Source organism: Ctenopharyngodon idella, chromosome 14, assembly GCF_019924925.1.
Source record: "Ctenopharyngodon idella isolate HZGC_01 chromosome 14, HZGC01, whole genome shotgun sequence".
In the NCBI taxonomy this organism is placed as follows: Eukaryota; Metazoa; Chordata; class Actinopteri; order Cypriniformes; family Xenocyprididae; genus Ctenopharyngodon; species Ctenopharyngodon idella.
In genome coordinates, this window is record NC_067233.1 from 17048942 (window position 1) to 17193120 (window position 144179).

The following is a 144179-nucleotide window of genomic DNA, read 5'->3' on the forward strand; positions in this document are numbered from 1 at the left end:
TAAATTTTGGCCTTCTTAAAATGCCAAACAATCAGCAGTAGCCTATTTCTACAGACATTTAGACTCAGTTTACACGTGTGTGATAATTACAGAGAACTAATTAACAAAGGGGTCCATGATCGGTGCTGTTGACACTGGCACAGTGCAGCAGTGTTGTTTTTTTTTTCTATATTGAAGTCTTAGGAGATTATTAGGCTATCAGAAGTGGAGAGTTTCTCCCATCTTGTGGCATGTCTGAAAAAGAAAGCACAACTTTTCGGCAGAATATAGGATCCATTACTTTGTTTTTAGTCAGTTTGCATTGTTACTGGCAATAAAAGCCAGGGAAGTTATAGTATTAACCATCTGTTTCCTCTTATTTGGGTGCATTGGCAGGCTAAAATAAAACAGCTCTTGACAGTGCATTAAGGTAGTCATTTTGCCAAGATTGAAGATATATCCGACTGTCAAAGAGTCATGGATTGTTTACAGTGCAGAGCAGGGGCAATGACTGGATGTTTATTGCCATCCAGTCAGGTTGTATTTCACCATTGTACCTCAATCCACTGAGCTGTCATTGCATGCATGAGACCACTGCAGCCAGATATTTCCCAGAAGCCTCTGCTCTTTAACTGTCTCACTGTATTTGGCTGTTATTGTGAGTAGGAATATAAAGTTGCCTTAACAACTCTTGAAAATCATCTACTTTGCGTCATAAAACTGATTTACTGTTTCTTTGAATTGCTGAGTAGTCAGTAAGTTTCAGTCAGTGTCTTTGGCTGTTCTCTTTATGTTTGTATTATACAGTATAAAGCAGCATCTGTGGGCTAACCATTGTTGGTACTAAACAAAAACATATTTTATGTACTGTATTATGCAGAGGACAATAGATATGGCATGATCATTTGATTGTGGTGTTTGCTTAGGCAAGCTATATCTAAGGATGACAATATCATAAAAATTTGAGGTTGAACTTTTCTTAATTGGGCAGGTGAGTGACCACCTAACAACCACCTAGAATACCTTAGCAACACCCTCACAATGCCTTACCACCCCAGTGACAACTTTTGTACCTTTTTTCTCTGAGAGTGTAACATACTGATGTTCAGTGTTGGGGGAAGTTACTTTTAAAAGTAATGCATTACAATATTGCGTTACTTCCTAAAAAAGTAACTAATTGTGTTACTTAGTTACTTTTTTATGAAAAGTATTGCATTACATTACTTTTGCATTACTTTTTCTCACCTAGGTTGGGCTTGCTTGTTTATTTTTTAATAAGAAAAAAGTTTTATTTTTGGCAAATGCTTGAATAAGCCTCAGGGTGAAAGAGATGCACATTCACGAATGTACAGTAGAGGGCGCAGCTCAAACAAACCTTTCATCTGTGCTGCCATTCTGGATTAAAGAAGAACAGGATACAGGAGAAGGAAGTTCAGTGCTCTTATTTCTAAATCTAATCTAAAGTCATTTTTGCTTATTAGTATGGTTATATTAGATCATTGAAGGTCAGCAGCAAAGACATCGAATAATAAATTGAGATTAAATACATAAAGTATATTTGTGTAATTTAATATAGTTAATTATTACAGGTTTGCATACAATCCTAAGATTGCATTTCACTGTTTTTATTCATTTTGAGGAATACTGGATGTTTTCGTGCAAGTGAGATGAGTAAATGCATGTTCACATTTAGTCTAGAACTACAATAACCATCATGTTCACACAGTGCACACAACACCTCTCCACTTTATTTCTCTCAACATGGAGACAGTAAGTAATAAGTAACTTGCGTTACTTATTTGAAAAAGTAACTTAGATATTTTGTTGTAAATTGAAAAAGTAATGCATTACTTTACTTGAAAAAGTAATGATTCTGTAACTCAAGTTACTTGAAATGCGTTACCCCCAAGACTGCTGATGTTTGAACTGGCAAACACCCCTCATAATTCCTTCAGAAAATAAGAAAAATAAATTGGTGGATTTGTGAATAATGCTATCAACAAACTTATAGGACAAAAGGCTGTTAAGGTAAGACAATCTAATAGCCTACTTATGACATGTGAATGATGCTTTGCATTTGGCTGCCGCTGTACTGCACTGAGATTTTTAGCCACCAAAGTCTAGTTTAAAAAAATCTACTTTTCTTATAGTGTGAAAATCTACTTCTTAGTATCTGCCATTCGTCTATGCTCTGCTACACATTTTTATCTCTTGTGACTCACTGAACTTCACACTGCTCTGAACCAGTGTGATATATTGACATATAGACAGTTACAACAACTCTTGATATTTACAGAAGCCAAAAACAAACCACTAGCAAGAGTTGCGGTTTACTTCTCCATTATATGAAGCTTCCTCATCGGAAAGCATGTGTCAAAGTAATGAGGCAGAAATTCAACACTGCATTTTCTCACTGTGGTCCGGGAGAGGTGTGACATTGTGCTGTTCTTACTGACCTATGATTCACACCGTATCTGTGCAATGAACATGGATGACTGAACCGTGGAAACAGTGTTGGTTCTTGCTTCACGTTCTATAAGAGAACATGGAAAGTTCTGAGGCTCTATGATAGGACTGAGATAGTAAGGCAACTCAAAATGTATGAATAAACGAATAATTTCTATAACAAAATGTTTCAAGTTTCAAGTTTATTTATTATGTATACAGATGTCAGTGACAATTTGCACATTGAAATGCTTAGGTTGAGTGCAATACAATATACACAGATCAGGCATAACATTATGACCACCTACCTAATATTGTGTTGGTCCCCCTTTTGCCACCAAAACAGCCCTGACCCGTCGAGGCATGGACTCCACTAGACCCCTGAAGGTGTGCTGTGGTATCTGGCACAAATATGTTAGAAGCAGATCCTTTAAGTCATGGAAGTTACAAGGTGGGGCCTTGTTGGTTCAGCACATCCCACAGATGCTCGATTGGATTGAGATCTGGGGAATTTGGAGGCCAAGTCAACACCTCAAACTCGTTGTTGTGCTCCTCAAACCATTCCTGAACCATTTTTGCTTTGTGGCAGGGTGCATTATCCTGCTAAAGGAGGCCACAGCCACCAGGGAATACCATTTCCATGAAAGGGTGTACATGGTCTGCACCAATGCTTAGGTAGGTGGTACGTGTCAAATTAACATCCACATGGATGGCAGGACCCAAGCTTTCCCAGCAGAACATTGACCAAAGCATCACACTGCCTCCGCTGGCTTGCCTTCTTCCCATAGCGCATCCTGGTGCCACGTGTTCCCCAGGTAAGCGACACACACGCACCCGGCCATCCACGTGATGTAAAAGAAAATGTGATTCATCAGACCAGTCCACCTTCTTCCATTTCTCAGTTCTGATGCTCATGTGCCCACTGTTGGCGCTTTCGGCAATGGACAAGGGTCAGCAGGGGCACCCTGACTGGTCTGCGACTATGCAGCCCCATACGCAACAAACTGCAATGTTTTCTGACACCTTTCTATCAGAACCAGCAATTTGAGCTACAGTAGCTCGTCTGTTGGATCGGACCACACGGGCCAACCTTCGCTCCCCACATGCATCAATGAGCCGCCCATGACCCTGTCGCTGGTTCACCACTGTTCCTTCCTTGGACCACTTTTGATACTGACCACTGCAGACCGGGAACACCCTATAAGAGCTGCAATTTTGGAGATGCTCTGACCCAGTCATCTAGACATCACAATTTGGCCCTTGTCAAACTCGCTCAAATCCTTACGCTTGCCCATTATTCCTGCTTCTAACACCAACTTTGAAGGCAAAATGTTCACTTGCTGCCTAATATATCCCACCCACTAACAGGTGCCGTGATGAAGAGATAATCAGTGTTATTCACTTCACCTCACATAATGTTATGCCTGATCGGTGTAAGTGCAATATACATGTATTGTATATGTATCCGGGTTTCCACACAAATATTACACAGCTCAACTGTTTTCAACACTGAAGACTGGAGTAATGGTTGCTGAAAATTCAGCTTTGCCATCACAGGAATAAATTACATTTTAAAATTGAAAACAGTTATTTTAAATTATATTTTTACATTTCAAAATAATACAGTTTTTACTGTAGTTTTGATCACATAACTGCAGCATTGCTGTTCATAAGAAACTTATTTCAAAAACATAAAAAAAAAATGTTACCGACACCAAGCTTTTGAACAGTAGTCGTGTATATTAAAATGTGGCAGAAATCACCCATTTGCATGGCTAACTTTGGTCAGTTCAAATGAGTTCCAACTTATGCAGATGATTTGCTTTAAATTAAATATTTTGTAAATACTTCATGTTGCATAAAACTTCATGTTGCATAATTTTGGTTAGTTAAAAATTAATAAAAAAATAATATTAGGTCAGGATTGGAACCCATGACCTTCTTTCATGCTAAACAGCACCTCCTGCTGGTATATAAATATATTTTTGGTCATGTGTTCTCTCACACAGAACACTGAAAGTGAGCTAAACCATTTAATCCCAGCAAGCTATATTTCAATCTAATAGAGCTTGCACATTCACAGCATACCCGGCCCTTAGATTTGTGAAACCGTTTTATTTTACAGTGAAATGGTGTCTTTTGTCTTGAGGTGACTGCTCATAAAGGCCCTATTATTCAAATAATGAACCCATCATCATCACCAGGCTTCTAACAAGTCAGCTTTTGTATTGATACTCATTGTCATGAAAAATACACATGACATCATGCTATCGTAATTACAGCATTCTCTGATCCTGTTCAATAATTCTCTGCAGTTTGTGTCAATAATAGGTTGAATGAAGCAGAAGCCCTGTGGAGCAGGTTTGATAGATCTTGATCACACTGGGCTAGTGAGACCCTAAATGAACTCAAACTTCAATATATTCACAGCCGCTGTATTAATCCGCACTGACTCACCAGGAGCCCATCAGAAAACCTTGCATTGACCCAGCGCAACAGGAAATGAGTCTCTCTCTCTCTCTCTCTCTCAAACTTCAACAATCTCTTTTTTTTTTCTATAAGCCACTTGACTTCTAAATAGCAAAATACTTTGAATGACAGTTTCTGTGGCAGCCTAGCATGAAATGCGGAAATGTGCAGAAATCTATGACAGTCAGAGACATGCCGGCATTAAAATCAGTCCAATTCCTATACGCAAGTCAATGAGAGGCTCTAGTTCCTATTATCGGAAAATCAGTGAGGACTAGGTCTGGTATTAATTGCTCCATGCTCTATTTGCCTCATCCCCCTATTTCTACATATGCTTGTGGAAGAGAAAATAGTGTCTGTAACCAATCAAAGACACTTTCTTATCAGGAACGCTGACAATTTACCAACCAGACCTTCACAAGGCAACATGGAAAATATGAAACACTCAATGCATGTGACCCCTTCATAAATAGCTCATTAACTCCTTACTGCTAAGTCAGAAGGGACATTAAACAACCTTTAAGATCATTATCTAGCGTACAGTCTATCACTGCACACCGGTCAATGCAAAATACAATTACATATCTGCGGCACTGAGCAGGAGTCAATTCGAAATCCTATAATAAGCTAAGCAGGGAAAAATGCTATTACCCCCTAGGGACTTGTAGGAGGCGCTGCAAAAAAAAAAAAAAAACGCAATGATGGTTTATTTCAAGTTTCATCACAGTGTTTTAAAGTCTCCCACTCACCTACTTCTCAATCTAGCTCCCATGTGGATCTTATAGTAAAATGGAACAGCTCCCAAGTGACGGGCTTTACAAAATAGGGCTGTGCGACAGATGAACCTAATAGCGGAGAGTGCCTGGAGGCACGTTAGTGAAGAGCAGGCCTCAGTTGATAAGTCATTGAGTGAGAGAATCTTATCCATGCATGAGAAATGATGTCAAATATTACATTTATCTCACGAACCCTAGAACAGACCGGCCAACTTCCATTAAATGTCACAGCTTAAATTGCTCATCACAACACGGTAGAACGGTATTTAAAGAGCCTTTAGTTCTGTTCTCATGAATGGATGATTTAAGATACTCAGAAAAGAGCTGAAAAGTTGACATTTCCACGCTAAACATTTCTCGCTCCAGGTTTAAGTGCGCATAATTTCTCTTGTTGCCTTTTCTTAGGAATGACATTTATATTTGCTGATAAATCTGGACACTATATGTAGCCACAAGGTGGCGCTCACCGGACCCCTATCAAAGGCTTCAGACATCAGAGCTTGATTCAGAAATGTCAGTTAGGCTAGTTGTTAAATAATGCAAAAGCATATCAACATCATTCCCAAAGGTTTGATTGAACCCCCGAAAAAACACCCAAGCATCGCGTTAGCAGAATAGACTCTCTCCAGGGCCGTGTTTACCAGTCCACAATTGGCCTCATTATGAGAAACATCAAATCTCAGTGCGGACGGGATCTCTTTATTATAATCATTAATTCCATAGTACTCTGTGTGCTAGTACTCCCAAGTTTCATTTGTATTTGTGTGTATGTTTGGGATGAAGCCCAGATTTTCTAAGGCTCTTGTTAGTGTGAAAGGCAGTACTGATCCATGGCTTCAGGGCTGGCTGTGAGTGATGTACTCTCGAACACGGCCGCAAATGTTACTAATCACATAGCAGAGGAATGCTGTGACCATGGAAATGACTGCGCCACGCTGATAACGGCTCTCACTGATGACATCATAGTGGTCTATGTGAAACTGCAGGGATGACTCAGTAGGGTGTGGTGAAGTCGTCATTACAGACATTCTTACACAAACCCCTTCCTGGAAAAAATTCCTCTGAGCCCTCATAAGTAACTTTAAACAGTTGATTGCAATAGAGACACACATGCACAATTCTTCAGTATAACAAGGAATAATTTATCACAAGCTTTGCCTTCAAAAATACACCCGTGGATACCTATAACACATATTATGTATGCAGCCTCTTTGTGCGTAGGAATACTTATTATTTCGCATAATAAGATTTATTATTTAACACATGCAATAATTATCACTCCATCTGCAGTTTGGATGTGTTTATAAAGCTAATGTCTGTGGTTCTCTATTAGGTTTTTTTTATCGTACAACAGTAAGTAAATGTCCATAAAATCAAACACTTAAAAGTATTAATATCATTATGAACTGCATAGGCCCATGTATATGCCAAATGATTAACATGACATGCTGAAAAGGAAGCAGACAATTTTGATTTCTAAAGGTCTCATGAATTTTGATGGTTTCATGTACTCGGCAGCCAGTAATTCATTGCACAAAACACATTGTTGTTGGCACAAACCATGTTTATCCTAGCTGCAGGTGAACACGTATTTAATGTAATCTGGCTTTTTTTTTTAGTTTATGTAGTTTTGTGCATGGTTTTTGAGGATGAGGGGATCTCAAGCAACCTGTCCATTTTGGCATCCGTATAATTTGGCTAGCTTTAACCAAGTGACAGATGATCTTGTGCCAAAATACTGTTTGAATGGATGCACAGTCTGTTATATCAACAACAAAAAATATGGGAAGCACTATTTCCTAGCTTTTAAAGGCCTATAAGTTTATTTATTTTGCTATAAATTTGAATAAAATGAAAACTAAAAGACTTTCAAATCACATGAGCCAATATTTTATTCACAATAGAACATAGATAACATAACAAATGTTTAAACTGAAAAATTTTACACTTTTATGCACTAAATGAGCTCATTTCAAATTTGATGCCTGCTACAGGTCTCAAAAAAGTTGGCACGGGGGCAACAGATAGCTGAAAAAGCAAGAAATTTTGAAAAGATTCAGCTGGGAGAACATCTAGCAACTAATTAAGTTGATTGATATCAGGTCTGTAATATGATTAGCTATAAAAGGGATGTCTTAGAGAGGCAAAGTCTCTCAGAAGTAAAGATGGGCAGAGCTGTGAAAGAGTGCGTAAAAAGATTGTGGAATACTTAAAAAAAAAATGTTCCTCAACATCAAATTGCAAAGGCTTTGCAAATCTCATCATCTACAGTGCATAACATCATCAAAAGATTCAGAGAAACTGGAGAAATCTCTGTGCGTAAGGGACAAGGCCAAAGACCTTTATTGGATGAACGTGGTCTTCGGGCCCTCAGACGACACTGCATCACTCATCGGCATGATTGTGTCAATGACATTCCTAAATGGGCCTAGGAATTCTTCCAGAAACCACTGTCGGTAAACACAATCCACTGTGCCATCTGCAGATGCCAACTAAAGCTCTATCATGCAAAAAGGAAGCCATATGTGAACTTGGTCCAGGAGCGCTGTCGTGTCCTGTGGGCCAAGGCTCATTTAATATGGACTGTTTCAAAGTGGTAAAGTGTTCTATGGTCAGATGAGTCCGAATTTGACAGTCTTTTTGGAAATCGCGGACGCCGTGTCCTCTGGGCTAAAGAGGAGGGAGACCTTCCAGCGTGTTATCAGCGTTCAGATCAATAGCCAGCATCTCTGATGGTTTGGGAGTGCATAAGTGCATACGGTATGGGCAGCTTGCATGTTTTGGAAGGCACTATGAATGCTGAAAGGTTTTAGAGCAACATATGCTCCCCTCCAGACGAAGTCTATTTCAGGGAAGGCCTTGTGTATTTCAGCAGGACAATGCAAAACCACATACTGCAGCTATTACAACAGCATAGCTTCGTCGTAGAAGAGTCCGGGTGCTGAATTGGCCTGCCTGCAGTCCAGATCTTTCACCTATAGAGAAAAATACGTCAAAGATGACCACAAACTCTTTCAGCAGCTGGAAACCTATATCAGGCAAGAATGGGACCAAATTTCAACACCAAAACTCCAGAAACTCATAACCTCGATGCCCAGATGTCTTCAAACTGTTTTGAAAAGAAGAGGAATGCTACATCATGGTAAACATGCCCCCGTCCCAACTATTTTGAGACCTGTAGCAGGCATCAAATTTGAAATGAGCTCATTTTGTGCATAAAATTGTAAAATTTCTCAGTTTAAACATTTGTTATGTTATCTATGTTATATCGTGAATAAAATATTGGCTCATGTGATATGAAAGTCTTTTAGTTTTCATTTTATTCAAATTTAAAAAACGTCCCAACATTTCCGGAATTCGGGTTGTAAATTATGTCATCATTTTCTGTCACATTTATTGTATGAACAGAAACAGTTCAATACAGTACATAATTTTCATTTTAGGGTGAACTATGCCTTTTAGACACAACCTTTTAGAGCTGAAACTGGAGCTTTATGCAGCATTATACAGACAAAGAAAGTAAAAGGATAAATTATGCAATGGAAGAAGCGGAGCTCATGGCTAAAAATGGCCACTTTTGTTAACTTCAGAGGGACATTACTGTTTTAAGCTACATTTCAACACAGCCCTCTCACCCCTTAATGACCGGTATACGTTTGAATCAGTGCAAGCTGTTTAAGACTCCACGCTGAACACAGAGGTTGTGGAAGTTCTTAATTAATGTCTAGTCCAAGCAACTAATTTAGTGGGCTTTTTCTTCCTCCACTGCCTGAAGAACAAGAAGTCATTGTTGTTAATGCACTCTCCCTTCTTTTGCCACTGAGTTCAGATTATTGTCTGTGCTCTACCACTAAAACAATTCCCTCCGTGTATCTAATTGGTATTACGACCACTTGGCTTCTCCTAATTTGTCAAAGATTTATTTATTTATTTTCATTCCAGGGAACTGCAGCGGTTTCCCAACGGGCAACAACCGTGAGATGCGTAACCTGCGTAAAATATGAATTTCTAAGGGCTAAATGAACACAGCTGTCAATTACCCCAATGCTGTTTTATGTTCCCATAAAGAGCAAATTAGAAAATGCCATATGACACAGTAAAAAACAGACAGACTAGCTGCAAAAACAACATATTGAAGCGAATAAAACATCCGCTTTCATGCACCGTCATCTTTTTTGTATGGCCATTATAGGTGCGATGCACATGTTTATTTTTTAATACATCTGGCCCCATCCAATAACCTGTTTATTGCTCCTCCACTTCATTAAGCTCCAAGAAAAAAACACTTGGGTATGGCAGATTTGCTCATTATATTTCACATTGGTATTCAGGGTTGTGAAGACAAAGTACTTGTCATCCACATTGCAGTCCCCTCCTTTACCAAAATTGCTTAGCAGTGCATATATAGTCTATGTCATATTCTCACACATCGTTTCACCCACCCTCCCCCAAAAAGGCTATCAAGCACAGCCTCGTATGACACACAGTCAGCATAACTATATCATGCATAGATGTAATCATTTCCACTAGAGGTTAAGGTGTGATTTTCATGATGGTTGTATTACTCTTTCACTAGAGTGGCCTCTCTCTCCCTCTGACTGATGGAGAGGATAACTTGAGACCACCATTCAAACAGAATCTGAGATTCATTCTGCTCCAAAGATGAATATGACAGTCTTGCATAAAATATAACTTCATTACAATTCCAGCTAAAATCTAAAACTCAATGCAGAGTTCCATTATAAATTCTTAGAAAATACAAAATAAATTAAATGACTATCATCCACTTGGCTCTATTCTAGAGCACTATGCCCTCACCATATAAACTGCTGAAAATGTAAGATTATTACTATTCATGCTACAGCTCGCCTGGGACTCACATCTCAATAACTTCCTATATGAGTCAGACCCACTTGCGCTGCACTCTGCACTGTTCTGAGGGGAAAAAAAAATCTCATACCAGCTGCTCATGTATTCACTTTTTTTTTTCTTACGACCTCTTTTTCATATATAGATTTATAAGAAAGGATTAATTTTACCATGAGATTAAATCAAAATTAATAATAAGTAATTTAAACACAAAAAGAGTTGCTTAAGAAGATATTTTAAACTGTCACAGCCAGGGCTGAGCCTGGTCAGTACCTGGATGGGAGACCTCCTGGGAAAAATTGGTTGCTGCTGGAAGAGGTGTTAGTGAGGCCAGCAGGGGGTGCTCACCCTGTGGTCTGTCTAGGGCCCCAGTATAGTGATGGGGACACTATACTGTAACAAGCACCGTCCTTCAGATGAGACGTTAAACTGAGGTCCTGACTATCTGTGGTCATTAAAAATCATATGGCACTTCTCGTAAAAAGTAGGGGTGTAACCCCGGTGTCCTGGCAAATTCTCTTCATTGGCCCTTACCAGTCATGGCCTCCTAATAATCCCCATCCATTGAATTGGCTCTATCACTCTCTCTCCTCTCCACCTACAGGTAGTGTGTGGTGAGCGCTGTTGCACTGTGGCTGCGGTCGCATCATCCAAGTGGATGCTGCACACTGGTGGTGGTTGAGGAGAAACCCCCAATATGATTGTAAAGCATTTTGGGTGTACAATGGTACATAAGAAAGTGCTATATAAATACCTCATTCATTAATTCATAAACTTAACCAAACTGGTGTTGGATATCGGCAAACTGGCCACCAAGCCTGACCATCTGAAATGTGTTCAAAAAATCCTAAAACAACCAACAGACCAGCCTAGGAGACCAGTGGAGACCAGCAAACCATCTTAGGCTGGATAGATAGATAGATAGATAGATAGATAGATAGATAGATAGACAGACAGAAAGACAGACAGACAGGCACACACACACACAGAAAATAGATAGATAGATAGATAGATAGATAGATAGATAGACAGACAGAAAGACAGACAGACAGACAGACAGGCACACACACACACACACACACAGAAAATAGATAGATAGATAGATAGATAGATAGATAGACAGAGAGATAGATATAGACAGACAGACAGATAGATAGATAAATAGATAGATATAGACAGATAGACAGACAGACAGATAGAAAGATAGATAGACATACAGACAGACAGATAGATTAGATAGATAGATAGATAGATATAGACAGACAGATAGATAGATAGATAGATAGATAGATAGATAGATAGACAGACGGACAGACAGAGAGACAGACAGAGAGATAGATATAGACAGATATATACAGACAGACAGACAGACAGATAGAAAGACAGACAGACAGAAAGACAGACAGAAAATACATAGATAGATAGACAGACAGACAGAAAGAAAGATAGATATAGACAGACAGACAGACAGATAGATAAATAGATATAGACAGACAGACAGATAGATAAATAGATATAGACAGACAGACAGATATAGACAGACAGACAGAAAGAAAGACATAGATATAGACAGACAGACAGACAGACAGATAGATAGATAGATAGATAGATAGATAGATAGAGACATCTGTCTGTCTGTCTGATCAGATAGTCTTGTTTGTCTCCTTTTATCACAAACATTATTTAAATAGCTCATTCTTAATTTTTATTTTATATAATTCTTATTTATGTATTTGTCTTTTCTCTTTATACAGTATTTTATATATTGTCTCTTGATGCTTAATTTATGAAGCTATGATTCAAATGTAAAACAAATTTAGCCAACAGTTATTGCCATGCCAGTAAATAAAGCACAGGAACTGAGCTGAACTGCAATAGTAGAGAAAAAATATACACATTTAGCATTTTAAATTCAGTCAACAACCATGTAAAAAGTCCCTTCACAAATTCAAATCTCCCTTCACACCTTTTAATCTTACATCATTGTGTTTTAATGCCCCCCACTGCGCAATCAGCTGAACTTTTCTCGAGTTCTCGAGCCACTCCCAAACACACCTGATAACAGACTGACTGCTGGGAATCCGCCATCATAGACCTCCTCATTGAACTCACGGGGAAAACCGAAACTCCTCCTAAACACTTCACGAACTCTTCCATTTATCACTCGAACGGGCTCTTTTAGTCAAGTTTTAGTGGATTATATCGTTTGGCTTTTGTTTAGCCGCTGGGAGGGATTATAACACGCGGAAAAAAAACTTTACCACAGTATTTTAAAAGTCTCATCCCACCATTTTGAATCTGACAGGAATTTCAACCGTCTGGTGAGTAGGTTTTGCTTTTGTTTAGGTAGTTTAAATTGAATTATTTTAATTAATAACTCATAGAAAAGTGAATATATCTCATAATTGGTTCAGTATGTGTCTGTTTTGTGAATACAAGATAGACAGAAATGCGGAAGTGGGGTTTGTGGCTACATTGTTAGCTCGTTTCCCAACTTCATGGAATGTTTGGGATATTTCTCTCTCTGTCGTTTCATATTTCACTAAATAAACACCCTGTTTTTTCCTTGTAAACGTCTTGTTAATCACCCTTTGACGAATTTAAAAACGTCTCGAAAGGACAAAAAAGTTGATAACTTCTTGAAGTATTAAATGGAAACTATCCTGGAAACTTTGGTGGGGAATGCTAGTTAGCCGTTAGCTGCACGTCTCGTATCAGGACAAATGTGTCGGGAGTTTTGTTCTTGAAGGTTTTTTTTTTTTTTTTTTTTAGAGCAAAACAGGACATTGAAATGTTATCGTATGTGTTTTGTGGATGGTCTTTTTTTTTAAAGTCGCCTATGATGATAGGTTAAGGCGTATGAGAAATATAAAATCCATACGAGGAGTTCAGGGCTCCGCCTAAACCACAAACTAGGGATCAGGCCCTTCCTGTGAGTTATGCCCTTCGCAGTTTAATAATACAGGATGCAGACACTGTTGTCTATTGAAATAACGTGTTGTCTATAAAAATGCAATACATATCATGAAAATACATCCTGATAATATTTCTCTCTAAGCCCTTTGATATGTAAAAGATAATGTACAGTCAGCTGGTCATTATGGAAAAGTGAAAGTACATTATCCCGTTTATTTCACGGCTACTCACCAAATAAATAATAATTACTTGGACAGATTTGTTTACATTTTAGACATTTTTTATTTTATTATCTTACCTGTAAATTACCTCAACGTTGTCGCAAAAGAAAAAATTATTTAAAATGAAACAATCGATAACGCAATATAGCGCCAGTTTGAGGGAGTCGCAAGTGGTGTGACGCAAGACATGAAATTAGCACCGGTTTCAGTTACCCGGATGTCTTTTTTGGAAAAACAAATTTGAGGTACCAAAATAATTAGAGATATTGACGCATTCATTGCTCTTTCAGGCCTTAAAATGAATTTAGATAAATCTGTATTGTTTCCCCTCAAAGATTGTTCTTCGACAGAAATAGAGAATATTCAAGTTAAATACTACTTAACATCTCTGTGTAGTAATTTGTAAAAATGAAAAACAAATGAGTCAGTTTAAAATTTGAGCCAATTATTGAGAAAACAAAAAAGAAATTTAATTAGTTTAATAAGGCAATGTATCAATATTTAGAAAGGTATTGTCAAAGATGGAAGGTATATAATCTAGATCTGTATATCTTTATCATTTGATGTGCCTCCTAAGGTGATTAAGGATATAGCTAAGATAATTTATGACTTAATTTGGAGGAAAAAAGCCGCATAAAGCCGCAAAAAGGAGGTAATTTGTAAGACTAAAGTGGGGAACACTTTGACACTTTCAAAATGAAATGGTTGATAGTTTATGAAGAATAGAGAAAATCTTTGAAATCTATTTACTAATTGTTATTTCATACTCTTGGGGGTATTTGCTTTTTATGGAAGAGTAATTTTGCTGTTAACAAAATTCTTGTTAAATTGGCCATTTCTCAGAGACAAGCCCTACTTGCATGGAAATTGGTATTGCACAATTTCTCACAGCACAATTATTTCATATGGAACAACAAAGAAGCAACTGTTCTGTCATACCTAGTTCAATGAAGGGATTATTTTAGTAAGGCAGTTAGTTAATTCCAGTGGATATCTGTTGTAATATACGAAATTTCTTCAAAAATTTCATTTACCGGTTATTGTTCTTGACACAGTTTCAAAGAGTGGTGTTACTTTTAAAGAACTTTTAAAGAACATTGATAATGTTGATGTTTTAAAACATCAATGTAGCAATAAGCTTATGCTCTTTATGTCTTTCCCTGAAGCAAGATTTTTTTTGCTCTTCCTTATTTGGTGACATCTCTTGGGACAAAGCATGGAAACTGCAAAATAAGTTTTGTATCAATAAAATTAAGGAAGTGTCTTACAAAACACTTCATAGAATTTATCTTAAGCATGTTTTGGAAAGATTTAAACTCAATATTTCATACACATATGAATTTTGTGGACAAGAAAGAATCTGTTTATTCATTGCACCTATGCAATGTTGTATTGGAAATCATGTAATGCTTTGAAAGCACTGAAATTTATGTACAATTTTATTATTTTTTTCTGTCTGCTAATGTAAATAATGTGATTATGTAATACCTCTTGTTCTTGTGGCATTGATTAAAAAAAAAAAAGTTACCCGGATAACTCTTTTCTGATTAGTTGCGCTATTTACCATCACCAGTGGCAGCGCCCTTTGGGTTGAGTGTTTGACCAATCAGAATCACAACGTGAAAAACAACGTCCGCCTGGTTTTTCAGCGGCCTTGGTTTTTAGAAGTATAGACCATAGAGATTTTTCTTTCCAGAATCTTGGGTAATGCAATTTTTCTCCATGATTGCCATTTCTAAACATGATTATTTGTAATAATCTGGCTGATGGCTTCAACAAAAGCGTACATGTCTATTAAAGGGTTAGTTTACCCAAAAATGAAAAATGTCATTTATTACTCACCATCATGTCGTTCTACAACCGTAAGACCTTCGCTCCTCTTCGGAACACAAATTAAGATATTTTTGATGAAATCTGATGGCTCAGTGAGGCCTCTATTGCCAGCAATATCACCGAACCTCTCAAGATCCAGAAAGGTGCTCAAAGCGTATTTAAAACAGTTCATGTGAGTTCAGTGGTTTTACCTTAATATTATAAAGCGACGAGAATATTTTTGTGCACCAAAAAAACCCCAAAATAATGACTTTTCAACAATATATAGTGATGGGCGATTTCAAAACACTGTTTCGAAGCTTTACGAATCTTTTGTTTCGAATCAGTTGTTCGGAACGTGATTTCAGCAGTTTGGCAGCTTGATATGCGATCCGAATCACTGATTCGAAACAAAAGATTTGTAAAGCTTTGAAGCAGTGTTTTGAAATTGCCCATCACTAGATATTATTGAAAAGTCGTTATTTTAATTTTTTGGCGCACAAAAAGTATTCTCGTCGCTTTATAATATTAAGGTAGAACCACTGTACTCACATGAACTGTTTTAAATATGTTTTGAGTATCTTTCTGGATCTTGAGAGGTTCGGTGACATTGCTGGCAATAGAGGCCTCACTGAGCCATCAGATTTTCAGTCTTTAACTGTCTTTAACAGAGAAAATGAATGGTATATTCACATCTGGAACCTGACTTATGCACTCTATTGGAATGTAAAGAATGCTAATTGATGTTTTAAAATACACAAGCTTGTGTTCCGCCAAGTTTTTCTGACGGTAACAAACCAATTCTATCTAAATGACAATATTTTCCACCAAATTGAGCCTGTATATATGGAAATTATTCTTATTCATTTTTAATGTTAGATTTTTTTTATTATAAAAGTACTTATGTATTATTCAGTTTTCTTAGCCCAAAGTTGAATGTCCTAACTTCTTATAGGACACATTTGAATTCAAAAGTTTTATTTTCAATGCATTGGTCATGCAACACTGACCTCGCCCACTTTGTCTGCATTCCCTGACCTATATAGCAAACAATGTCCATTTAGTCTGGCTGTCTAGTGCAGACAGACCCCTGCAACAACAGCAGAGCCCTCAGGGTTGGCTGATTATCCCTGTCCTTCAGTGCAAGATTGCTGATCAATACAACTGTGGTCACCATTTGAATGGAAATTAGATGAGTGGGCAACAGAGCTACTCAGACGGCATGAGTATGAGTTTTGGTTAATAGTGTGGAATATTTACATTTGTTAGTGAATGCGTTCACTAAACGGGAGTCTGTCATGTGACATTTGATTTGATAAAAGACACAGCCCCAGGCTGCTTATTTGTCTCACCACCCTTCTTAATCCATTGATCATTTTTTTTCTCCTTAGAAACATGACGAGCATTAACACAGCAAACATCAACTTCAAATGGGATCCCAAGAGCCTGGAGATCCGCACACTGGCTGTGGAAAGACTGCTTGAGCCCTTGGTTACCCAGGTCAGGCTGCTTTTTCAGTTTTCACTTTCAGTTGCTGCAGTAATCACCAAAAAACAGTTTTCCTTAATTTTTTTTCATCATTTGCAGGTCACCACACTTGTGAACTCCAGCAATAAAGGCCCATCCAACAAGAAGAAGGGGCGCTCCAAGAAGGCTCATGTTCTGGCAGCCTCTGTAGAGACAGCAACCCAGAACTTTCTGGATAAAGGAGAGAAGATTGCTAAAGAAAGCCAGTTCTTAAAGGATGAGCTGACTGCAGCAGTGGAGGATGTCCGTAAGCAAGGTATGCAAAAAAGAGAAGGCTTCTAACTAGGGCTGGGGTTGACATACATTAATCAGTTTGATGAACCATTAACACTTTTTAAATTTTAAGATCAATCTTTTATTCTATGCTGTTTTCTGGTTGTGTGAACAAAAGTTCACTAAACATTATTTGTAGCGCTTCACCATCTAACAATTGCAATAAGCTTTATGCTGTTACTTTTGATATAAAAATAAAGTTTTAGCTTTCAAATTCTATTTTATAATGAATTTACAGTGCATGTGAACTGATCATCTTCACCTCATTGCTACTAGTTATACTAGTGTATATATGCTAATATATACTAGTTATAGTACTAGTTATGTAACATCAGAAGGTATATTGAAACAAACAGTACAACTTACTGAAATGCATTCTGTCTCGTGTAGTCGCTCAATCAGTTTCAACCATGTAAAGATGTCAATACAACAGCTTGTAAATAACATGTCACACATTACATTTATCTCAGGAAAGCCATTCAGTGTCCATAGCTTGATAGTCAGCTATATAAAACAAAAAGGTTAAATATTTGCAGTTTATTACTTATTAGTTATATTTTTATTTAACCTGTTAGTGATGTCTTGTATACATTCAAACAAATCAGTATCAGATAGAAATTGATATCACATTACGAGCTTGTGAATCAGTATCGATTCGTGAAATCTGTGTTAACAGTCTTAGTGTTGACGCTATTATAAGAGTTCAAAAGTGGCTGCAGCCATTGGAACAATTACAAGAAACGGTTGAATATCCTAATTCAAATAATGGCTTTAATCAGTGGTTTAATTTTCGTGTTTTCATTATCTGTCTGTGCTTATCTGCATGTGTGGATGGATTTTTGAATTAAGAGGGCTTGGCTTGTGCTATCAGAGTTGCTGCTATCATGCAGTGGAGTGTGTACTTTCCCCAAGACTGTTGTCCTGTATATTCCCTCATGTTGTTCGTTCTCATTACAGAACATCACTGGTATCTCTGCCGTGTCTTCTTGCGGAAAGAGGATAGAGAAGGCAGGTTAATAGAAGGGTTTAACCCTGTCAAATTGCACGACTTCTCATTTCTTCGTGCCTTGTTTGCCATGCATTTTTTGATTAAAAATTCTGCTGATATTGATACGTGGGCATTGCTGCACTCTAGTTTGACTCATTTCAATATGATGCGATAGCCTTCAGTTTACCGTGCAAAGTAAATTTGCCTGGCATTTTTGACACCTATTGCTAACTAATCCTAGGTATATGGCTATGCTCCCTGTGCTAAGGAAGGATTGTCACATTCATTAGTGAACAGCTTGCCTTGACTTGCTGCGCTGATCCATCAAGATATTTTTATTTATGCTCAGTTGCCAAAAATGAGAAAACAAGCTCAAAACAACTTGCATATGTACACAGAGTCTGCCAGTTGTCAAGGGTGATGTCAGATGTGGAGAAGGCAACGCTTTACTTGTGCGAGACTTCAGGCCAAGTCTGTTGCCTTCTGTTGGCATGTGACAGAAATAACCTGTAACCATAAAGTCATCACCATACGTTCTCATTCGAAGTGAATGGCTGACGTGAGCTTCCTGACTTGGAATGCCCCCTTCTTCTGGAATTAGTGTGGCATTTTGTACTTCTGAGATGCAGAGTGCAGGCTCAACCCACTTGTCACTTGTTGGAATAACATCTTTGTCAGTTTCAGACTTCAGCACTCAGTGTTTATTGGCTTAGTTAGGGCTGTAAAATCTGTCAAGCGTTGGCCAGCACACTGCTGTGATGCTGAGGAATGTCACATTGGTTTTAGTATGCTGTCATTGGCTGTGGAATCCAGACACTGTTGCTCGCTGGTGCCGGAGACTGTCAGCTATGCAGTTTTGCTCAACCATGCATGGCTCGACTGATAATGCCACCATTGAGTGGGGTTAAAGCTTCCCTAGATTGAAAAGAGATCCCAGTACCCAGCTGTGGCTTACCAGCTGTTCTGCAAGCCGGGCAAATGTAATCATTGCATAATGCACGTTAGAAACCACTGAATCCTTCAACAATTTTCTCCCTAACAGCTCCAGAGTTGTTTGCTGCATGTACATTAGCATGTCTCCTGGGTGGAATGTCTTATTTACCGTAGAAACCGATTTTGATTGCTTCACACCTTTCAACGGGACGAAGGATGCTGGGAATGAGAATGCTGTCTACCTTCCCTGCAAGGTATCTGGATGCTCATTGTGCTGTCCGCTTTCAAAATTTCATCTCAAGCCACTGTGGTCCTCTTGTGAGCGCTACTTTAGAAGTGATAGATGTGAGTTTATTATGGGTGCACTGATCACTATCAGGCCTGTGAAAATGGTCTTATTGATTGCACCCTCTGGAAGGAATGACAGTCCCTGCAGTCCTTAGTTCTCCTGGCTTTTTGTGTGGTCTATGGTCGGACGAATCTATTTTTAAATGATGGAAAAAATAGACAGGGTCTTAGAGCTACCATTCAGCATTTGTGGAAACCACTTGCGCAATAACCCAGAAAATCTTGTTTTTCAGTTTGTTGTCATTCTGTGAGACTCGCTTCCTGTTACCAGGGAACACTGCACATTTTTCCAAACATCAACAAAGGAATGAATGAGACCGCCTCCTGAGCACACAGCTCTTACTGCCCACTCAAATTGATTTTTATCTCTTTTCATTGAGTCACTTTTAGTTCAGGCAAGTTATGAACTTGGCTATTACTTATGCTCTTGACCGCTTTCATTGCAAGATTTTTTATTTTTATGCTTGGCTTGAGTAGGATGCAGAGATCTGCATGATTGTGTTCAGTTTCATTTGCTGACACATTTGACAAAACAACCCGATAATGTCGAATGTGAGGCTTGTGGTTGAATGACTGTGCTCATTCGTTTCGATATTTTAAGCTGCTGTTAAAATGCTCTGCTTTGTCGCATTGAAAAGGTTTCAACATGAGCCAACTGGGTTGTGAAGGCAAGTGATGACACCCTTTCACAGGCACATCAGATAAGACGTCAGTGTTATCCCGGGGACTCGACCTTCACTGAAAGAACTCGTTTGGTGTGCTAGTATGTGTCAGAGAGCTCTGGCTATGAGCAGACTTGAATCGAGCCCTTGCTTTCATCAGTGTTTCACTGCTTCTGACTTTGCTCTCCATCTAGCATTTCACAAAATGACATCCTAATGCAATTAACCCCTCACCCCATAACCACTGGCATTTATTTTTGAACATGAACACCCACTGCCCTGGTGATTAGCTTTATATTTCATCTTGTTAGTTGTTCTTGTGTGTAGTGGTTTGCTCTGCTCTTATGACATACCATGGGGTGCCTGAATCAGATCTACCACTTGAATTGCAGGTTTAAGTTTCACAGCTCACCATGTAGTTCTTTGTTACAGGGAATTATTGATGTTTTACCTCTGTCACGCACATTGTTTACTGTGTTTATGTGGCAGGGTTGCCACTAAAGAACCTCCGTAGCTACATCTGTACGTCATGCTGTTGTGTGTCCGTGGTCTTCTCGCTAATGACCTTGGACAGTATTATCATTGCCAATTAATGGAGGCAGAATTTAATCAAATAACAGACAATAATTAGGTCCCAGTCTTTAGCATTTCAAAGGGCCGCTTTGGAAGTAATTGCATCTTCAGATGTTGAGTTATCTTTTATGTCGTCTTCCACATTGGGAAAAGATCATTTCTTTGCCCTTGCTGCTCTTGCATCATGAGGGCTATGAAAGAACAAATTAAAACTAATAATGAGACTTTGTGTATGAATCTTTTTCTGTAGGAGATTCCATGAAGATGGCCTCAGGAGAGTTTGCAGAGGATCCCTGTTCTTCAGTTAAGAGAGGCAATATGGTCCGTGCTGCACGTGCCCTTCTTTCTGCTGTCACTCATCTGCTTGTACTGGCGGACATGGCTGATGTGTACCAGCTTCTGCTTCAGCTCAAACTGGTGAGTGAGACACATGCACATGTATTTACTCCTTGAAAAGTTGGTTGACTAAAAATTGAAAACCATAATTTCTCATATACACTACTGTATCTCATATACACTACTGTTCAAAAGTTTAGGGTCAGTAAGTATTTAAAAAAAAGAAAAAAAAAGAAAAGAAAAAAGAAATACTTTTATTCTGCAAGGATGTAATAAATACAAAATATAACAACAAAAAAAATTGTTTCAAATAAATGCTCTCCTTTGCATTTACTGAATTTTGGATGAATAAATCAAAATTAGGGCTGTACAATGAATTCATTTGCTATATGGACTAGTGTCTGTGAATATGAAAGCTCAAAAAATCTACATGTTCAGCATGTTTGTGAATGAGCGCAGCAGTTTTGTCTACTACGCACATACTGAAGCATGGCACTCGTGGTGTTTTCAGCATCTGCCGTCTCACTATATGAGGACATTAACACATGAACTTAATCTCCAGAGCTGCTCTGAGAGTTCACCTCAAACTTTTTACCTTTTCATTCAAGAAAAACTTATCGCCATATCATATACAATCAGAAACTCGGGTGTTCAAGACTGATTTATAACAGAAATAGATTACCATTGCGTAATAGTAGTAGAGTTTGTAGTAATAATACAATTTATTAAAACTCACAGAATCTGTTTTTTATTACAACCTGCCTAAATAAATAAATAAATAAATAAATAAATATATATATATATATATATATATATATATATATACATACATACATATCTTTTAGAGAGGCGGTCTTTTCGCCACACTATGATAAGTCCACACGTTTCAGATCCTGTCGTTTTTTCTTTGGTTTCAATAAAAGCTGTTGTGGAATAACAAGGAAGTTTTGAGTTTTGAAACTTATAGGTTATTTTTATAGTGTAATGACCTCCTTAAGATCAAGGAAAACTTGAATTCTCAGTTCATGACCCCTTTTTTGGTCATAACCAACACTGGTCACCTCAAAAACATTAAACAGCACAACTGTTTTCAAAATTTATAATAAGAACTTGAGCACCAAATGACCATATTAGAATGATTTCTGAATGATCATGTGACACTAAAGACTGGAGTAATGATGCTGAAAATTCCGCTTCACCATCTCTCTTACGGATTGCGAATATCAAAAAATGCATCATAGACAAATGTCTTAATATTATCGCATATAGAAATGGCTGGTGAGATAGAATTTACAAGATAACGTCTATATAGCAGTAATAAATAGTACGTGTATTTTCTTAATTTCTCCAGTACCGACAGCAGAACCGATAACGTTGGAGCTTATCGATACTGTGGTCTTTCATAATTTAGCCCTGGGGCTCATTTAATATCAGGTTTCAGTATCCATCCCTAGATTTTACATACCTGAAAGTTATCAAAACAGTTGCGAAGGGTAGTCAGTGGAAGGACAGTGATGTGTCAGAACTCATAAGGATTACAGTGACAGGTCTACAAGCAAAACATGAGGACTTACATATATATGTAAGTCCTCATGTTTTGCTTGTAGACCTGTCACTGTAATCCTATATATATTTATTTATTCATGCATGCATGCATGCATGCTTTTTTCGCATCCTCGTCTTTGTTTTTTATATTACCTGCACATAAATTCGCTGGCTTCCGCGACAGATCACACAATAAATGCGTAATGGCTTACTTTAAAGTCCTTTGTGTTTACGTCTGTATGACAGCGTGCTGTGACGTCTTTTTATCGTTCTTTTGCGCATGCAGGTCAGTCCAGGACTATGATCTGTTCACACTGGAATCTGATATTGGCCACATTTAAAACAAAGTAAACAGCTATACAAAAAAAAAACAAAAAAAAAATCTGACCAGTAAATTGGAATTCATCACTTAGACTCGCAGTGTGAACGTAGCCTTACTTACCCCAAATCTTTGAACAATAGTGTAGTTCCAGATGGATTTCTGTGGATTTCCTGTTTTTCATGCGATGTCCATGGGCTGTCAGTCAAAACCGTAACAGTGGTCTATATGATTCTCACACTTTAGTACAAGTTTTCTCAATCCATGTGCTAGCTTTGTCTTTTGTTATATTTACTGATAATTTTCCCCTCTGCTGTAGCTCTCAAATCTTTTTCACGCGTTGCATATTCATTGCCTTGTCACATTCGATTATGAGAAATGCAAGAACCTTTGGCATCTGTCGAGAGTAAATTATGACACAGTTTTCATTTTTGGGTGAATGATTCTTTTTACGTTTTGATCACTCTAGACATGCCTGGAGGGGTTATGTGAAAATGGGCAGAGTATGTGCCCGGCAATTTCCATTTCATTTTGGACTTGCTCACATCATGCCAACCAGCAGAAGCTCTCTGGCAAAGTATCAGACTGGTCTTTTTCAAATGCATGACACTTGTTGGAATACAGGTTTTAAGCTGGAAATTAGCCAAAATGTTCTGTGTATATAACTGGTGTTACCATTTACATTGGAGTCTGCTGATAGCAAGGTTATTTTGAACCTTCATATCTTGCTGTAGCACTTAGACTCTAAGTCCACCACTGATTTCAGATTTCTTTTTATAACCCCCTTCATTATCTCTATCCCTCGTCAGGCTCTGGATCTGAGAAAAAGCTAAAGCCGAAGGGTAGTGCCCCAGGGAACTGGCTTTGGTCCAGAAGGCTGAGTAAAGCATAAACAAAGACACCCGAGCTTTGTCCTATTTACCCCCTTCATCATGTGCACTGGTCTCAGTACTTTTATTGCCCTCAGGCTTTATTGCCCAACTCTTATTGAACTTCTTCCAGCAGTAATTATATGCGCAGCAAACCGTTACTGTGTGTGAATATAAACACTTCATATAAAGAAAACCCTGCATGGAAGCTGCATGTTGCAAGCATTACCGTAGCCTTCACTTTGTTTCACATACGTCTAGGTTTTATATTAGATTTGTTTGAATTTAGTCTATAGATTGTTGGTAGAAACAAGATTACATTCACTTTCTTTTTCTACAAGCCACATGCTATTGAATCATGCTGTGTAGTTCTTTATGCACCGTAGAGCGGTCTTGTCACGTTTGTGCGCAAAATGATTTCACCATGTTGGCAGGGCTGTGAAAAACATCCCTCTCAGAGATTTCATTGGAAATGTGATACAGGTGGATTATTTTTTATTTTTATTTTATATTATTTTTTCCATGTTACAATTAGATTTTTATGCCAGTGTTTCTCGCTTGAAGTTTATGATGGACGTATGTGCAAGTGGAAGCAGAAGCCTTCTTGTGAAAGAGTAGGCGTTGTTTGTCTCACTTTTTTTTCTTCATTGAGTTGTTCTGGAAGCTCAGCTTGAATGATCAAATTAAGCTTTTCAAGTATGCTTGTGTGACCCTGAAATATTTATTTTGTCTGATTTTGTCTAATGCAATTGTTGCATTAATTAGAATATGAAACTATGAAAGAAAATCATGATAGAGTTGGACATTATTATTTGGCATTTTTCTTTCACTTTTACTGTTGTGGGTGAATGAGACGCAATGATTACAATTGAATGTAGGTGGCATTTTCTGGCTCACTGGTTACATCACTAATAATTTTTCAGTACAGTAATTTCATATTGATGCCTTTTCAGTTGTTCTGCTTTAAGTTTTTATAAGAATATCACAGGAAAGTATCCAAACATAATTAAAGAAATCTTTCTCTTTCTCCCTCTCTCTTTCTCTCTCCAGTCCTAATGTGTCCGTGTATAGTTTATTAAAAAATGTTTCCAGCTTGTGAGGTGTTCTGATCTAGTTCCCCCTTTCTCAAGTCCTTTCTGTTGTCTCTATTAATAAAAGGTGGAAAATCTGAAAATAAGTTGTAAATATTCATATGTCCCCCAAGGGACCCTAAAATAGTTTTATGATGAGTAACGAATACAAAGTCTGCAGGATAAACGTATGAATGAATTTCAAATGTCGCACTTAATGTCTCTTATTACATTTTTTTTTTTTTTTTTTTTTTTTTTTAAGGCCATAGATTAAGGCTTCTTTTCTATAACGGCTTATCATACTTGACCCACAGGTGGAGGAGAGCCTGGTGAAGGTGCGTAACGCAGGCACTGAGCAGGACCTGGGTATCCAGTACAAAGCTTTGAAACCGGAGGTGGACAAACTGAACCTGATGGCGGCAAAGAGGCAGCAGGTAAAATGCACCCACTCAATGCACCCAGTGCACCAAATAATCAGAGGAGATCTAATTTCATTCGAGGTTGTACTGACTTTGAATAGCATTACATCCTCTGCCCACATGTGGAGCGAGGAGCTATCTAGCACTGGTTGATGATTTTGTTTGTGGTTATACACACAATCTTCTTGGGACCAGTCTGGGAGGGGGGAAGCAAGATTGAGTTGGAGCAGCTAGAGTGACAAAATCCATTTAAATTATATGAGAATTTGGGTCTTTGGGATTTTTTTTTTTTTGGGTTAATCAGTTTCAGCGGTAGTCAACAGTGATAGATTTCAGGATGAATTTTCCAGGTGAGCTCACTTATTAATAGAATGAACATTGTTTCTCCATTTGAGAGAGATTATAGTATCTTGACAATACTAATTATTTCTCAGTTCGAATGTGGAGTTGAGCTGTTCATTTTATTTATTCAGTTTGTAGTGTTTATTTAAGTTTATAATTTCGTGAATCAGTTGACAGATGCTGTGTCCTCACTTCCAAGGTGCAAATTGCTTTGGTATTAAAAGATTTTTAAGAAGTGTTTTTTTTTTTTTTTTTTGTGGAATGAGGAGTTATGCCTCCTCATTCCATAAAGATGGTCATAATAAGGACATTGAAGCACTCTGATAGAGCAAAGTACCCACAACAGCAACACTTTAGAGATTAGAGGGCGTTCATGCAGGATACATTTCCTTTTCATACAGCTAGACAGAGTGTGAATGGAGCAGGCCATTGATTTTAAATTGACACGTCATCTTAATGCGTCACTTAAGGCATGAAATGCTAAAAAAAAAGTCAGTCCGACTCATTTTTACATAGAACGACAATTCAAAAAGTAGCCAAATTTACCAAAACGGCCAATCTCTCTGCTTAATGGAAGTGGTAACATGGCATGTGTTTCTATGCTGCAGATTTGCCAGACTGTACGTTCATGATGTGATTATGAGTTGTGTGGGCCCTGGGGTGGGGTGGGGACTTTGCTCTATCAGAGTGCGTCAATGTCCTTATTATGACAAGGCTGTAACATCACCCCTAAATTTTCCTCCTTTCCCCTCTTTGTATGACAGGAACTCAAGGACGTCCATCACAAAGATCAAATGGCAGCAGCTCGCGGCGTCCTTCAGAGGAACGTTCCTATGCTGTACACGGCTTCGCGTGCCTGCCTGCAGCACCCAGACGTGGCTGCGTACAAGGCCAACCGGGACCTCATCTACAAGCAGCTGCAGCACGCTGTCTCCGGCATATCTAATGCAGCCCAGGCTACCAGCAGCGAGGACTCCAGCTTCTCCCAGCCTGCAGGTGGAGGAGAGCTAGCCTATGCCCTCAACAACTTTGATGTAAGTCTGTGGGCCATTGGATGTCACATTTTTGAGCCAGTTTCTCTGATCTAGACAGAAATAGCCAGCTAATAAGTGGTGTCAGTGGAGAATTGTCATTCAGCATCACGACCAAGACTAAACTGAGAATTGGCCTCCCTCTAATTGAAGGGATCGTGCTCTGTGAGCATTGTCATTTAGGGAATGGTGTTTTTTTTTTTTTTTTTTTTTGCCGGTTGCATTGGGACAGATTTCATATTGTATCCTGCAGCGACATGCTTTTTTCAAAAACAAAAGGGCAGAACAACAGGGAAACTTGTGCACTTTTCAGTGATGGTATGAGAAGATGGCTCTATAAAACTTGGCATGGGCTATAGATTGTAAAATATTCAGAATTCACAGAAAAGGTTGCATTGAAGTGTTATGAAACATGGAGTCCATTGCAGACTTCAGGCATGGCTTAATGTTTTTAAAAACCTTTAATTGCTGAATCAGTAATTCATCATCACAAATGTTTGCCACTGAATTTATCATCTTAGCTATAGAAACATCAGGCTTTGGCTTAAAATGCAAGGCTTCATTTTGAAACTTTTTTTTGGTAAACTTTGCTTTCAGTTGTGTGTAAAGCACACAAAGTTGTTTTGTAGCCAGTGATGAAGAGGAGCATATTGTGAGTAGGATCGAACAGCAGTTCCATCACCCTCTGCAACTGCTCCACACAGTTTTATCAACAAAGAGCGCAAGAGCTTGTTGTTGACAAATCCGGTGTGTGATTGAACTGTACTGAGGAGACAGTAATCCACGATTCAATCAGATTATATTTGTATGTCCAAACAAAGCTGAGCTACTGACCTCAGAGAGTCTTTCACAAGTCTGAACTTTTGTTGCAGGGTTGAGTCAGGTCAGCATCAAAAGCTTATAGGGAAATAGCATGCCAATTTAGTCTAAGCAATGCATTTATGTTCTGATGTTACTTGTATTAAATAATTCAGATCAGAGTCTCTAAATTTAATTTGAGGTTAAGGGTAGCAAGTGATCATTAGCTATCCTTCATTTATTTGCGCTTTGAACAGTGAGTCTCCTTCCAGAATAGGATGCGAACCATTAGTCTAACTGTTTTTGGTCTGTTGCACTCTCAACATTTTAAACAATCAGTTAGTGAAATAATAAATTCAAATGATATGCATGAACTGAAATGTTGCCATAGAGATCTTTATAAAAGGAAAAAAAAATTTAGGTTATAATGGCACTAGCTGTGTTTGAGCACTGGGTGTCTGCATACATTTCTTTTGAACTTGTTTATGTCTAGCAAATGCAACCTGTAATAAGTCATAATATATAGTTTGTTCCTGATGGACAGGGTGGGACATTTACCTTTTCCCACTACTTGCCACAATGATTGCTAAATGCAGAATTTTAACAGCAATTTTTATTTGTTTGATTAGGGCTGCAAGATAATGATTTTGCTCACATTATAAACATGATTATTAATCACGATTAATAATTCCAGAGAAAGAGAAAAATAAGTTAACACATGCACATATTACGTAGTATATTTACTTTTATTATTTTATCAAAAGGCATAATAAATATTTTATCAAATTTTATCAAAAGGCAAGTAATAAAGGCCATTTCACATTTTACTTAACCTAATAGGCCTGTAGGTGGTGCATGTACTTTATTTAACCAACTATGATAGCTTCATCAAACAGAAAATCAGTTAAAAAATGGTGGCTCCTAATTCCAGTAATTCCAAATGGCAAATTTTTACTTTGTTGTAGCAAAGATGTTGCATAACTGTATTTATTCCCCAACCTTGATCACATACAATGTGGTTGATCTTCATGTTTGGCTTTATTACAGTTTGTCACAGAGAAAGTTCACTTGCAATTTTAGTAGCAGCAAATCGCAGATGCTGCTTTGTGAAGGATCACAAATTGGCTGTATGACACTTCTGTTTGAGCAGAATTTCACAATGGACATCGTTAAACTTATCAGATTATCAGTGCTTTTTTGCATGTGCGCGTGTTTGCCAGGTTGGGAAGATTAAGTAAACCATTGGACAGAAAACCCCAAACGTATGCTTTTATAAGAAAAGCTCTGATTGGGGGATTTATGCTCTTGACATCTGGTAACTCCAAGCAGTAAAGATAGTGGAGGCTCGTGAGAAGCGTGTATGTGATGAATGACATCAGAGAAACGTCATTAGGCTGCATCGATGCAGAATCGTCCGCATTGCGATGCATCATAGAAACAATTAATTTCAACACCCCTACCTTGCATGTTGATGAATCGTTCTCTTAATTTGTATATGCTGGTTTTGCATTGATTTAAAGATTGACAATGACTAAAAGCTTGATATTTGCAAAATATTTTAATCTGAACATCATTTCCAACAAGCATAAATCTAATATGAAAATATTTTAATGTTTTCTTTAACAAAAGTATTATTGCCATGGATGAATCAATTGAATCGAGCAATGGAGTAAAAACGCATCTAAAGATTGATAAGAACAATACTTGCATTGATTTTTTTTTTTTTTTTTTTTTTTTTTTTTTTTTTGGTGCTGAGCAAAGACTGCATGTGTATGGAGATTCTAAGTGCGTTCGTGAGCTGGAGCGTTCGTTGGTGTCTTCCAGAGATCGTGTCATTCACGGGAAGTTTGAATGGAGTTAACTTGAAAGCACGTTTTGCTGGAATAGTCAGGAAAGTGTCTGTCTCATCAGAAGAAGAAATGAGCATTGATATTCTGGTGTAAGTGTCTTTTAAAGACAAATCAGTCCACACCTATCTTAAGAGGTGTGAATCTTGAGCGGGGAAAAAGATCTTTGTCTCCTTTTACAGCCTAATCTCCATGTTTATGGTGGTCTCAGAATTGTTTTTTTTACCCCAAAGGATATAAAATAATGTATAGCATGTTACGATAAAATGCATTATATCACTAATTAAGTGAATAACACTGATCTCTTCATCACGGCACCTGTTAGTGGGTGAGATATATTAGGCAGCAAGTGAACATTTTGTCCTCAAAATTGATTTGTTAGGAGCAGGAAAAATTGGCAAGCGTAAGGATTTGAGCGAGTTTGACAAGGGCCAAATTGTGATGTGTAGATGACTGGGTCAGAGCATCTCCAAAACTGCAGCTCTTGTGGGGTGTTCCCGGTCTGCAGTGGTCAGTATCTATGAAAAGTGGTCCAAGGAAGGAACAGTGGTGAACCGGTGACAGGGTCATGGGCAGCCAAGGCTCATTGATCCACTTGGGAGTGAAGGCTGGCCCATGTAGTCTGATCCAACTGACGGGCCAATGTAGCTCAAATTGCTCAAGAAGTTAATGCTGGTTCTGATAGAAAGGTGTCAGAATGCACAGCGCATCACAGTTTGTTGCGTATGGGGCTGCATAGCCGCAGACCAGTCAGGGTGCCCATGCTGACCCCTGTTCACCGCCGAAAGCACCAACAGTGGGCACGTGAGCATCAGAACTGCACCACGGAGCAATGGAAGAAGGTGGTCTGGTCTGATGAATCACGTTTTCTTTTACATCATATGGATGGCCGGGTGTGTGTGCTTCGCTTACCTGGGGAACACGTGGCACCAGGATGCGCTATGGGAAGAAGGCAAGCCGGCAGAGGCAGTGTGATGCTTTGGGCAATGTTCTGCTGGGAAACCTTGGGTCCTGCCATCCATGTGGATGTTACTTTGACACGTACCACCTACCTAAGCATTGTTGCAGACCATGTACACCCTTTCATGGAAGCGATATTCCCTGGTGGCTGTGGCCTCTTTCAGCAGGATAATACGCCCTGCCACAAAGCAAAAATGGTTCAGGAATGGTTTTGAAAAGCACAATAACGAGTTTGAGGTGTTGACTTGGACTCCAAATTCCCCAGACCTCAATCCAATCGAGCATCTGTGGGATGTGCTGAACAAACAAGTCCGATCCATGGAGGCCCCACCTCGCAACTTACAGAACTTAAAGGATCTGCTGCTAACGTCTTGGTTCCAGATACCACAGCACACCTTCAGGGGTCTAGCAGAGTCCATACCTCAACGGGTCAGAGCTGTTTTGGCAGCAAAAGGGGGACCAACACAATATTAGGAAGTGCCTGATCGGTGTATGTAATTGCACAAATGTCAAAGTAAATGTAGGTTAATTTCCCACCATTGCAAAGAAACAAACAAACAACAAAAACTGCTTTTGGCTGGTAGCGGGTGTTTTTCCCTGCTGATGGACCAAAAAAAACATCTTACAACTCTCTGCTGATCTGAGTGCAATTTGTTTGTATCTGTAGTTTTTGCGTTGACTGAAGCAGGTGCCTTTAATGAAGCTTGAAGCCGCTAGAGGAGTGTTTACAAACTGTATTTCTCTTGATGTGCAGAATATAGTGTTTTTATTTGCTGCTTTGAAATGGATGCTTTCCATCATGAAATAATGATGAGAGAAGGCATTCTGAGATGAGAGATTAGCACAGCACTTAATTTCATATTTAACATTCCTAATTAGAGCGTGTCTATTAGTCCAGCTCATATCCACAATTCTGTTATGATTTGTATACATTTGCCTGGGCAACACAGCTTAAAATATAATGTGTGAAGTCAATGCACTCAGCATCCTCCTGTGAAATTTGCCAAAAATTAGTCACCACAGGTATTTGTCTCCGTCTCTTGTGGCAGGAGGGTTTGCTCATCAGATTCCCTCTGCCTCAACTAGCTGTTGAAAGATTTCTCACACAATGGAGTCAGGAGTGGCGTCGCCCTGCTAAACAGAGAACCAGCACGTCAAATCAAAGCATGCTACTCTGTTCTGTCATCATTTGAAATTTTTTTTTTTTTTTTTTTTTTTTTTTTTTTTTTGCAAAAGTGCATTCTCATCCTCAATTCTGGGGCCTTTTAATTATTGGGGTTGTTTTGTTTTGTGAGTTTTTGTTCTCCCTTTGTTTCTCCAAACTGTCTCTGGGGTTGTTGGCTCTGAGTTCAGGGACTTTAGAAAGCACTGATCTTCAAAATCTGCTGTCTCTGGGGCTCACATGCTGTTAATAAATAAATAAATAAATATATATATATATATATATATATATATATGTAGATTGAGTATCTGCGGTGTATATATAATTATATATTTATATCTTTTCTCTTTGTGCTTCCTCACTCTCTTAGGATGAAACAAACCATTTTTTGTTTCATCTTGCTCCTTGACTGCAAATACATCTGAATGTTGATAGACTAATGCAGAATTCATTAGTCATCTACAGAGCTGTAGGTGTAGTAGCATGAGTCAATCTCTCTCTGTTCTTGCACTTTCGCTCCCCTCCACCCGTCATTCGTTCCCTTTTTCCCTTTTACACACTGCAATTATCTACAACAATGAACTGACATCCTTTTTTTTTTTTTTTTTTTTTTTTCTGCCTCTGACTGGAGCCCAGAATGCATTGTTTGTCACTTTTGTCGATTGGACTTATCAACTGTATCTTTCATCTTTGTTTTACGCCCAGGGTTGGATTCCACAGCATTAGGCCTTTATTGTCATTTGCTGTTCTCTTGTCCTTTTCCTTTTGAGCTCAAAACCATTAGGAAGTGTTAATTTAATCATGTGAAGCCAGACTGCAGGATGCACCGTGAGACAAAATTTAAAGCTGGCAACAAAATCAAGTTGCGTGTGGTTCATCAGATTGAGGCAATAAATCTGAGCTGTTTTAAATGAATTAAGAGTTTTCAAAACGATGCATTTGTGGTGACCTAAGGCTAACGGTGTAACATGGTTAATTGTAAGTGAAGCAAATGTCCTTTTTTTTTTTTTTTTTTTTTTAATTGTTAGCCAATCAATACTCTGCACAAAGCACGTCGAGGTTTCTCACAGCCTGCAGCTCTATCCGTACCTGCGGCTGCTAGAATTATCGGTACCCTCAGACCTCCATTATATTGATTGTGCTGTACTATGTGATTGGCCCAGTTTTTACTCTTGACCTTGCATGCTGCTTTTCTAGGGATGCTGTATAGAGCTCATCTCGGCAGATCGATCAGCGCACAGTTGAATTATTATTACCATACCACCTTCTCTTTTAATGATTTCCAGTGATAACTCTTATAGTCTTGTTTTAGCCATTTTGAATGATTTAATTTCAGCTAACCCTGTGTAGTCATTGCCTTGAATCACTAGATGACATTTTTTTTTTTTTTTTTCCCAGACTGTTTTCATAATTGTTGGATCCAACACAGTGGCGTGAGCAAACCCTCACCAAAAAACAAACAAACGAACGAACAAAAAAAAAAAGTCATCAGAAAATACTGACATCCTTGTCAGTTTGGTAGTTTGGGTGATCTACAGAAAAATATTTTCAATCCCCCACCCCCAAAATACATGCTCCCACACAGGGTTTTTCCTGGGTCAAAAATGCTCTTCAGTGGTGGCGGACGAACACGGTCATCCACATACACAATACAATGTACTAGGGCTGGGCGGTACATCGAGTTTGTACGATATATCTATATAGCAAGGCTGCAGACTGCGACCAAATGGGTAGTGTGATTGCAGAACGGGCTCGTGGGCCTATCTTGAGCATGCGGCACCGTTACTACGCAGCGCTGGGAGATCCAATGAGAAAGCGGAGAAACCAGGAGAAACATTGTGCCATGAACGAACAAGTTATAGAATAATACATAAACATGTAACACATAATCCTCAGATGCGATCCATGACGGCAATCAAAATAAACCATCCACTTGTTTCTGATGCTGGTATCCTTCTGAAGTCTTCACAGAAATGAGCAAATTAGCTGTTGACAGGACAGGATGCGTCAAAAGAACGTTTCCTTTACACTTCCATTTACTATTCCATTTGTCCTCTTGTCGACAGTCTCAAGTGCGTGGAGTGTGTATGTGGAGTGAACTGAATGCACATTTGTGTACTGTATCCAGTGTAGACAGCATCAGCGATTATAATCGGTTTTATTTGCTTTTGACACAACGCTCGCATCCGGTGTAGGTAAGTGCCAGCCGTTAAGCGCAGGGATGGGCATTTTTCGAAAATATTGTATTCAAATATTTGGGCTCAAAAAAAAGAGAAGAATATTCAAATGTTTGTTTATTTAAACAACATTTAAGAAAGAAGTAATCTTTTTAAGTTTTTGTCACCATTTCTGAACAAGCTTACGATTAGGCAATATACACAAGCTTACATTAATATCTTAAAGTTTTCTTTTAGTTGACAAAGAAAACGGTGTGCTAAGCGAAGTTTCTAACAGCACTTGTTTTCCCTTGACATTTTGCTATCTGATAAGGTATCCTCTTGGCTTGTTCGGGGTACAGCTGAGCTTGCCTACAGTCGTGAATGCAGTGATGGACAGCTGTCTTTCCTCAGTCAACTGGTGTTTGGATTTCATGTGATTTCTCATTGTGGTGGTGATATTATGATAACTCGGTTTCATTAATTCATTTGATCAAAAGTATTTCCATTTAGTAAGATCATTTTCATCTAAGTAATTCCAAACTTCGCAAGACAGATGTCGACATTATGATCAAATAACTTGTTAACATGCTCCACAGCGCTACCAAGTGTGTTTAATTATAACTGAGTTTTAGTTTGCATGCTTGGGATTTATCATGGATTCACTGCATTTACAGCCAGCAATGCAAAATTCGAATAGTATCTTTATTTTATTTTTTTTTATGATAATTACAGATCGAATATTTGACTATTTGTGCACAGCCCTAGTTAAGTGACTGAAATCCAGTGGGCTGGTGCGATGATGTAAAACTATTCATCAATGTATTGTTTCGATGTGCCAGCGAGGCTTGGTCATTGACTGTTAATCATGCAGACACCTCTGTATATTAAAACTGCTCAAGCTGGAGATGTGGCTGCTCTATTCTTAGTAGTAGCTGTTTCGGGAGACTAGACATCCTCACAAAGGAGAGGCGGTTCTCTGCCCAACCAGATGCCATCTGTTTAAATGGCAGGAAAAAAGTGGGCGTGAGTGTGTGCGCACATGAGATGGGGAATGCTCGATACCTCAGATCATGTGTGCCTTTAATTTCCTGGTGACTGTGCAGAAACTTCAGCACACATGCACATTTTTTCCACATCACTTCTTGCTGCTTAATTTGAAGCTGGAGCAACTTTGCAATGAGTCAGAGAGAGAGAGAGAGGCTTGTTGCCATGCCAACGTGACACGCAAGCAAAGGAGGTCAGATGAGATGAGACTAATAAACTCAGATTCTTACAACTGAATTGTTGAATATTTTACTGTGCAAATGACATCAGATGAAGGGGATTGTCACATTTTTTTGAAGATCGATTCCACCTGCTGCTGTTCTGCCCATTTTCTTTTTCTTCCTAGGCAGCTATCCCTTTTCTGGCACATTAGTGACTCTTGTCATCGCTTTAATTGCATCAGACGTTGACAAGTTTATTCTTTGAGAGGGGGAGTGTGATGTCCCCAAGTGAATGTACCCAGAAGAGGGCATGTAGGGACAATCTAAAATGTCATCCTGGCTCAAAAAGGAAAAATAGCAATGATTTATATGCACAACTGCATTTTGTTGCCCTAGGCTGAACTCCAATTGCTCTGCTGTTTAGGGTTAGTAGCCTTAAAGATGCACTTTTACTAACTATGGTGTTTACCAAAGTGGTTCTCTCTGTTGAAAAGTCGACTTGATGTACATGTCTGTGATCTTACATAATGTGCAGTTAAGCTTGATTTTTGTCCCACTTTTTTCATTTTTTTTTTTTTTTCCCTGTTCAGCCCCAGAAGACGGTACAAATGGCTTTTAAGATGCCGTCTGTTGCATAGAGTTGATTTTAAAAGGCACTCGAAGTGCACAGGAAAGCTAATGTAGCCTCTGATTGAGCAAAACCCGTTGGCCTGAAATTGCATGAGGAGCCCCAGACCATCATCTCAGATCTTTTGAATTATTGATTCGTCCAATGAATATCACAGCTTGTGCCTCAGCGTCCAGAGAGATAGATTCCAAAGTCCTGTTCAGGCCGCACAGCCAATAATGACTGTCGTTTAACTGTTAAACTCTTGTGAAGTTGGACATTTGGTATGTGAAAGCATAAATCTCACTTTTTTTTTCTCCTCTCAGTTTGCAAAGAAATGTTGATTGCCAGTATTTTAAAAACATCTTATGCTCTAAAAGTAGAGGGAGCAAGACGATTGAGGAAGATTGAGCACTTTCTCAGTATTAATGCACTATTCTCTCTGTTTCTCTCCCCCTGCAGAAGCAGATCATCGTGGACCCGCTGAATTTCAGCGAGGAGAGATTCCGGCCTTCTCTTGAGGAGCGTCTGGAGAGCATCATAAGTGGCGCCGCCCTCATGGCCGATTCGTCCTGTACGCGTGACGACCGGCGCGAGCGAATCGTGGCTGAATGCAACTCTGTGCGGCAGGCGCTGCAGGATCTGCTCTCTGAGTACATGGGCAATGTAGGTGCACATTAAATACTGTTTTTCCTTCTCGTTTGCTGCTTTTTTCCCCCTTCTGCAGTCCCAAATCCCTAAATGACGACAACAAGTACCCACCTGCTACCAGAGACAGACGCTCTCCTGCAGGGAAGGAGAGGGGAGTTTTATTTCAGGGACAGTGCACACATCACGTTTGCCGGGCTGTGTTGTATAAAGACCTTCAGTCTCAACACAATTTGTCCTGTGTCGTCTGGCTTTTGAAGAGAGGGGTTCAGTACACACAAGCCCCCTGCTGTGCATTGAATTGTTTGACTACTGTTGTTTTCAAATAATTCCCTTTGTTTGCTCACCGGTATTGGTTTTATTTATTTATTTATTTTTTTTTTGGATCTTCGTTTTATTTGTTTTGTTTTTGTTGCTTCATTTATTGTCTTGTAGTAACAGATTAATTTTTTTCGCTGAAAGTCTCGAGTAGTTTAAAGAAAAGAAATATTGGTTGAAAGCAACCGTTTTACACCCCTGCGGCGTGCAGCGCCGTGATATGCTTGTGGTCAGGTTGGTAAATGAAGAATTTGTAAGTTCTTTGACACATTTGGTTGTATTTGCCCCACACCGAGAGAAAATTGGCCACTTTTAGGCTAGGCTGGTGTGGAGTGCTCTATAATTGAAAAAAGATAGAAATGCAGTCATGTTTGTAAATTTAACTTTAATTCCCCACTTTAAAACTCCTAGCTTATTTCTCAGAATCCACCTCAGGCTGATGTATTCCTCCGATTTCTTACATGCATTGGATGTCTTGCTTTGTACCATCATGGTTTGTCTCCCTCTACCTTTTTCTCCCCCACTACATTCTCTCTAAGGCAGATATTTATTTTTATTTTTTTTAACCAACCTCTTTCCCCATCTACATTTTGAAATTGAGTAGCCTTTTTCTTTCTGACCGGTCAATTTTTGTTTTTGGCTTATGTTTGTTGGAAATAACTACAAATCTTTTGCTTTCTAAATATCTAGGGAAAGCTCGTAATCTGTATTGCAAAGAGTTCTTCATGCTTGATGGCCCTTTTCAAAGTTCAAATAAGTTCTTTGCCCCTAGCACACGGTAACATAATTTTTCTGTCACGCGTTAATAGCGGTGTGTGGGCATCCGAAGTGGTGGTGTGCCACAAACCGCTGAAGATGATGTTCGGGGAGGCGATGTCTCACAGGTGTCAGCGACTATTTATGTCAGTCTTTCAAAACGTCAGCAAGCAGCAGGTCCTCTGCTCTGTCTGGAAACATGGCGATGTACTCGGCAACCTGAGCTGACGCGTTCCAGACGGCTCATTGCTGGTTCTGTGTAACTCCAGACCAGGACCGTGAGCGAGCGCCTCTGTCATTACTGTCCATTTTTAACTCTGCGGCGTAAGAGCCTGAAAATGGCTGTCTGATAATATCTAGCAAAGGGTTTGGCATGGATAAGGCACAAGCATTCAATAAAAGTCAAATTACACATTCGATTTCCAGTGCCATTTCAAGTGATCCTCATGAAGAGTGCTTATGCCTGGAATGGAAAAATCATACCAGATTGATTCCAGCCAGTGATAGTAATCACTAATATGCAGCTATCTGTGTAATAAGCTTGCCATGTCTTCCCATATTAGCTATGTTGCCATGACTGCATGAGAAATGCTAATATAATTGGACAGGACCTATTAAAGGAACCCCATCTTATGTACAGAATTTATGTCCCTGCACAGATAAATGATCTAGAGCCATCCCATATGTTCTCACACAGATAAATGATAGAGAGCTGTTGTTTTGAACACACAAGCACGGTCTATGACACTTTTCTGTGATCGGTTTTTTTTTTTTTTTGCTTATCCTTTGTGCTGCTGGTTTATTTTAGCTACAGATTCATCCAAGCAGTGTCCAGGACGTTTCAAAACAGGTTTTCTACTTGACTAGGCCTTTGCAGCGTGTCTGCCCCAACACACAAAACACTGCTCCTCAGCCCTGAAGCGCAGCTGACATGACAAGGCTTTGGCTGCTCACTCGTTCAGACAGGAGAAACAGATGAGGGAGATGATATGTCCATCCTTCTCGGCTACTTTTGGAGCAAATCCTCCTGGAGCCTCTGGATGCTTTGGCCGGCACTTTACCTGACAATACCCTTTACAAACTCTCTTAAAAAACCTAGTGAGCCATTGTTTATATAGGCAGCAAATGTCTTTAGTTTAAGCATGTTGCAAAGCTAACCACGCAACACTGAATATAAAATGTAGAGTCTGGAGTGTGCCGGCAATGTTGCCTTTGTAGGCTGCCAAATTCAAAAGAACAACATATGTAATGGAAATCTTGTGTAACCAAAGTAAAAGTGTCACTTTTGTCCAATTTAATACATACTTGCTGTATATAATAAAATTAATACTTGCAAATAAAAATTATTATTAGAAGTAGTGGTAGTAGTAGTTAGTAGTAGTATTTTTAAGACATCAGCTTTTTTTTTTTTTTTTTTTTTTTCCTCTCCATCTTATGGTATGCCATACACCACATTAAGCCATACACCACATTAATTTTTCTTTTTGTTAATCTGAGAAAGAGTTATACAATGTTTGTGGATGGATTTAAATGTGGATGCAGTCTTTTAAATCTCGAGGTGCTTTCTGTGAAGTCTTTTGCCATATTGTTAACATTTGGGCATCTCTGGACTTTTAATGCAGGAAAAGTTTTCTTAACATCTTTTTGTTAGTCTTTCAGGATTTCCTTATCAGGTAGCAAAGATATTTCTCCCTCAATCTCTCACTCTTTTATCCTCTGTTAAATGGAGGAATGTATTGGGTGCAATAGGCTGAAATTTCGATTTGAGTAAGACAGGTGCAGCTCCTCCCCCCTTCTTTTAGAGTTGAATAACTAGTCTCACATCCAATTTGTGCTCTGACTGTGTCGTTAAATGAACTCAGAAGGCCCGCAATAATACAGAGATTAAATTGGTGTCCTAAATTCAATTTTTAGCCATATGATTTCTCCTGGAATAAAGGAACTGCCTTGTTTGAAGTGACTTAGGTTGATAGAAGGACATATTGGCCAGACAGCATATGGGCGCTTTGTCGCTGCTGAGACTCTGCATTTGTCTCTTTAGCTAGCTTTTAGCCTCCCTTTTACATTTTTCAAACCGCAAAATAAAACTCCCAGCTGAAACTTTGTACTTAATAATAATTTACTGAAGCAAAATTATGTATTGACACAATAGATTTGAAGAAAGTGTTGCAATTTTTTTTTCCTCCTTAAAGGAACATGCTGCTATTTTTGAAAATAGGCTCATTTTCCAACTTCCCTAGAGTTAAACAGTTGAGTTTTACCATTTTCGAATCCATTCAGCCGATCTCCGGGTCTGGCGGTAGCACTTTTAGCATAGCTTAGATCATTGAATCTGATTAGACCGTTAGCATCTCGCTCAAAAATGACCAAAGAGTTTGGATATTTTTCCTATTTAAAACTTAACTCTTCTGTAGTTACATCATGTACTAAGACCGACGGAAAATGAAAAGTTGCGATTTTTCTAGGCCGATATGGCTAGGAACTGTATTCTCATTCCGGCGTAATAATCAAGGAACTTTGCTGCCGTACCATGGGTGCAGCAGGCGCAATGATATAACGCAGCACCTGAAAATAGGCTAACTTCCGTCAACATAACCAGCGTGCCTTGCTACTGTGGAGACATTTGTGTGAGAAGATTCAGAAGATATTTACTTTGGTGCAGATCCTGAACCGTATCTTTTTGAACCGGAATACACTGAAGGCTGCTTGCTGCCCTTCAAAATCAATGTAGCATATTATATGACATACTATAACATAACGGTGTAATAAACGTATTGGCTTGAAATGAATGGGGCCATCAAATGTGTGTAAATCAAGTCTTTGCTCATAATAGGCAGGAGGGGCAATATTATTAGTCTAAAACTGGAAAGTGGCTGAGTTAAACAGGGCAGAGGACTGTGAATTTACAAGATTCGAACCGCTTCCTGAACTAGTTAGGCCAAGCGAGGCTTCGGACGTCATCAATGAGATGATTTCTCGACACACGCTCCGAAGCCTTGGCACAGAACGTAACATCACTAGTATTTTGTACCATAGAAACTGTAGATAAACAATACCGACAAGTATTACTATGAATATGCTTACTTACCGACAAGTAAGGCACTACCTCACCAGAACTCTACAACAAAACTACTAACATTATATACTGTATAAGCCAAATGGTCGAGCAAACCTAGCCCTCATTTCACAGGTAGCTAACAACAACAGCAGTGCTTTTTCAGTCTGGTCGTTCAAGCTAACTAAAAATAATAATGTTACACTTACAGCCATGTGTGATGATACACTTGGTCCTGTCTGTATGGCTGTATCCTTTTAGATGATGTAACTACAGAAGAGTCAAGTTTTAAATAGGAAAAATATCCAAACTCTTTGGTCATTTTTGAGTGCTAACGGTCTAATCAGATTCAATGATCTATGCTAAGCTATGCTAAAAGTGCTACCTCCAGACCCGGAGATCGGCTGAATGGATTTGAAAACGGTAAATCTCAACTGTTTAACTCCAGGGGAGTTGGAAAATGAGCCTATTTTTAAAAATAATGGCGTGTTCCTTTAAGGCAGGAAGCACATTTCATTACAGACTCGTCAAATTTCTACAAATTTCACTTTTTAGATAGGAGGTTTGATTGCATGCGTGCATTTCCCACAAATCAGCTGCATAAAGCAGACTTTAATATTCTATAAATTAAATGAGAGGTCTTGAAAGGTTAATCTGAAACCCAAGTTCTGTAGTTATAGCCTCAGGCAGCGGCTGGTTATGAATGTTTATGAAAATGTAATAAAATAGCAGTGTACAGCTGCTCAGGTTCTGGGCATTGTGTTGACGAAGCTAAGCGCTTGATGCATTAAGGTTTCTGACTCTATAGCTCTTGAATGTAAATGCTTTAAAGTTGCTTAAATTGGCATAATTTTTTTTCATCTTGTTTGTTGATTCTTGCCTCAGTCACATTTAAAATGAATTTTTAGAGCAGCGCTTCAAAATAATCAAACCTCAATTCATAATTGATGTAATCTTATGATGAATACTAATGTTTTAATCACTGTTGTGTGACCTGAATTTTACAGGTTTCATTATCGTTGAGCAGAAATGGTGCATGTAGGCAGAAAACCAAAGACACAGATTGAATTGTAATGGACTGCCACATCCTGTTTTTGGCTTAAGCGCTTTTCAGGCCGTTCAAAAATAGATTGTAATTAATTGCCGATTAGCAAAGAGATTGATCAAGCCTTTGTTAGTTGGGAAAAGATGTGTAATTGTTATGCAGGGTCTTAAATAGAGTGCCCCGATCTGTGCTGTAAACCCAAACTTGGTCAGTCAATCAGGTTTCGACTTAAGTCCAACCCAGACTGATTATCCGGATGATTAACAATGCAGAGCACAGCTAAACAAACAAGCCTCTTCACTTTACAGAGCACAAGCTCATGGTTTTGAGTGCTGCGGTTCAAGCACGTATTTAATTATTCCACCCTCTCGCGACTACTTCACACACTGTGTCTGTTCTGAGTGTTTCTGCTGCATTTTATTAATAATACATTTCAGACCCCCCTAGACTCTTGTTGTAGAGGTGATTGTACACTAGGCGAGATAGCAGTAATAAGGTTTGACGTGTCGAGCTTTTGACATTTAAATTCTTAAACTTGAAGGCAAACATCTGAAGAATCTGTGAAAAGACAGATGCGAACTCTTCAAGGCCTTACGGAGGGGGAGATGGAACTGGAGACCCACACACACCCACACCTCTCTCTCCGTCTGTTCTCTTACTCACGTTTTCCTCTTTGCCATGGGCATTCAGAAAGATTGACATCCAGTCTTGTTTTATGACAACTCCCTTCTGTTTTTTTAGAAGCCTCTTAACTCAAACTGAGCCTTGTTTCTATCGTTCCTCTACTTGTTCTTTCACCTAACAGTGCTTTTTGAAATTATTTTTGTCTTACCACCCCAGAATAATTGTCCTTTTTCATAAATAGCGATAACATTTGAACAGTAAGTGCAGATCATTACCATTTGACCTTTTCTGCAGCAATTTTCTGCTCTAGGAAATTCCGTATAGGGACACCTGCTTGTTAAAGCCGAGCCTTAATGAGTCCTTGCTAACCTGTTGGCTTCTGGATTTCCCCAAATATGTACCAAAGTTAATTAAGCTGGAGTCAAAAGTTCCTGCAGCTTCTTTAAAAAAATGTTTAAAAAGCCAGGACACTTTTAAAACGTTGTTTTTTTTCTCCCCCAGATTGCAAAAAAAGTTAAATTGACTTTGTGCATTTCATTGTCACCTCATCTGAATGCGTAATTAAAGCAAATCTCACCACATGCAGTGCATCAGGGGAGCACTTTACTGTCCCGGAGGCTTTTGCTAAATTTACAGCTCTCCATAAAAACGCAAATCTGTCACACATGGGCTGTCAGATGGTTTCCTGCATACCTGGTCCTTGATCATTTAGCTGTTAAAATCACATCCCAGTCTTTTCAGAGATGGATGAGGTACTTTTTTCCCAAGCAATTTTAATTGCAGAAATATTGAGACAATTTGTCCATTTTAGAGGAAGCTTACTGCACTCAATTTTACTGTTTCGCTTAAAGGGATAGTTCACCCAAAATGTGGTCAACCTGAATGACTTATCTTTCATGTTCTGCAAAAGAAAGTATTTTGAAAAATGCCTTGCAGTGAAAGTCAGTGGGGTCCAGACAAAAGCTAGGGGTTAAATGTATCGTAGTTAATCCATGATCCATACGGGCCCCATGGTTCAATACGCACGTGATTTGCGGGTTAATTGCAAGTTTAACCACCATAGAGTGAAAGTTTATTATTTGCATGTGTTGTATCTTGCCAGTTTATACATTCAGTAGATTGTAAACCATTCCAGAAAGAAGAGGCAAAGGAGAAGTTAATTCGGTTCTCGCACGCTGATATGTGCTCACATCAGCACACACAGAGTGTTCAGAGAGTGCACAAATTTGATTCCTCTTTCACGTCTCCTTGCACTTGGATGGACATAGACACAAAATTACATCGAAAATACCCGTCTCAGCAAGTATTCTCGTAAACAGTCAGTTAGTAGTCAATAATTGTAGTCAATAATTTTATCCATAACTCATCTTTGATCACCAAGATGACACATTTAAACTTTTTTTTTTCATGTGAGAATTTCTGTTGTCCTTGGTGTTAACGGCCCTTAACACTTTACAGTAAGTTTGTTAACTTAAGGTATTAACTGACACTAGCTAACATGAACTAACAATGAAAAATATTTCTTTTTAGCATATATTAATCTTTTATGAATGTTAAAGTCCCCCCTGTAGTCAATAATTTTATCCCTTAAAACTCATTTTTGATCACCAAAGTGACCATATTTAAACCTTTTTTCTTGTGAAAATATCTATTCATGCCTTAAAATACCTTGAATGTAAATCCACACCCTTGCTTAATTTAGTAGACACTACTAAATTCTATGAATATGCTAATTAGTCCCACCTTCACTCACTCGCAAAAGCTCAGAGATCCATTCGGTCAGATTACTGATGTAAACGCTGCACAATAGTATTACTTTTTACAACGTTGGACACACAATGGTAATTAATGATTAGCCTTTTGCTTGACTACTTATCAAACAGCTAATAATGTGTTGCTGATGTTACAGAAACCTTTCCTGTTCATGAGTCAGACAGCTGTCTTCTAACAATGAGTATCCTTAAAAAACTTTGAACATCTTAGGAGAAAGGCATATAGTTCATTATAACATCGTAATATATATCATACAACTGCTATATTGCTAAATCTGCCTGAGTTTTCATATCAACGGAAAAATATACCAGAATTACCTTATCTTGAGCCTCAGATCATAGTTGATGATATGCTAAAGCCCGCTGGCATGTTGACGTAATTTGTTACGATTTGTTGACTTGTGAATTTGCACACGGTTTGTCTTAAAGCATATTAAAATCACCACATAGACATATAAACAACATTTTGTTTACCCCCCCCTTTTTTTTCTTCTTTTTTTTTTTTTCCTTGTTGATCCAAAAAAATGATCTGATCTGTGACTCAAAAACCATAATATGATCCGAACCGTGAGTTTTGTGATCGGTTGAACCACTAACAAATGCCATACATGTTTGTAAAGAGTAAATAATAAATTTTGATTTTTAGATGAACAAACTCTTTAAAAGCACTAGCCACTAGGGTTGGTTAGTGGTACTTGAGTCCATATGGCAGTGATGGACCATAAACTTTCTTTTTTCTCAAAGTTTTGATACATTTCACGCCAAAATGAGATTAAATGAAAAAAATTACCCATCCCTTGTAGCAGTTGTTCCCTGATGCTGACCACCAATTTGGGAAAAGTTAGCTAGAATATTACACTAGAATGTTATTGTACTATGATTAATGAAAAAACATAAATCTTTGGTATTGTTATGGTATGAAAGCCTGTCATATTGGCATTGCTTTTAAACCATTATTATCCAGCCATGCAATATACCCTTTAGTCAAATGGCTTTTAGAGTTTGTCGCATGAGATTTATTAATTTTTTTGTGTGCGTGTGTGTGATCGTGGTGTTTGGCTGTAAATGTTAAAAGCACTTTCCTCTAACTGCTGTAAATATGACGGAAAAGAGCGGGACTTGGTAATCTGAATGGATCACTTTAGCAAAAGACTTTAAACGGCACACCTTATTAATAGTTTTAAAGATGGTGCCCACATTATAACCCTTCTGAATATCAAGGTTACGACACAAATGGCATTTGACCTCTTTACTCACTTTTGGTCTTTTTGGCCTTTTATGGTAGTTGGTGTGTGTGTGTTTTTCAAAAGCATTTCCCACATACTACAGTAAATCATGTTGTAGCTGTGTGCGATTTAGCGCCTGGGGAGGTCTGGAGCTGGTCTGACCTCTTATAAAATTTAAATACGAGTAGATAAAATGTGTGTTTGAGCGACGGAGGCGTGGCACTTAGAGGATTTATGCCCCACTCTTTGCAGTCTGTCTCATTGCCCATTACATGCTGGGAGAGGTATGTGTGTGACAGAGAGCACAAACCACTGATGATTCCATTATTTTCATTCATCGCTTTTATTCTCGTGGGTCTTAGACCACTGCTGTCGGCTGCTGCAGAGCTGTGGCATCACTCCGTGACTGACAGTTTCTATTAAGCCCCCTTGAAGTCTTAGATGTGTTGTAGAGCATTTAAACGACAGCTCAGACCTGTGTTGAAGGTTATTGTAGTGCCATTTCACCCCTTTCTGCTAAGTGACCTCTGCTGTGTCTTGTCATTTGTCCTTGTTGCATATGTATTTAACAGCTTTGTTTCATCATGCGTAGAAGTAAACATTCTTCTTTGTCTGTTCAAAAGATAGTTCAGCGTTTGTGTGCTATGGCTTTTGTGTACTATTCATTTAGTTATAAACTATAATTATAACTAAATTAGTTATAATTAACTAATTAGTCATAATTAGTTAGAATTAAAACACCAATAGACAATAAAATTGTTTATTATAAGTGCTGTTATGTTGTCTGCCACTTTAAATGCAGAAGTTCTTTACAGTCAGGGGGAATCTAACACTGTTTATCATTCATCAGCTGAAAAAACTGTTCTAAAGTGATTCCAATGATACAGTTTGTCTATTGTTAAAGTTTTGCTGTGAACTTCCCTATTTTCATAGAATGAGAATGATTAACAATAACTAGAACTATAAAGTTTATGTATAGTTATTGTCCTTGGTGTTAACGGCCCTTAACACTTTACAATAAGGTTTGTTAACTTAAGGTATTAACTGACACTAGCTAACATGAACTAACAATGAAAAATATATTTCTTTTTAGCATATATTAATCTTTTATAAATGTTAAAGTCCCCCTGTAGTCAATTTTTATCCCTTAACTCATCTTTGATCACCAAAGTGACACATTTAAACTTTTTTTTTTTCTTGTGGAAAAAAAAAAATTCTTCATGCCTTAACATAGCGTGAATGTACACCCTTGCTTCATTTAGTATACGCATATCTATGAATATGCTAATTAGCATCACCTCCACTCACTCGCACAAGCTCAGAGATCCATTCGGTCAACTTACTGAGGCAAGCGCTGCACAGTGTATCGCTTTTTACAACATCGGACACATAACGGTAATTAAATAAATTGATGTGATTGGTTACAAGGTAGATTTCAAACTGCATTTTTGAAACTGCAGTTTTAAAGAGAAAATACTCTGCAATGGTGTTGACTTGTGAATTTGCACGTGGTTTGTCTTAAAGCATATTAAAAACACCACATAGACATATAAACATTATATACTTGATTTTCACCACAGGGGGACAAAAATGCAATTGTTCATTTGTTTAATTTGTTGGTTCACTGTGCATTAATATTAATAGATACAGCTTTATGTACTTAATGTATTAGTAGATGTTGAAATTAAATATTAGTAAATGCTGCAGAAGTATTGCTCATAGTTAATGTTAACTAATGTAGGTCATATGATGCTTTTTAATGTTTTTCTTTTCCTTTAGTGTGTAATGTATCTGTTTGTGCATGCATACGATCTGCAAAGTTACAAAGCTCGTAGTTTCATACAAAGGGATATATTCTAACAGAGAACACTGATCCAGACCTGCCTAAAACGCCTCGATCGAAGTCCAGATATTACTTTCTCAGACGTCTGTTACAATGTGAAATGTTAGCATAATGCCCGCCCAAAGGCACAAAGAAAGAAAGTGATGCTTCAGTGAATTGTAATGTTGTTTTCATGGAGCAGAAACGCTGTGTTTGAATGCGAAAGCAAAACCACTTTGATTCCTAATTTCCAAATTTTTTTTGAAGGCCAAATGGAGGTTAAGATTTATAAAGCTGTTCCTGAGCAGTACAACCTAAAAGTTTGCTTGTGCACAGCCGCTTACAGAGGATGGCTTCCTGAACTTGAGAGAGTACAATGCCAGCTATATACAAATACTATTTACCACTGTGAAATGTTCTGCTCAAGTCGTGCTCGCAAAGTGGCTCTGATCGATCGGCTTGATCATCCACGTTTTCAGAGTGTGACTTGGGCTTGAACTGATATAGCAGAACCAAAGACATTTGTTAACTGTTTACAATTGCTTAAAGCCTTGGAAGCTGGAGCTTGTGATTATGGTAAGGGGCGGTACATTTCCGACACACGTTTGGTGTTTGGCCAGTCACAGTGCCCTGGGTCAGCTTTTCTGAAGGAGGGGCTTTGTAGCGATCAGTGCGTTTTAGACAGACAGGGAATAAAGGTGCTGCAATATTGTACAGTATGTGAAGTTTTTATTTATTTATTTTAAACAAAGTATGTTTACCTATTCTGTTACACCCAATAAACAAAATAATGAACTTATAAAATAGCATCATATGACCCCCTTTAACTAACAATAACAAAAAGGTTAGTATAAAGTGTTCTCTTTTTGCAGTGCTGAAGCAAAAATGGCAGATAGCAATAAATTGTGCTGGATTAGTGCTCAGATATTTTCTGCTCTATGGAAAAAAAATCTGTCTTTTCTAATGCAGTTTTGATGAGCTGCAGTCCACACTGTGAACTTTTGACTACCCCTTTTTTTTTTTTTTTTTTTTTTTTTTTTTTCCCTCTCATAATGAAATGTCCACTGACATTTCATTCCAACTCCAAAGTCATAGAGCCTGGCAGAGCTGGTATCATAACATACAATAAAGGGGCGCTTTACTCTCTATCCTCTTTTTCAGTGTAACTTTTTTCATTCTGGCACCGAGAACACTTGAGTGAGCTCTACAGACTTCTGGAACTAGGAGTGATAGCTTAGAATGATGGTTATTTTCAGCTGCTGTCAGTGATTGGAAAAATGTCCCCATCCTGGTCTCTTACACAATAAATGATTATGCTCACTCAGTTGAATCACGATGTCCCTAATTTACTCCGACTCCTGTTCAATTGAAGGATACATCCTTTAGTTGTTCAGTGCTGTACTACAGTAGGGAGACCAGACACATGCCTGGCAGAGACGTGCAAATCGGAAGTGGCTTTGTACTGTGAATTATAGAGCAGATGGTTCTTGTCCTAGGTGCTGATTGATCAATACAACATTGTCCAGAAACAGACAATATGGTAAGAGCTATTAAGCAGAACACATAATCAGTTAGCTACTATGGAAGATAAGATTTTGGCAAAATATCTAGTTGGTGGGTTACCTAAACAACTAGTGAACTGTCTTAACTGAAAGCCTGTATTATACAGATTTTTGTGCTCATTGGAAAATATCTAGACTATGTGCAAAAGAGCAAACGTACAAACAAATGTAGGAACAAAGGGTCTCAAAGCAATCTGACTTTGTTTTTTTTGTTTTTTTTCTTATGTTGATATTGGATGTACATCGGTCAATATTGGAATCGTTCTTGCTAACTTCCTTAATTTTTATATTTAGATTACTTTTTCAGTTACTTATTACATATAACAGTGTTATTAAAGTAGCGTTTTTAAAGATTAACCATTTAGAAAATCTCAAAATAAATATCCATTCTTTATACTGTACATGATGATATTGTGATTCCCAAGTTTACTTGTAACATTTAAAAGTGACTGATTGTAGTGGTGTATTTATTATTTATTCAGATAGTAGTTTAGTATTTTAATATCACCCTTTTTATCGACCGTAACAAAATAATTATCGGCGCAGTAGTGTCTGCTACAATTTGAATATTCTTGCATCCCTAGTGAATATAGATATGGCTGCACATAGTCCACAGTATCTCACAGAAGTGAGTACACCCTTCACATTTTTGTTACACTTTGCTACAATGTATAGTAGTGAGTGTACAGCTTGTATAACAGTGTAAATTTGCTGTCTCCTCAAAATAACTGAACACACAGCCATTAATGTCTAAACCGCTGGCCACAAAAGTGAGTACACCCCTAAGTGAAAATGCCCAAATTGGGCCCAAAGTCTTAATATTTTGTGTGGCCAACATTATTTTCCAGCACTGCCTTAACCCTCTTGGGTATGGAGTTCACAGGTTTCCACTGGAGGACTCTTCCACTCCTCCATGACGACATCACGGAGCGGGTGGATGTTAGAGACCTTGCGCTCTTCCACCTTCCGTTTGAGGATGCCCCACAGATGTTCAATAGGGTTCAGGTACCCTCAGCTTCTTTAGCAATGCAGTGGTCGTCTTGGAGGTGTGTTTGGGGTCATTATCATGTTGGAATACTGAGCTGCTGCCCAGTCTCTGAAGGGAGGGGATCATACTCTGTTGGCATTCATGGTTCCCTCAATGAACTGTAGCTCCCCAGTGCCGGCATCACTCATGCAGCCCCAGACCATGACACTCCCACCACCGTGCTTGACTGTAGGCAAGACACACTTGTCTTTGTACTCCTCACCTGGTTGCCGCCACACAGGCTTGACACCATCTGAACCAAATAAGTTTATCTTGGTCTCATCAGACCACAGGACATGGTTCCAGTAATCCATGTCCTTAGTCTGCTTGTCTTCAGCAAACTGTTTGCGGGCTTTCTTGTGCATCATCTTTAGAAGAGGCTTCCTTCTGGGACGACAGCCATGTAGACCAATTTGATGCAGTATGGTCTGAGCACTGACAGGCTGACCCCCCCCACCCGTTCAACCTCTGCAGCAATGCTGGCAGCACTCATACGTCTATTCCCCAAACACACCCTCTGGATATGACGCTGAGCACGTGCACTCAACTTCTTTGGTCGACCATGGCGAGGCCTGTTCTGAGTGGAACCTGTCCTGTTAAACCGCTGTATGGTCTTGGCCACTGTGCTGCAGCTCAGTTTCAGGGTCTTGGCAATCTTCTTATAGCCTACGCCATCTTTATGTAGAGCAACAATTCTTTTTTTCAGATCCTCAGAGTTCTTTGCCATGAGGTGCCATGTTGAACTTCCAGTGACCAGTATGAGAGAGTGAGAGCGATAACACCAAATTTAACACACCTGCTCCCCATTCACACCTGAGACCTTGCAACACTAACAATTCACATGACAATGGCTAATTGGGCCCAATTTGGACATTTTTACTTAGGGGTGTACTAACTTTTGTGGCCAGCGGTTTAGACATTAATGGCTGTGTGTTGAGTTATTTTGAGGGGACAGCAAATTTACACTGTTATACAAGCTGTACACTCACTACTTTACATTGTAGCAAAGTGTCATTCCTTCAGTGTTGTCACATGAAAAGATAAAATAATATATTCACAAAAATGTGAGGGGTGTACTCACTTCTGTGAGATACTGTGTATGTGTGTGTGTGTATATATATATATATATATATATATATATATATATATATATATATATATATATATTCTCTGTATAAAACAATCCTTTGTACTTTAATGCTTAAATGAAGATGAAACTTATACTAAGAGCTATGACTACATTTCAAATTCTTTTTTTTTTGGTCAGGAGGGTGAAAGTAGCTTATATTTATTTGAAGGGAAATGCATTTGATTGGATGATCAGTTTGACAGATGATGCTTTCTGGCCATTTGTTCTCTGTGCTGTGAATTTGGCAATTGAAAGGGACATAACAAATGTTCTCACAGCCTAAACTGATAATGGGTGTCTGCATGTGCAGTGTTTTGGGTAATCAACGCCACCCTAATATCTTTCCTCCAAAATGTTTTTAATCCAGTTTTCTTCTCAAGTAGATAAACTGATTTTCCATCTGGCAAATTTTGTTCTGCATTCACGTTGGCCATAATTTGCCTTTTGCTCAGTAAGTGCATGTCACTGTCACAGTCGCCTTCCTTGTCAGATGTACTTTTCCAGACAGTTAATCATAAGCCTTATTTGAAAGGAACAAATCACTCTTATTTCCCCTTGTTGAGGGGAAGACATGCCGCCTAGGCTGCAAGGTGAATGTGATCAGTGAATTGGTATGTACTGAATGTGTTTGAGCCCTTGTTGGGCGCTGGGCCACATCTCCACCTGGTTCAGCACTGATACGTGTCCATGATCCTGTCCTTGCCAAGAAATTATTCCACTCTGAGAAGAGGGAAGTGTTAAGGAATGTATGAGTGTTCGGAAAACTTTTGTGCCTATTCCACTTTAGTGATGAGTAGGACAATGTATAATGTATAATGAAGTGTGCACTGGATGCGCACGGTGTGTAACAGCATAATTATATTGCTCTCATTGCAAGTGCCCAATGCAGCGGTGTGCATTCAGTTGACGGATGTTCTGTTTTTGCAGCGTGCTACACAGGACACACCATACACTATTTTCTCCTTTTGTTATTCCTATGAAAGATTTAACATAATTAAATGTACAGCAGATAAAAAAAAAAAAATGTTCTTTTGATAGTTAATTGGCCTACTAATTCCAAACATGTTTACAAGTTTGGCTAATTAAGTCAGTTTTACCTTTAATGAACTAGATTTGTTAAAAATAAAGTTGAATTCAGCTTATATTTTGCTTTTTTATTTTAGTGTAACAGTGTAATTCAAACAATGGGTTGAAGAAACCAAGATATTAAAATTCATGAAGGATGTTCCCTTTGTCCTATTTCATATAAAGATTAAATGACTGTCTCCTGCTTAAGGGTGATTGCGTGTGTGAGTGTGACCTTGAGCTGCTTATTTTCTCTGCAGGTTGGAAAAAAAAAAAAAAAGTACACTTCTTTTAGTCCATCAAATGCATTTTGATCTGGACTTTTAAACGATAGTAAAAATCTAAATTAAGTATGCAAGCCATGCTTTGGGGAAAAAGAACGAAAAGAGTTACTTTAAATGCAAGCCGAGCGTGTTTAATGCATTGTCTCTTTCTGGAAAAATGGGGTGGATCATTGAGTGCTCCTTGAGCGCAAAGGATGTAGTTGGTTTAGAAGTATTTGAAATGGTTTTTCTGCTCTGCTAAACACTGCAGTTGAGGTTAAGGTTAAGGCTACATTTTTAGACCAACGTTTAGACTTAATATAGGAGAGGTGGTCCTGGGAATTTGCATTACACACTTCCTGAGATGTCTTGTAATTGCATTTATAAATATCCAGAGGAGCCAAATAAATTGTTTTCTAGCAGATAAATGAGGTTAGGCCAAGATTAATTGCCTCTGAACCCCCCAAAACAAATATTTCAATTAGTTTGACCCAAACACAAATGGTGCTACATTCTTTCAAAAACCTCGAAGCCCCACGAACCAGGGTGATTTATCTTTTAGCGTAAATGCATGGCTTTCTCATTTTTAATGACTTCTTTGTAAGTACTTTCCCACCTAATATGTTATGTTATCATTTTTCATATTGTCCATAATGATTTGTGAGTTTTTTTTTTCTTAATGTTTAAACATTGAGGCGGCTAAGAGAAAAAGAGAAAAGATATACCCAAATGCTTGTTTGTTTTTATATTGTTCATTTTACCAGATCTTGCCATGTAAGCTAAGCTGTTTATGAAATGCACACAGACAGCAAGCCTTTGAATGATTCGAAAAGCGAAATCAATGGCTTGCTCAAGCTTCAAAGGCAAGCGTAACTTAAGCGGTTTAGTTTTGATCTAGTGAGCATTTGTTAGAACTAGATAACTGCCTTTTTTTATACTGGAAAACAATGTTAAGGAAGTTTCCTAGCTCCTTCCCTTCACTTTCACCACAAAATGGAAATATTTTATATTTTTCCAAGGGCAGAATGATGGCAGACTAGTGGCTATTAAATATCACTGTCATGGATAATGGCATTTGCCCACATTCACTTCGGTGATGTAGCATATCTGACTCTAAACTGGGTTACCCTCAGAAGAAGCTTAGGACTTTGTGCTGTTGTGATTGTCAGGGGCATCATTGGCCTCATAGGTAATATAGAAAAACACATTTCCTCCTGATATATTGTCAAGATCCAAGGAGAAATGGTTCTTTAATGGTCCCACTGGCTTGATTCTTCTCACACTAGCTCTTTTACAGTCTTCTGTAAGATTGCATTTTCTTAGAGAGCCGTTACATGTCCATTTAGCTCATGGGTTATATAGATACATGCCCAAGCTCTTGTTGTTCTCACCATTCGGATAAAAAAATCTTGTAAGCTGCTTATTTTATGAGACATTTAAAACTGTTGACTTTGTAGGATTGTTTTGCAAATGGCATATTAAAAGTTAATAGCCTGTGCTGGTCCTTGTGCGTCTTGAACACATCGCAGACGTATCGTGATGTGTGGCTCATTTTCAAGGGCGACCATTTTATATTGGGTTCAGCCCAAGGTCTGTATTAGCAGAGGTTAACGGTATCATTGAAGTGTTTTTTTTTCTGAAATAAGCTTTGAAATTAGCACAAAGCTGTATCTGTGCAGCTGAATATTGTTGTGTGGTTTGTGAATGCTAAATTATATTTTGTCAACAAATTGTCAGTTCCTTGAGTTGGATAAAATTGTCATGGAAAATGGATTCTTAATATTAATGAATTGTTAGAGGTACCTCTGTCTTGGTATGTAGTTCCTTTAATCCATGGAGAGATGTTAGGCTTTTTAGTGTAGTTTTTTTTTCTTCTTCTTTCTTTTGGCCAGAATGGTCTCTAAGGAGCAGTCGTAGCATGAATATTAATGAATTAAAAATTGAAAGGGCAGGAGGTGAACATTTTAAGAAATTAGATTTCACCTTGCACAGCAGAACTTTCTCTCTGTAAGATTTAATAATGATTGAAGCATTAAGTCATGCTCATGTCTTTTCTCATCGTCATCTGAGATGCACTAAAAACTCTTGCACGGGTGCCACAGTGTCACAGATATGCTCTGGTAGTTTGAGTTATGGGCTTGTATTCAAAGTGGCCAAGGATCATTCCCCAGGTAATTAGGGCGCATGGACGGTTGCATAAATTTGTGTTGAACATTCTTAATAAATCAAAAATCTCGTCACCTTTTCCTGGTGACACTGCTTTTTTATTTTTATAGATCATCAGAGCAGACTGTGCGAAGTACAAGAAAAGATCCCCGCCGTGAACAAGAGCGTTGGTATTCAAACCCTTGAGGTTCAATAACCCACCTTAGAATCGGCCTCACGGCAGGCTTCAGCCTAAAGTTGACAGTATGAAGACAGATAGCATGCCATGTTTATTAACCGCTCTGTACGATTTGCCAACAGCGACTGGATGCCAAAACTGATTGCTCTGTGAAGACAGATGAACGTTGCAAAGCTTGACATGCCCCATTCTCTGCCCCTCAATCTTGAGCCGAGGCTTGATAACTAGATGTTGTCCAGTTTTGCAGACCTTTTTCTGGTATATTGAGGAATGACTATAATGCACCTCCTCTGGTGCTCGCTGCAGGTATCTTCATAAGACCTGTGACGTTTTTGCAGCCGCACTTTAGATGTTGTTCTTTGCCTGCGACAGGTAGGCGTATGAAATGAAAAGGTCACCCTCGTATGCATAATGTACTGAGCTGTTTGTAGTGACACGTCACTGTTGAAAAAGTCATGTTTCTAAATAAACTGCAGTGCTATCAGTTTATTCAATTGAATCTAAGGGGAAATTAACAAGGCTCATTAATTTTAGCTGAAGTGTTAATTTTTTACATTGTTTTGTGTGCTTAAAAAAATACCTTAAATTTAGTCCATTTCATTTCAAATCCATAAATATGTCACTTTTACTTTAAAATGGCATGTAGTTTTAGTCAATGGAAATAACATTTTAAATTGCAAGAGTGCAGAAGTAAACCAAATATTCAAGCATCTTGTATATTTATTTAAACTCGCTAAAGCTGGGTAAAAAAAAATATTGATTTCTCGATTAATCGATTCTCATTTTTACGAACCGATATCGATTATTAAATCCCAAGAATCGATTAGTCTAGTCTGTTTTCAGTTGATGAATGAACAGAACATTCGAATGCGCCTCCCATCCAATAAATCGCAATAATCTTTGTGCTTTGTTAATTTTGATATGAAGCAAAGTCTCAGATTTCAAATGACGTCCATCTTATTATGAGATTCAAAAAATAAATAGCGTTTTGCTGCTGTTTAATGTGACGTGACAGATCGCTGTAGCGCCTCAGTTTTAAAGAGAAGCGACAGCATGGAGCGCACGTGAACTGATCCTCTCCGCTTTAATTCCAGTTACAGCGCAAAAATAAACATGAATAAACATCGAAAGGTATGTTAAAAGATACAGTACAACTTACCGAAATCTGTATCATGTCACATGAAATCGCTCAGTTAGTGTTTCAACCGCGGAAAGACATCAATAAAACAGCTTGTAAACAATGTCACATAACGTCATATTACGTCCAGAAAAAACATATTCATTGACCATAAACTCATTAGTCAGCTAGAAAAATGAACTCTAGAGAGCAGCATTCTGATAAATATATGCATCGTTACATATTTATTATAATTTTTAATGTTCTTCAATATTTAATGCATGTTTGAATAAATCAGTTATGACAGCCACGATTTAAATGTTTATTTAAAAAAATGAATTGGAGTAGAAATATGATTGTAATTCTAAACTTTATTTATTATAAAAAACATAGTGTAATTTAAGTGTTTGTATGTAAATAAGTTAATTTTAACCTTCAAAATTATAGTAATGTAGTACCAGCTGACTCCCTTGTGTAATTTACAGCATTAGTTGAGAGATTTTTTTTTTCCTCTAGAAAATTTGACATCCAAAATAATCGAAATCTAATTGAATTCGGAATCGAATTGAATCGCAAGCATGTGAATAGAAATCGAATCGAATTGTTAAAATTGTGTCAATACCCAGCCCTAAAACTTGCCATTTACTATGATTATTTGAAACAGTCATATTCTAGATTTTACTTTAAACATGTTAATTGCATTGTTTTTGTTTGTTTGTTTTTTTTTTTTTGTAATTTTTGTAGCTTTAATTAAATTTGTTTGCTCATTTTTCTTGTATTTAACATTTGACAAAACATTTTGGCAAAATTAACACTGATTAGCTGTGCAAATGGACCTTTTTATGCATGTGAATTTTGGTTTATCACTTAAAAGTTTTTGATGTGGTTATGACATTACACTTTAGCCCAAAGTAGACTTAGTTTACTACTTCACTTGACTTGTACGCGTACACAGGCATTCGACACATGCACAGTTGTGAGCAATCTCTCGCCACGAGTTACAATCCATGTAAATATCTTTGTATTCTTTCATGCTAGAGTTGTACAAATGAGGGTACTGTCTAACCTCTTCGCACAATCTCTCTATGTAGGCCTCCATTGTCGCTGTAGCTTGCGTGCGTTCCGGTCTGTTCTGTTTATGCAGTTTTTATTTGACTACCTTGTGAATCGACGCCCCTCAGGGCACGGTTGCCACCTTGTAGATAAACTAATTACTGCAAAAAAACCCTCGCGTATGCGTAAAAAGTGAAGTATACTTTAGGCTTTAGAATTGTTTCTTAAAACCTTATACGCTAAACTATATATGATGACTAAGAAACTAGTTTGGCCGGTGTGGCAAGCAGTGTAGAGCCGAGAGCCGTGGGAACGGAGCGAGGCCGGTGGCAGAGTGCTAATGAGTGTCACTTGTGCGCCAAACCAGTCTCGAGTCTCACGGAGGAGATCCGGAAGCATAAAAGGGAGGAGTGATGACAGTGAAGGACGAGAGAGGACCAGGCCTGGACTTTGTTGCATTTTTATTATGTTTTCGATATGGCGGTCGTCCGTGAGGGGTTATTTGTTTATTTTATGATTAAAGTATTATGTTAAACGTTTGCCGGTTCCTGCTGCCTCCTTTCCTTATTAACGAAGTTTCCTACAGCCGGACTCAAGACAGGGTCCCTCCAATTGTATATTTCCTTGATATGGGTTTCTGACTGAGCTTAATTGATTCTGTCCAGTCCAGTCCAAAATGTGTGTTTGGGTTTCAGGGAGGAGAAACTTTAAAATGTAGGAAGCAGTAAATGTTATGGAGGTATTTGCTGATGAGAGTCCAGATCGATGCGTCCTCCCTGGTAAGCGTTTTTGAGATTAATTGGAAGCTCATAAAAATTGCTTCAAACAAACACTGCTCTTGAGTCCTTGAACCCTGTGGGTTGTTGAGTTTCCCAGTAGCTTTTCTCTCCTGCCTGCAAATGGCTGTCTTTTTGCTTCTGGCCTGGTTGAGAAGGCTTGTTTTTGATCGAATAGACATGGAGTGGTACTGGGAGAAATGGGCTGTAGTTACAGCATCTGGTTGGTTTTCTCTCCAAGATCTCGATGTGATCTCTTCGATATATCTGATTGCTTTTCAAGAGCACCTCTCCAGGAGGTTTGAGGCATTAATTGGATTTCCTTAAATTGTGCACATGGTCTCTTGACTGTGTTCAGTGAGTCAATGATTAGTGCAATGCAGATGTTTCACCTGTGGCACTGAGAAATAATAGGCAAACGTGATGAAATCCAGATAGAAGTAATTATAGCACGCTTGCGTCACATTTGATTATGAAGTCTGTGTGGGTGGCTGTGGCAGGCCTTCTCTGTGCTGCATCAGAGTGCTGTTTTCAGCTCAACTCAGTTGACTATTTCTGATAGTGCGGTATTTTAAGGAAGAAAATGCGTCTCAATTCAGTTGTGTAACTGCTTTTGTTACCGAGCTTTTAGCATGAAGGTCACCTCTATTGACAAGTCAAAGAACAGTTATGTCAGTGTTATTAGGGCCCTTTTCTTAACCTGCTGCTGTTGATTAGCTCTGACTCACTGCATTAGCTCTGCATGCACCTTGATATCTGGTATTGCTTCTCTCTGATACTTAGATGTGTCAGACATTCTCATGAATAGGGCTGCATAAAGTTACTTCTGGTCAGAACAAGGATAATGAATGTCTTTGTTCGTCACACCCTAGATGGTAATGAACACGAATTCAGTTTGGCTGAACACTGTTTCCTTGGCAACCATGTGAGAGATAAATGGAGCGTTTTGTCATTTAAGTCCTGCATGTCCACATTCTAGCAACGGTCATCATTATTAACAATGTAGAAATCATATGTAATGGTACACTTAAAATGCGGATTCTGCATCTGTTGCCATGCATTGCATCATGGATATTATAAACTACGGCTTGTATAACAAGTCATTAGTTAGCTAATACACACATTTCTAGATCTTTTAGCTTTCCTTTAATTTTTTTCCTTTTAGTTTAGAAATGCAGTGTGTAAAATAACAACACAAAAACAGTATCAGCTAAACAAAAACCTGTACGTGTGACTTCATGCCCATTTCTTTTTTTTGCCTTTGCAGAATAAAGGTTGTGAATTTGACTTTATTCATGCGCAGCTAGTAATTAGCACTACAACATTTGATACCATGATAAAGTCCAAGGGCAGAAGCGCTTCACCTGAATCGAACGAAAAAATGCTTTTATTTTTCGCTAGCTAGTTCATTGAGCCGCATTGCGCCTCTTACTATCATTTCCTTTTTGTTGACTGCTTTGATCAGGGAATGGATGAGGGATGACTACCCTTGGTGGCTAATGGAGCTTCGGCCCTTTGCTTTAATATAGTTCATTTTGAGAGACTTGTTTTGAAGAGAGATGTCCATTCATCCTCTGTGGTCCCTGAGAGCTCAGAGCTCTAAGGAAATGGTTCAGAGAGAAAAATAAGACCCTTTTTGTAGACTTAAAAACAGAGGGAGCAAATTAACGTTTGGAGGGACTGTCGTGATACAATAAGAAATCGTCTAAAAGTATTAGCCCATTTTCATCTGGTCTCAGAGTTGCCTTTTCACTTGTGTGTGTGTTCAGTGACTTCCAGCAGGGTTTAAATGAGTCTTCATAATTGGGTACACGGCATACAGTTCGAGCGCAAAGTTGAGGCGCACAATATCCTCTCACTTTCTTATGTTCATCTTAGTGTACTTAAATCCCAAGTTAATTCACTTCTGTTTTCATTTCCTCAGTTGGGGACAGACCTCTGCCATGCAGGGCTGCAACCAAATTAAAAAATGACCTTTGGAGTTAATAGCTTCCTTTCGCAGTGAGTGAAAAGCCTTAGAAAGCCGCTGCATCTGAAGCCTCTGTAGTCACAAAGCCTCTTCTCTTACTCCGTCTGGCCAAGAAATGCTGTCCTCTATAAATCATGTTCAGCTTCAGCCATTCTGCCTCCCCCCACTCCACAACAACTTTCCTTTTTCTCTGGAGAAAATGCCTATAGGCACAGCATCTGCGAACCAGTGGTCAACAGCTGCCCTGAGGGAGTCGACCAATCGCTTCTCCCGTTTACCTTACTCCTGCAGTAAAATCGTTAAAAACAATTCTATCGTCTGGGTTACACGATCTTGAAACTATATAAAATCTTTAAACTGTGAGGCAGCAATCATGGATGACACACCAATATCGTTGTTGAAGTAGCTGGGTAGCTGAATGTATTATTTATATATTAAAAAAAAAAAAGCATTTAAAATGGATACATAAAAGCTGATATTCACAGTGCCTGATGTATTAGATTCCCAAGGTTAGGCATACAGTAACAGTCGGGGTATTATTTATGTTTTTGGTCCCCTTCATTCTGCACTGGAAATTGGTTTTCTTCCAGCTTTCCCTGCAGTACTTGTGCAGTACACACTATATAACACATGCGGGTAGCTACTGTGGCATATGCTTGCTGCCACCCTCACACTTTTGAATCCTCCACAGAGGCTGCAGCTGCAGTGCTATAGAGAAAATCATTGGTTTCACTCATGTCTATTATAAAATATACCTACACTGTATTTATTTTTTATTTTATATATTGTAAAAATATTTTCAAACTTAATTTTATTTATTTATGTTTTGCAGTTTCTGTATGGGCACAATTCTTCCTCTTTCTGGCCAAATTTCAGGTTTTAAAGAAATATTTTCTCATAATACTGTTTTGGATGAAAGTCAGTAATGTGGGTTCAGAGTGACTAACTCACATTTTCATTTAATTTATATTTGGAAGAGTATTTCTAGAGCGTCTGAGACCTCAGTAATTTCCCACTGGTGGTGTCATGCATCAGCACCATTTTACGTTCTCTGCTTACTGAAGAACGTCAGAGGAATGGAGAAAGAAAAACCTGTCCAGACAGAGAGATATACGGCACTTCATGCGAGAGAAGTAATTGTCTCACGTAGTTCTCCTGCAAAACTTTTGAGCTGTTTTTCTGCCAAAGTCCGCTAACCTACCACTATTTAGATCATATTTAATCAAGAATCAGTGGGCTAGATAATCATTTTCAACCAATGTCAATCATTTTGTGTTTATAATAGCATTTATAAGTGATTTAAACATTATTCTGCCCTGGGCTAGAGTGGAATCTCCGTTGTGTTGTTGCATTTGATACCAGTCATTCAAGCAGGTTATCATCTCGGTTTAGAAGGGCAGGTGAGTGCCGGGTTATGATAATGTTAATGATATCAGAAGCCATTTACTTCAGAAGGGCACCTTGCCTGAAGCCCAGACCAAATACCCTGAGTGCACCATTCTTAAAAGGCTTTCAGCCATCTCTGTATTCAGCACGTTTGATACATGATAGCGTTTCTACAGTCCTTTTGTGTAGAAGATATTTTAAAGGAACCAACAGTATTTATAGGCAAATATGACCCTTATTTAACTAAAGAGCATATTAGACCAAAACATTTATAAATTGTAACATTTTTTATTTAAAAATATACGTCTTAAGGAAAAAAAAAAAGATCTTTTCAGTTGGCCACATCTTTACCCACTATACAGATATGAAATAGTACATATTACAATACAAAAGGAAAAAGCGGGGTTTTGGGGAGAGGAGGGTGAAAAGCATTCATTTTTGCACAAAGAAGTTTTTGGGTTGTGATTTGAAAGGGGCTGTTTTGGCCAGAGTGAGCAGCAGGACTTCAGCGTATGGAAAGATACCCCCCTCAAAAAAACAAAACAGTTTACAGGAGTGCAAATGGATTCATGTTCAGTGGTTTCGTGATTTGTTTATAAGCTGATAGTTTAAACAGTTTGTCAGTATTTCATTAGAAGGTCGTTCTTCAACCACACACGCCTAAACTTGTCATATCAGAATGAGGCTTTTTTTTTTTTTTTTTGGGATGGTGCTGATGTGCATGTCAGGTAAACTGTTTTCTTTAAACATGCAAGATGTTTTTGAGGAATGCATAAAGCAAAGGTCGGCTTCACTAAATCCAAAACAAAACAACACCATTGGTGGATGTTCTTGGCTTAGTAAATGTTAGCTGTAGTTTTCCTCGTTTAGTCCAACAGCATTTGAAAAATGCATTTTGGAATGCAAGTTCCCAGCTACATCTCTGGATGTACAGAAAAGATCAGCTACACAGTCCTGCATTCCCTTTCTACTTATCCTTACCAACATAAAGTTGTCTCTTGCAGGGTTGGAGTTTTGCAGTCATTTCTCGTTCATGGTATTTTACAGCACCCTCTAGAGGACAACTTTAACCAGTCTCTTCTGGCATGCTTAATTTCACTATTGGACAGTTACTTTTTTTTTTCTTTCCTGTTTTCCTTTTCTGGTAGGTGACCAGAATAGCTTTCATATAGATACCAATTTCTCAGATTTTGAGCTTTACACCAAAAACATCTGCCAGGATATGACTAAAGCAGTTTTCTCTTAAGCTATATAGCTTGATGACACAATTTTTTTTTTTTTTTTTTTTTTTTTTTTTTTTTTTCCTCTGCACTGAGGCAATAATTGCGTCTCGACTAGGGTGGCATTCAGTGCTTTCCAGATCTTGCCCAGGGTGTTGTCAGTCACTGTTTTGTCATGCAGTTCTTTTTTCTTGTAATGGTTTCTGTACCCTGATTCAGCCTCACTCAGTGGTTCCTAAGATGCTCATTGACTTCAATTAGATGCTAACTGGTGTTTGTGCTCCCTTTACCCCCCTGTGCATCCCTGCCCCCAACTCCTGATTGCAACACAAAGAGCTACTGCAGCAGCAGCTTCTTTAGTTTGATGCTAATGTCTGTCCTCTCAGTGCTGCATACAAATGTCTCCTGACCCAGCCTCCTGCCGTCTTCTGCCTGCTCTCCTGAGAGCTGCGTTATGCTTTACTTCAGCTTTTCTGTTTCTTTCGTGTCCTTGGTATGAACCTCTGGATATTTCCTGCACAGACAAAAAAGGCTTTTTTTTGTATTTATGGACTAAAAGGAGCAAGGCTGTAAAGTAATAACTCTCTTGTTTCCATGAAGACAGAAGATACTTTTTTTTTTTTTTTTTCTTTTTTTTTTCTCTTTTCCATCTCAAGCACTGTCCGAGGAGGCTGAAACATTCAGGGCAGAGGTTTAGGGTGACAGAATATTAGATTAGTTTTCCCAGGGCTTAATTGACTCAATGTTGAAGCTGTCAGGTGTGATTATGCTCTTTGCTGCATTCGAACAGTGCGACGCCAAGCGTGCACATTTATTTTTAGGAGACAATTGTCAGTGTCCTCTGCATGCCGCCTTTCTTTTTCCTACCCTTCTCACTAGGATGTTCTCGCTGGTGTTTGCTTCGTCTAGCTTTCTTTGATGGTCCCTACCATTAATTAATGATGCAGTGATCTAAGCAGCATTGTTCTGTCACAGTGAGGATGTCGGTGTTTTAAGCAATCTTATGTAAGAATATATGCACAATGATAATTGAGCAATTGCCTCTGTTAAACATCTAGTAAATCCCTGCTGAAGTCGTAATAGAGGGAGCTTGTTGGGACATTTTGTTAGAACCAGTGTAGAGCCATATTGGACATTAACCTTTTCACACCAAGTGCTAGGCTTTAAGATTTCAAGGAAGTGGACAGAGTTTATTGAATTTAACCAAATGCAGAAATGTGAAGGCTGTTAAGTGTTCTCATTAGTTTGAATTTAAGACTTGATCAAAGTGAAACGATCATTTCTGCCACATGAGGAAGCCAAGTAACATGAGTGGGTTGAATTCTCTGTTCAAATCTAAATTTAATTATGTGGCTCAATTTGTAACAGTACTTGTTCTCAATTTAGAAAAGGTGAGTTAAAAATTCTGCTTTGTATTGATCTTTTTTTGTTTTTTGTTTCCTCTCCCCAAAAGTAAATATGTGAGTGAGATCTATAGTGTTGCTAACGTGCACAAAGTCTTTTTTTATCCTTTTAAATTTGCACTGCTCAGCATATGTAACACTATTCTTCCATGTAATAAAATTTCACCATTTATCAGAAGATATGTCATTTTATAAACTCTTTTCTGGAGCACAGGGTTCCAGGCGGTTTGGCTATAGATTTCTCATCTCTGTGCTGCAGAATACATAGTACACAAACTGGTGATGCAGTGACGCATCCAACCTTCCTCGGCTGAGATTGATTGCCCCAGCTAGATATGAACCTTTGCATTTGTATTACAAAAATAAACTTCTCTATATTTCCTCGTTTTTTTTTTTTTTTCTTTTTTTTCAAATTCATCCGTCATCTCAAGCTTTCATAGATTTCCATAACTAACAATTTCAAAGAAACTTTCTTCTTCATACAAACTGAAAAGGGAACAAAAAATGTCCAAAAGCAAACCCTGTATCTTTTGAAACGGACGAATGTTTAAACCCATAAACTGCAGGAATAAATAGAGTTTATACTTCACACTCTTTGTAAGGCAGTTGCTGACATTTGCACTGCCCATAGCCATTGATGATCACAAGTGCACCCTCCTCGTGACTAGGCTCATACTCGTTATAGGGCACCTGTGTAGCCAGGTCCGCCATTGGCTGCCTCTGCTGGGTCCTCATCTGTCGCCGGTTCTGAATGGCCGAGCAATGGCGGATCCGCCTCAGAGTGGGAGGGCAGCATTTTCGCGATATGTACACTACAAAAATAATGAGAAAGAATGAAAACAACAGAGCCATGGTGCCAATGATGACCCTCTGGGTCAGCAATGTGTTGTCCATAGCAGAGTAGTCCTCGGTAACATCTGCACCCTCCACCGTCATGGTAGTAGCAAGGGCAGTGCGTGGGGGTTGGGTGGTGGTTGTAGTAGTAGTGACAATCGTAAAGCTCCCAAAATCCTCTGCATAGAAGTCTTGCGTAGGGGTCTGCATATTTCCAAACAGGGAGCTTGTGATCTCAGGGAGCATGGCATCCGTGCTTGTACTGGTCAGTATGACCGGGGCTGAGAAATTTTGGCAAAGTTGGAATCCGTAAACAGCATCCAGTATTTCCTCGCCCTGTGCGTACTCAGGACTGTGGCAGAGGATAGAATGCTCCCATCGACCCTTAAAGGTGCTCAGCCAAGTGGCCAAATTGCAGATTCGTTTGGTACATTCCCAAAGGTTGCTCGACAACCCGATTGCAGTTAGGGACTTCCACATATCCATGGTTTGAGTGTCGAGGCTTGTCAGTTTGTTGTTATCCAGCAGCAAGATCTTGAGGCTGGGCAAAGTCTCGAACACATCGGGGGTGAGTACACGTATCTCGTTCCCAGTGAGATCCAGTTTCTCCAGAGTTGTCCATTTCCATTCCATGGTGCATGTTAAATTGTTGATCTTGTTCCACTGTAGATAAAGGAACTGGAGGGCAACCAGACGAGGGAAGTGTGCCAAGTTAATCTTGGTCAAGTGATTGTGTTCCAAATGGAGTTCCCGGAGCTTAATTAACCCGGCAAAGCCGTTCCGGGCCAGGCTACGGAGCCGGTTGTTGCTCAGGCCAAGGTATTCCAGGCTCCGGCAGTCCCAGAAGGCCCGCACGGGTGTCGTGCGCAGGGAGTTTGACCGCAGGTGAAGGATCTGGAGTTTCCGGAGCCCGTGAAAGAGCTCGGGCTCCAGAGCAGTCATCTGGTTGAAGGAGAGATCCAAGATCTGCAGGTTGATGAGGTGGATGAAGGTTGTGTTTGGCAGCTTGGTGATGCGGTTTGAGCTCAGGTTAAGGTCCTTGAGCTTGTACAGCCCCTGGAAGGCATCCTCATGCACGGTGGTTATTTGGTTGTGGTCCAGATGAAGCCAAGTGAGCTGGGTGAAGCCAAAGAACTGGTCTGAGCTGAGCTCACTGATGCTGTTGTGTCTGAGCGAAAGTCCAAGGGCCCCTTTATCCACACCGTCTGGGGGCGCCAGGAGCCCCTGCGTGTCGCAGTAAAACTGCAGGTCTTCACATCGGCATTTCTGGGGGCAGGTTGTGCATGACACAGGAGGGAGGCACAGTAGCATGCTGATCACACAAAGTGCCGCTGGTGCTTGTCCCACCAATGGCCACCTTGAATGGAAACCTGGGTGGGTTTAAAGATAAGAAAATAAACCGGGGGGAGGGAAATCTAATCTCTGCAGTACACAGAATTTTTTTTTTTTCCCCCCACTATCATGCACACTCTCTCTGTATTTGTCAACAGTCAAAGGAATATGCTTGTTGATCAAAGAATTTTAAGAACATTTATAGTAAATGTTCAATGAAATGCACTGATAGTTATGCTGAAGTCATTTTAATGCAGAAATTATTTATCCATATGTTTGAACTGCAGTATTGCAATATTAACATTTTATTTGCTGGTCCTTAGTTTTTTTTTTTTTTTTTTCTTCTTCTTTTATTTTATTATAACCGAGTATGCCTTAATTTCCATTTTTATTATTATTATTTATTTATTTTTTTTGCAGTAATTTTTTTAAGTGGCTTGTAAGGCTTTTTCCCCTCTGCTGGAAACCACTTATTAAATATTACAAGCACATGAAAGGAAAGCAGCATTTTAAGTATATAGATGTTTCTAGAGTCCCTGACAGCCACTGTCCCCCCTCCTATTCACTACATTGCTTATTCAGGTCCAGACTCTGTGAATAAAAGGGCTAACTTACCCATTCTTTTGTGTACATCGGAGGCTGCATTCAACTGTCTTTTTCCGCAGACTTTTGGAGCAGCCAGATGGAAGAGAAATCCAAAGGGAAAAAAGCCTTTTGGGTAAATACAAAAGGAATCAAGCTCTTCAGAAATAAAGAAGTGCTGAGCCCCCCCAGTTGAACCAAATTCAGGAATTCCATGTCCTGGGATGCTGTTTTCTCTTTTTTTGGTTCTGTCCTTTTTCAGTCCTGCTATTCAATTCCCAGATTAAGAAAAGATGAGCATTATTTTCCTTCCAAGAATCCGTAAATTTGAAGTTGATGATTTGCATCCAAAGCAGCACCGCTGAGCAGATCCCTCCGTTCCTTAGCTGCCTCTTTCCTTTTTCACCGCAATGATGTCAGCTCAATTGGTTAATTGAAGATCACGCATTCCTCTTTCAGTACTCAAGGTCCTTCATCCCTAACTTGTTGATGGCAGGCAGAGGCTGCACTTGCGATGCCAGTTCCGTGTGGCTCTGCTGTGTTGTGTGGAGTTCTCGGCACCGAGGAAAGGAGATGCAGTGAGGGGAAAAGCAGAGAAGAGGAGCTGAGATGTTATTCTGTGCTTTTGTTGCAGCCACTCACTGCTACAGAGTGGTGGCAGGCTGGCGTCGATCATCAGTGCAGTTTCTCTCTCTCCCTCTCTCTCATGCGCGCTTCGGTTCGCTCCCTGGCTCGCTCACTTTCCGCCTTGCACACTTGCACAGTGCTTTGGCGTTTGATTCAACGCACCCTCCCCCTCCCTTACTTTTTTTCCTCTGGTTCGTCACAGTCAGAATATTGATAACTGCAACGTGTTGCAGCAGTTCACAGCCGAAATTAACAATTACATTAAATCTCTTCGTCTCTTTCCTGTCTGGCAAGGTTGTATATTTTATGTGTTATATTGCTGTTGCTTTTGGGGTGGGAGTGTTTTACCTCTTTGTAAATTAAAACACAAGCGATTTTCAAATTATTTTGTTTGTGTTTTGTGTTTTTACTTCAATTAAGTGTTGATGAATGATTTTACGTTATAATTAAGTTGGCACAGGAAGCGGATACTTAATTTGATATACAATGACTTGCAATCAGATTGGCCCTTCCCTTCTCTCTCCCTTTTGCTCGTTCAGGTTTTCTACACAAAACGCGTCACAAGCAAACCAACGTCACAGAGACCTTTTATACTCCTGTCGATCTGCAGTGGTGGGGACAGAATCTGAATGCTGGACTTAATAGAGCATTCACACTGCATAGCCCCACAGGACATTTCACTAAACATAAGATTGCAAAACTTAGCTGTTGTCTGCATTTTTCTCGGCTCCTCTGTTGTTTGGCTGATTTTTCTTCATGTGGGTTTGCTGAACTTAATGTAATGGAAATCAAACTGTTTGATGACAGCCTATCGATCTTACTAGCTAAATGTGAATGACAGTGGAAATGGATCTGGATGTTTTTACTCCAGATTAACACACACGTTTGTATTTTAATATTTTATCATTGCGTGTGTGTAGTAAATGCATTTAAAGTAGTAAATGCTTATGTGCATTTGAAAAAGCAACATGCGTTAAACATCTTCGCAAAGCTTTCATAAACCTGTTGTCCAACAAAAGATGACATTTAATAACGTGTTTTTACTCAACTCACTTCATAACGTCAGTCGAGTGTTTGAAATAACTTCCTTTTGTGAGCTGATGTGGCTTCATTATAGAATGAGGCAGACAATATATTATTTTATAGTATTCTATACAGTGATAAAGGCTATGTTGATTAGCACTGCATTATAAATATACTTTATTATTATGAAAATAGCCGAGAAGGCTCGAATAACTCATACACCATATATTGCGGCAGTCATGTGTTTGTCTTATTTAATCAGTCGAAGCGTTTCTATTTTTTTTTTTTATTCTGCTACATCGATAGATAGATGCTCAACTGTTGTTTGCTGACAAACTCAAAGACATTGCAAAGACATTTTCTAAACATGTCCCCTTTACCTTTTTAAAATGACGCTGCTACAGCCATCAATGCACTGCTTTTGTAACACGTTTTCCGCTTTCAATAAATTTCAAGACAATTATTGCTGGATGTCAAGTCTCCTGCTGTGAAAAATAATTCCTGTTATGCGTAATTGTTGGTCTGTTGTAGTTAGAGTTTTTGCATTACACTTTGCATAAGTGTGTTTTTCTTTTATTTTCCTTCAAATATCTCACAGTATAAGTGTTGTATTCAGGACCTCATGTCAAGCTAGAAAGTTAAACTTTTTTTTTTTTTTTTTTTTTTTTTTTTTTTTTAAACTACTTGCTGTATTCTAGATGCCATCGGTATCTAGTGAACGTGGCTCTGAACCAGCCCGTTTATACAAAGTAGAGACCTGCGCGGGATGGATTTTTCAGTCCCGCTCCCGCAAAAAAAAAAAAAAACTATATTGTCCCGCTCCCGCCCGCAAAATCACGCATAAAAGTAACTTATATAGATTTTTGTCCGTACATCCATATTAAGCTATGTGTCGCTACAGTATCCCAGAATAAACGCTTCCGATAAAATATTTGTTATTAAAGCATCAACATTCGCAAACCACAGTTAGTTTTAACCGAAAAGTAAGCTGCATGAATGCATTGTTTGGTATGGCAGAATGCGCACAAAGAGCACTCCCTTTATAATGACTAAAAAGCTGACATCTCAGTTCGTCACGATCCCACAAAGCTCTGTTATAACACTATGAATATATGAACAATGAATCTTGCATAATGTTTACACTTCGTGTGTTATAAAAATAGGATTTGTGAGCGCGCAAATTTCAGTACTGCATAAAAACTCCGCCGTTTTGAGTGGTGAGAGGATTCTAACATAAACACCTAATTGTGTTGCGTCTCAGAAATCAACAGATATGTCTGTGATTGGCTACATTGCTCAACACTGCAAACACAAGTTATAAATAGAATCTCGCATATGCTTGCGACTGTAAATCGTTTTTATTTTTTATTAGTAGTTCTTGTTGCTTTTTTGCAATATATGAAAAACTATTTATTAGTTTTTAGATATTTTATGTTTAGATATTTCTATTTTGCGGGAGTCCCTCGAATCATTTGATTCTCCCGCAACCCGCACACGAGTAGTGTCTCACCGCTTGCGCCCGCACACGCCCAAATCAAATCTTGTCCTGTCCCGCTGGAGTGCAGGTCTCTAATACAAAGCTTTCTTCATTCAGATAAGCCACTGGCTAGTTAATTTTACAAGTGTGTAGTTTGGAACATCCCCAGTTATTTTTTTGTTTGTCCTTAGCACACTGAGAGTATAGGTAGAGCTAAAATAGTTTTCGTGCTATTGTACCTACGGTGCTTAATTTGAACATCTGTGTTTCTTTTTTTGGGGTGGTCACTTTCTAAAATGATCTGGGCCATTTTTTTTTAATTTTTTTTTTTTTTTTTTGCAGATGATTTATTTGTTTGCCCTTTTTCTCCATAGGTCATATTACTTTTTTACAAATACTTTTCTCGCTTGTGTGTAATCTGCCCTTAAGGGATGTCTCTGCTGAGAAGGACTGTTTTAAAATTTTATTTTTCCTTCTACCAATTTGTGGGGAGATCTGTTCATGCTGCAAGCACGACTCTACCTGACCATCTTTAACTATGTGTGAAAACACCACGTAAACTAGTGTGAGGAATCAAATGACTGCCCAATTAAGTGGTGCTGCTCGAAGCCAGATCAATATTGAGCGATCCAAGTCATTTCACCCTCTGGGAAAACATGTGATCAAATAGCTAATATCCGTCAAGTTTTCTTAGTTATGCTGTGGATGAATGTACTATCCACACTAATGTAGGAAATTTTTGTTCAATTCAATGAGCAACTCACCTGAAGGTTAGAGATTTAGAATTGACAGTCCCTCACCATTAGTCTACATTGTTCTGAAGTGCTTTCATCCGACCGGCACAAAATCAGGAGGGGATTAAGGCCGATGGCGTTCACTTGCCTCCTACACTGTACCACACAGTGAGGTGAGGGTAGATGGGTGCTGAACTGCCAGTGACACTGCCATATTTCATTGACTGTCACGCTTTTGCTGCTTGTGCCCCTGTGACGGCCTTCCCCCAGGCTTTTTCCTGTGCTGGAGATTTACCTACCCACTGCACATGAGCAATTTGTCTGGGGCATGTGAGTGAGATCCACTCTCCCACACTAGCCGACTTGACTGGGAGCGCTGGAGAAGAGAGCGCCTTTTAAAGTGTGGAAATTGCTCAGATTTATCTCCGACATCAATTGCCTATCATTGTGTTGGCTAACATGTGAACTCTACTTGACCAGGTTTACTCCTGCTTACCTTCTGCTGAACTTTGTGTATTGTTAAAAGCTGTCTGTCCCATCTCATTATGGGTTTTATTTGAAGATGTAAGCGCCTTGCTTACATTTTAATCCTTGAAGGTTGGGGCTGGATGAATCGGACACCAGTTCAAAAGCATGTGTCGCATTTTAACTAATCTTTAAGTGTGCCTTCCCCTACATCCTTTTTTTTTTTTTTTTTTTTTTTTTTTTGTACTTGCACTGCAGGAGAGCTATTTGTGTCATGAATTATTTCACGGACTACTTAAGCCCAGCTCAAGAAAGTGACAGACAAAAACTCTGAATTTTTGAGATGAAAAATGTATCGGTGAAAGAATGTGGGCGGGTGCCTCCTGACAGTACCACAAGTCACGTTAGTCATACAAAACAATTGCCAAAGGGGGGTAAAGGAACCAAAACCCTTGCAAAGTTTTCAAGAATTAAATGAAATGTTTGCCACAGGGGGTTATAACCATTCAAATGACTCATGCTGTTTTACTTTTTTCTTCCTCTGTGGAAAATGCATCTTATCCATCATATCTTACAAGTTTGTCTTGTCCTTTCAGTTCTCAGCTCTTACTCCCACCTATCATTTTTCTTTTTCTGAGCAAGCCTGACTATAACAAGTTTAAATGAGGCTGTCTAAAGTATATTTTCCCCTTGTATGTTTTTATCACAGGCTGGACATAAAGAGAAGAGTGATGCCCTCAACATGGCCATCGACAGGATGACTAAGAAGACCCGTGACCTGCGCAGACAGGTCTGTTCACCATGAAGCAGTGCTCATAAACACATTTATTATGATTATAAGCATCAACAAATATATTTTACGTCTTTCTCCATAATGTATCATGACTGTCCCTCTTTAGATGCATGTTGTTTACATTGCATATTAAAAATGAATACACCAAACCCAGGTGCTCTGAGTGATCATACTCTAGCTAAGGATTTGTGTTTGTGTATTTATAATTTCAGCTTCGAAAGGCTGTGATGGACCACGTGTCAGACTCTTTTCTGGAGACCAATGTTCCACTCCTGGTATTGATCGAGGCTGCCAAGAATGGTAATGAAAAGGAGGTGAAGGAATATGCCCAAGTTTTCCGTGAGCACGCCAACAAACTGATTGAGGTAGGCACCTGTTTTCTGCTCTATAAAGTGCCAATTACTGTCCCTCGTCTATGGCGGATTTTAAATTCTGGAATTGATTCAAAACAAATGATGGAACATTATTTGCACTCATCCAGACTAGCTATTCTTTTGTTCAACATGGCATCTCAAAGAGAGCACACATGAACCATGATTGTAGGTCTGTTGTCTTTGGTTAAGACATTTGTTTATTGACATTTTAGTATTTTTTTTTTTTTTTTTTTTAATCACTCAGATAAGCTTTTGAGGGACTTATCATGGCCCAATTAGAAGAGGCGTCCATGATGAAATGCACAGCCCAGTCAAGACCCATAGTTGAATGTGTTCACACAATGTCAAAAATTTGAGTATCTGACTTGCTATTGTAGTAGTTGTAACTTGCATGAAACCAAGTGTGAAATGTTTTGCTAGACTAGATTAAAATTAGAGATGAGTCAGAATAGACGGCCCAACCGATTAGGCTGGTCGACCACTGAGTTTATCAGAATTTTTTTTTTATTTTTTTTTTAGCCTTTATATTTTAGGATGCTGTGCTTGAAAGGGTATGATTTAAGAGACTTTTCTTCTCTGAGAGGGTTTTAGTATGCTGACAGCAAGCTTGAACGTGCTGCAGAGAAGTTGCATCTCTAAAATCATCCCCATCAAAGCATCGCTTTTGTAACAAATTTGCCGCCTTCAACAGATTTCAAGACAATTACTGTCAGACTTCAAATCGCTTGCTGTGAGCAACATTCCCATTATTATGTATAATCTGTAGATCTTGTGAGGACTATGATAGCTTTGTGCAATAGAAGTTTTTAAATATTTAGCCTTATTTGTTAGATCATTAGATATTTGTAGGATGTCTGTCAGTTACTCTGTTGACAGGCTGTGCCTTTTCAACGTGAGTCTAAAATGCCCTAATTATACCAGATACTAGGTACGCCCAGCGCACGATTCAATATGTATCGCGATACTGGGTTCACAATACGATACGTATCACATACGTATTGAACAAAATGTAAAAAATGAAACTGAATTCCAGTAAGTTTTATTTCAAAAACATTTCCAACCAATTTCCGATAACTTTGTTGTACATACAACTTAATAAAGAATTTACAATATTTCAAGATTTAATTGAACCTTCTGTATGTAAATTAACAATTGACTAGTACTGAATTGAATTCTGTACTGAACTGAATTTTAACATGAAATTAGAATTAGGATAGCTGAAATCTAAGATAACTTAAAGCCGTAAATCAGCCGGGGGGGGGAATCATGTTTCTGAACCTGACAATACAGAATTATACATATACAGTAGTCAACATTTTGAAGTGGATCAAAAAAGTTCATCAAAGTTGTCCTAAGAACTAAGTTGTCCTAAGAAAAAGGTTTTAGGACAACTTTAAAAAAGGTTTTGATCCACTTCAAATGCTGACTACTGTAAATAATGTAAGCTAAGCATTATTTTACTGGTAAAATAGTTTTACTCTCAAGATCCATTAATGTACTAAAAACATATTTAAATCAGTTCATGTGAGTACAGTGGTTCAATATTAATATTATAAAGCGACGAGAATATTTTTGGTGCGCCAAAACAACAAAATAATGACTTATAGTGATGGCTGATTTCAAAACACTGCTTCATGAAGCTTTGGAGTGTTATGAATCAGCGTGTCGAATCATGATTCGGATCGTGTGTCAAACCGCCAAACTGCTGAAATCACATGACTTTGGCGCTTCGAAGCGCTGATTCGACACAAGATTCATAACGCTCCGAAGCTACTGAAACTCTGTAAACTTTAATTTTTTTCCTAATGCAGTACACTCATGCTTTCAATGCATGCATTCATTGAATCTTTTACACAAGCCATTCATGCAGATTATACCCTGTGATAGGAACGGTAACACTTTACAATAAGGTTCATTTGTTAACATTAGTTAATGAATGAACTAACATGAACTATCCATGAGTAATACATTTGTTAAACTGCGTAGGAGACTGATAGCAAAAAGTATTCTTGTCGCTTCATAACATTTAAGGTTGAACCACTGTAGTCACATGTGACCTATATAATATATTAGGGATGTCAATTTACACATTCCCATGATCGCACGTCGATTAAATTAACGATCAATTAATCGTTAGCCTTAATACTGCAAAATGTGTCTACTGCAGTGGCATATAGTCAACAGCATGACAGGGTGTGCAAATGCTGCTCAAAACGCCATGTTCCTCACCAAATGAATGAGAAGTGTTTTAATCTAAATACAGGACTAGTAGAATTGTAAAATGAGTTGATGTGATTGATCATTTATTAAATTACTTCAATAATCAAATATAACGACTAAAATAACGTGTCACACGCCGCCTCAGATGCGTGCTTGTCAGAATGTGTACTCTTGTTGTGAACGCATTCTTCCTGGAACAACGCGCTGAAAACGGCAACTAAACCCAATGAATTCACAACGATTTATTAAAATAGTGTTGTAATGTTATGTAATATGACAGTCCCATTCATAGTTATTATTAGTTGTGCATTGCTGTTTGAGCTGTGTGCGCTGAATGAACACCGGTAAACTGGACTGGAGCACTTTGTTAGCACGTTAGTTAACTCGAAGAAATGTGTCCTATATGAGATTAATCAGATATATACAAAATAAACATATTACAAATTATATCTGCACAAAATGACGCAAATATACAAGTGAACTTGAACTTGTGTGCTATTCAGAATGTCATGTTATGGACGTGCTCTTCCTGGAGCAACGCGATGAAACAACTAAACCGCAACTAAACCCAAATAATTTACAATGTTTTATTACAGGATTGCTCTCTTTATAATGTTATGTAATATGACAGTCCCAATCATAGTTATTATTAGTTGTGCATTGCTGCGTGCACTGAAGCTGAAGAAGATCACCGGCACACTTTACTACAGTGTTAATTCTTAACCAAATGCATCCTATATGAGAGAAATCAGATATAGATAAGCCTACACAAAATAAACACAATATTACAACTTACATTTGCACAAAACAAAAGGCTGAGAATGCACACGCAAACTTATAGTCATGATGATGTAACTCCTAGCTGTAAAAGGTCCCAGACATAACTCCGGCGCACTCGCTTCATTTTCCTTCGTGTCTGCTTTACATGTTTTGCGGTTGAGCAGCACACACACGCATGAACCTGCTTAATTGTCGATCGGAGTTTTATTGATTAAATGCATTTAAATGTGTTATCGACAATTAATCAATCTAAATGGCTAATTTAGAGTGCCTTATGCCACCCACGAATCAAGAAGAAATGGAAGCTGTCACTTCTGCAAGTAGTTAGTACATGCTTGAAGAAAATAAAAACTTTCCATTCTGATTTCAAGCTGGTGTAAAAACAGAATAAATTTTAATCTGTCGCATTCCTGCATGAATAGTTATGGCGCTGGCTATCGAAGTCTCTGTCATGACTGCTTGATCTGAGCGAGCGTGTGTCAGCCCTTTTATCTTTTATGCTTCATATTTTTGTGTGAAGTGTCAGACAGGAGTCAACAAACGTATATTTTATATCATGGGGCAAATGCAGCAAGGCTTCTGGGTTTACAATGCCGCAGCCGAGGAATCACTGCATTTGTATGGGCAGTCACAACTGTGAATCACATTTTAAGCTCAGCCAAAGAGTGAAACTCCTCCGAGCCCAAGGTTAAGTGCTGCCTCGGTGGGGGAAACGCGAAACAGCTGGATATCCGGTGTCTTATTGATGAACTTCGAGAAATCTGCATTGTTGTGTCTGTTTGCGGTGACCGTATTCATGACCGATAAATAGGTTGCGTCTCTTGTGGCGTTTTATTTTCCAGATAGATGTTTTCATGCAGAATCACTGGGGGTTTTATATCTCATGCTCACATTGGCAGGGCCAGTGACAAGCTGACAGAAATGTTAGCTATCCTCATTAGTTTTTCAAATCTGTTCATCTTAGTCCCCGTGGTAACACGTCATGCAACGACATTTCAGAATGACCTCTCCCCACAGGGGGCAGGCCCAGCCCTGTGTGACACGCTCATACAGGAGAAGGACTGGTGAAGGAAATCAAAGTGAAGGGAAAAGGAGGGGTAATGAGTAAAAGCCTCAGAGTCTCACCAGGGGCTAAAGATAGTCGAAGCACAGCACATCACATCCGTATTCTTCTCTGCCGCTTTTCTCCCTTCCTCCTCTCCCTCACATTGTTTTTCGTTGCTTTGATTTTGACACAAGTCTGTGGTCGCACCATATGGATTCCAACCATAATCCAAACACGGATTACATGAACAAAACATGGGCTCATTTTGATAATTCCATTTGAGAGGCATTTACAAATGATTGTGGTTTTGCGTACTTTCCTCACTTATGCAGAGGAAAGGTCTGCTTTAGTCTGCAAATGTTACATGAAAGCTGTTATTTATTAATGTTAATCATATGAATTATTAGATATTTGAAAAACAAAGTTATTATAAAAAATGATTATAAAGATAACTGTATTGAATATTGGTGTGTTTATTGATTTTGCTGCCAAAAACTAATCTAAAAGCTTACGTTACTGGTGAGGCGACTGTAACACAGCTTCTCATGGGTTATTTCTTTAGTATAAAGCAAATTAATAATGCAGAAAGCCCACATTCCAGCTGGGTTAGAGGGTCAGCTGATGTTTGACCTTGTGTTGTCTGCTTTGTGTGGTAGAGAGTAGGTAGAGGGGTTTTGAAATATGTAGGTTGTGGGAAAAAAGATCTGCATTGTCTGGAATAGCTGGAGCGTCTCACTCCTGGTTAGTATCCAATCTGTTGGCAAGGAAATGTATTCTTGTGCATTAGGGATTTTTTCCGTATTCATGTAGTTGCCTTCTGTTACAAAACGAACACAGTGGGCTGAAAATGATGTGCCATATATGGGGATTCCTCTGTTTGCTGATGGCTTACATCACTAAGGATGGTCTAATATATTTTTGACAGGCAGTGAAGACTTGCCTCGCAGCAAGAGATGGTTGAGGAGGGGAATTTATTTTAACCTCTCTTAACTCTGCACTCTTGTCCTTCTATATGGTTAAATAATAATAACCCCAAACTTGTTATGCTGAGCTTTTTTTCTTTTTCGTTTTCTTTTTTTTCTTTTTCTTTTTTAAAAATGACATGGCTGAAAATGAAAGTACTTTTAGTATACATGTAAAGTTTTTCAGTTCTTCAAGAGATGCCACATTGTCCCACAGATTTGATGAAGCATTAAATAAAGCCATCAATTTCATTTATAATAAATTTATACAATTATTAAAATCAGTATGCATTATCTTTTATACAAATGATAAACTGTAAACCATGCACGCGCACACGTATATCTAGAATATAAGTATAAATCGGGTTTTCAACCTTTTTGGACATGCGCCCCCTGAAGTTTATCTAATTTTACTTGCGTCCCCCCTACCCCCAACCAACGCCAGTATCATTGATATACACTTTATGCGTTTGAACATCATTGCTATATTATTTAATATGCTGCGTATAGTGTGCAAAACCGTGTCTACAGCTATAGAGGCCATTCACATTCACACTCAAGATCATTATTTTAAATGTAGATGCACGACAAGCGTGGTCAAATAGAGAGCGACGGTATTGTGAGGCTCGTGGTGTGATGCACTCGTTTTTCCCAGGCGCATTTATGCTGCAGCGAGATGAGAAAAATCTTGACTTTTCACAATGTCGCAAGCGCACATGCAGGCCATGTGACAAGAACCAACCGATCAGCTTTGCCCTTTTCCGTAACAACATTAAAAGCTTAGCCAAGAAGGACTGACAGCTGATCATAGCTGTTTAGGGCAGGTTTATTTATCTAGCAATGGTAGAGCTAATATAATGGCTGGAAATCCATTTATCATTTGCTGAAACTTCCTCGTCTTCATGGAGAACGGCAAATGCAGACACTACAGCAGTGTAAGCTCCCGAGCGCTTTCGAAAGGAGAAAGCGGTGCAGCCGTGTTTTCCACACGTTTTTAGACATGACGCATGAACGGCTATCCACACTGGACACAACAAAAGCAACTGTTGCAAATAGATTTGGTCTTTGTTTCAGAAGTGGCGCATTGGAGTAAGTCAAAAATAGACAAGACATAAATTTACGGTTAGGGATTTTACGTGCCACTCGCGTCCAGAAACTGAAACATTAAAAATATAAACAGCTTACCAAATGTAATGTGACAGCCTTTTTTCACTCAACTTAAATGTTTTACCATCGCTGGTATTCTTGCTTTTTACACGCCACCCGTCCATGTTGTTTTTAGTTTTTGCTCGAATTCAACTGCACCAAATCTGGAGATCTGCCGTTATTGTAGTAGCCAACGATTAGCTGGAAGAATAGTCAAATTGCCCCTTGTAGTGGATGACTAAATATTTGCTTGCAAAATCCCCACATTAACTTTTTTACTCTAGTGTATCTCTCTAGTGTAACTCTCGTGCCCCTTTTAATGGGTGTTGGCGCCCCCCTCGGGGGTTGCGCCCCACAGGTTGAAAACCCCTGGTATATCTCATTTTCAATGTTTTGAAGCACAGCCAGTGATCACTGCATGTTTATATACATTATATAATTATGGAATCACTATTATAATATGGTGCACATTTAGCAAAATGCTCCTTTGTAGAGTTCATTTTTATAGCTGAATATGGTTTTCCTGAGGTAAATGTGATGTTAACGAGACGTATTGTAAACGGTTTTATTTATGCCTTTCAGCGGTTGAAACACTGATTAAGTGATTATATGTGACGTGATACAAATTTTGGAAAGTTGTACTCTATCTTTTAACATACCTTCAGATGTTCATTCATATTTATTTCGCACTGTAACTGGTATTAAAGCGGAAGTAATGATCATTTCACGTGCGCTTCGCTGCGGCTTTGCTTGAGCTACCGCGATCTGTCACGCCACATTAAACAGTGCCAAAATGGTATTTATATTTTGAATTTCATAATAAAATGGACAGAATTTGAAATCTGAGACTTTGTTTCATATCAAAAGTAATAATGCCCAAAGTTTATTGTTATTTATTGGATGAGAGGCGTGCTACAATTTTCCGTTCATTCATCAACTGAAAACAGGATAGATTTATTGATTCTTTTGATTGAAGAATCGATATCGGTTCATAAAAATGAGAATTGATTAAAATCGGGATATCTATCTATCTTTTTTCTTTTTTTTTTTTTTCTTTTTTTTTTACCCAGCCCTATAATTTAGTTTCTCAAAATGTTAATTTCTGCAGTCTATTTAAAAAAAAAATAATAATTTGAGTTATTTTTTTTTTTATCGGTTTGAATGAATGACTGTTTTTTTTTTTTGTTTTTTTTTTAAATCAGTGTTTTTTAAAAAAATCTCTTTAAATTATTCAGTGACATACATTTTTTACAGTCACTTGTCACCATCTACTAGTGTAACAACGGAATTGATAGAATATTTATTTGAAGCGTCAAATAAAGTTTCAAAAGGAGATTTGCTCTATTTTGGTTGCTAACATAAACGTTTATATCCGAACTATAAACCTTTATCCCAGTACTTATGTGATAATTTGAATTATTGTGATTTAAAAAGACTGTTTGCGAAGCTGTTTCATACCTATACATGACAACTGCTTTCTCTGGGTCAGCAGCAAGACCAACACAGATTTGAATATTTGCTGTGATCGTTCTTGTCAAAGGTTTAATAGACATCGCTGAATTGCTGTAATTTAGGAATAAGATTGCGTTGGTGTTTGAATCAAGATTGTGATCATTTAACAATCGAAAGTCTAATTCCAGAATGTTTATTCTGTGAATAATAACCTGCTTTTACAAATGTGGCCCACATTCCACAAATAAGTCAGGAGATTTATAGTGTAATGCTATTTTTTTTTTTTTTTTATCTCTCTCTCTCTTACTCTGTTTAGAGTTTAAATATGGATGTGGTTATTGCTGTAGGGATTGCAGTTTAATTTGCAGTACAATGAAGCATCCATGGCTACGACAGGGAAGGAACTGCAGCCAATACTTCTCTCCCCTCCTGATCTTTTTACTGCTGCAGAAGGCATGAAGTCGGCGTAAAAAGTGCCAGCTACATATCGCCTCATCTCTCTTTCTGTCTCTCTCAAAATAGCGTTCTAAGATACCACCATTCATTCAAATAGTTTCTTTTGTATAGTCCTTTATGTTGTAGTGAGTGCTGGTTGTGGAGACCCTCCTGGCAACCTTCATACATCACAAGAGTACTCCACCTTTATGTATTTGCTAGGTAAACTTATTTGCCTCCACATCCCCCCTCAGTCTGAAAGCCACTTGAACTTCTGAAATTGCAGGAAGAACAGCAACTTGGCTCTTGGTCGCAGAAACAGTGGCGGTTCCATTTTTTTAATACCGTGAAATGCATCATTCCTGAAGAGGGATAAAAATAGAACCAGCTTAGTTTTATTGCCTCAAGGCCTTGTTCTCAAAGGTTCCTGGCTGCTCAATGAACACGGAGATTTTAAGGGACTACCACGTGCGACAGGGAGAAAGAAAGCGGAGAGAGAGAGAGAAGACCAAAGAGGGGCGGGGAATTAGTTAGTGTTGCAGTTTAATCAACTTCATAGATTTACTTAATTTACTCCAATAGTAGTTTATTTGTTCTCATTTTTACTAGGGATGGGCATTTTTCAAAAATTCACAGATTCAAAAGATTTATTACTCTTATCTGTATGACCAAAAATGGAGTATTTATTGTGCAAGTGATCGCATCGGCACCTCCATGTTAGCTGTCATGCAGTAAGCGTGCTACTATTCAGCTTTCATACACCCACATTTTCCAGATTAATGTTAAAGTGTGCGGCCATGTAAAGTTGCTACTACTTGCACGTTTCAGATGATAAGCCGTATGAATGATAGGCGTCCTGTCCAATGTACTGTAATTACCACATAGACCTAATGATCTGTCCGTCACACTGCGTGACTTCGCCACTTCCTGTGGATTTCCCCCCCCCCCCCCCCCCCCCCCCCCCTGCGACTAATAAAATTTTGGTTGACTAAGCCTCTTCTCGTTGAGTAACAGTTAGTCGACTATTACGGGGCAGCCCTAATAAAATCAATGTAGTAAAATTTGAATAGTATTTTTATTTTACAAATAATAATTACAGATCAAACGAATATTCGACTATTCGTACAGTCTGCACTCCCCTAATTTTTTTTTTGCATGCTTATGTTCTATTTTGTCTTCAATGCAAAATTAATGCAGTTACATTTTGAAGGGGCAGTTCACCAAATGTTTTTTTTTTTTTTTTTGTATTTAGAAAAACTAGACAGTGCAATGAAATTAAAGTAGTATTTTCAAACCGTTTTTAATTCGACACTGTTCATTCTAAAGCTGCACGATTAATCATTAAAAGATTGCGATCTTGGTTCGAACACCCTCACAATCTCATTCCTAAATGACAGTGATTCCCGTGTCTATTTCATCTCCAGACAAAATCACACCGGAACATTTAAATCAGTGTTGGCGCTGCCGCTGACCCAAGAGAAAGCAGTTAGGCTATCTAGATACAAAACATCTTCACAAACAGTCTTTTCAACCACACAGTACTGTTATTTCGTTTTACAAATATTCAAATTATCACAGAAGAACTGGGATAAAAGTGTATAGTTCAAATATAAACACTGATTGTCGTTAAATCATTCATTCAAACCGATTTTAATTAAATAAACATTTTAAGTAGACTGCAGCAATTAATGTTTTTTTCAGAACCTCTAGTAAATTACATATTTTATTTAGTTGTCTGTTCAGAATCATGGGGAAAATCGTGATCTCTATTTGAAACACAGAAAAATTGTGATTCTCAATTTATCCAGAATTGTGCAGCTGTAATTCATACCACTTCTGTAATTCATACCATTTCATTTTGATCATTATGTTGCCTCAAAAACTAAAACAAGACGGAAGAGAAACTGTGAATATGATAGACATTGAGTTGAATGAAAACTTTGAAGGCATATCATATCATCTAGAGCAATACATATACATTTTCAGTTTGGTGTCACATAATGTTGAGGCACTGAACTCATTACGTGAGTCATGCTAATGGAACTATATATACTCTCTATATATAAAGACTGTGATTTTTCTTCAGGAACCTAAATAAATTGCTGTTGTTGTGATTTGATTTTTTTTTTTTTTTTTTTTGCTCTGAATCTAGAAGAGTATATATTTACAGTTTATGTGTGTGGGAAGATCTACCGATCAGTGCGATAATATACCTGAACAGGAAATGAGAATCAGCTCACAATTAACTTTTGTTCCTCATCCTCATTTTGCTTGACGTTTAGCTGCAAATGAGACCTGCATAAGTCATCAGTGAAGTTGTTTTTCAATTCCTTGTTTTGAGCTTTTGCAACACAGAGTTTATCCGCTCTGCTACATACTGTATGTGAACAAACTCGCCTCTCCATTGACCCAGCGGTACCACAGAGGGGTGAAACACCATCTGCACTGATAGGATGTTGCTGTAAGAAAGAACAACCTCTGGAAGAGGATCAGTCTTTGAATGGAAATGACTCTGGAAATTATGCAGAGCTGCAAGCTATTGATTGACATTTTTGCAGGTCAAGCTAGTTAGTGTTAGACGTAAATCAGAGATGCTATTAAAGTGCCTTTGTCGTAACATTGTCTTTTCTTCCTTCCTTCCTTCTTCATTGTGGTCTTTGCTGGCATTTAAGTGCTGTATTGTGGTCCTTCCTGGGTGCAGGTCCACCATCTGGTCTGGAAATGGACCAGATCCTGCTGACTATGGTAACTTTGGGATGTGTAGATGTCATTCCTCAATGTAACAGGTACATCAGGTGTTATGGAAGTGTTCCCAGTTCCGGTTGACAGTAATTAACACACAACTAGTTAATAAAGGTGTCATGAGCATATTACAGGGTAAAAATCCCCCAGGAGAAATCTAGTGTTAACTGCTTTGCTCTCGGGCACCATGGGTAATGGTCAGGGATTTCTCCTCGTGGGGATCAAATCAGCAGACGTCTTGTTGCAATCTGACAGAGTGGCCAATAGATATGCAGTTGAGTGGCCCTCAGGACATATTTCCATCAGATGCTTCATGTCAAGTTGAGTGTGTATCATGGTGACCGTATTAACAAAAGGTGTGCTTCAGATTCTACCCTGGCCATTGGAGACCCCCTTCCCCCAGCTACTGTGGAGTCTAGTCAGATGAGATTTTAGCCACTAAAGGCTATTGCACGTACTGAAGTGCTCCTTGTTCAAACTGTTGGCATGTATACATGTTCTTAATGCTTGAGTAGTGTGTTTGCTAATGGCACCCTGCTGCTTGAGAGATTCCCAGTATGGTGCTTGAGGGAGGGAGAGAGAGCGCGACTGTGGTACTCCTGTAGTCAGTGGGGCGTTTTCTGTGACTACGCTGAGCTCTGTTCACATTTACACTTCACTTGTGTTCTGGATTTCCCATTCCTGGCACAGCCAATTCTCGCACATTACGATAAGGTAGAGTAACTCCAAGCAGTCCCACTAAACAAATATGAGTGAAACTCCTCAGTAACATTTAATTGTGCTCGCGCAGCCAGAGCTAGGCAGCAGGACCCTAAAATTCTAATTTCTTGCTTCAAAAAATTGGCCGCAAATAACAACTGTTTGCAAAGAATGCTGGTAAGGAGAGAGATTTGTGGGTCAAAATGACAATTTACTCTATAACACTATGAACATTGGCAACAGGCAGTGGGTTTGCTTACCTCAGCACTCTAGATTTCAGCAGCTTGTGAAGTTTCTGAAAGTGTCAGGAATATTTCCCTCTCTCACTTTCCTGAGGTAACAGCAGCCTGGCAGACTGGTGATTTAATCATCTCCATGAACCACTCCCTGATGCTGTCAGCCATCATCTTGTGAATTATATGAAATATATTCCCCATGTGGGGAGACAACCAGACCTCAATTTCAGGCTTTGCTTTTGTTTTGCCTTAATCCTCTGGGGCGCTTTTTTCCTGCTGTATTATTTTACCATTTTATCAAATAATCAGATCAACAGCTGACAGCAGGTGTGTTAAATTAAAACTGTTTGAGGGTGGGAAAACTTTCATTTATCATGTCATAAAAAGCTGCATTATTTTCTGTTGTAGGTAGCTAACCTTGCATGCTCCATCTCCAACAACGAAGAGGGAGTGAAGTTGGTGCGGATGGCCGCTTCCCAGCTGGAAACACTGTGCCCTCAGGTACGCAGCATTTCACCAATGCCCCTGTGGCACGTCCAGTCTGCCCTCACTCAACTGCTTTGACATCTTTTTAATCTGAGCTCCAATTACTCTTCCTTCATCCTGAGGCTTTGACCTATCTTTCCATCAAAATAAACATGGCTTAATCTCGATCGTAATCTTAAACAATCGTACTGTGTTTTGGATGGTGGAGGAGGGGGAGAATGGGCTCAGATAATCAATCTGCATATGTGCAGCTGTGTTTTTGGTTCTCTTACGTCTTAGAAACGGATTAATGGGTTGTTTGTGGTAATTGCAGGTGATTAATGCAGCCTTGGCCCTGGCTGCCAAGCCTAACAGCAAGGTGGCCCAGGATAACATGGATTTGTTTAAGGACCAGTGGGAGAAACAGGTGCGAGTGCTTACTGACGCAGTGGATGACATCACTTCCATTGACGACTTCCTCTGCGTGTCTGGTAAGCCAATGTTACAAAGTGTACAGCTAGATCTTGGCTCTTACACATTGTGTTAAATGATTTGTTCACCCAAAAATGAAAATTCTGTTATTTACTTACCCTCATGTCGTTCCAAACGCATAAGACTTCCGTTCATCTATTCAATTCCATTCCATTCATCAAGAAACAAAGATATTTTAATGTAATCTGATTTCTGTCCACTCATTGACAATCTGTTGGCAGTCCACGCAACTACAAATTTGATGCTTTAAAAAGTTCATAAAGAGATTGTAAAACTAATCCATATGATTGAGCAGTTTAGTACAAATTTTCTGAAAGCTACAATCACTTTATATGCTGAACAGATTTAACAGACTTTTAGTCACATATAAACATCATCAACGCACACATTAAAAAATGGTAAAATGCTTAGCAGAATGTTCATGCTGCTTTTTTACTTACAAAAAAATGCATAACGTGAATATTGGCTTTCACACTCCCCAATAACTGAAGTACCAATGCATTCAAATAAATCCAGATAATCTTCTCATCTGGCATAGCTCTCATATCTAATTTGCACTTCCAAATTCACTACTGTTCGAAAGTGACACTTGCCAAAACTCCCGTTATAATCAGTGGCACTCTTACACTACATAATGAATCTCTTACTGTTTTTACATCGTGTTTGCATTGTTAGTTATGGTGAAAGCATTTCGTGAGAGTGCAGAAATTGCGTTGCAATGACGAGATCACTGCATTCATGCGATTAACAGACTGTCTGTCGTCTTGTCAATGCTTATCACTGCAACCTTCTATGTGATGGGAATGGATCTAAATATCATGCAGTAATCAACACTTTTTGACAATTCGTTATTTTGACAGCTCTAATAGTAAAAATGTAGTAAAAGTATTTGAGAGGATTCCACATGATACTTTTTTTCATGTGCAATGATGTCAGCCAATCACAGCAGTGGGTGTTAACACTGAAGTCTCACAGCAGACACGCCCCTTCAACAGAGGGCCAAAATCAGGGTAGAAAATAGCCATTTATTTCTAAATTGACAATTTTTTGATGTAAAAATCATATTAAGTGCACCTCAGGAAGAATACAATAAAAAAAGTTCATGACCCCTTTAAAATACCTTTTTTCTATATATTTTAAAATGTAATTTATTCCTGTGATGGCAAAGCTGAATTTGCAGTAGCCATTGATATGCCATTATATGCTCTTTCAGTCTTCAGTGTCACATGATCCTTTAGAAATCATTATAATATGCTGATCAATGTTGAAAACAGTTGTGCTGCTTAATTCTTTTGTGGAAACAATTATTATTATTATTATTTTTAATGGTTCTTTGAATAGAAAGTTCAAATAACAGCATTTATTTGAAATGGAAATCTTTTGTTACAGTATACATGTCTCTTACTGTCACTTTTGACTTATTTAATGCATCTTTGCTGAATAGGAGTATTATCCCCCCCCCCAGCTTTTCACAGCAGCTGGACTGTTTTCAACCTGCTTGACTCCTGTCTGTTTGTACCAAACCTGTAATAGCCTCATGCAGAAGAGATGAGCCTTTACACCTACATCTCTTATCAGTAAATGATGACACAGGCCACTTCAATCATGGACTGTTCAGTGACCATGTTTGAAGAAGTTTGTTACGTTTTCGGGAGCAGGCAAAAGCACTTGTCAACTCTCTCTGTGGAATTGCCATTCTTTCGTGTATGTTAAAGACTCACTAGCCAACTATCAGACTTGGCCTTTAAGAGTTCTTGTTGAGATGTAGGCTGACTGACTGCCTTCACCTCCACTCAAGGACGGATTACAGTTTACCATGTTGATTTGCATTTCCCAGATACCCATTACTAAACTGTCTGAGTGTGTGTTTAATCTTTTTTTCATCCGCCCTTGTGGTTCCCGTTAATGTTCTTAAGTCAGGGACAATGTGAATACAGCATGAAGGATGAGGATTTCCTGTCTTCATGCTTTGCATTGTGGTTAGCACTCTATAGATTCTCCAGTGCTGTCTTCTTATTTATTTTAAACATTGTCTTCTCTCTGAATTTTTCTTTCTTTTTGCTTTAGAAAATCACATTCTGGAGGATGTTAACAAGTGTGTCATCGCCCTGCAAGAGAAGGATGTCGACGGGCTTGATCGCACTGCTGGAGCCATTCGAGGTAGAGCTGCCCGTGTGGTCCATGTGGTCACATCTGAGATGGACAACTATGAACCTGGGGTCTACACTGAGAAGGTTCTGGAAGCCACCAAGCTTCTCACTGATACAGGTATAAACCAGAACATTATATATCTGAAATAATTTGTGTTTTGCAGTAAATGTCTTTAGCTAAAATTTTTATATATATAAGAAAAATAAACTGATATCTGTTGTTTTGTATTATTGGATTTAGTTTAGCCTTAGTGTTTTTACAGTTTGTAACGTGTTATTGGGCACAAGTGAGTTTTTCTTTTATAAAATGATGGAAAAGGCAATATTTATTAATATTTAATTCAACTAAATTAGTACAACTAAAATAACCCTAACTGTAGGCTGTTTCCGATTTCTGTATTATTTGGTGCAATAATATAAATGTTATTTTATCAGCATCTAGCAGCTGCTTCAAACATGCTTCATCCAATCGGAACTTAGTCAGAACTATCCATTTAATATTATTTTTTGGTGATGGTGCTTGTCTACATGTGATTAATTTCTATTTAAAATCCATTGTTCTTGTTTAATATCTGAAAATGCTGCACAGGCATCCAAAAATAGTGCTGCTGCCATCTGGGCCGGAATTTCCTTGAGTAGGTTTGTAGGGTGTTTGTACAAGAGTGCTGATTTTAAAATAAAAGTAACTTTGTCTACCTTTCTCACAAGGTAGTATAACATGGCCATGCCTCTGGTGGCCAAAAAATGCTGTCTTGATAGGCAGTCCACTAGCTTTTGAGACCATGTCTGTGACCTGTATCTAAGCTTTATTGGGAAGATAAAACATACTTTTTTCTGGTAGATAAACGTAAAATTGCTTTCATGTGCAGTTACATAATATCATTTGGATGCCTTCAGGAACCATTTTAAGACTAAAATCACAGAGATGGTTCATTCCTCTGGGACACAGCGTAAGATTTTCCCGTTCATTTGAGGACTTTCTCTTGGGAAATGCTATGTCACATTTTGTGTACTCTGTTCAGCTTTGCACTAAAACAAATAGCTGGGACATAAAGGCAAAGAGGAGGATGTTATGTCACTAAAGATTGCTTTAATTACTGTTAAGCCAGGAACACACCAAGCCTATGTTTGGCTGTCGGGCAGCGTCAGGCCGTTTTTCAGCGTCGACCGACTTTGTTTTTTCGGTGTGTTCTGCACCGTTGGCTCTAGTCGGACACCGTCGGGTCTTTTTGGACCGATTCAACACGTAAAATTGGCATTGGGCCCGTCAGTGAGAGAGAGAGAACTCTGTTCAGTTTAGCGAAAAGTTATGAAAGCGAGCAAAGAAGCACAGCACAGACATAAGACTGTTGTAATTTTACATAATCTTACCTGAGCATTCCTCTGCACAAATATTTTCATAATAACATGAGCGTAGTGGAATAAAGAACGTCATCAGCATGATTGATGTTCAAAACGGTAAGCAAGCGCTGCTTTGTTTATGGTTTGTCTACCTGCAGTATTAGTTTTGCTTTCCCTTTTGAATGAAGAATATATCTGCTTAAATAGACAGTTATCTCCTTTACACGCAGGTGCAGAACGTGCATGCTAGTTGACAATCACCTGTGTGTTCAAGCACAGATTTGTTTTTCCCCTGACGTGGACGACACAAGGCAACAACACAGTCAGCTTTCATCAGCGCTAGTTCTTTGGCGTCGGTTTGGTGTGTCCCTACCCTTAGACCTCACACCCATAAGCCTAGAGGCTTATAAAAAAACCTTTTGCTCATGCAAATTTCCAAATCCAAATTATTCCCTAACATCTTTCCATTCAATCTCTTCCTCACAGTCCTGTAACTGTACTCCCTAGTGCAGTCTTAAATTGTGAATGAGTATTAATGTAGATGTGTTTAGCACCTATGGGGAGGTATCATTACTTTATGGCTGAGAGGTGGTGTGTAGCTGGTAGGCCGGCTTCACGAAGTGGTTGAGCAAACCGCTATAGATCATGCTGAATCGGGTGGATTGCTCAATCAAATTTTATAAGGTTTTGGTCTCAGATGGTCTAGTATGACTGTATCCCCAGCTCACGTTCAGCCAAAAGTTTAGCAGTAAATGCAGTAGAGGAAGGAACCATATTCTACCCATGAAAGCTTTTTGCAATCACCACCCGAATCCAGTTAAATTTTTAAACTGCCTGTCTGTTTGTTTGGTTCATCACTTGGTTCCTTAAGCTATAACTCTCACTGAAGCTCTGAGCATGCGCAACACAAACTAACACTGCAGTTAATGTTATTAAATATCCTCTGCAAGTAAATGGGTAAATTTCATCCACAAAACATAGGAAGCAGCCCTCAAAGGGTCTCTCTGGTTCCCATAGCCTTTGAATGCAGAAAGCATTTGTGTGACTTTAAGGTCTTGCTGCCACCTGTCTTGTGATTGATTCATATAAGGGTGCCTCTGGATTAAGTGTACTCATCTGCCGTTCTTGCAGTCAAGTAAAGCCTGATTAAAAGTTGCCCTGAGCAGTCATTAAAATCCAGCAACACAGCCACCATGAATTTCTGCGTCTGCTCAGTTCTGTTTCAGGCGTTCCAAGTTCGATTAAGGGGAAAGTGTCAATTCAATTCAAATCTAATTTGAATTATATATTTCTACAGGCACAATGTCTTGTTTGAATTGTACTTCAACTCACTCATATTTGCTAAGTTGAAATAGAATTGTTTCCAGCAAAATTAATAAGTTTTTTTTTTTTCTTTTTTTTTTTTTCCCTTTTAGTATGCTGCTAAGTGTTTTTGACCTTGCTGTTTGTCCTTTCTCTCTGTGTGTGTGTGTGTGTGTGTGTGTGTGTGTGTGTGTGTGTGTACGTTTACAGTGATGCCACGTTTCACTGAGCAGGTAGAGGCAGCCGTGGAGGCTCTCAGTGCCAACCCAGGCCAGCCAGTGGATGAGAACGAGTTCATTGATGCTTCACGTCTGGTATATGATGGCGTGAGGGACATCAGGAAGGCGGTGCTCATGATCAGGGTGAGCAGAAGCCTTTAAATAGAAAAGAAAAGATTCTTTTTCAATGATTAAGTTTTATCCAGAAAAATTCTCATCCTCCTAATGTTGTGAACTCCTTGTTTTCTTTCTCATGTCAAACACTAAAGTAGATAGTAGGTAGAAAATCTAAGCTGTTCTTTTCTGTATCATAAAGGACAGATTATCACAAATTGCACCAAAAACGCACAATAATATTGGTCAACATGACTGAATTTAATGTTTGTTATTTTTGTGCTTTTGTAGCTTGACAGTATGTTCACCATTCATTTTTTACTAAATGGAAAAGATCAGCTTGGGCATTCTGCCTAACCTCTGATATTTCATTGGAGTACAATGTTGGAATGATATGATTGTAAGTAAATTAACATTTTTGGATGAATTTTTAGACCTGTTCTTTTAGGAGAGCAGTTAAAGAGTTTATTACCTTATTTAGCTATGTTAACCACACGTTTCCAGTACACTCTGATGTTTTGGCTTTCCATGTGCTTTTCAGCACTTTCATGAGAGCTTGTAATATTGAGGTAAACTCCAATTGGGTATTTTGTTCTGTGAGGATATAACTAAGAATAATACTGCACTTAGACCTGAGAGTGTTTGTGTGAGAGGAGAACTGAAAAACCAAGCCTGGTGCGCATATATGTGCTGCCTTATTAGAAACTAATGGTGAATTTGTTTTGGGCAAGTGGTAACCTAATTGAACAGATTTCCCTCTCCATGTGCACTATTACCAAAGCTGTAGTTGTCTCAGGGTTAATGGTCTTTCCCTGAGCTAAACTGTAACATTGGACAGATGGTTGCTAGCTTGCAGTGAAGCGTTAGCTAACAGTCTGACAATGAGCAGACAACCGTCCGCTCCCGCCGCGCAGGGAAACACACATAGCCTCAACTCCACTTCACCAAAGCGCAGAGCAACTAAGTTAAAGGCATTAATTAAGGCAAATTTCGTCTTTCCTAGTTTCATACTAACGAGTTTTCAATTAATTGCGAAGATAACGTACACTGAATTTGAATAATTGGCTCATGAGGATGTGTTAGAATGTATTAGCGCCTTTAGTTAAAGAGTGAAGAGAGCAGTCACGACCTGGATAATGAAGCCAGAGTAGCATACGATTAAAAAGCCTCTAGAAATTGGACATACACGCACTTGTATATTTGCTATTGATGATTGTGATCGCATCATATTTCTTTGTAGCCATTGTACTTGCACACTTTGATTGAATACATTAACCAACTCTCTTTTTTCAAATGTCAGGTAGCAAGACGATTCGCATTGACTCACTAGTTTGATCCAGATGAAACTATCTGACTTGTGCTGAAATTTTCATTAATAACAGAGGGTTTGAATTAGAATACACATAAAATTAGATGGGGGATCCATTATGCTGTATTTGCATTATAATACGTAATTGATTTTTTTAGAAAGGGGATTTAATTAGCATTTTCCCTTTTATTTTCAAATCCTAGGAGAGCTGTAGTGCCTAATTCATTTTCCACTCCAGACATCCTCCTCTAGTTATCTAGATTGATTCAATGGTTAAAACAAAAGACCCTCTGGCAGACAGGATCTACTGGTTGTTGGTTTAACATGAGTGTTGAACATGCCCCCGATGCTGAAACGCTTCGTCGAAAGGAGAGGTGTGATCTTTGCTATCTTGTTTTGTTCCTTTCTGACTGTATAGTTTTTTTTATTTAAACGCTTCAGGGACCTTGTTCTAAGACGAGTCGTCCGAACCGATAAGAAAACCACCCAAAGGTCTGGCGATCACAGAGGTTTGTTAGAGAGCACTGTTTTAATACACCCTGCAGACATTGAGATAGCATGGAAGAAAAAATTGTACTTTAATGTTTGACTTAAAGTTGCTTCCCTCTACACGCACGCCATGTCAAGCTTACATGTTTAGACAGAACTTGAGCGCTAGCCAATCAGCCAACACTAGTGCCCAGTGGGCATCAACCTCTCCGCCGCACAAGAACTCTTCGATCTGAAGAGACAAGTGTGCAACTTGGGCTACTTAAGATGGACAGAGTCTTTAACCTCGATAAGTACTGCACTCGCAGTCCTCGCCGGCCGGCACCTAATATTTGACAGGCAGGCAGCCCTCGACTCCTCTGTTGAAGGGATGTCACTGGTACTAATGGCCCTTCCATAGCACGGATCCTCATATCTGCAGAGCGGTTACTGTAGCCTGCGAAGGCACCTCACCTTACCTACACTGCTTCAGGCGTCTCAGGCTGTTTATTCAAATGCCTGCTCGCTACTGCCCTAGTTTATAGATGTGATGCATTCTCTTGGATAGCAAGGTAGATATTTTTGAGCTGTTTGCGGTTCCTATCGCTCGGTACCTGGTAAATCTACACTAGCGACCGGGGTTGTGCCAAATTTAGAATTCCCAGAATTGGCTTCCTTTTAGTTCACGTTGGGATTTGAATTTAATTGGTGGCAACGCGCATGAAGTTGAATTGGAGTTGACAGAGGAATTTACTGAATTGAAATTCAACACACGTAATGCATTCTTGGAAATGAAGTGTTCTTCTACCCTGGTCAACAAAGTTAATTTATTAAATGTCAAAATATATAAACTAAATACAAATTTCAATAGAAGCTTTTACACTAAAATTTAGGGAACAAAAGTTATGGATCAGCAAGATTTTATAATATCTTTGAAAAGTCTCTCTTATTCACCCAGGCTGCATTTATTTGATCAAAATACAGTAAAATAATAATGTTGTGAAATATTATCATAATTTAAAATCTACCTTCTATTCTGATGTTCTAAAATGTAATTTATTCTTCTGATGACAAAGCTGAATTATCAGCATCATTACTCCAGTCTTCAGTGTCATAAACGGTTGTGCTGTTTAATATTTTTGTGGAAACTGACACTTTTTCCAGAATTCTTTGAATAGACAGTTCAAAAGAACAGCATTTGTTTGAAATAGAAATCTTTTGTAACATTTATAAACCTTTACCATAGCTTTTAAATAAAATTAAATGCATCCTTGCTGTATTCATTTTTTGAAAACGTTTTGAAAGATAGTCTCTCTACCTTTTTTTTTTTTTTTTTACTCTATCTTTCGCTGTATGTGTTGTTTTATCGTTCTCTATTCTAAAGACCTACAAACCTTTTAACAAAAATATTTAAATCAAGGATTTCTCAAAACTGGCATTCAAGTTTGTCATGCTTTTCTAGTTAAATCAAATTGAATACATTTTCATTCAATTTCCTTGCATTTAATTTCAAGAATTGAATAAATTTAAAAGGCATTTTCAATTACATTTTGAATGGTGCACAACCCTGCTAGTGACAAGAAGTAGTTTAAAATTTTAGCATTGTGACACTAAAATCCATTTTATGCTTCAGTGTGATTCTCCAGATACAGTGCGTTTATGAAATAAGCCTGGGCACTACCAAACTGTCGTCCACACCTGGACTGACTTTGTTTGGCCTATGTGTTGTTTTGATGTCATCTTCAGCAGTCAGAGTTTTGGGATGCTTGAGGTATCTATTATTGGAGCAGCTGCATCGTGAGCCAGTCAGAATCTCCTCATAAATGGATTGTACTGACAGTTGGATAAGCACGGCTTGCAGTACTGGCGAAATAATACATCCGTATCTTCTCAAATCTCGTCCTTTCTCCCATCAAGCTGAAATGCGTTTTTTTTTTGTCAGTGAGGGTTCTTCCCCCCTGCCACCCCTCCCCATTCTCCACCATTTCCCTCTGCAAACAGGTCCCTCTGCTCGCAAGTGCATACTAATAGAGCAGTAGAGTTATAAGAGGCATGTTTGGCATTCAGTTCAGGGATTAGAGAGAAAGAGAGTTAGTTTAGTTCAGTACAGGGAAAACGTGGCATACCTGCTGCAATGGTGCACCAGATCATTCCGTTTCTCTTTACAGCAGACTAGTAGAGACGTGTTACTGTTAAAACTTCCAGCATTACATTTTTACTCTAAAATTGCATAGGCAGATTTTTATTTTTTTATTTTCATGCATAGGCTGCTTGCTAAGGAAAGTCACTATTACTATTGCTCATACTTGGGGGTTGGGGTTTATTCAAATCCTTTAAGTATTATACTTCAACACATGACTTTTTGATGCATAGGAGGACATACTATCTATCAGGCCACATATCAATGTGCTAAAAACCATTAAAGCAACCTCTTAGCAAAGGCAATCATCCACATCTTGCTAGTACTAAGTGGTATCACAACTCACATTAAAAATCTAACATTTTATTTTGTTTTTGTGTATTTCACCATTTTATCAACATCGTAAGAGAGGTATTAGAGAGGACAGGAAATAAGGTGGAGCACATGGCTAAACGTATCAGAGCCTATGCGTTAATCATTAGACCATAGCCCTCATGGGCAGCAATTCTTACTTATTTACAAATGCATTTAGGGTTTCTACTTTCCCATTGAAAACTACTACTAATAAGCATTTGCAATAGATCATAAGTGACATGAGTTGTTGAAAGAGCTTGCTAACTCTCCATATCTCTTCCCATCCCTACACTTTTCTTCTCCCCCGGCAGACCCCAGAAGAACTAGACGACTCGGACTTTGAGACAGAAGACTTTGATTCTCGCAGCAGGACCAGCGTGCAGACAGAAGACGATCAGCTCATCGCCGGACAGAGCGCGCGGGTGAGAGATTGTGCTTTTGTTGTTTACATCAGAGCTTTGGTTTCATGGCTTACCAGTTTATGGGGCCACGTTCAGAAGGTCAGAAGGTGTCAAACTTGATCCTAAAATTACAAGAGGATTAGATCCCTTTGTAGATACTTGGATGGAATCTGTCCAGGGACATGTTAATTTCCATCTTTTTCAATGTTTCTGTAATAAAACTTTATCACAGTCCATTTACAGAGTCGTAGACAGCATTGCAAGGTGCTAAATGTTCTGCTCACAGGTCAGATATGCAGCATCACGGCCAAATCCACCTTTGCTTCACTGTTTAGCTCCAATAGCACAGGAACTCTGAATCAGTGTTTTTAAGATTCTGTACTGATTTCGTGTCAACAGCACTGCCGATGTTGCCACCAGCGAAACAGACATCAAACCTCGCCCCCTCTCTACCTCCATTCCTCCTCTCTCTCTCTCCCTCTCTCTCTCACCCCCCTCCCTTCACATCCTCCTCTGTTGCCTTGGTAATGCTTATGAAAATCCATCCTGACATAGCTGGAAGGAACACTGAATATATATTATTATTGTTGTTATTATTATTATTATTATTATTATTATTATTATTATTATTTTGTTATTAGTTTGAATATATTCTGTAGTCCACAGCTGTGGTGATGGTAGACACTGCAGATGATTGGCATCCTGTTTTCTTTTTTAAATTCAGCGTTGTGAGAAAAATAACGGGAACGAAGTTGTGTTTGGGGATCTTGTTAGTGAGAGTGCCAGCTTTTCCTGTGAGCACTTCTTTTGAGTTCCTGATAACAATTTGTGTGACGGCACAAATGGAAGAGCAATATGTGGCCCAAAAATTTTTAAAATAAATTTTACAAATTTTGCATTTCCTTTTGTCAGTTAGAATTGTTCCTGGTAGTGTAAGGCTGTCATCTATTCATATTTACATCTGTTGTGCCGGTCGCATATTCTTTGTTCCCCAAGCTCGAGTGAATATAATTACAGACCTCTCACACTCCTTTTCCTTACAGTGATGTAAGCATGTTGATGAAAAACTAAAAAATAACAGAAAAATATTCAGCCCTTATTGTCTAGGGGATGGCAGGAGACTTAAAGAGCTCAAAGCTTGAACAGAAAGCTCTTGTTAAAGATAAAAGCATTGCAGAAGACTTACAATTTCCATTGAATCTTGTTGCTGGGGAAGCAAGTTGTATTTTTGTTTAGATAGTTGTAGAAAACGGGGCAGTGGAGGTTGTGCTTGAGTGAGAATGTGATTATATAAGTCTGTAATCACTGTCCAGCCTCCTGTTCCACCCCCAAGAGGCTTTTGATTTAGTCCTCAGCTCCAGTGGGAATCCCAGTCAGTCAGCTAATGCACCAATGTGTGCCACGTGTGTGCCGGTGCTCCAAATGTAAAGAGAAAATTAAGTTTACGAGGCCGAAAAATAAAATTCTTATTGAGAACTTGCAAGAAAGGTTTATCTCAATTAATGTGGTCTGAATTTTTCATAATCATTGTTCAGCCTGTCCTAACCAGGTGTGATGCTACATGTATCCAGCTACAAATAATTGTATACACGCATGAATTAACTTTTTATTTTTGTTCATTCAAAAGTTTAAATGGTTTTGTAAGAAGTCTCTTATGCTCATCAAAGCTGCATTTAATTAAAAATACAGTAAAGACAGTAATGTGAAATATTACTATAATTTTAAGCAGCCGTTTTCTTTTTTATTTTCAGCAATCTTCAGTCACATAATTCTTCAAAAATCATTCTAATATGCTGATTTGGTATTAAGAAACATTTATTATCATCAATGTTGAAAAATGTTGCAACACAATATTTTTGTGGAAACTTAAAAACTTAAACTTTTTTTTTAAGTTCAAAAGAACAGCATTTATTTGAATTGGAAATTTTTTATAACATTTTAAATGCTTTTACTGTAACTTTTTATCAATAATGTTGTTGCTTATGGAAAAATTTCAGAATTACATGAACAAAAAAGCTTGTTGCATATCGCACCTGGTTAGCACACTGTTGTTTAATGAAAAATATGTTTTTACAGGTTGTCATGCTCTTTTTCAGTTGATCCTTGTGTTGTATGCAGTGGCACATATTCAATAGAAAGCATTGCTCAGCATAGTTCTAAAAGGTTGTGAACCTTTTACAGAATTAGAGGAATGTTTCATAGCCCATACGCCACCAGCCAAAGCTATAAAATCTCTCCTGCTTGCCCAGGCCGGGCCGGTCATGCAAGAAATGAGAGAGAGAGTAAGAGAGGAGGGAAGGACAAAGGAAGGTATAAGAGAGAGGCAAAGAAAGGAGCAGGAAGGGGATTGAACATCAATTTTCTTTTTTAATTGCATATCCTTTGTCATCTCTTTTCCTCATTAACAGTCGTAGATCAGCATATTGTGAGCAAATTTATGTACGGTTTGTTATATATGAGTTTCTCTGTGGAATTGGCAGGCCATCATGGCTCAGCTACCCCAGGAGCAGAAGGCGAAGATTGCCGAGCAGGTGGCCAGTTTCCAGGAGGAGAAGAGCAAGCTGGACGCTGAGGTGTCCAAGTGGGATGACAGCGGAAATGACATCATCGTTTTGGCCAAGCAGATGTGCATGATCATGATGGAGATGACAGACTTCACCAGGTGAGCGCAAACCACAATCTTCCCTGCTCGACTGCATGTCAAACCCCCCCCCACACACACACACACACACACACACACACACACACACACACACACACACACACACACACACACACACACACACACACACACATCTCTTTTAGACTCAACTCAATAGACCTCTCTGGCCATGCACTGCTGCTCCGGTTTCACTGCGCCCCGGCTCAGTGCTTTAGCTTTATATAGCTTTGTATGGCAGTTTGCATTGGCAATGAAATGTGCACTAGCGTTTTTAAAGAAAAACCTTTTCGAGTATTGAAAGAGAGACGGGCGAAATCTGTTTTTTATACCTAATTTCCCCTGTCATTTACCTAAATCGGCCATCAATTAGTCAGGTCTAATATTAACTGAGACAAGCACTCGGTTCCATCTCATGGAATCATTTTTCCCTCTCAGTGGAAGCAAATGAGCTGTGGGCTTTTTTTCCATGGGCTTTTTACCTGCCTCATTTGTCTGCCTCTTTTTCTTTCCATCATACATGATCCCAAAAGAAAGGGAAAGAAATCTTTTGCTGTCTTAAAAAAAAATTGATTTAAAAACAAAGGGCAGGAGCTACTAGCACAAGAAAAGCTCACCTGGATTCCTCCTCTGTATGCTGACAGAATCAGGGAAAGGGTCATTTTAGGTGTGACAGCACGCTCGTGGGCCGCACACCTGAGAGTGACTGCCATCTGCTCTCCCAGAGGACACTCTGTGTGTGTGACAGAGTGATAGAAAATGTCTTGGTCTATCGCTTCTCCCTGCCTATGCTAACCAAGACCCCTTTTTAAAATGGATCATGCTGAAGACACAATTTGCCAATATTGCACACATGGTAAGGACTGTAGGATGGCTGTCACTCAACCTTATCTCAAAAACCTGGGAAAAAGCAGCTTTGTTTGCCTCTTCCTCCTGTTCAAGAACATGTCTCCATTCCTCCCCAGATCAAAAAATTATATATTTATGTTCATTAAAATGTAAAACTATTAAAACCGTTTGTTTTATTATTTTTTTAATTAATTGTTTTGCTCCCTGAACATAATGTGTGTATTTATAGGAGGTTTTCTGTTTTAGGCAGGAGAATGGTATCATTTCTCGCCAGGTGATATGGAGACACTTGTTGAAGGCCCTCAGAAATCTGTCATTGTCTCAAGTAAAAAGCAACAAGGCTGTAGTACATCTGTCAGATTTGGTGGCATTTGCATGAAAAATGGCAATCGGTGCTGATGTGTCACCTGCAGAAATGTGCTGAGTGAAGGTCTCGGCAAGTTAATTCAGTCCACGCCCAAATTATTGCCCCTCGACCTTGAATGGGTACACAGTCCCATGAAGGTTAATGCTATAAAGAGGAAATTGATTTCGGGAGTCTTTATCCGGCCTCAATATCTGCAGAGAAGCGGCTTGATACCAATTCTGCTTATGTCCCTTTCTGCTCATGAATAAAGCATGCATCGCCTGGATTCGTGTCACATATTTTGGAGCCACCTGTCTGTACATGCTGTGGTCCAGTGCTTGAGCTGCTATATGACACACACACACACACACACACACACACACACACACACACACACACACACACACACACACACACACACACACACACACACACACACACACACACACACACACACACACACACACACACACACACACACTACTATTGCACTACCCCCATCTGGAACCAGTATCAGTGGCTAATTCATGGGCACTCAGTCAGATTTGCATATGAGTGTGGGATTGTCAAGTGAGATGAAGTCACCCTTGCTCGACAGTCACCTTGTAGTGACCACGCTCTCACCTAGGGCGGCTTATGGGTGGGCCACCACCAAAACAACATCAAAATAACCTGTCCTTTGTGTTTCAAAATGTTAGAAGTATTGGTCGCTCTTTGTGGGGTGCATTTTCTTTTTGAGATATTGTCTCTGGTGAATTCCTGTGACTGTTTTGATGGATGCAGTGCTGCCAGGAGGACCCTGTCTGAACGGCGCAGAAAGAGAGAGAGAACCGCAATGGGGAGGGGTGAGTGTAGAGGAAGAGCAAAAACACAAAATTCCATCTGTTGTGGGTTGGATTGTTCAGTTTAGCCTGAAGAGAGCAGCTTTGAATCCAGGTTGTGCCACTTGCCAACTGTGCCCCGCAGTCCCTTGTGGGCACACAGAGCTGGCAAATGACTGGCCGGATCGTAGCCGGGGAGCTGCGGGGGGTGGGCTGAGATGGGACACTGGGATGGATGAGGCCAGAACCATTAAATGAACTGTAGTGACATTGACCCCAGGAAGCTGACCAGACATCACAGAAATGGGTGGGAACTACTGCTAGCTCACACCATCTGTCTTGTCTGCCCGCTTCTCGTTCATTCTTACCCCCCTCGAATTCTTCAGGCTACTAGTGAATGGAAGCGTGTTGGAGGGGGATGTTCCTCCTTAATGAGATTAATCAATTGGAAGCAAACTGATCTTGTCTTTCCCAAAAAGCCTTGTTCATGCTGCGCTGTTCCTGAGGCTCTGTGAAATGAGCCTGCTTTTTTTTTTTTTTTCTTCAACCTTGTCAATATGACCAGCCATTCTTATGTCAAACGTGTTGACGTCTTGACATGCATCATCCATGCTCACACATACTCGCTAGCACATGTCACACGAGACTGCACGCAGAACAGTAACTGTGAATGAAACTGCTATCTTTTTTTCTCCAGGGGGAAAGGACCACTCAAAAACACCTCTGATGTGATTAGTGCTGCGAAGAAAATTGCTGAAGCCGGATCAAGAATGGACAAGCTGGGCCGCGCTATTGCGGATCAAGTAAGTTGAACTCTCGCAAGTCTTTTACAGGAAAAAAACATGATCATCTCTTGGTGAATTATCCATGCTCTTATGTTTTACTTAAGGATCTTAATCCTTATGAAGCACTACAGTGAAATGCATCAGTGCATAATTTATCTCTCAGCCAACTCATATCCCTGGCTTTTTTCCATCACCTTTCAAAAATTGCGACACAGAACGTGATGGTAAAGACAGCGCTATGGGTCTGTAAATTCAATCCCCATAGTCCGACACTTATTTTCCTGGAAAGCTCTTCTTATTCCTTAAGCTGAGTGACAATGACAGGTTCACAGGCTTCATGAAAATAATATGGGAACATTTCCAGTAAACATCAAACTGCCGTATGTGCTGCAAGGGTTCTTTCAGATTTTTCTTGTCTTCTCAATAGTGCAGTTGAAAGGGATATTGTGAGCTTGGGAAGGGGGTTTTGCATAGCAGACTCATCACCCATCACTCATCCCTCCTCGAAGGCCTCTCCTCTCAGTTTGTCATTTAATTAAAAGAGTGTGTCACGCTGTGCTAACATCACCGTGCAGCATGCAGACTACCAGTTGACAGGCCAATAGCACTCGTAGTGTGTGTTTTTAAGAACTACAAGACATTTTTACACTTAAAGAGAAATGTCCAAGGATTTCGATATAAGAAAAGAGGAGCTTGAGTTTGTTGCACAGCCATATTTGTTTAAACCGCGAAAGGCATCTAAGCTTACGCTAGTCCTACATCCTGCGTCATACATTGCTTCATGGGTTACTTATTATACTTATACTATTACCCATCGCTCACTTCAAAAGGCCTTTATTAACCAGCTAGAGCCATATGGATTATAATTATGATGGATGGATGCATGTTTTGGGCTTCAAAACAGGCCCCCTGTTTTCACTACCATTATAAAGCCTGGTAGAGCCAGGATATTTTTAAATATATCTCCGATTGTGTTCATCTGAAAGAAGATGGTCATATACACCTAGGATGGCTTGAGGTTGAGTAAATCATGGGATAATTTTCATTTTTGGGTGAACTATCCCTTTAATTTCTTGAGGTTATGCATTTGTGGCAAGCACGTTTCGCCCATGCAGCACAGTGCAGCACCTAGGGAAGGAATGTAAAGATATGTGCCGTTATCCTATTTGCCGCATGGCTGTTAATTAGCCATGCCTATAAACATCTGCAGTGTGTTTTCAAAAAGATTCCTTTAACATAATCTTGCATAATAAGCAGTCTTCATGCAAACTAAAGCTTTGCACTTTTAATATTTTATTTAGATTGCACTTTGATCCGACGTGAAGCAGCTCCACTTTTCAAGTGCGTAGTAATGCTACCTGCGCTGACCCAGTTGGAGAGGAATACTAAATGTCCAGTTCAGAGACGGTGAAAGCTTTCATAGACAGCCACGTCCCGCAATGTCTTTGATGTTGCTTATTCAGTGCCGTGAATACAATGATATCCCCTGCAGAAAACAGATGGGTACTGTGCAGGTGCTTGTGTGTCTGTGGATGTGTTTGCTTTTCTGCACACACTGGCACATAAATGAAAATGCATTATGTTTTCTAAATGTTGTCGATTATACTGAACCTGCCAATTTGTTGAGTAATAGGATTGATTTGAGTGTAGGAAGCATTTAAAATGAACTTCGCCACACGTGCCAGTGTCAGTCGTGATGAGAATTCACCATGCCATATTTTTTTTGCCATATTTTACTTATTTTTGTTTCTTACATTTAATATGCTATTAAATTTTATATAAAAATAAATTGTACTTCTGCTTCTAATAATAATAATAATAATAATAGATTTTATTCCATATTATGATATTACAATTTTACTATTTGAATATATAATTTAATAATTATTGAATATAAAATTACATAATGACAATAATTAATTAGAGATACACCGAAGTATCGGCCGATTTGTGCTCAATTTACAACCATCGGCATATCGGCTATAGCTGGAAAAAGGCTGATATAACAAACCAATGGTTTATTAACTGTGTGAAGGCACTGAGCTGTATAACGTCTGCTGCATAATTCTAGCGCTGCTGTCTACATTTTAATGTTAATCAAATAACAGAAGACAAAAAAAAATTGCACACTATTCTTGACTAAATAACTTTTGTAACTTTCATAAGTGTAGCGGACCCCATCTAAATGATGGCCAAAACTTTACTGATGTTTTACTAAGTTTATTGCGTCCGTTTTCACTCCAAAAAAGAGAGAAAAAAAATCGCCATAAGAGCTAAACAAAACAGCACAAGAAGTGCACATTAAACTCTCTCTCTGTTGCGTTATCGTCAACATACAGTGAATTGCACAAAACGCTCATTACAACTAACAGTAAACAAATATATACGCACCTTATGCCTTTTCGGGGGGTGCTTAAAAAACTGGCAAACTTTAAATCTGCAAAATAACTCTGAAAAACTGTGTGCTCTCCCTTTCATTACCCGTATTGCTCCGCAGACTAGAAGATCCGTCAAAATAAGAGTCCTGCCTTAGTAAAGGAGATAGTGCAGATCTTATATATATTTAAACTTACAAAAAAAAATTAAATGTATACAAAAAGATTAGAAGATTAATCACAAAGTCTGTTACAATAAGGAAGGATTAGTATGCATTTAATTTATACAGTGAAGAATATGCATGTGCATTTTATACTTTGTGTACACTTTTTATATCTGTAGCTGAAAACTGTTAAACCTACCTAAAAAGCACGGTTTATTTCATATGTATCTTTGTTCTGTTATATTTATGTAGGCCTGCTGAGTGTTAAATGGATCCAATCCATGTTCATTAGAAATTATTTGATGATGCAGCAAAAAACTAGCTAGTATAACTTAATTACAAAATTTCACATAAGAGAGCAAGTGACAAGTATCGGAATCGGCCAATAATTTTTGTTAAAATCGGTATCGTATCGGCTCCACAAAATCCTATGGGTGCATCCCTAACAATAAAGGTTTTTTTTTTTTTTTTTTTTTTTTTTTTTTTTAAATTATGTATATATAATTTATAAAATATTTCTCTAAATTTAGATTTTCTTTGTGTATTTGTGAAACAAGCTATTCTTAATTTCTCTACACAAAAGTGAACAGATTTTTATTTATGCTGCGAGTGAATACTGTGTGCATTAATAAACTAAATGCATTCATTTTGGGAGAAAATGTGTCTGTCCGAGTGCGACCCCTCCTGCTTTTAAACAGGTGTGAGCAACTCCAGACGGCTGGAGCCAGCCCAGCCCGACCCAGTCCCAAATAGTCCCCCCTCCTCTTGTCCTGCCTACGAATAGAGGAATTGAGGGCAGTAGGTGAAGAAAAAATGAAAGGAAAGAGGGATGGGAAGCCTCATATGAGACCTGAATCCATTAAGTGTGATTCGTCTTTAATTAGCGGCGTAATTACCAGGTGGCAGCGTGTGTGTGTATTTTTTTATATATATATATATATATATATATATATACACACACACACACACACACACACACATACATACATACATACATACATATACATACATACATACACATTTTATATATATATGCAAACTATATTTAGACTGCTCCTCACACCTTCTTGTGCAGACGAGGCTGCCAGAGGCTAACTGTTGAAAAATGAACAAAGGGAAGCAGTTCCTTATACAGAAGGATGAATCATCAGATTCAGAGGAGCCTGCGGAGGGATGGAAAGCAAATAATCATGGCACTCCTCCCCCCCACTCTCTGTCCTTCTTGCTCTTTTTGTCATATCAAAGCCCTGCCACAGAATACACAGTGGTGGGCTATTGCATCACTCCTGACTGCTTGTCTAGTTTGTCATGTCATGTACTTTTGTTACATCTGAGATTGCCAACAGACACCACAGCAGAGCCGCCATGTGTTGATAGGCTAAAAATATCTGTAGAAAGTTGAATATGCCAAAAAAAAAGGATTCTTTAGAAACCTTGTACAGGTAAACAGGATGAAACAGGAAGGGGGGAAAATGATAAGAGAAAAAAAATGTTGAAAGCATGAATTGTGTTGCATAACTCTCTTCTAGCTGACAAAATGCATCCTAGCAGCAAACTTAAACCTAACTATTCAAAATAAGGATGTGACAACACATACTCCTCTGCATCTGGAGGCCACCCAAGGATGCAAACAAGACAGCGATACTAAAGCGGATAGTGTGGGTGATCAGTAATGAGTATAGAGAGGCCTTTTACAAAAAATGCATCTTGTTTGAGAATCAGCCTTTCTGAATACATCTTGTAACATCTAGCTGTTGAATGAGGACGCTTTTTGGATCGTTGCAGAGTGCTGCCAGAAATGTTCGGGCAGGTTTAATAATCACTTAAATGGCTGTAACAGAGCTCGATTAAAGTTTAAAGAAATGAGTGTAGTGCATAGATGAGGAGGATGCAGGATTTAGGTCATTGCCACACAAAGGTCTGCACTGCAGTTTATTAAGAATTTACGAGCAGATTCTGCAGGGGCAACTTCTGAGGATTTCGTCTGAGCTCAGTACTGAGCAAATAATGCAGTGTAATTGAGATTTATAATGCAAATGTGTAAGCCACCACACTGCCCATAAATATTCTGCCTTACATGCACGCACATGAAGGCATGAAACCGCCACACACGAACACGATCGCGCAACACCAGGTTTGCATATTTTAGCTGGGCAGAACCTGCGGGCAGCAGCACGTGTGCTTTATCCCAATGATGTATACCGACATACATAGTTTTCCAATTTACATTCAATCAGGGAAGATTTATGGTGATCCATAGGCACCACCACAGGTTGGATTAATCCCAGTTCTGGCCCCTGGCTGCTTAACGGTGACAGGCCTGTAAATTTCCCTCTCTACAGTAGAGGAGCAAAAAACAAACAACAACAACAAAAAAATCAAGAAGCGATCCCAGATCCTAGATTCTCAGCTCAGCACTTCAAGGGTTGGTATCTTACATGACCACCAGTCTAAGCTCTTGGTTTTGTGGCATAATGGTGATTATTAATAGTGCTTGTTTTCACTGGGTAATTTAATCACATTTTTTACATTTTGCACTTAAAATGCCTTGCAGAAGTGTTTTTTCAAAGGTATTCAGACCTTTAACCAGTTTTCACATTTTACTCAATTACAGGAGCTACATAGAAATAATTTTCCAGTTATTTTTTTGTTAGGAAGTGTTCTTAAACTGAAATCTGCTGTTTTTTCAGTATTCAGTGTCGTAGCAGCTGTAAATTTGCACAGAAAAGCAATTTCTACAAATTTCTTTCTGCCTATGAATAATTACGGTCGCTACAACATTTCCTTAAAATCCCTAAAGGTAGGAATATCCAGTTTTCCTACAGTCATGGAATGAGTAAAGTTCTCCAAAACAACTTTTTTTTTTTTCTTTTTTTTTTTCTTCTGTAAAAGATTTATCTGCTCTTGCAAGCCATAGTATTTGAAATGTGAATGAAATGTGAAATGTTCATAGTTGAGTCTTTTCAGTTGGTTAGTCTTCACAAATTAGTTTGTGATTCATTAACAAATTGGTCTGAATCTAAATTCTTTTTAAAAATCCTTATTCTGTGATATCAGAGGTCATGGGAAACTTACTGGTTAAAAAAAAAAAAGCAATTTGAAGGATTGCTGTAGAGAAAAAAACGAAAGGGAGTATGAGAGAGATAAACAAATCCATAAGTTAAAGAGTTCAAAAGTCTATTCAAAGGTCTCAGTGGGCACTGCTGTTTCTAGGAAAAGTTGTCCATCACACTCTGCTGTAAGAACAAGAACTCTTTCGGTCTGCTGAAAAAGACTTGGGAGAAAGTTAATTTTTCAAGCAGGACAGTGACCCAGACATGAGGCCAAATAAATAGTGGTGAGGCTCAAGAATAAAAAAAGCTCTACAGATCCTTAGACATGGTTTTGATCTCAGTCCAGTTCCATGGCACCATTTAACAAGTGGAGTGTGTAGGCGTCATCCAGCTAACCTGAACAACCTGAAGCAGATCATCTTGTCATTTCCGCAAAAGTTGTACATACAGATTATTAGAAAGTATGGAGAGAATTCATATTTTCTTTATTTTTGAGAATATTAACAAAATGGCTGTTTTAATCTAATGAGCTGCATTTTTAGACATGATCACCATGTTTGGAACACATCCATTGTTTTCTAATTACGTTCAGTCAAATAAAATGCACTAAAATATCATGCAGCACAAAATTTCTATGTACCATTTGTAATTTGGTGAAATGACAGAGTTGTTTAATGGTCTCAGTATAAAGCGTGTGAAATAGGTGCTTGTAAATATGCCTGTGGAGCAGGCAGTCCTATTAATAACTGTTAGGGAAGAGATTGTCTATTTTGGCAGACGTGTTGGCAGCTTTTGCCATGTCATGCTGTGGCTATTCAATTGCTCCAGTGATGCACATATAAGGCACATGATTCATATCTGATATTTCAATAAAAAACCCACATCTTTAAATTTAAGTTGTTGATCTAAGAGAATTTTTCCCTCTGTCATCATGATTGAGTTTATTACTCTTCATTCTGATCCTACATCAGGACTTTATTAGACTGAGATAGAATTGGCACTTGCGAATATTAGTCTTATTTTTTTCCTTTGGGGTTATTGTTTGGAAAGGAGTAAGATCATCACTCTGTTTAAAATGCCACTTGATTGATTATCATGGTCCATGATGGCTTTATATTTAGCCGTTTAAAAAAAAACAAGTGCACCGCCAGACCATTTAAACGCAATATAAAACACATTAGCCACATGAAGGGACGTTCTTCTCTTCAAGTGCATTAGAGTTCCCTCTATTAAAGAAACTACAGATGAATCTTTTATCTCGGTAAAAAATGACTTTGATATTAACAGGTGCTTTTAAAATGAACCTTCGATTTCCTTGGGTACTTTGCCGTTTTTAGTTTGTACGTTGAATACTGATGACTGAGTGGGCTGAATTCCCTGGCCCTCTTTCACCTCTGTAGAAAGATAATTTATGTAAATGTTTTTTAATCTATGCAGGATATCAGTTTTATTGCTGTTGTATCCACCACTTCCTCCAGATCTGTATTTCAGCATGCAGCTTGCACAGCCTGTAAATACAATCCGGAACGAGTTCACACATGAGAGATGTGCTGGAAGATCAAGTTTGCAGTCCAGAAACTTTTCTTCTATGGGTCACAGTCAGTACGTCAAATCTCCACCTGCGCTGTTCTCAAACTGTCTCCAGCAGATGTTTATGGAAGATGAAGTTTGCTTACTGCAGACAGTTTTCTTTTTATGAAGATTCAGGTCTTCCTTCAGATGGACTAAGGCAGTTTTGTGGCAGATGCATGTTTTTACGCTTCTGAAGATTTACTTACATTTATTTATTTATTGCAGCCCACTTGGCACATTTTTTTTTTTTTTCCTCTTGACATTTTTATTTTTTTTTTTTAACTCTGGAGATGACTTTTTTCCTTTTAATAAAAAAAAAAAAAAAAAAAAAAAAATTTATACAGAGTGACTTACGTTGTTCCTTTTTGAGTTAGTGTGTCCCTCTCCTCTAGAATTAAGTAGAAGATCGTTTAACTTCAGATGCTGGCTTAGGCTTGTGGAAAGTCTGTCAGTGCGCAAGACAATAGGTAACTCTTTCTGTGGTTTGGGACAGATATAAACACCAGGTAATCATATCTATGGAAATTCTCTCACAGAAGACCTATGGGTGGGCAGAACGATTTCATCACTGCACTAATCACCTCCATATGTCATCTGCTCTGTTTAGAGAAAACACACACCTCATTCCATCCCCTCTCGAGAGGAGTGGAGCAAGCAGAGTATCAATATCTCCTCAGGCTTTAGTGGGCATAACCCACAAAAGAATGCATTACCCAAGATGTTTCATTTATAATCACGGCTGCTCTACATTGAAATACTGCTATGTCAGTAAATACAGGAAACTGGCATTTCTCTTCCCTGATGTGTTGAGAAAGGTCAGAACCCTGTTCGTGCTGTTCTACTACCGCAGTCCATTTAGAATGGAATTCAGCAGGCCAGATGACATTTTCTGTGATGCGGCCTGACCTTCCTACTCACTTTTATAGCTGGATATTTTTAACGTTGAGGTGTGAAATCCGTTATTTTTTTCTTCCGCTCATCAATCCCAATAGTGGCTGTCCCCGTGTTTTCGTTGTTTTGAACAATTTGTTTTTTAGGGTCTAGTTGACTTTGTTTTTTAATTCACTAATTGTTCACCTCCATGCCAGACGACAGCACATTTACACAATATAATGTACACATTTGCAGAGAGAGAGAGAAAACAGTTTTCTGTCTCTTTCAACAATTCCATTTTCATGAATATTTTAGAGTGAAACTTGCTCACTACAGCTGTACAGCTTGATCTTAAAGGAATGGTTCACCCAAAAACGAAAAGTCTGTAATTTACTCACCTCATGTTGTTCCAAAACTGCATGACTTATTTTCTTGTGCGGAATACAAAAAAATATGCTTCAACCATTTTTGTCCAAATAATGGAAATCAGTGGGATCCAAAGCAACATTGGAAACCAGAATATCAGAATTTCATCTTTTGTTCAACAGAAGAAATAAAGTCATGCAGGTTTGGAACAACATGAGGGTGAGTAAATGATGGAAAATGATTACATTTTTATTTTTGTATGAACTGTCCCTTGAACTGATTTTTAAATTTTTATTTATTTATTTATTTTTATGTATGAAGAGCCTGTTACAGTTTTGTCATTGTCTCTTTTGTCAGAGGAAAATATCTTTTTTCAGATAGCTGTATTGTTTTATCACTTTTATTCTTTCCCAGCACCATAAGTGCTGTAGTACACATTTAAGTTTATCTAGGCCAGTTGATTAGCATTAGTTCAGCTCTTTTTGATGGTGCAGGTGAGAGAAACATAATGGCGACACCATTTCTATTACCTTGTCTACGGTGCTACGAGTGCCGGAGTTTTCTTTTTAACATTTTTCTGGCAGGTTAATAAAGACTCACTGTCATATTAGAAAAGTAGTGCACTTTTTCTTTCACTGATACCTGTAAAAAGGAAAAGCAAAAGTCCTCTGGGAACTATTAAAATGTGTATTGTTTTGTGTATTTTAGTTGTCCCCTGTCTCGACCAGAATCGGTCTCCTTAAAGTAAATTTTAATAAAAGTCCAAAGTCTGCGACCAAGCAAGGTAATATCTCTTAAGTGCGTGCATTTACATTTATTTAAGGGGGTGAATTGAGGCTGAAGTTGAATGTAAGGTTACACTGTGTACTCTAGGGTTATATGCGTTTCCTAAGGAGAACACTCTTCTCAGAAGTTGCTCATTTTTAATGGAGTGATGGGTAAATGCAGAATCAGCTCTTGGGCCAGCCTGATAAGGGACTTACCGGACACTGCACTTCTCAAAAAAAAAAAAAAGAAGAAAAAAAAAAAAAGAAAAGAAAACGCTGTTTTAGCACATCGCTTCACTGAAAATTGGCCTCGTAATCGTAATCTGCATGTGATCTGCATGTGGTCTTCACAGTTGGAGGAAGAAAATGTTTTAAGCAAGCAGGGAGGACTTTTGTTTGACATGTGCATCATGTATTCACATGCGTCTAGGTCAGGGCAGGCAAGCTGCATTTCCTGTTCAACTTGGATGAATTCAGCAGCTGAGCATGCACAAGTGATGCTTTGAAAGGGCCAATTCGAGCTGTCTCAAACAGGAGTCGAGCTTCTAATTGGTATGCTTAGCAGGTTTCATTTTAGCAGGGCTCTGTTCTGATTCACCACCGCCGTCCTCTCTCTCTCACTCTCTCTCTCCCCCCTTGTTCTGCTGTTTGTCTGACTTCCTCTGCAGTAAGCTCTCACTCTAGGGAAGAAAAGCAGCTCAGTGATAAAAATTTGTGGTTTTATTAATGACTGCTGGAATAATGGGTGGAATAGTAAAGCAGATGAGAGGCGGACACTCTGGCTTTCTGTGTTCGAATAAGGACACTGCTGTGCCCCTGCTGGCTCTTTATGATGAACTAGACAGAGAGAAGTTCTGCCCAGACATGCCTAGACATCCTGACTTCCCACTGGGGAGTGATGATGTGCCCAGCTGGATAATCTTTACTACAAATCCCAGAATGCTTTGAGCCAGCTGGAGTGGAAACGGCGAACGCCAAAGCAGTCAGAGATACACCGCTGAATATTCCAGCAGCGCTGCTGGGGCTCACAGCATAGCCAGACTTGTTGCTGGATCAACATGCCAGATGTAGGGGTGAGAAGCCCTTAAAGGCAAGAGAATGTTTGCTTTGTATAGCTGTGAGTATAATCCTCTCCTCCAACCCTTGGCACAAAATGCTTTTACAATATCCTGCAGTCATAGAGTTAGCAAACACTGTAGGTGAAGCAGACCTCAAAAAGTGAAAATTCATGTTTACTTTTTTTTTTTATAAATACTCTTTTTAATACATTACCTAATGTTTAACTAATGAACCTTATTGTAAAGTGTTACCATAAAAGTATATAATACTTTATACTTTCATTTATATACGTGTCTATATAACAATACACATTTGCATTTGTAATTATTTGTTTTATTTATTCATTCATTTATTTTTAAGAAATTAATCTTTATACACTGCCCAGACCAAAAAAAAAAAAAAGCATGTTATATGTTCTGCAGTTCTTCTAATCCTAATTGGAGTGTGTAGCTTTTCTTTTCTTAAAAAAAACATGTAGGAAGACGTATATTCCAGGATGACATATTCCAGGATGACAATGTCAAAATTCATCAGGCTCAAATTGTGAAAGAATGATTGGGAGGGAGCATGACTCTCATTTTCACACATGAATTGGCACCTCTGAGTCCAGACCTTAAATTCTTTGAAAGTCTTTGGGATGTGCTGGAGTAGACTTTACAGAGTGCTCACCTCTTGCATTGTGAATATAAGATCTTGACCAAAAAAAGATGCACCACCTAGTGGAAAAATATTGAATTCTGATGTATAAATGTGTGTGTAATTACGAGAAACGTGTATATATAAATTAATATCTTTGTTACAATCTATTTTCCTATGATGTCCAGAAACCGCTAAAACTAAACCATTAATTCATTGACTGGTAGAAGTGTTTTGGAAACGGTTTGGAAACAATTATTTTTGCATTCCATGTGGTGCTTCTAGTAGCACCTAAATCTCACACTTAACCTTTAACGAGCAAAACTTCAGGGAAATACTGTGATCAAATGGCAGCTAATTCTCAGGTGGTCTTGAAAGATGAGCAGCCTGTTGCCCTCTTCATCACTCTATCATTCTCTTCCTGTTTCTCACCCCTGTTCTTCCTCGCATCCCACTCTTTTCGCCCACTTGTCTCCCATCTTCCTTTGTCTCCCTGTCGTTCTGTCTTGTCTCTAACAGTCTGTGCCTGTCTAACTGCCCTTCTCTCTCAGTGGGGTGTATAGACAGAATGATGATTATTAAAGTACAGTGAAGTTCAGACTCTGTATTCAACTGTATCTCCAGTTGAATTTCCCACAGGCACATCTCTGCAAGTTTGGCTTTATATTTTACTTTTTTATCTTGAATTACAGGCCTTGAACATTAGAATGAATGGATGCTGAGAGCTCATTTGGCAAAATGCTCATAGAGGTTTATTATATTTGAATTTAATGTAAATGTCGAAGATGATTGCCCGATCATCCCTCAATGAATCAGTGTTGTCACAGTATAGACTTCCTCTGTCTTTTTAATCATGAGGTTTTTTGAGAATTGTTGGGCATTGTAATCAGTTTTTGATTATGTAGACATGGAAGACTCATATTAAATGACCATCTAGATTTAATTCACATTGCCAACAGGCATCATTTTGTCATGAGTACTTCATGTATTCTATATTTTCTTGCTCTAGTTTTATACATTATGGCTAACTAAGCACTATTTTAACTTGGCTGAATGACTGAGGTCTTTCACCTGAATTTTACATAAAATCGTAATTGGTGCATTTTGCTTGACAGAATTATGCATATGACATCTGTGAGTGTCTTTCCAGCCCTAAGCGACTTAAGTATGCATCTAGAGTCTAGCTGTTGTTTAAAATAATGGAAATTTGACATTTTCCAAATGCTTTACGACATTTGGGGGAGAGTTATTGAGATAAAGGCACTGTAGGGAAGCTGGCTTTGTGTAATTATGTGTAGGCACCAGCAGAGATGTGGGGGCCACTCTTTGAACATTATCACTGTGAAGAAAGTATTGTTACCTTGGAGACTGGTGAAGCAAGGTGAGGTATTGATATTGGATGACCAAACTATGGTAAAAAAAAAACAAAAAAAAAAAACAAGCTTTTTACTGCACCAACGACTGGTTAATGGGGCTAGTGATGTATCCAGTCGGTTGGCAGGCTTTTTATTTTTAACATGTAGAAATGAGCAGGATCATTGTCTAGTCAACTCTTTGATTAGTGAGCCTGACAATTTTTATTTATTCCATATTGTTGTAGTGGTGTTGCTTTCGAGGGAATGAAAAGTGCAACTTCATTTTTAGAATGCTAAATTCTTGCAGTAAATAAGACTTGTCAACTAGCTAAAATCTGACCTAAAAAGTTGTCTTCAGATTCACCCTCAGCCATTGCGTCCATTGAATGAGATCTTTGTAACAAAAACAGTTTATTGTCGAAGGCATTTAACTTGTCATAAGTTGTTTGTTTTATTTTTCTCTCGTTTTTTTTCTATATACATTTTTTTTTTTTCTTAATTATCCTTGTGGTGTGTCTCTTGTTGTTCAGGGTTTTTAGCACTTAGTGTCAACTTTTCACCCTGAAACTCAAACGTGAAAATAGCTAAATTAGTAAAGCTGGTGAGAAACTGTGATTGGATTTACACCAAATATTCCCTAAAGTACATTCCTCAAGTGCATAGAAGACTAGGGCTGGGCGATATGACGATATTATCGTATATCGACAATGTCTTGCAAGTATCGCGATGTCGATAATAAAAGTCAGTTACAGACGATAATCGCCAATATCGAGGAAAAAAATACAAATTTATTTAACATAGTCCCGTAGTTACCATTCACATATTTATTCACATGCAATAGCATAAATGAAATATTTTGTAGCCTATAGTAGCTAATTAATAGGGTTAGGAATAAAAAAATCTATTCTGGAATCACATTTACTTAAGGCCAGGAATCGAATAGGCCTAGGCTACTCTTTATAAAATTAACATTTTGATTTTGCTTGTTAACAATATATTTTTATTTTTAAAACATTCAAGCGCGAGATGCAGACAACACTTCTGTAGGCCCCGCGCGCTGTTTTCTGAGCTCTGCACACATCCAGAGTGTGCACAGAGAGCCGCCTCATAGGTTATTTCGTGGAAAAATACACAAAATTGTCAAAATATTCCCATAAACACAGTTTTGTCATGTGTGTGTAAGACTATATTGGATTCATGTATTGATATCAACCTAGGCCTATACCCACGGCGCTAATAATGTTCATTTCTGTTTAAACCGACAAGATTGTTAAATTAGAATTAAAAGGCTAAATTAAGTTAGAATGGATAGCCTAAATGTGTATGACTCATTAAAAATAACAATTTGTTTTCCAGTGGTTTTGTTTTACACGCCCAAACAACAGAAAAGGATCCACATCACGCACCTGCAGCGCAAAATAAACTCATATAGCCTAAATAAAAGGAATAAATACACAAAATATATTCACTTAAACAATTAAGATTAACAAAATAAAAGAAAAAAAAAAACTGAAGCCATATGCTGTTATAATTGATTTATTTATTGCGACGCTCTCCACACAAACGCGTTCAAAAGGAAACTAAGACGGAAGAAAGCAGTATCAGAGAAGCAGTATTAGTATTTTAGGTTGTTTTTACTGGTGTAAGGAAGCAGTTCAAGTGATCACGCCGGCGCCTCGTGTGCGCACACGTCAATAGCACTGCATGACATCGCAGCCTGTTCATTATCAAAATAAATGAAAAATAAAATTCACAAACAACATCTGTAATTACTTATTTTTCCAAATAAATAATGATTTTTTTTTTTTTTTTTTTTTTCGTTCGTTATAAGAGGCCTGTAAGGACACATCGGAGCTCTAAAACATGAGAAAAAATAACCTTTCTGTTTTTGGTCATGCAGAACAAATCAAATTGTTTTTAATCGCTTTTAGACAAATAACAAATACATTATAGCTTAAACAGCGCTACGCGTTAAATAAATAAATTAAACGTATCATGAAATGTGTGATGAAAGATGAAAACATGAAAACAATGAAAGAGAAACATCGGACCTTAAGAAAAAATAGGCAAGACACATTTGACATCAACATGCAACGTTCTTACAATGTCCACCTTCACAATGAACTCCGTTAAACTCTGATCAATTCAACAGTTCTCTTTACGAAACGAAATTAATTTCAAACACTTGATAAGAGCAGTGTGGAAATGATTAACAACACTAACATAACAACAAAGCTAATGTTTTATATTAAAGCACAAACTAAGAAAAGAAAAACAAACCTTTAATTAAATTAAGTTTATGCCTACTGATTTGCAGGCTATTGTCAGATAAACTGCAACCACACTGATGTGTGTTTACAGTGCATATCAGCTATGTTGTCACGGATGGGGCGGGGCTCGGGTAGACAATATTATTGGATATTGCGATATTTTTTTTTTAAACGATTATCGATTAAAATATTTTTTACATATCACCCAGCCCTATAGAAGGCTGGGGTTTTTTGGTGGATGCACAGATTGATTTTTTTTTTTTTTAAATATATTATTTTTGGTTTACTAAAATGATAAAGACAGTTTGGCTGTGAGCCCTCGGTGGGCCAGCTCACCTGCCACGATGGGGAATTGAATGAATTTGACTAGCATATGCAGCTGGACAGGTGACTGTGCAGCGTTAGGGTATCCGCAGGCAACAGTCAAAGATCCTCAAAACAACCAGCGTGTTGAACACGCTTTTCACTTTAGATATGTTGAACTATTTCTGTACAGACGATTGTCTGACTCAGCATCCGTCTCGCCTTGTTTTCTTGTCAGGTTTATTAAATGGTGCATCCGTATCATTAGGCCCACACAAAGTCTGTGTTTCAAAGCGCCACAAATTTCCACAGCAAATGAATCAAAACGCCCATCTTTCACACACTTCTACACGTCCCCACCCCTGCATGTTCAATTTTTTTAAATATATTTTTCAACTACCAATAACTCTTAAAATAGCACCTTCTGCTCCATTTAGCACATTTTAATGTTTAAATGTTACACAGATTGAATTTTTGAATTACTGAAATATATATGTTTGACAGTAACTGATGTGTCTCTCTTTTTCTGTAGTGTCCAGATTCAGCATGCAAGCAGGATCTGTTGGCCTATCTGCAGCGTATCGCCCTATACTGTCACCAGCTCAATATCTGCAGTAAAGTCAAAGCAGAGGTGCAGAATCTGGGCGGAGAGCTTGTGGTGTCTGGGGTGAGTCATATTTTCTGAGAGGGATAAAAGGACAGAAAGACAGAATTGTCCCTCTCTGGTGAAAAATCTATTTATCTGAAGTAAACTAAAATTACTGTTATTTTCACCCATCCGTACCTCCTCGACAAGAACAACTCATGCAAATAAGCTAATTTATTTTCCTGTTTTTGTTTTACAGCTCTGTAGTATTTGCAGCTTGCCCATTTACAGCCCAACATTTTAAACAGAGTTTATGTGTAGTTTTAATCAAATACTTGTTTGCAAATATAATAACTGTAATTACACTGCCTCTGATTTTAATTGTACTGTCAATTGTTGTCTTTAAAGAGTTTTTCCTGCAAAGGTTACCAACATCAATATTTTATCAGAATAGATGGTTGTAAATTAAAGGGCGTGCGTTCAGGTTTTTAGCTTGAATTTTGTGTGCATGTTAATAAAATTCACAGAGTTTCCACAGTCTTTGAAAACCTGTAAACATCAGAGAATTCAATAGTGACTATAAATGATAAATATAAAATATTTCCACTAGATATTGTGCTTTATAAGTGCTTGTGTAGAGTAAAACTTGCCCGCAAGCTAGATAATTTGTGACATTTGTACATTAATTATAATAATTTCTATACTTTTATTTGAAATATTAGTGCCTGACATATAAGCTAAAATCTGCCCCAGTAATTGCTATCAAATTCTATAAAAGCAAAATTCATAAACGATAATCATAAATGGCTGTTCATTGGTCAAAAAGTGTGGAAACTCCTCTAAAGGTCTTTTCAATTTCCTCTCAATTTGCAGGTGGATAGCGCTATGTCTCTGATTCAGGCAGCCAAGAATCTGATGAATTCTGTGGTGTCCACTGTGAAGGCCTCCTACGTGGCCTCCACCAAGTACCAGAAGTCTCAAGGAATGCAAAACCTCAACATGCCCGCCATCTCCTGGAGGATGAAAGCTCCCGAAAAGAAGCCGCTGGTCAAGCGTGAGAAGCAAGACGATGGTCAGACCAACAAAGTGAAGCGGTCCTCTCAAAAGAAGCACGTCAACCCTGTGCAGGCCCTGAGCGAGTTCAAAGCAATGGATAGTATTTAAGCAGCCCTTAAGGCATTTCAGTAGATTATGTTTCAGATGTAGATTGAGCCATAAAATCAGTCGGATTTAGCGAGTACACATTTAAACGCATTCCCGTACCTTAGTCACCAATTTGCTGTGTTTCCATAAGCAGTGGCTATACTGAGTGCACTAAGGTCTATAAGACAAATATTATATTTTTACACACGAATGCATTAATCTGCTTAATCTTTACACAAGATTTCTTCCCGAGGACAGGTAGGGGCATACATTAAATTTCGGGCATTCCCTCAAAGTTTATGTACCTTTCCCTCTTTTCTAGATGACTATTGTGTATTTTTTTAAACATTTAAGTGTATTTTACAAGAAGACTTTTATATATTTCACACTAAGGGCTTTGATATTGCCCATTACTGGCTGAATTTTTTTTTTTTTTTTTTTTTTTTTTTTCCCCATTCTTCATGCCTATGCAAACTCTCACTGTAACACTTGCAATACTTGTTTTGGTATGAAACTATAAAAGAAAAATAGGCTTTGATGATTTAGTGTCGGTATCAAGACCAAAGTCATTGTATTTTGCTGTGCCTAATAAACCTTTTGATAACTTTTTGTTTTGCTTTGATTAACTGTAAAATAGAATTTTGGTGAATATTAATGCTTTCTATCTCTAAAGTCGTGTGAGAAAAGTAATGTGAAACTCAAAATGCAAAAAAAGTCGAAATTGTTGCTTGTCTCAGTGACTATAGAGTTGCCTAAAACAGAGAGAGCAATCTCAATGCCCTCAGTAATCTCAAGGAGCAGCAGGGCAAAGCTAAATGCGAATGAGAGGCTGAGAGTGAGCGAGTTCAATCTTCAGCCCTGTATTTAAATTCAGAAGACTGGCCTTAGGCCTCTCTTCTCCTCCTCCTTCCCATCCTCCTACCCCTCCATGACTCAGACACTGATTAAATGAATCAACACACCTCTTATTCGGAGGAGCGCTCGCTAAGAGGTGGAGAACTCTTGGGCTTAAATGGGTGTGGATGGACTGGGCCAGAAGTCTATGAGCCGCTGAGCACCACCACTGATAAATGGGATCAAGCGCCCTAAAGGAGCTTCAAAGTCACAGCGATCGATATTTCTCATAAGGCCATGCTAGTTAATGAGTTCATCGTTATCAGCTCATCTGTTGAATATAGAAAAACATCTCAGTGCTGCTGCGTTCATATTAATTACATTTCTCTTGCGTTGAATAAAGTCTTGATTGTGAAAGTGCAGGATGATGCTTGATTCATTGTGAGACGTGTATGACCTCAAATGCAGTTGCTCTGTGATTTGACTGGTCAACAGTGAAAAAGATTTTCACATTAGTCATCACAGTGGGTGGTAAAGTGTTACTTCTTGAGCTGCGTTCTAGGCGTGCATACGCATTTCTATCATGCATGGATGTTTTGAAGTAGCCGACGCTGCTGCGAAGCTAATCCCAGCGGAAGCACATTTACTTGTTTCAGCATTTATAAACAACAGTGTGTTGGGTCACCGGAGGTTACATGACAGATGGCCTGAGGGATATTTTTGATTTCGGTTTGTATGCTTATTGCAACTTAATTGCATGTCAGAAGTTCCTGTGGATTTAGTATTGGTTTGGGATTTTTTTTTTTTTTTTTTTTTTTACTTTCATTTCTGAAAATGACTGTAGTGAACAATAGTTTGTGTATGTTATGTAATGCTTTGGGTGTTCACTGCTTATTGCTGTTTTACACATTTGCATTCTTGGTTAAAATTAAAATAAAAAAACAAATGAAAACATCTACATGCATTGTCATTTGTAATCAAATAGGAATTTGTTTTGAAGGTGTGAGAAAGCGGATGAAAAAAGTTTGGTCACACTTTATTTTAAGGTGTCATTGTTAGTGTAATTATATATTTAAGTACAGAGTAATATTAATTAACAACATGTATTTTAGGGTTAGGGTAGGATAAGTGTTTGGTTGAGGGTTAGTAGCATGTAATTATGCATAATTTACTGTTATTACTATGTTAAGTACATCTAACGTATAACAAGGACACTGTAAAATAAAGTGTTACCAAAAGTTTTATTCAGGGGCCCAAATTAAGCAAAATTTGCACAGTATTTTTAAGAAACCCTCAATGACAAAATTCATGACTGGAAAAATAGTCTGCAGGTGCATTTTGAAATGTTTTAACTAATCATATTGTAATGAATGTAATTTCAGATCTACTTTGAGTATGAATTATCATATGCATTGATTGAAAACAATATGCAAGCACTCTCTTTAAACCTTACTGTACATGAATTATGAGCTTCCAGAACTTCTGATCGAGGCTGTGTGTGACCTCCTAATTGAACTCCTATCCAAAAATTGAAGAGAGAAATAAAACAGTATAAATAACAGTTTTTTCTTAGTCTTATTAAGTGAAAACATTAAGCGCAACCATAATCAAAGTACTCCCTCAACATTCAAAGTTCAAACAGAGACCCGAACTAAGAGGTGGTTACAACTACGCAGCCCAGCCTAAGATAGGTTTGATATTGGGAGACTTTTGTATAGCCTAATTTGACCGGATCAGGGAGCTCGCGTTTTACTTTCGCTTTCAAATTCGCGATCGCACATACTCTGTGTATAAGGAGCGGCAGTGCTGAGCACGCATTCTACAAGATAAGTCATTTATCAGACGCTTGGGCTCTGTTGCGCAGCGAATCCTCCGCCATGGTCTTGTCAGTCATCTCGCCTTCTCGTCACATAATCAGTGAACTGTGATTCCTGCTGCACTGTGTGCGACTCTGCGGCTCGTGCTGGATGAGCAGAGCAGACGTTTACAATAGTTTACAACTGAAGGGGTTATCCAACTGAATTAAATGTTTATTTTTATAAAAAAAAAAAGCAAAACGACAGTGGGTACCGTAATGTAATTTAAACATAGCAGTGGCATATATGTTAAATTCACCCTCACGCTCCATCATGGTGATATCGCGAGACAGCTTTTCACTCAACGAGAAAATTTTAATATCGCACGCCTATTTCGCACACCTAGTATTGCATACTAACAAAAAATGCATACAAATATCAGTTGTCACTCTGTATCCTAATAATATGTTTTAGTAAGATATTTAAATGCTTAGTTTTATGATCTGCAGTTTTAACCATTACTGAAACATTTTTATGAATCTGAATTGCAAGTCGAATGCATGGTCTCTAAATATAAATCTAAACTATCTTTAGGCAAACCGATTTCCTTCTGCAGTGTGTCCAAATTAGCTTGCTGCTATGTGGTGAAACGGTTTCATATTTCCAGCATAACTTGAGCCTACACTTTTACAGTATGTTGAATCTTTGATTAATGACATCTGTTATCAGACCTGAAGGTGGTCTATATCAAAAGCCTCTATAGCTTTTTTTAAGTACACCCATTTGCATTCTCTTGCCATTGTTTAAAATATGCTGTCAGACATCCAGCTAGTCTTAGGTTATCAAACGCTTCCCAAATAAACGTCTGAAGAATATTTCATTGTAATTGACATGACTCTGAGACCCGCAAGTGAGAAATACTTCTTTTTTTCGAAGCGATTATTCAAATCAAACTGCTCCCTGTTGTTAAAGGCCATCAGGCGCTGCCGTGTGCCGTATTTTACGTGGCATGTCTGCTGTTTAGCCAACAAATCCGCTTTACACTTGCAAAGCTCATCTAAAATGACATGTTTCTGATTTCATTCTGGTGAGGAAAAGTATAGTGTCAAAGCTCTTCTCAGCCACGTAATGCACCTTTTCCTCAACACCGAGATTTTCAGATACAGAGTGATGTCCCCTCGCCCCCCGTTTCTCTCTCACATTACTCATACTGTCTGTGGTTGACCTTTCGCTCCAGACATTATGGTTCTCCAAATAGGAAATGTACTACGGTGAGGGAGGCGGAGTGGACAAGCTCGATACGAGTTCACCGCTGAGACGAAGTGCATTTACACAGGGTCTCACTGCTAAAACGGAGCATGAAACCTTGAGTTGAATACATGCTTGTCAGGGGCAGCTCAACTTCTTGAATCATGAGCAGGATTGTATAGTTTGTTATATGTTGCAAGATGTAGCTGCTAATTGCTTGAGAAGAACAAAATAAACTAAGGAAGTTGATTTCCGATTTCCTTTTGGTTTTCTCACAGGTTCTTAACACCTTCTCCACATTTTAGCAGCCCACGCTCTCACATTCTGTCAGGCTTCAGCTGTCAACTTTATTTGGTGTATATTTTGATTTAAGCTTCATTATAATTGCTGCATCTGTCAAGGCTGTGCAGTGTGTTTGACCCGACCCTCTGATTTTCCTCCAGTCCTTCAAACAATGGGCACCCTCAAATATCTCCTTACCGTGTTAGAAGGTCATCTGGGTGTTTCATGCATGCTGTTTGATGCCGAAAAACCACTCCAGTGTTAACAGGGATGCATTCTTTGGAGATCTAGCTAAGGTCGACTTTACCTGCTGCTGGGATGTGGATTTTTTATTTTTATTTTTTTTTTGACAGGTGAGTTTTTTTGGCATGAGAGCTTATTTTTAACTCTCTTTCGCCCACCTTTCTCCACCAGACAACAGACAACGCAAACAGTCTGATTGCTTAAAAAAAAAAAAAAAGCTGTATTTTTAGGGAAATTTAAGTTTCAAACTTGAAGTGTAACAGTATCACCTCACCTTGAATTCTTGTATTTTCTCTACCAGGATCTGTCAGCCAACCCGATCGCATCTAAAATTGGCATGACATGATTGGTTGAAATGTGATCAATCAAACAACGTGTTTTTTGACAGTTCAATCAATTGTGAGAGCATTCTCCCGGCTTCCTGTTATGCTACAACAAATGATTCCGAGGCTTGATGCGTATGAAAGAAATGTCTTAGAGGTATTACCCTTCAGCTAGCCGTGAGAAGACAGGCAGCAAATTTAAATCCAGTCTCTCAAACCTGAATCTCAGAGCATTAAATTGACTTAAAGAGATGTCTAAGAGGTTTTGTTTTGTTAGATTTTATTTTCGACATATCCTTTAAACAACAATGCTACCTTTCACAACATTTTCACACTACATGAAAAGACTCCACTCTTGAACATTGGATGTTGCTAAGAGGGCAAGGTGACAGATGGTAAGCTTTAACTTTAAAGGGTTAGTTCAGCCAGAAATGAAAATCCTAGGTGTATATCTTCTTTTTGAGACAAACACAATCTGAGATATATTTTAAAAAATATCCTTGCTCCTCCAAGCTTTATAATGGCTGTGAAGAGGGGCCACATTTTGAAGCCAAAAAAAAAAAAAAATGCATCCGTCCATTAAAAAAGTAATCCATACGGCTCCAGGGGGTTAATAAAGGTCTTCCTCCACAGATCTATATATATATATATATATATATATATATATATATATACACACACACACACACACACACAAATACATTTCTTTCTAAAGCTTTTTGTAATGTCTATTTGATGCTTTTCTCATTTAACACAGTAATGACTTTAAATTATCTTTTGGGGGTAATTTCTCAGTCAAATCTGTGAAATGAGTTAGATTAAAAATTTTAATCGCTTGATAGCCCTAGTTCTATTATGTTCTTTTGCTAACGTTCCCATTAAGTTATGAAACATTATTTGGTTATGCAAACATTAAAGAGAACATTCCATCATTCTTTAAACATTATGGGAATGTTACTTTTGAATGTTCTCGAAACATTCTGAAACAAGTAGTTACAGATAAAAAATGTTTGACGAACATCCAACTAAAACGTTTCAGACAAAAACAAAAAAAGTTCCATGAACAATGATTTTATGCTGAAGTTTTGAGAACAAACCAGGTAACTTTGAATGAATGTTCTATTAATGTTACTGGAAGAATGTTTGTTCATAACTTTGAAAGAACCTTGCCAGAAAGTTCTCAGAACGTTCCCTGTTAGCTGGGTCAGATCAGTTTTGTGAACTGAATCAAGTGATCATACTCAAATTCGATGTTGATACTTCTCTCTCTTTGGGTGAATAATTGTTTAAATTATGGTCTTTTTTTTTTTAGACAAAGCTATAGTATGAATTGAAATGCAGAAAACCATTTGTACAATTTTTTTATCATACTTCTTGTGTCATTTTGGAGCTTAACAGCCCCAGTCCTCGTTCACAAAGGAAAACATTTTAAAGAATTTTATGGGTAATTTTTTTTAATGCAATTATAATGAACTTTCAAGTTTCAAAAAACACCATACAAGTGGACCATATGACTTGTGCAAGTCTAAAGATAACTTTGTGTAAAGACTTGTGAGGCTTACAGTCTCCTCTAAACAGTTGTTATCCACAGTGATTGAATGAGTTAGTGAGGTAAATTTGAAAGTCCATTCATCAAATTCATGAATGAATCACTCAGACCAGTTTTGTGAACTGAATAAACGTATTCATTGGATTGGGTTGTCAAGATTTTCAGTGAATAATTGTTTAAATTATGGTCCATTCCTTACATAAGGCTTTGGTATGTATTGTAATAATAGAACACTAATCATTTGGACTATTTATAAAATATTGTGACCACCATATACTTTAAAAATTCATCTTTTTGTTCAACAAATAAAGTCATACATGTTTGGAATGACATGAGGGTGAATAAATATCACAGAATTTTCATTTTTATAAATCAAATGACTTGGAAATCTCTCGTCGTCTGCTATTCCATTTCTTGTTTAAATGGGGTTCTGCCAATGGTTGCGCTGAGTCAGACCCACATCTTACTTACACATCAACACAATTTTTTGTGAAGAGCTTCTCTTCCTGTTTGTGCTCATATTCCTGTAATATGAACGCTGGGAGCAGTGTGGCATTAAATTAAGGGAGTCAGCATCCATAGCATTAGCAATCAAAATGTTCTTACTGATATACTTCAGGGAAAAACAAACATTTGGCCGTGTCTAAGCAAGCTGAGCTTGTGTTTGTGTTGGTTTTTATATCCAATCCCTTTCCCTAATATTGATTTTGCTGAAAAACACTGTGTAATCTATACTATATCAGCTGTACCTTAAACTAAGAGCCTTGTTTTTTCCTGCTGGAGCAACCAGTTAAAAACAGGCTCTCTGTGGTTTGGATGCTGCGCTGTAAATCTGTGGATTAGGATTTCATTTTTAATATGGTGCTTGTTAGTTTTAAATTGTAGGTTTTAATTGAAAAAGTATTAAATTGTGTTGATGAGAGGTGTGCTTTTAAAATGAATCGAAAAAAAATTCTCTTAAAAGGGTGGTTGATTATGATTTCACTTTTTTAACTTTACGACGCTCAAAGTTCAATGCAAAGGGAAATATTTTCTTTTAAAGAATTCGCTGTTTAAGGACTACAACAATGCTGGATTTGCACAAAAGATTAACATGATGGCACATGCTAGTTGATGAGTTAAATCAACTCCACAGTAACTACATTAATGTATCCACTAACCATTCAGAAACGTCCAGTTGCATTCTAAAAATTGTAATTTCTTCCTGAGTCTCTCCATCAATGTCTTGAACAATGTAAGGCTGAACACCGTTACTGACAGTCATCATTTTGGCTGCGTAAGATTCTCCAGCTTTGTTGTTGTTGAGCAACTGAAGCAAAAGCTGTTAAAGCTCCGCCCTCTTTTGGAATCAGCCGCTCATTTGCATTTAAAGGGACACATTTAAAGCGTGTTTTTGCTCGCACCCAAATAGGGGCAAATTTGACAAGCTATAATAAATAATCTGTGGGGTATTTTGAGCTGAAACTTCACAAACACATTCTGGGGACACCAGAGACTTATATTACATCGTGTACAAGGGGCATTATATGACCCCTTTAAACTTACATCGAATGAGCCTTATTTACAGCAGGGCCATCTTTGATTTCTAATGGGAATGAAAGCGAGGCTGTGAGGGATAGACATACATCTCTTCAGTGGGTTGTAGCCTACTATTATTTAATGTGTTTTTGGGTTGTTCTGCTGATGAAACACTGCAAAAATATCTTTCCAAGAAATTTCTGTAGACAGAAAAACTCCAGACAATATGAGCTGTGAAAAATTATAAGTGATCTAGGAGCTTTATACAGCTTTTTACAGTGGACGCCAATGAAAACATGGCAAGTCTATCCCTCACAGCCTGGCTTCATACGTCTCGTGGCGTTGCTCTAAAAGAAAGAAAGACTATAGGTGTTTCTCAATACCAAGTACGCAAAGTTTGGACTTGTGTCCTTGGTAGTTGGGACAATAAAACGAAATATGTTATAAAACACAGCCCTGCCTCTTTTCGTTTTCATTAAAAAAAAAATAAAAAATCTTAAACATATAATAGCCACACAAATGTGGTTCAGGCAACTTGTTGATTATCTACACTGCAAATATACTGCATTTAACAAAATGAAATATGACAAAACACAACCCTGCCTCTTTTTGTTAAATATGAATTTCAATGATCAATAATAGCCATTATAAATGTATAAGTATAAAGTAGAAGAAATAAAGACAAGCAAACAATTTAGCCAAAACGTACAAAGTCAGCGCTCAGTACAACAGTAAAGTTAAATAAATATATAAATTTATGAAACGATTTGCCCGATATTATCGATATCAATATAAAAAATATTATCTATTAATAATGTCACAGGATATACCCACTGCCTATCACTCGATAAAATAATCACATTGCTGAGTGTTTTGAAAGTTTTGTATTTTGTTTGGTTCATTTAACATTACCTTTGCGAGAATGACTCAGATTTTCATCCCAAGATGGCCGCCATTCCTGAGTCTCTCGTCCTGTCATGGCAACCATGCATGTGCCCTTAGGAGTTTTGGTGGAGTATGAGGGGATGTCTTGGAGCCCAGAGATGGCTCCAGCCCCTACGTCATTGAGGCGGTCTCATTTAAGAAAAGTAACCATTAGATTGCAAAGTAGGAAAGAAATTACAGTATTTTACATCTCACAAGTAATAACAGTCGAATTTATCATGGTTACTTTTCTTAAATAAGACATTCTTGATGACGTATGCAGGCTTCAAATGCGACCTCCAGAGGACGCAGCCTCCCGAAATGAGACACAGCTTATGTTTCAAGACAGGTCTGTAGACTTGGACCAGCAGGCAACCACTCTGAACACCTTAGCAACCGCATAGCAATGACATGGCAACCACCCAGAACACCTTAGCCTGGTCGCAGTAAGTTTTGCACAGGCGAGCACCAGTCACATTTTCCTCTGAGAAACTGAGTGCTGCAATATAATGTCTCAAACAATGTTCCCTTTCAGCCACACAGACCAAAAAAATATTCCACGCAGAAGTCAGACTGAAAAAATGTGTTAGAGATTTTTTTCAATCAGTGCTACAGGAATGGGCAGCGTTTCAACTGGAGTCCATCTGCATGTCCATTGATTTTCAGTACAGAACGGAAGCTGTGAGCAATCTTGTGCGGAAATACATAGTGCAGATTAATTCACAAGGCATAAGACAATATCCTAGAAAAGAAGTTTATAGAGGTACCAAACAGAAACTGAAATAAAAACATCCAAACATATAGAAGCCAACAGACAGAATATGTTATTATTTTTCTGACTTGCTTTTCAATGTATGTGACCATGCAAAAGTGTTCTAGGTGGTTGCTGTGGTATCACTATGTTGTTGCTAAGGTTTTCAGAATGATTGCCCAAGTATATATATATATGTCACATGTCTGTTTATTTTGAACTCTGTTTTTTCATTTGTCACATGTCCTTCTTTATTCAGTTTTTCCCACCACTCTTTAGTTGTCATAGCTACAGACTGATTTGAGTTTCAGTTCAGGTGTGTCTTATTAATTAGCCTCATTAACTCCTCTGTTGGCCTTATAAGGCCTCAGTTTCAGTCTGGTCTTTGTTCTTTATTGTTTAACATCATAGGTGATTTGTGGTATGTTTCTCAGTTTTGTTTCCCCTGTTTGATTTCATTATTCTATTAAAAGTCTCCTACATGGATTTCCTTCGTCGTGCGCTTTAATACAACCGCCACTCATGACTAAATATATATAAAACGGTGATGTCATACACATGCATATTACGTTTTTAGTCTATCCACCTTATTTTTCAATGTGAAAGCAAGGTGTTTTTTGTGAATCTGTATATAGGGAAATAACGAGAAGAATATCAAAGTGCAGTAAACTGTAAAAATAAAGTGGATAGGCATGCGCGAGTGCTCTGTAAATGATGGCGTAGGTGCGCAGGCGCGTAGTCTTTCTTTACAAAGTCACATCGCCAAGTCATTTTCTGGCATGCATAATACAGCGTTTATAGTCATTTTCGCGGATCTGTGTGAACAGGGATAGTTTTGATAATGTTGATCTGTACAAAGAAAAGAAAAAGAAAAAAACTTTTCCATTCTCGTGTACATCATTGTTGTGTAAATGTACCCTAAGGGATTGATAACTTTACCAAACCAGGTATTTCCCTAATTAATTTTTAAAAATTTTTAATACATTTTCAGAATGTTTTAAAATGTTATTTTCATGTTGATGATGAGGGTTATAATGTGTACATACAGCTCAAAAAATATATATAATGAAAAGTTTTACTTTGCATTTTTAGTTTTTATTTTAAATAGCAGTCCAATCAAATAAAAAGCCAAGAATTATATATATATCCTGAAAATCTGTCAAAACTGCTCACTGATGTTTATAGCAGGTGGGAAGGGAGACCTGATCTTTGGGATCAGGTGTTAATTTATGTGAAGCCCTTCAAGAAAGAAGGGTCGTAATTTACCTGCGGACTTGCCTCCCATATCATGTTCATAGTGGCATAACAATCAACGTAATTTTAATAGATTTTTCGTTTTTGTCATATATTTTATCATGTGTTTGTCATTTAGAAATGAGGGAGGTTTTGGGAAAAGGTCTTGGGAAAAGATTTCATATGCATATACATAACAGATTTGCATTTCCTAAAGGAAACATAAATGGTGCAAGCCAAGGTTGGAAAAAAAAAAAAAAAAAAATACAGTTATTGTTTTAGATAAAGATAGTTGGAAAAACTGTGAACTCAAATATAGAGAAAGAGAGAGAGATTGATTGTAATTTGATACAGATGGCTGAATACAAAAATATTTAAATAATAATATAAGTCCTTCCCATATCATTTGATGAAGTAATCTATTATAAACAAATTCTATATACAAATAAATAAATAACATATTAAAAATATTTTATTTAATGTAATTGTCATGATCCCTGCCTGTGTTCCCTGTGTTTGTCATGGACTCTTATTTTGAAGTTAAGTTCTGTGTTGTCTCCATTGTTGCTTTGTTCACCTCATGTTTCCCTGCTACTGTTCCCTTGTTTTTTTGCCATGGACACTCATTTGACCACACCCATCTCCTTGTCAGTTTCCATAGTAATTCATTAGTTCTGCTCAGAATTTATAGTCCTGCTTGTCTCTAGTTTGTTTGTCAGTTGTTGAATGTATGTACCTGTGGATTATCATGTGTTTCCTCCTGTATCGTTGTTTGCTCCAGCCACCATGTGTTCCTTGACCTTGTGGATTATTTTAATTAATCTTACTACACGTGGATCCGCTTCCTAGCCTGCTTCTTTGCCTGCCTGTATACCCCGTTGTTACAGAACGACTGGCCACATGATGGATCCAGCGGTGAGATTAGTCTGCCTACGCCAAGGTAATCACTCGTTCGAGGACCACATCTGAGATTTTTTTGGACATTGCTTATTTAACTGACCTGCCAGACTGTGCACTTATCGATTTCTTCTGTTATGGATTAAACAAACCACTTCAAGATAAATTGGTCTGTGATGGTCCTCAAGGGTCATTTGTGGAATTTTTTGGTCTATGCCCTTTTGCTAGTTGGTTCCCCTTTCACGGTAGGGGAGGTCGAGGAGGACGCTACCCCTAAACATTTTTTGGGAGGGGGCAGTAGGCAGCAAGCTCTGGTGGCCACAGAGCTTGACCAACCATTGATTCCAGCATGCCCTACACTAAGGGTCGCGAGCCCAGCGTTTGTACCGTCTTCCACACCAAAGCCTCTCATCGAGACAGTGGTACCAGCTATAGAGCCTGTTCCAATCCAAGAATCAACTCCAGAGCCTGCTCTAGTCCATGAGTCAGCCCCAGAGCCTGCCCTAGTTCATGAGTCTGTTCCAGAGCCTGCTCCAGTCCATGAACCCACTCCAGTTGATGAGTACAGTCCAGTGTCAGCTCAAGTCTGCCCTGAGGTGAATACTGAGGTCGTTCCTGAGTCTCCTGCCTGTCCTGTCTCCATGGACCTGGCCCCGATCCCTCCCCCTGATCTGTCTTTGCTCCACCACCCTCGTGCACTGTGACCATGTTAGGAGCGTCTGGAAGTCACTCCTTAGGGGGCTATGTCACGATCCCCGTCTGTGTCCTTGTGTCTGTCATGGACTCCTATTTTGAAGTTAAGTTTTGTGTTGTCTCTATTGTTGCTTTGTTCATAACCACTGAGGTCGTCCCTGAGTCTCCTGTCTGCCCTGATGTGACCATGGAGGTTGTCCCAGAGTTTCCTGTCTGCACCGACATGACCGCAGAGGTCGTTCCTGAATTTCCTCTCTGCCTCGACATGACCACAGGGTTCCTTTTATGAACTTCTGTCTGCCATGAAATGACCACAGAGTTAAACCTGAAATACCCTGCCAGTCCCGCTACGACTATGGAGGATGCCCTTGAGCTCCCTACATGTTTTGACACAGCCTCTGAGGCCAACACTAACCTCTCTGTGCTTTGTGTTCCAGTTCCACCAGATCTGTCCTGGGGGTCTTTGGCTCCACCGTGGTTGTCATTAGCTCCATCTGCTCCGTCGTGGGAATCTTCACTCCTTTCTACTCTGCTGTGGTGGTCTTCTGCTCCACTGTGGGGGTCTTCAGTCTCATCTGATCTGCTGTGGTGGTCTTCTTTTGTGCCATGGGGATCATCCATACCGTCTGCTGTACTGTGGTGGTCTTCTGCTCCGCCGTGGGGATCTTCAGCCCTTTTTGCCTAGCTGCGGTGGTCATCTGCTCCTCCATGGACCTGGCCCTCCATCCCTCCCCCGATCTGTCTTCGCTCCACCAACCTCTTGCTCTGTGACCATGTTAGGAGCATCTGGAAGCCGCTCCTTAGGAGGGGGCTATGTCACATTTATAAATCATGTGCATGATTTCTAAATCGAGGGAACGAAGTAGTACATCGTGCGCACGTTTTAGTACATCGTGCGCGAGATTCAGTAAATCGAGGGAACGAATTAGTAAGTCGTGCGCACGATTTAGTAAATCGAAGGAACGAATTAGTAAATCGTGCACACGATTTAATTTTTTTTCTTGTATGTCATGTGCGGGGCTCCATAGTTTTGCTCTGCATTTATAGCCCTGCTTGTCTCTATTTTGTTTGTCAGTCGTTGAATGTATGTATAATAATGCATTTGTATTCCCAACATGCTTATTTGAAGTGCAAATATAAAAATATATTGAACTGCATTTTAATATATTTCTTAAAGGGGTGGTTCATTGCGATTTCACTTTTTTTTAACTTTAGTTAGTGTGTAATGTTGCTGCTTGAGCATAAACAGTATCTGCAAAGTCACAGCACTGAAAGTTCAATGCAAACGGAGATATTGTCTTTTAAAGTTATGGCAGTTTAATGCCTACAAAAACGACCGGTTTGGACTACAACGAGCTTCTTCCCGGGTTGGTGACATCATAAACCCTGCAATTAACATAAACACTGCCCCCGGGAACACGCAAAAAAGTGGGCGAGGCCATGTCGCGTACATACAAGTCTTCTTCCTAGGGACGCTGGACTTCGGGAACAATGTTTAAAATTTATGTTTAATTCTGTTCCTGACAATTATAATGCTAATTTAGCTGTCTGTGCTGCACATTTTACGGAAGACAGCTTCCAGAATCTACACGAGTTCAATGCTGGATTTGCACAAAGGCTATTACTGAAAGATGGAGCAGTTCCCACTTTAAAAGCAGAAGCTGTTTTTTATGGGCCCCAACCTGTAAGTATGTTTTATTGTTTATAAAGTTATATAGTTTCTGGGACGTAAACAAAGACCAATGCGGTTTGGCTTCACTAGCCAGTTAGCTAAATTCTATTTCATACTTCTCCAACAAATGCCTACAAACACCAACAAACCTCTATGTAATCACACCAGCTAGCTTCTGTTGGTGTTTGTTGGCGTTTTCTGTTATCAGTGTACAGCATTGTTTCATTATGGCTTTTATGTTGTGTTTACCCACATGCTCATTCATGCTATAAATTAAACAATACCTTTACAAAAATGTAACACTACAGTAAAGCTTTAATCAGAACACTATGGGGCAGCAGTAACATTTACAAGTGACAGCATATCTAAACATTAAAAGCCGTGCTTACAGAGGTTCTGCTTGATCCTCTTCATCATTACTGTTGTCTGGGTCTGATTCGGGCTCAAACTGATATGGCAATATTGACACCATTATTTACATTTCCACCGAAGCAAAGACTGGACTTTGACCGAAGAACATGCGACGTTTGCCCATAATGGTAAGGGGCGTGTCGTTTCCAGACAACGTGAATCGTGACAACGTATTCGAGACAGCGAATCACAATACACTGGGCCAGCTAATCAATCTGACCCTGTTGCGTATTTCTGAGGGAGGGGCTTCATAGAACCAGGAACTCAACAGAGTGTTTTTAGGAGAAGGGAAACAGCGGTGTAGAATAAATGTAAAATATATGAAAAATACGGTGTTTTTTTTTTTAAACGAAGCATTAAGACATGTTAAACTGCACCCCATAAACACAATCAAGCGTAGAAAAAAAAACAGTGAACAATCCCTTTAAAAATATACTAGAAGTACATTGGTAATAAATTTATGCTTAGTTACACTTTTAAAAATATGCTAAACACAAACATACTTTTAGTGAAGGTTAGTGTATTTACAGAAAACATATTTATGTTACGCTTATTTAGAGTATATTTCATGTGTACTTTAAGAACATAGCAAAATGATTAAGCTTTTAGTGGGTTTAAATGTACTTTATAACCATGTGTAGGCCTACTGCAATATATTTTAAATATATATTTATAGTTTTAATATTTTCAAAAGAAAGATATATCACAATGTATTTGTAATGTATTTACAATGTACCAACTTATGTGTTATTAACATTTGCCAACTGATATGGCAACACTTTACAATAAGGTTCATTAGTTAACTGCTTTAGTTAACATGAATTAAAAATGAACAATACTTCTAATGCATTTATTAATCTAAATTAATGTTAATTTCAACATTTACTAATCATTATTAAAATCAAAAGTTGTTTGTTAACATTAGTTAATTCACTGTGAACTAACATGAATAAACAACAACTGTATTTTTATTAACAAAGATTAATAAATACTGTAACAAATATTTTGTTCATTGTTAGTTCATGTTAGTCAATACATTAATGAAACCTTATTTGTAAAGTGTTACCATATATATACTATATAAAAAACTCATGGACACAGGCAAATAATATTTTTGTTTTGCTATATGGACATGCTAAAATGTTTAAGTGAAGTTCCTAAACGTAATTTAGGGAGGAGCGAGCCCATCTAATCTTCCAATCAACAGCCAGAGTATATAAGCAGCTGCTTACCTCTCTTCAGTCTCAGCTGTTCCAGCATCCCTCCACCTCCCCAAACTCCACCTTCATCTCAGGTACCTTGCCCTATGTAATCATATCCTATATTTATTCACTGTGGGGGTATATCAGAGCTTGAGTTGAAGCTGCTTCATGGAACCCCTCATCAGTGGACAGCAAGCCAAACTAGCTAACCTAATACCTTTAAGATTATATGGGCAAACGAACTTGTTAAACTTATATATAAGACTGTACAAGTGGATATCACTTAATTAGTTTAAATAAAGTATGGTGGATTGGCCTACATTAAGAAATAAAAGTTTCTGACTGGCCGGCAAAATGTAAACAATGCAAAAGACATATATTTAGATAAAACTGACTATGCATTAGTGAAAAACTAAAATGTTCTTGGCCTAGCAGTTAACTCATTTTCTGTCTCTAAATGGTGGTGATGCTCATATGATCTCATCTTTTAGTGTTTGTGTAGAATGTGTTTTCAGTCCCAGTGGACTGTGATTTTGCTTTATATGAATTTCCTACTCCTGCAGAGATATAGATTTTGTGGGCTATCTTATGAAAAGATAAATACAAATGTTTGCTAAGTCTCTTACGTTTTTTTTTTTTTTGTTTGTTTGTTTTTTTATGGACATAAGAGGACATTTTGAAAGCAACTCACATCTGACTCACGCATGCTATCTTTATGGACGGGGAAGCAGTTCTAACACTCCAGCGAGCAATATTACTTCATGCTTGTTTTGTGAACCCGTCTTTCTAACACGCATACACATCATGACTGCCTAACCAAATTTTTTTTCAAAAACCCCACTGTGTAAAAATTAATAAAAAATAAAATGTGTGTGTGTATGTCTGTGTGTATGTATGTATGTGTATATATATATATATATATATATAATTCATATTTTTTGTTTGTTTGTAAAAAACTAATCTCATTTGAAGGTCATGCTAAAAATCATTTCTAAATGGAATTGGTAGTGAATTGTTTGGCAAAGGCTAAAGGGATGAATTTGTATTTTTAAGCTCTTATGGGGGGAAAAAAAATATAAAAGACTAAATCATAATGGAATCACAAGTGAGGCTTAGACATTTATTATTATTATTTTCCAGAGACCCGATGCCTCTCTTGCTGTCACTGTAAAGCCGCTGCCAATGTAAAACGCATGCATTTGTTTTTTCATGTGGTTCTGTATGCGCTCTCTTGTCCGAGTCGATTTGTGTGATGTAATTACAGCTAAAATGCTTTTGAGCTGACTCTTTAATTGCTTTCCTGGAGTGATTGGTGGTGATCAAGTGCATGCAAGCGTCTTGAGTCAAGGCTTTGTGATTCTTTGTGGCAGTGCTGGGGATCTGAATCTAGGAAACAGATGTGTTTGATGGGCCATCAGAACACATGCATTAGGTCTACACATCACGTCTACACATACATATCTTATCACTCTGTCAGCTGTTCCAGTGCACTTAAAGGTGTTTAATGTGAATATAGACTTCCAATGCCATTTGAAAATAAACATGTGCGTCTGCTCCATGCATTTTTGTAATATATGTCATGCTGCCTGTCACATGACCTCACAAATACTGTAGGTTTACTTGCTCTCTTTTAAATGCCTGTCATAGCTAGATGGGTTTCAAGTGATTTATATAAAAAAAGGCGTTAGTCACCATCATATTTACAGATCTGGATCACCCACAGGGTTCTTTTAATCGCTTTCAATTAAGTTATGTTCTTGAAAAAGGTTGATGTTGTCTGAAACTGAAAACGTACTGCACTTTTATGGCTATTTGGAATGTTATGTTATGAAACACATCTTTTGTTATGATCACATGTTGTTTTGTACCACTATACCTTGCTTTAGATAAGTAGTCTAGTCATTTTTATTTGTATTATGATTTGTATAATATTAATTTATCATATATACTCTACCGGTCAAACATTTAAAATAATTAAAGGCACAATATGTAGGATTTTTGGATTAAAATATCCAAAAACCACTAGAACAGTGTTATATACAGGTGCTGGTCATATCATTAGAATATCATCAAAAAGTTGATTTATTTCACTAATTCCATTCAAAAAGTGAAACTTGTATATTATATTCATTCATTACACACATACTGATATATTTAATAATATATAGTTCTGTAGGCTACACAATCATGGGGAAGACTGCTGACTTGACAGTTGTCCAAAAGACGACCACTGACACCTTGCACAAGGAGGGCAAGACACAAAAGGTCATTGCAAAAGAGGCTGGCTGTTCACAGAGCTCTGTGTCCAAGCACATTAATAGAGAGGCGAAGGGAAGGAAAAGATGTGGTAGAAAAAAGTGTACAAGCAATAGGGATAACCGCACCCTGGAGAGGATTGTGAAACAAAACCCTTTCAAAAATGTGGGGGAGATTCACAAAGAGTGGACTGCAGCTGGAGTCAGTGCTTCAAGAACCACTACGCACAGATGTATGCAAGACATGGGTTTCAGCTGTCGCATTCCTTGTGTCAAGCCACTCTTGAACAACAGACAGCGTCAGAAGCGTCTCGCCTGGGCTAAAGACAAAAAGGACTGGACTGCTGCTGAGTGGTCCAAAGTTATGTTCTCTGATGAAAGTAAATTTTGCATTTCCTTTGGAAATCAGGGTCCCAGAGTCTGGAGGAAGAGAGGAGAGGCACACAATCCACGTTGCTTGAGGTCCAGTGTAAAGTTTCCACAGTCAGTGATGGTTTGGGGTGCCATGTCATCTGCTGGTGTTGGTCCACTGTGTTTTCTGAGGTCCAAGGTCAACGCAGCCATATACCAGGAAGTTTTAGAGCACTTCATGCTTCCTGCTGCTGACCAACTTTTTGGAGATGCAGGTTTCATTTTCCAACAGGACTTGGCACCTGCACACAGTGCCAAAGCTACCAGTACCTGGTTTAAAGACCATGGTATCCCTGTTCTTAATTGGCCAGTAAACTCGCCTGACCTTAACCCCATAGAAAATCTATGGGGTATCGTGAAGAGGAAGATGCGATATGCCAGACCCAACAATGCAGAAGAGCTGAAGGCCACTATCAAAGCAACCTGGGCTCTTATAACACCTGAGCAGTGCCACAGACGGATCAACTCCATGCCACGCCGCATTGCTGCAGTAATTCAGGCAAAAGGAGCCCCAAATAAATATTGAGTGCTGTACATGCTCATACTTTTCATGTTCGTACATTTCAGTTGGCCAAGATTTCTAAAAATCCTTTCTTTGTATTGGTCTTAAGTAATACTCTAATTTTCAGAGATACTGAATTTGGAATTTTCCTTAGTTGTCAGTTATAATCATCAAAATTAAAAGAAATAAGCATTTGAAATATATCAGTCTGTGTGTAATGAATGAATATAATATACAAGTTTCACTTTTTGAATGGAATTAGTGAAATAAATCAACTTTTTGATGATATTCTAATTATATGACCAGCACCTGTATTTTGTTGACTTGTATATGTGCATTATCTCAAATATTTCCAAGAATGTTTAAATCCAGAGAAATGAGCAATTTTTAACCAGGACACAGACGTGTCCGACTGTCCGTGCGTCGCCTATCAGTGATGTCATACCCACGTTACCCTTGATTTACGATTTTATTTTTTAGAAGCCATGGAAACACCAAATACGATTTAATATATTACATTTTATTAGACAAGGGGACAACTGTTTGGTTACATTTATAGACAGAAAACAAATTATTGTTATATAGCTCGACATGTTTAGTCTTACTGTTTAAATCTAGTTTTCTTGATTTTCCTCAAGTACCTTGCTTTTATGATGCCTCAGAAAAAAACACTATTTTGTCAAGTAGCTAACATAGCATAATCAGGTGCAGCTTTACTTTTAGTAACAGTACAGCATTTTCTCCATCATCCTATATAATAGACGGCTTTCTTGTATACAAACAATACTGGATGTGCATGCATTCAGGGGCAAAACCGCTAACGAGTCTTGTGCTGGAAAAAACGCTTAACATGCCTTAATGTACACAGTGATATTAACAGACCAAACTCAGTAAACATCGTACTAATAAACCATACTATGTACAGCAAAGCAGATTACCCCAGAATATAAATGCAATTCGTTTACACGTTGTGTTATAATATTATAATGATATAATAATATAATATATAGTTTTTAAACAGTACTCGGAGGTGCATGCAATTCTTGGCATGTAACGTTATGCAGAACTCTGCATAACACCTGTAGAAGACTGTAACGTTAATCATCCATTGTTATTAATGTAGATTTCGCATTGTTTGTAAATTCTTGTTGACTCAATAATAAACTGCCATTTCAGAGTTGGATCTGTTTGTTTGTGTTTCATTTGCATAACATTATGTAAAACGTTAGCTAACAAAGCAGTTATAACGTTAGTCATCAGGTCTCGAATGAAATTGTTCAACTAAGTTTGCTAATCATAAAAACATGACATACCCTATGAACTTACCTGGTTTTGTTGGTTGTTGAGCCTTTTCTATCCTAAATGTTTACAACAAGGCTACGTCATGACCCGCCACATCTGAAAGAAATTTGATACTGTAAACATACAAGACATGAGACATGTGACAGCTAGCTAGGTGTGTGACAGGGAGGAAATGGCTAGCATCAATTACTTTGGAAGCCAAGGTAGCGCGTACTCCGCCGATTATATTAAGAAATTAACTCACAGTAATGGTGAGACATTTGCTTTCTGCCCTGTAGTTGCGCGCGCATCTGGGTTTCATGTGACGTCACTGTGTTTTATCGCCGCCATTTTTGTGTCCGGTCACAGCTGCGTGACCTGTTTCAGTCTATGGTCAAAGCAGCTACAGCTACCAGAGGAAGATCAACGAAACACTCCCAGAAAGTTCACAACAAGGTTACAATATGCCTGGGATATGTGGTGCTGTTAGCTGTTTTAACAGTCGTCAGAGAAACCCCAAACTACAATTTTATTCAAACCCAAAGGAGTTAGATCGGTGGAATTGTTGGCTTCAATCAGAAGGGACCACACCACCACTGGCAGCCAAACAGCAATGCACAACATTAATAACTACTGGGACTGTCATTTACATAACATGAGAACACTATTGTAATAAAATGTTGTGAATTCTCTGTGTTGTTGTTTCAGCATGTTGTTGTGGGAAAAGCGTGTCTACTGGAGTTAAACATTCTGATTAGCACATAACTTAGTTCAAGCTTCACTTGTGCATCCGCGTGATTTTGTGCAGATAAAAGTCGTAATATTAAATTTATGTAGTAGCCTATAAATATCTGATTAATCTCATATAGGATGCGTTTCGTTGAGGTTAATAACCTGCAGAGTTTTATTGTACTGATGACCATCTTGTTCTCAAACAGCAACACAGCACATTAATAACTATACTTGGGGGCTGTCTTATTCATAACATTATGATTGTACACACTATTGTAATAAAACATTGTGAACTCTTTGGGCTTAGTTTCTGTGTTTCAGAGTGTTGTTACAGGAAGAACGAATCCACAGTAGCTACATTATTCTGACTATGTAGTTCAAGTTCATCTGTGCGTGATTTTGTGCAAATAGTTGTAATATTATTTTTATTTTGTATAAATATCTGAATTATCTTTTATAGGATGTGTTCCGTTGAGTTAATTAACCTTCTAGCTTCAGTTTATGGGTATTTATTCTCTTCAGCTTCAGCGTATGCAGCTCTAACAGAAATTATTTTTACTAACAGTCATTAAAGATGTTTACTATTACTGTAATATTAAAAATGTTTAATATTTTTTCAAAAACATTAATGCATTATTTTTAATAACTAGCACTTGTATTGTTCTTGTATTATTTCATCAACATATGGTTTGATTAAAATCATTTCCTCATTTCCAATTATTTATTTAATGCACATGCATTTTGTTTCTTTATTGTCTAAATAATGTTGTCAAATGACTTGTTTGCATTTAGGTATTTTATGTTATTTTATTTATATTTTTTTTGTTAGGTAATAGATTTTTTGGTAACACTTTCTCGTTTATGGCGATGCATGTACAAGATCCACCTTATTCTCGTGGGCACTACTGTAGAAATGTTTTTAAGGGATAAAACACAGTTGGAGATAATAAAATAAGGATCACAAACAATAACAGATGTTTTTTTCCAAATATCGATATTTTTCCCAAATCGTCTCATTTAGATAACATTTCAGCTGTTTGAGCTGCTCGAAGAGAATCTGAAGAGAATAACGTAAATAATAAACTGAAGCGCTTTGCTAGAAGGTTAATTAACTCAACAGAACACATAGGATAATTCAGATATATTTATACAAGATAAACATAATATTACAACTTAAATTTGCACAAAATCATGCACACATGAACTTCAACTAAGAAACGTGAATGTAGCTCCTGTTGTGGATGCGTTCTTCCTGTAACAACATGCCGGACCACAGCAACTAAGCCCAAAGAATTCACAACATTTTATTACAATAGTGTATACAATTATAATGTCATTAATATGACAGCCACAATCATAGTTATTAATGTTTTGTGTTGCTGTTTGAGTGCTCGCTGGAAGCTAAAGATGATCATCAGTACAATGAAGCGCTGCTGTGTTAGTTGCCGTGTCGGACACAAAAATGGCGGCGGGCATAGCGGAAGTGGCGTCTTTTAAACTCATGGATACGTTTGTATTTAATCGCATACCATTTATCAGCACAAGCCATCCAGCATTTATTAATATGATATTCTAAAGTCGATCTAGCTTACTGCAGTGTGCAACAAGTGTCTCGCAGTGTTCGTTTGGCAGCAACTCACTCAAACGTACCTAATATGATAAAACAGCGCTGCGTTACCGCATGTGCTTGACCGGAAGAAGCGACGCCGGCGACTGTGGCATAATAAAAGTTCCTCTGCTGTCGAGCCGTGTGTCGTGCTCGTCTCTCATTAGCAATCTCTCCAGCGTCCTCGTTCGGCTCCCACAACACTCGGCCCTGCTCTGCTTCATACTACAGTAACGTTAATAATCTCATCCATGAACATGATTTCTGCCTGAGTCCCGTCAGATTCTTTTCCACCCGCTGTAAGATGAAGACGACATTTTTTTTATTAAATGCTTGATAAAAAAAAGAAAGAAAAGAAAAGAAAAGAAAAGAAAAGAAAAGAAAAGAAAAGAAAAAAACAGTGGTGAAGACGACATATCCCAAGATTCCGCACTCAAACTCAAAGCTATGCCTTTGTTTTGAATAGGCGACCTCTAGCGGCGTCTTAAATTTTCAGCACTATTACTCAAGTCTTCAGGGTCACATGGTCTTTCAGAAATTATTCTAATATGCTGATTTTGGTGCACAAGAAACATTTCTTATTATTATCAATGTTGAAAATAGCTGTGCTGCTTAATGTTTTTGTGTAAATTGTACACTACCATTTAAAAGTTCTTAACCAAAAAAAAAAAAAAAAAAACGTTATTCATCAAGAATGCATTAAATTGATTGAAAGTGACAGTAAAGACATTTATAATGTTACAGAAGATTTAAATATTTAAAATAGATGCTGTCCTTTTGAACTTTATAATCTACCCATCACAGAAAACTGCACATTTTTACTTTCTCAAAAAAAAAAAAAAAAAAAAAAAAAAAACTGTATGATTTATAAGCCTTTTGAAAAATGGGGACATGGGGTAATGTCCTCATAAGTCACCCTCTCCTTGTAATACCTATGTCATGCCCATGTCATTATTCAAATTTGTGTCCTGATATGTCACAAAAACATGCACACACACACACACACACACACACACACACACACACACACACACACACACACACACACACTTATTGTATTTAATGTATGATAAATCATTAAACAATAATTTAATTAATTCCAATGAATTTCTTAACTCAAAAATCTTTTTTTTTTTCTTTCTCCAGTCCTATAAATTCTATTTTATCTCATCCTATGTGGTGTTGCATTAGCTTTGTATGGTAAATGTATATTTACTGTACTACAGTACAGTTGGCAGTCTTTTGAAGCTTGTTTGCTGCTATTGTGACACTGGTACACCACAAATTAGACCCAGAGACGCAGGGTCTAATTTGTATCAATTTCCTTGAATTCTTTCTTTCCCACGTTTCTAGTGCTAAACTACTCAGTGTTTTCTGCCTTTACAATTAGATCAGGCTGGCAGCTGCGAGATTAATCAAACACCCAGACGATGTTTCTGTGGACGTGCCATTCAAGGAATGTGCACTGAATGCGTCTGTCTGTGTTAGCTGTCTGTAAAGACCATGTGACCTGCTTCCTCGCCCAGCTTTAATTTCCAGCCGAATTGAATCAGGGGAGATCTACAGTCAGCATATTTGTGATTGATCTTTTGGCCACTGTAATTGTACGCACAAACAAAATCAAAGTAGAAACCGTATTATTTTACCCTTATGCTTGGATAACTCTCACTCTCTACAAGGACCAGAAACATCGTGATTTCCGTGTTTCTTGCTCAGCTCTCTGAATATATTAGTGCTAATATATACAGAGCAATATTAGGATTCAAAACGTTCAAGTTTATTAGCATTCCTTCAAGAGGCTGAAATATGAGCAAATCATTACACCCTGCTGTTCACTCTGAAGCATGAGAGGAGCATTGAATAATCTCACTGTTCTTTAATCAGGGCTGAAATTTCACGTCCCCTTAATACACTGTTGGGTCACGACCTAAAAATGGTCTGTTCTGATAGAGAAAAACAATGCTAAAAGCAATACTAAAATGCAGCTAATCATATAATCATGCATTCTGATAGCATTATAAATAGGCTTTTTAAAGTGAGGAAACACATCCCATATCTTGTGGACGTCAAAGGCTGTGGAACTTGGGGCAAAAAATTATTTTCAACAAAGTGGGATTGCAAAACCATTTGAGGGCAACTGACTTAAAGCAATGTTTCAGGTTTCTGGTTCAAGCTCTCAACTGCATTTGTGACACTGATTATCACATCAGTTAGGGCCTACTAATGGCAATAAATGCTACAGACTATTTATAGCTGTAAGTATACTAGTCACACCACAGGACATAAATATTATATCCTACATGCTAACAAAGACTAGTGTGATAGGATTGCTAACTGATTTGTCTGTGTACACTATACTTTCAAAAGTTTATTAAAAATAAAAACAGTAATAGTGTAAAATATTATTACAATTTGAAATAACTTTTTATTTATTCATTAAAATGCATTTTCTTTCTTTAGATGGCTGAATTTTCAGCATCATTACTCCAGTCTTCAGTGTCACATGATCCTTCAGAAATCATTCTAATACGCTGATTTGCAGCTCAAGAAACATTTCTTATTATCAGTGTTGAAAACAGCTGTTATTTTTGCAGAAGCCGTGATACATTTATTTACAGGATTGTAAATAAATGTAGCCTAAATAAGAAAGTTAAAAAGAACAGAATTTATTTGAATTAGAAATATTTTTTAACATTAAAAAAAAAAAAAAAATGACACCAAACTTTTGAATGGTAGTGTGTATTTAACATTTTTCGTCATGGCGACGTAATGTGGTAAGCCTGGAAACCCAGAGTCAGGAACAATTCGGTTTATGTCAATTACTATTTCAAATTATATGTAACATAATAGTATACAACCTGCAAGCTAACCACTCAGAATGCTAACTTAGCATACCGCTAGCTGATTTTTTAATCAGGCCTTGCATTGTCAGAAGAAAAATGACTGAATTGACGATTAAGAAAACTTTACAGCTCAAATAATTGACATTTTTGTTTGAAAGAAAGAAACGAGGTGTGTGTAGAATGAAGCTAAATATTTTTGATGCACATTTTTGCCTTTAAATCTTCAGGATGCTAGGAACATTTTTATTTATTTTTAAACCTAAATGACGCAGTGAAACTAGCCTATTCTTAGAGGTAATGAACATTATGCAAGAAATGCTGTCGATTAAGCACAGCATGTATTGAACCCAACACATATCACTCCATTTTCTCAGTGTGTATGTTATAGGTTTATGTACATTTTCAAACCTCCATCTCTCTCCGTCTTCATTTCTCCTTTTCCTACAGCAACATCAGTGGCAAATTCGCTACAATCACGTAATGTACTCGCCTGCCAGCACTTTACATATGAGCTTGAAATGTTTTCCATTGAGGGAATGTTTATTTTTATTGGTGTTCTTTATGGGAAAGGCTGGTGATGATTTTCAAATGCACTTGTGTGATTTGTGGCCAGTGGTTTAGATTACAGCATGTGCTACTGGGTGTGTGCGCGTGTGAGTGTGGTTCAGGTATTCCTTACGTTATGGGGACAAAATGTCCCCACAAGGACAGTAATACCAGAAATGTTTTGGTCCCCATGAGGAAAACAGCTTATAAATCATACTAAATTATGTTTTTTTGAAAAATGAAAAAATGCAGTAGTTTTTTTGTGATGGGTAGGTTTAGTAGAATATACAGTTTGTACAGTATGAAAAACATTATGTCTATGGAAAGTCCCCATAAAACATGGAAACTCAACATGTGTGCGTGCATGTGTTTTGGAGAGATTTCTGGTGACAGGGAACAGCTTTCCATAAGCACCTCTTGCCTTGGCCTGTAGGTACAGGAGCAACAGACACCTGGGATGTCAGCATGGAGCGGTTGGAGAATGACAGCGTTTGAACCGAAGGCTACATTTGCTTTCCCTGCATGCAAATTGAGAGAGAGATGTGTCCCTCAGTCGGCATCCATATAAACACTTTTAAAGACTTCTTTTGAAAGCAGGAATGCATTCCAAAAATTTCTTTGATTAGCATGCTATTTTTCAGAGTAAACTGCTTGTCTCTTGTGATCTCTATATGAGGGCATTAAACATGTATCAAAGCCCAAGAGTTACAGCCTAATAAAAAGTCCATAAAGATTAGGTGCATTAGCATATTCATCACAAACTTCCCATTCTCACTCCATCAGGGAAAACTATCCCGTGGTGTGTCGCGCATGTGTGAGTACCGCTGAAAATGTTTACGCAGGATTTTTTCCATCCCGAACACAAAAGGGGCACTCTTTGAGGCCCTTAACAAGACTATCTAGTTGTGTGCCGTTGAAATAACCGCCTCTCTGTCATTAGTCATCGGGCTTGTATTAAAAGGACTGGAGGTGTCCAAGTGAGTTTTCAGGCAGGGTTGTTGTTGTTGTTTTGTTTTGTTTTTTTAACAATTGTGTTTCAATTTTTAATGAGCTGAGAGCCTGGGAGGAAAGAATGAATTAATACAATGAGGAACATGTGCCCTTCAGAGTTGTGTGTGTGGTTCAGGTAAAAACTACTTTATGGGAACAAAATGTCCCCACAAAGATGGCAATATCTGAAATCCTTGTCCTTGTGGGGACATTTTTGGTCCCCTTGTGGGTAATAGCTTATAAATCATACTAAATTATTATTATTATTATTATTGAAAATGTATAAATGCAGAATGTTTTCTGTGATGGGAAAATTTAGGGTTAGGAGATAGAATATACAGTTTCTACAGTATAAAAATAATTGTGTCTATGGTAAGTCTCCGTAAAACATGAAAACCCAATGCGTGTTATAGAGAAATAAATAAATGCACCCACACTATTGTGTCCACCTGGCAGTGAAAGTGATTTAGCCTGATGTAGGATTAGTGCGGGAACCTTGTTATCAGTTTGTCAAGCTGCATATCAGTGCTGTAACAAACTAAAAGTAGCAACAGCACGGACTACTTTTTTCAATAGCTCAATTGTTTTAAAAATGAATCAGGCAAGCAGCTAGATGCATAATTTGATGTGTATCTTGTATTTGGATTTTTTTTATTATTTCTTATGTTCATCTTATCTTACCATTTTATCTACCATTTATATATTTAATGCACAGTATAAGTAGCTGACCAGATTTACATTTGTACATTATTTTTTTTATATAATTGTGTATGTGAATAAACAAATATTTAATCTTATATCTGTAACGATCAGCTAAATTGGTTGGGTTATACGATTTAAAATGGGGTCAGATTTTACTGTGTGAGATTGCTGGTTAAAAGAATGAGACATAAAACAAAGATTAAGTAAGAATGGTGTATTTACAATATTCACATGAGACTTTAAAACAACACAATAAAACCAGGAAAACTCAGTCTGTTAAAAGCATACAGTCCAAAGCACCGTACCCTAAAACAGTCCAAGCAGTGTTGCCAAATGTTTTTAATTGAAAGTAGCTAAAACTGGTAGCTAAATGTCACTAGATGTTATCATAATGGCAAATTCATTGATCTATATAAATGTGAATAGAGATCAGTGGGCAAAATAAGAATCTAGATAAGGTTTGTCCAAGAAGTTGCCAGATTTGTCCCTAAACTTTTGAAAAAAGTCTCAAAAGGGGCAGGGAAGTCACTAAATCTAGTGACAAAATCCCTGAATTGGCAACACTGAGTCCAAGAATCCTAGTGTGCTGATAAGTCCCACTGTGAGTGTCCACCAGTGTATATACAATAGATAAGTGAATCCCAAAGTCAGTTGTGAGTGGAGAGGTAAGTCCACAAAATGGAAACTCCACAATCCAGAAAAGGTTTATGGCAGTTAGTGATTGATTGTTTGTTTGACATGCTGCTCTCTTTATACACTTGTAGTTCCTGCTTCCTGTCATGTGACTGGCCAACCATTCATTTCTTAAAGACATACACACACTTATGATGGTAAGAGGAATAAAATGGACTAAAAAATATGTAAACCAATTAAAACTCTATTATACATAAAATCATAGTAATAAATTGAGTGGTAAAACGTGTGACGTGACAGTCACAAATCAATATGACTTAAAGGGATAGTTCACCCAAAAATGAAAATTATTCCATGATTTACTCACC

The 144179-nt window shown here is 38.2% G+C and overlaps 2 protein-coding genes across 2 annotated transcripts; one reads left to right on the forward strand and one right to left on the reverse strand.

Moving 5' to 3' along the window:
• Positions 1-12588: 12588 nt before the first annotated feature.
• ctnna1 (catenin (cadherin-associated protein), alpha 1) lies at positions 12589-116343 on the forward strand. Its single transcript, XM_051859598.1, has 18 exons — positions 12589-12859; positions 16879-16987; positions 17075-17270; positions 21042-21208; positions 25245-25364; positions 26456-26725; positions 35923-36126; positions 70824-70904; positions 71120-71272; positions 83407-83499; positions 83798-83954; positions 86023-86223; positions 88959-89110; positions 93663-93773; positions 96233-96414; positions 99125-99230; positions 114538-114672; positions 115465-116343. Exons 2-18 carry the CDS (start codon positions 16883-16885, stop codon positions 115753-115755), a joined length of 2724 nt encoding a protein of 907 aa, XP_051715558.1. The 5' UTR covers positions 12589-12859; positions 16879-16882; the 3' UTR covers positions 115756-116343.
• Positions 60686-66669, reverse strand: lrrtm2 (leucine rich repeat transmembrane neuronal 2). The gene is made up of 2 exons (XM_051859599.1): positions 65822-66669; positions 60686-65244 (listed from the first exon to the last, which is right to left on the reverse strand). The coding sequence occupies exons 1-2, from the start codon at positions 65823-65825 to the stop codon at positions 63620-63622; spliced, it is 1629 nt and encodes a 542-aa protein (XP_051715559.1). The 5' UTR covers positions 65826-66669; the 3' UTR covers positions 60686-63619.
• Positions 116344-144179: the final 27836 nt, after the last annotated feature.

What these genes read in the sequence shown, in the direction of transcription:
- ctnna1 (XM_051859598.1), top strand. Translation starts at nt 16,883, where the DNA reads ATGACGAGCATTAACACAGCAAACATCAACTTCAAATGGGATCCCAAG. An exon ending in ACGCCAACAAACTGATTGAG is followed by an intron (nt 71,273 to 83,406) that starts GTAGGCACCTGT and finishes TTTCTGTTGTAG; the next exon opens with GTAGCTAACCTTGCATGCTC. An exon ending in GAGATGACAGACTTCACCAG is followed by an intron (nt 96,415 to 99,124) that starts GTGAGCGCAAAC and finishes TTTTTTCTCCAG; the next exon opens with GGGGAAAGGACCACTCAAAA.